Source organism: Stenella coeruleoalba, assembly GCF_951394435.1.
Source record: "Stenella coeruleoalba genome assembly, chromosome: 9".
In the NCBI taxonomy this organism is placed as follows: domain Eukaryota; kingdom Metazoa; phylum Chordata; class Mammalia; order Artiodactyla; family Delphinidae; genus Stenella; species Stenella coeruleoalba.
In genome coordinates, this window is record NC_137155.1 from 13109151 (window position 1) to 13253329 (window position 144179).

The 144179-nt window shown below is 39.4% G+C and overlaps 3 protein-coding genes across 4 annotated transcripts; all 3 read right to left on the reverse strand.

Annotated features, from left to right (window-relative positions):
- Positions 1-535: 535 nt before the first annotated feature.
- RALA (RAS like proto-oncogene A) lies at positions 536-77678 on the reverse strand. Of its 2 annotated transcripts, XM_079932431.1 has the most exons (6): positions 77427-77678; positions 31525-31599; positions 20515-20667; positions 17859-18067; positions 14761-14935; positions 536-2823 (listed from the first exon to the last, which is right to left on the reverse strand). In XM_079932431.1, the coding sequence occupies exons 3-6, from the start codon at positions 20626-20628 to the stop codon at positions 2701-2703; spliced, it is 621 nt and encodes a 206-aa protein (XP_079788557.1). In that variant the 5' UTR covers positions 20629-20667; positions 31525-31599; positions 77427-77678; the 3' UTR covers positions 536-2700. The 2 variants fall into 2 exon arrangements, with proteins under 2 accessions (XP_079788557.1, XP_079788558.1); XM_079932432.1 differs by lacking the exon at positions 31525-31599.
- A 4711-nt stretch (positions 77679-82389) lies between these two features.
- LOC307191781 (translationally-controlled tumor protein-like) lies at positions 82390-83189 on the reverse strand. The gene has a single exon (XM_079931971.1). It carries the CDS (start codon positions 83075-83077, stop codon positions 82559-82561), a length of 519 nt encoding a protein of 172 aa, XP_079788097.1. The 5' UTR covers positions 83078-83189; the 3' UTR covers positions 82390-82558.
- A 36089-nt stretch (positions 83190-119278) lies between these two features.
- On the reverse strand, positions 119279-127302 carry YAE1 (YAE1 maturation factor of ABCE1). Its single transcript, XM_079931665.1, has 3 exons — positions 127143-127302; positions 125178-125299; positions 119279-123586 (listed from the first exon to the last, which is right to left on the reverse strand). Exons 1-3 carry the CDS (start codon positions 127269-127271, stop codon positions 123157-123159), a joined length of 681 nt encoding a protein of 226 aa, XP_079787791.1. The 5' UTR covers positions 127272-127302; the 3' UTR covers positions 119279-123156.
- Positions 127303-144179: the final 16877 nt, after the last annotated feature.

Here is a 144179-nt window from a genome sequence, read left to right on the forward strand (position 1 = left end):
AATTCAGACTCCTTAGCCCATGCCAACCCGTAGGACTTCATGAGCTATCTTCCCCTCCTGTGTGGGCAGCCAGGTGAATCTACTCTAACACTGGATTACTTTGAAAAGTTTAGAGGAAGTTTTGGTAAATAGTTTTACTCTTAGGGCAGTTAGATGAGGCTGCCGAATTTTTTTACATCCTTGTCACAGAATTTTGAAAATGACATTCCGATTCACTTTGAGACAATTTAATCTAAGCTTTGTTTGGAACCTAACATCTAACATCATGCCCATTATTGGTGTTAAAAATGGGTCCACACAGTGAGATTTAAAATGATGCCATTTATAACTTAAATGTGTTCGTTCTGGCACTGCTTATGAGTTAAGTAGGAAATTAAAATGAATTGGATTTTGAGGGGTTGTGTTCAGTATTGGGCCAGATCCTTTCTAACCCATAGGCTGGGTGATTAATAGGCCACAATTGCCCAGCAGACATCAAATGAAATGGTAAGGCGGTGGTTTCTCCTGCCACAATTTGGAAATTCAAGCATCCCTGGCGCTCATTCTGATTTAGAAAATGAATATAAAGCTGCCACCTACCCACTCCAGCGTGGAGTAGTATTCTAAAAGCAGTGTAGACATTTGTGACTTTCAAGACAGCAGAAGAGTGTTTTCCATGCAATTCTGCACATGGGGCTCCTCCATTTCTGAGCCTTGATTAAACCTAAGCAATGATGATCCTGACTGAGGAAATCTGGCACAGAATTCTTCTCACACAGAAGTCCCTAAACTAATGGCTCAAAAGATTGAGTTGTAGCCAAGGCTCTGGTAAGGATGCCCAGGTTGATAAATCTGAATTGTAAACATCAAGTAACACCACAAACATTTAAAAAAAGAAAGTTTATTGGTCTTTAAATGGCTCAAATTGCAAATAAACCGATCGGGTAGTGGCATCAGCCTAAGACATGTGATGCATCTTTGTCGTTTGGCTTCATAGCACCTCAGTACCCAGGAGAGGAAAGGTCTCAAAGCAAAGTCACAATGTTAGTGGTTAGGACCCCTGGTTAAATGAGACTGCAACAAGTACACACGGAGATCGCTGGGCCCACGGGGCCGCGCTTACATTGGTAACTTTAATTCTGCACATGGCACAGCCTATGAAAAATATGAAAGATGTACATCTCAAACCCTTTAAGGACAAATATTTAATATGACAAGCCGGACGTAATATCTAAAGAGTTCAGTTCCTAAATAGCCTGTTTTTGTTAACTTTACGTACACATCTGTCACCTGGAATGCCTGAACACATCTTTGACGTGCTGAAATTAGGACTGAGCAAAAAGAAACAAAAACTTTGTTGAATCAAACTGTCCTAGTCCCATTACAAAGAAAAGAAAAATCTGACAGTGGTAAATCTCCCATTGAAATCATGGCCCTCCAGCGGGCACGCCATACAGTGGGGACACAGCCTACTGTTTGGTGCCAGACATGTTTTCTGCACTATCCTTGGGTTTGGTTTTCGATGTTAACTTTAGGAAAACGTAGAGACAGTGTTATTCATTATGAACACAGCCTACAAATAATCCCAGTAACTCCCGTACAAACTGTAACCTCGGGAATACAAATTTAGAAGTTACCAGATGGCGAGCACGACTCTCCTGAAGTGTTCTAGTGCAAACCGCATTAGCACTGTCCACGCTTTTCCTGTGCTCTACACTCCAAGGAGATCAGAATCTTAACACATGCTCACCACTTGCAGAAAGGGATTTCCAGGGACCAGCATCTTAAAGAAAGAGGGTTCACTGAGACATAACTGGTACTGAATGCTCATAGTCTAAAATTATCTTACAAGTAGACGCTGGGCCTTCATTTTAAACTACCTTACACTTAGTTAAAAGCAATCAAGAAGCTCTGGAACCTTACTTGCAGGAACCAGAGTATGGCACACAGTTTAAATTTGGACAGACTCCTACCAGTAATTTCTCGAGAATCTTCTACACAAACGTTGTCCTCCATCCTGACATATATTCTCTCACCAGGACACATGGGCAATGGGCCCACGGCACAGTGAGGACACACCCAGAATGATGTAAGTGGGTTATCTTTAGGTTTCTAAATTAAGGCATATTAAAAAATTTCCATGTACAAGTTTACACCACTTTTCTAAGTTAATCACCGGGTAATTAATGCAGATTCACAGATGAATTACTCTCAATTGAACTATATGCAACAATCATGCCAGTAACTTTTTCTTCTATATTTTGCATAACAATGGTTAAAAAAAGTGGTACAGTTTAACTATCATGTTCACAATTGTCATCTGTCAAGGCAGTAGAAGACCAAGACATTTTAAAATGATATAAAATTTAAGCTTTATAATAAACCAGAGGAAGTAGCCTTTCCTCCCATTGCCCACCCCCATCTCACCTCTTGAATAGTTCAAGAAAGACTGCCAGCAAAACACAGGTGCCCACGCTACATTCAGGACTGTGATACATGTAGGCAATTACGAAATAAGTTGAACTTTGCTTCTTGGTGAAGCCACATTAATTTCTTTTTTAAGTGAATTTGACTCTCAGTGCAGTTCCAATTCATGCTTTTAGAGACACATAACGAATTCCAAAATGTTAAAGTAATTTCAGTCAATTGAGCCTTCAGTGGCAAAGCTTATAAATTATATTTCTTAGTATGGTCAAGATAAGAAAGGAGTTTGGGCTTTGATTATAAAATGCAGCATCTTTCTCTTATTCTCTTGGCTAAACTTTTCCTCTTCTTTTTCCCGTTCTTTTCTTTGCTGTCTTCCATCTTTCTGGCTCGAATTTCCCTCATTAAATCAAAAAATACCTAGAAAGAAGAAAATAGGATAAATAAACCAAGTAGATCATATGTGCCTGGAATTTCTCTGATTCACAACAGTAAACCTGGGGAATATTATAGGAATATTTAGGAGCTCTTGTTTGGGGAGTACAGAGAGAGGAAAGCACCCAACTAAAGCCTGCTTCTCCAAGTATACTGAGAAAATGGGAAAAATGAATTTGGTAAAATGTGTTTACATAATATAACCTAATCTTTCTGTCTGAATTTTCTAGATAAAAATGAAAAAAGCACTACAAGTGAGGCTAGCTCCAAAGATATGAAACTCAGTAGGTTACATTTGAGAAATTTATAATTAGTAAATGTATTTTATCAATTAAATTTTAAAGTAATTTGTGTTTAATAAAATTTACATTTAATAACCTGGTTTTCTTCAGCCCTGTTTTAAAAAAACAGCTGTGGAAAATGACTGCTTCCTTTATCGTTCTGATACCAGGCACTAGAAAACAATTTTGTTTCTTGCACTATATTTGAGGATGTTTGATGTCTAGAAACTGGCAAATAATGGGAGATATTAGCCTAATAATTTAAAAATTACTACTGTAACCTTAAGTTCAATGTCAATAACAAATGTCTGAGTACACACTGAAGGGCCTAGAAGGATGTGGACTCACTGTACACAAATAGTGATGAGTGGATGAATAACTTCTATGCATCACACTTTTGCATTCTGGATTAAAAAAATGATTACTTCTAGAATAAAACTTGATAAGACTAAAAACAAATTCAAGAAAACTGAAATCATATCAAGCATCTTTTCTGACCACAATGCTTAGAAATCAAGTACAAGAAAAAAACTATAATAACAGAAACACGTGGAGGCTAAACAATATGCTACTAAAACAACCAATGGATCACTGAAGAAATCAGAGGAAAGCAAAAAATACCTAAAGACAAATAAACGAAAGCATGACAATCCAAAATGGACACAGCAAAAGCAGTTCTAAGAGGGAAGTTTATCGCTATACAAAATATATCTTGTATACAAAATACAGAAAAATCTCAAAACAACCTAATCTTACACTTAAAGCAACTAGAGAAAGAAAAACAAACAAAACCCAGTTAGTAGAAGGAAAGAAATAAAGATCAGAGCAGAAATAAATGAAATAGAAACAAAACCCAGAAAAGATCAATGAAACTAAAAGCTGGTTCTTTGAAAAGATAAACAAAATTGATAAACCTTTAGCCAGACTCATCAAGAAGAAGAGTTCAAATCAATAAAATTAAAGATGAAAAAGGAGTAGTTACAACTGATACCACAGAAATACAAAGGATTGTAAGAGACTACTACAAGCAACATATGCCGGTAAAATGGACAACCTAGAAAAAATGGACAAATGCCTAGAAAGGTACAATCTCCCAAGACTGAACCAGGAAGAAGCAGAAAATATGAACACAAGTACTGAAATTGAAACTGTGATGAAAAAACTCCCAACAAAAAAGTACAGGACCAGATGGCTTCACAGGCAAATTCTATCAAACATTTAGAGAAGAGTTAACTCCTATCCTTCTGAAAGCGTTCCAAAAAATTACAGAGGAAGGAATACTCCCAAACTCATTCTATGAGGCCACCATCACCCTGATATCAAAACCAGACAAAGATATCACCAAAATCACCAAAAAAATTACAGACCAATATCGCTGATGAACACAGATGAAAAAATCCTCAACAAAATACTCTGCAAACTAAATCCAACAATACCTTAAAAAGGATCATATACTATAATCAAGTGGGATTTATCCCAGGGATGCAACGATTCACAGTATCTGCAAATCAATCAGTGTGATACACCATATTAACAAACTAAAGAATAAAAACCATATAATCATCTCAATAGATGAATCTGATCAAAAGCTTTGTCTGCAACACCAATTTGTGATAAAAACTCTCCAGAAAATGGGCCTAGAGGGAACATACCTCAACATAATAAAGGTGGTATATGACAAACCCACAGCTAACATACTCAATGGTGAAAAGCTGAAAGCATTTCCTCTAAGACCAGGAATGAGACAAGGATACCCACTCTTGCCATTTTTATTCAACATAGTTTTGGAAGTCCTAGTCACAGCAGTCAGAGAAGAAAAAGAAAGGGAATCCAAATTGGAAAAGAAGTATCACTGTTTGTTTGCAGATGACATAATACTACACATAGAAAATCCTAAAGGTGCTACCAGAAAATTACTAGAGCTCATCAGTGTTCAGTAAAGTTGCAGGATACAAAATTAATACAGAAATCTGCTGCATTTGTATACACTAACAATGAAAGATCAGAAAGAGAAATTAAAGAAACCCATTTACCATCACATCAAAATACCTAGGAATAAACCTAACTAAGGAGGCAAAAGACTACAACTGTAAGAGGCTGATGAACATAATCAAAGAGGACACAAACAGATGGAAAGATATCATTTTTCTTGGATTGGAAGCATCAATATAAACTCAAAATGGATTAAAGACCTAAATGCAAGACCGGATACTATACAACTCCTAGAGGAAAACCTAGGCAGAACACCCTGACATAAATCACAGCTTTATCTTTTCCATCCATCTCCTAGAGTAATGGAAATAAAAACAAAAATAAAATGGGGCCTGATTAAACTTAAAAGCTTTTGCACAGTGAAAGAAACCATAAACAAAATGAAAAGACAACCCACAGAATGGGAGAAAATAATTGCAAACCATGTGACCAACAGGATTAATCTCTAAAATTTAAAAACAGCTCATGTGACTCAATATCAAAAAAAACAAACAGCCCAACGAAAAAACGGGCAGAAGACCTAAATAGACATTTCTCCAAAGAAGACATATAGATGGCTAAAAAGCACATGAAAAGATGCTCAACATTGCTAATTATTAGAGAAATGGAAATCAAAACTACAATGAGGTATCACCTCACATCAGTCAGAATGGCCATCATCAAAAAATCTACAAACAACAAATGCTAGAGAGGGGTGTGGAGATAGGGAACTCTCCTACACTGTTGGTGGGAATGTAAATTGGTGCAGCCACTATGGAGAACAGTATGGTTGTTTCTTAAGAAACTACAAATAGAGGTACCATATGATCCAGCAATCCCACTCCTGGGCATATACCCTGAGAAAACCATGGTTCGAAAGGATACACGCACCCCAATGTTCATTGCAGCACTGTTTACAATACCCAAGACATGGAAGCAACCTAAATGTCCATCAACAGATGAATGGATAAAGATTTGGTACATATATACAATGGAATATTACTCAGCCATTAAGAAGAATGAAATAGTGTAATTTGCAGCAACATGCATGGACCTGGAGATTATTATACTAAGTCAGACAGACAAAGACAAATATCACATGATTTCGCTTAATGTGGAATCTAAAAAAAATGATACAAATGAACTTATTTGCAAAAGAAACAGACTCACAGACTTAGAGGATGAACTTATGGTTACCAGTGGGGAAGGGTGGGGGGAGGGATAGATAGGGAGTTTGGGATTGACATGTACACACTGCTACATTTAAAACAGGTAAACAACAAGGACCTCTGTATAGCACAGGGAACTCTGCTCAATACTCTACGATAAGCTAAATGGGAAAGGAATTGGAAAAAGAAGAGATGCATGCATATGTGTAACTAAATTCACTTTGCTGTACACCTGACACACAACACAGGTAATCAACTATACTCCAATATAAAATAAAAATTAAAAAACAAGGACTATCAGACGAATGGGTTGAGTTAAATGACGCAGGACCAACAGAAAAGGACACGGATAATTAAAGAAGGGGAAGACTGAGCATAAAAGCTCAGAAAGAATGCAATGTACTGAAACACGGAGGTGACAGTTCAAACCCCATGAATTCTTGCCCCACTTGCTGCAGCTTGACGGCCTGGAGACTGGGGATTTTGCAACACCTCTGCTTCAAGTCCACAGCTGACCAGCCAGGGCAGGAAGCCTCCAAACTAACTACGTGTCATTAGCAGAAAACTCCCAGTACTGCTTTCTGATGTGAATACATCACTGCAGAATGGATATTAGAAGATGTGATTTCTAATTTTAGATGAGTATCTGCAATAAACTGCAAACGAATCCCTACTGGAAACCACCAAGGTCATCTTAACTAGCAAACCCAATAGAAAACTCTTAAACTTTACATCAGCTAACTTAATGAATTAAGGTAAAGGAGGCCTTGTTTCAACTGCCAAGTGGAAGGAAATAAGTAATTTGGAGTAAGAATGAAGAATTGGTTTTGATAAACTTACACAAATGATAATCCCGAAAGTACAGAGCTTCTTCCCAACTTTTAAAAAAATTTCTGCTCGCCCTCATTTCCTCCCACCCTCTTTCCTCCTGTCCCCTTCTTTCCCTTCCCCCCATTTCCCCCCTGGTATGTACAGAATTTGACTCTTCTAATTCCAGAGTAGAGATCACAGGAAATCCCTGTTCTCACGTAAATGAAAGTGAAACGAAACTAGACACAGACTCAAAATGCTTAGCTCAGAATACTTACAGTTGAAAAAACATAAAAATTATTAGAAATGACAAACATCTCTCTTAAAGCGTCATAGACCGTTAGCTTTAAATGTAAACCTTTGCCTTCACCAGTTTCTTCATTTTAAATACTTAACAGCCCCTAGTTCACAACACAGACAATACTAAATTTTCAAAAGGATTAAACATCTATAAAGGCCAACACAAAAAGGAAGCAAAAATTATACGTTAAGTGTTTTTCTTTTTAATTTTTGGCTGCGTTGGGTCTTCGTTGCTTGCGCAGGCTTTCTCTAGTTGCAGCGAGCGGGGGCTACTCTTTGTTGCGGAGCGCAGGCTTCTCATTGTGGAGCACAGGCTTCTCATTGTGGAGCACGGGCTCTAGGTGTGCGAGCTTCAATAGTTGTGGCACGCGGGCTCAGTAGTTGTGGTGCACAGGCTTAGCTGCTCCGTGGCATGTGGGATCTTCCCGGGCCAGGGCTTGAACCTGTGTCCCCTGCATTGGCAGGTGGATTCTTAACTACTGTGCCACCAGGGAAGCCCTAGGTAAGTGCTTTTTAAGTTTAGGATGGGAGAGCTTTTCTAATGAAGCCACAGAATCCAGAAGTCTCAAAGGAAAAACAACAAATTTGACAACATAATCTTTAATGTTTTTTCCATGGCAAAAGGTAAAAATCAGCAAAGTTAAAAAACATGTTATGGGGACTTGCCTGGTGGCACAGTGGTTAAGAATCTGCCTGACAATGCAGGGGACACGGGTTTGAGCCCTGGTCCAGGAAGATCCCACATGCCGTGGGGCAGCTAAGCCTGCGCGCCACAACTACTAAGCCTGCGCTCTAGAGCCTGTGCACCACAACTACTGAGCCCTGCGTACCACAACGAACAGTGGCCCCCACATGCCGCAACTAGAGAAAGCCCAGGTGCAGCAACAAAGACCCAACGCAGCCTAAATAAATAAATAAGACATGGTATGGAGCAAATCAATCAGTGTGCTATACCACATCAACAAATTGAAGAATAAAAACCATATGACCATCTCAATAGATGCAGAAAAAACTTTTGATAAAACTCAGCACCCAAACTTACGATAAAAACTCTCCAGGAACTGGGCACAGAGGGAACATACCTCAACATAATAAAGGCTGTATATGACAAACCCACAGCTAACATCATACTCAACGGTGAAAAGCTGAAAGCATTTTCTCTAAGATCAGGAAAAAGACAAGGATGTCCCCTCTCACCACTTTTATTCAACATAGTTTTGGAAGACCTAGCCATGGCAATCAGACAAGAAAGAGAAAAGGGATCCAAAGAGGAAAAGAAGAATTAAAACAACTGTCATTGTTTGCAGATGACATGATACTATACATAGAAAATCCTGAAGATGTTACCAGAAAACTACAAGAGCTCATCAATGAATTCGGTAAAGTTGCAGGATACAAAATTAATACACAGAAATCTGTTGCATTTCTATACACTAACAACAAAAGATCAGACAGAGAAATTAAAGAAACAATCCCATTTACCATCACATCAAAAAGAATAAAATACCTAGGAATACAACTACCTAAGGAGGCAAAAGACCTGTACTCCAAAAACTAAGATGCTGATAAAAGAAACTGAAGACAACACAAACAGATGTAAAGACATAACGTGTTTTTGGCTCAGAAGAATCAATATTGTCAAAATGACTACACTACCCAGGGCAATCTACAGATTCAGTGCAATCTCTATCAAATTACCAATGGCATTTTTCACGGAACTAGAACAAAAAATTTTTTAATTTGTATGGAAACACAAAAGACCCTGATAGTCAAAGCAACCTTGAGGAAGAAAAATGGAACTGGAGGAATCAGACTTCCTGACTTCAGACTATACTACAAAACTTCAGTAATCAAAACAGAAATATAGATCAATGAAACAGGATAGAAAGCCCAGAGATAAATTGACCATAGGTGCATGGGTTTATCTACAACAAAGGAGGCAAGACTATACAATGGAGAAAAGACAGTCTCTTCAATAAGTGGTGCTGGGAAAACTGGGACAGCTACATGTAAAAGAATACAATTAGAACATTCTTTATCACCATACACAAAAATAAACTCAAAACTGATTGAAGATCTAAATGTAAGACTGGATACTATACAACTCCTAGAGGAAAACCTAGACAGAACACTCTTTGACATAAATTGCAGCAATATCTTTTTGGATCTGTCTCCTAGAGTAATGGAAATAAAAACAAAAATAAACAAATGAGACCTAATTAAACTCAAAAACTTTTGCACAGCAAAGGAAACCATAAGCAAAATGAAAAGACAACCCACAGAACGGGAGAAAAATAACTGCAAACCATGTGACCAACAGGGGATTAATCTCTAAAATTTACAAACAGCTCATGTGACTCAGTATCAAAACAAACCCAATGAAAAAATGGGCAGAAGATCTAAATACACATTTCTTCAAAGAAGACATACAGACGGCCAATGGGCACATGAAAAGATGCTCAACGCCGCTAATTATTAGAGAAATGCAAATCAAAACTACAATGAGGTATCACCTCACACCAGTCAGAATGGCCATCATCAAAAAGTCTACAAACAATAAATGCTGGAGAGGGTGTGGAGAAAAGGGAACCCTCCTACACTGTTGGTGGGAATGTAAATTGGTGCAGCTACTATGGAGAACAGTATGGAGGTTCCTTAAACTAAAAACAGAGTTACCATATGATCCTGTAATCCTACTCCTGGGTATATACCTGGAAAAAACCATAATTCAAAAAGATACGTGCACCCCAATGTTCATCACAGCACTATTTACAATAGCCAAGTCATGGAAGCAACCTAAATGTTCATTGACAGAGGAGTGGATAAAGAAGATGTGATATATATGTGTACACACACAGAGGAATGTTACTCAGCCATAAAGAAGAATGAAAGAATGCCATGTGCAGCAACATGGATGGACCTAGAGATTATCATACTAAATGAAGTATAAGCCAGAGAAACATAAATATCATACAATATCGCTAATATGTGGAATCTAAAAAAAAAAAGATACAAATGAACTTATTTCCAAAAAAGAAAGAGACTCACAGACACAGAAAACAAACTTATGGTTACCAAAGGGGAAGGGGTGAGAGCTAAATTAGGAGATTGGGATTAACATATACACACTACTATATATAAAATAGATAACCGGGAACAGTGCTTAGAGCCTTCTGAGATGCTCTATGCAGTTATAATCCTCAAATTTGGCTTGAATAAAAATTTCTATTTCTTTTGTAGGAAAAAAAAAAAAGACAACTAACAAGGACCTACTGGATAGCACAGGGAACTATACTCAATATTTTGTAACAACCTATAAGGGAGAAGAATCTGGAAAAGAATATACATATGTATAACTGAATTGTTGCCGCTGTACACCTGAAACTAACATGATATTGTAAATCAACTATACATTCAAAAAAAAAAAAGATAAAAACAGATATGGTATGCATTAGGAGACACTGTCCCAAACGGATATAGTGGACAAAGGGTTAATGTCCTTAATATAAAGCAGGCTTATGAATCAAAAAGATAAACCCCCCATTAGATCAATGTAATTTCAGCGTTCACAGAAGATCTACAAACGGCCAATGAATCAACGACAAGCTGCCCAGCCTCAGTAGTAATCAGGAAACACAAAAGAAATGATTTCCCCATCTTGTTGGCGACATTTAAAGGCTCCTTTAATTGACACTGGCAAGTAGTGGGGAAAGGGTTTCCTCACACTGTTGGTGGGAGTGTAGGGCAGCCTCTCTGGAGGGTGACTTGTCATTAAAATTAAATGCACCCTTGCTTTTGGTCTTGTGTGGGTGCACGTTCACACAGTTCACTGTGTTATGTTTGTAATAGCACTGCAGACAACTTAAATGTCACTGGTAGACTTTTTCCATAATTCAGCCATTTTCCTAACTATGGAACATTTTGTAGATTTTAAAAAGAATGTGGTACGTCTATATGCAACGACATGGAAAGAACTACAGGATCTATTTACTGTGAAATTTAAAAAGCAAACCACAGAAATACACTATACATACACAGATACACACACACAAATCCTATTTATACAGGTGGAAAACAAGCAAATACAACCTTTCCCTAAGGTTCTTTTTTTTTTTTCTCCCTTAGATTCTGTATGCCTGTCTTTAAAGGCAGGTAAAGTCTGGAAAGATACACACGTGTTAGCAGTGGTTACCTACAGGTAAAGGAGGTGAGTGGAATCTGGGTGGAGTGACAGACTCATCACTTTTCCTCCTTATACTTTTTCCTCTGTATCATGAATTTTTCTTTATACAATGAGCATATGTTCATGTATTACTTGTATAAAGAAAAAAATTAAAAACATTTTCAAAAACAAGACACTACATTTCTAACAAAATTCTTTCCCCAACATAAAATTGGCTCTCTTGACATAATAAATCATACTTTCATTTTGACATCTACTTTGCCTAATTTCTTTCCATTTCCCCCAAGATGTTCCTTAAAATTAAGAGCAACCTTGGAGTTGCGATTTAAAGAGCCAGAGCATTTAGCTAGAAGGGTACTACAAGGTCAGCAGATGACCTGGCACCCAGGGAGGACCCAAGCAGGTTTCCCAGATGGTCCTCTAGCCTCTGAGTGATTCCTCTGAGACAGGCCAGGCCTCAGCTCAACAATTCTGATGGTCATGAAGCTTTTTCACAGGGTAGTTTTAAAAATCTGCTTCTCTGAGACTTCTACCCAGTGGTCTATTTGGAATCCTGGTAAGGATAAGGCATGGGCGTTTAAAGTCTGGCGGGAGCTAGTATTTGTTTTCTGTGACAAGACACCTCTCAATTTAATAGAAGGAGACACTGTTAACACTTAATCCTACAAAATCTGATCAGACTCCTGGGAGTGGATGACACACAACATGGGAGATGCCACAGGTATTCCAACCATTGTTTTAAGTAAAATAGACAGGGAAGAACAGTGGCTCCAGAGCTGGCCACACCCAGAGCCAGCAGATGCCACTACGACATGGTGACCTTGAGCCAGGTATGTAATCTCTCCGCACCTCAATTTCCTCACCTAGAAAGGCGTCATGAGAGGAGTATCTATGCTTCATAGGGTTAAAGATGAAACAGTGAGTGCTGGCCACAGCGCCTGGCTCTTCAAGCACTAAAGAGTATTATTAGCTCTTATAACTGTATTACATCATTGCCTCAGCAAACAAACCCAAAAAACAAATATAATCCCAACGTAACCAACTTTAAGAAACTGAAGAGTTGCTGCAAGTTACTTTTCCTTAGCCACTGAGGTACGTTATCTGGTAGCCACTCTTCAGGACGCAGCAGTGAAACATGCACGTCTGTGACTTAGCTCTCTGGTGGCAACCACAGGTACTAGAATCTTACATATTCCCGATCTATACATACATGTGCACTTGTGTGTGTATGAGTATGTTTCAAACACAGATGGCAGCAAACTAGACGCTGTTCTGTACTTTGCTTTTTCATTTACTGATGTTGAAGATCATTCCATATCAGCACATTAAGCTCTACCTTCATTTCTTTTCAACAGCTGTACAGTATTCCATTATATGGACGTACCATCTGTTACTGGACACTTGGATATTTCCTGTCTTTTGCTTCTACAAATAATGCTTCAAGGACTACTGCTGAACATACACTTATGCATGGATGTATAATTTTATCTGTATAATAAAGTTTTAGAACTTGAATTGTTGGGGTCATAATTTTTGATAGATAATTGCCAGACTGCCCTTCCAAGAACATATGAGAGTTCCTTTTTTTCCCACACTCCTGTCAACAGTATTATTATCAACCTTCTTGCCCTTTTCCAATTGACAGGTAAAAAAAAATGTGTCATTATATTTTAAAATTTCACTTCCCTTTTTATAAGTAAGACTCATAAGCCTCTTTGCAAGTTTAAACACGATTTGCATTTCTTTTCTGTGACAGGGCTATGTGTTTTTCGACCATTTTCCCATTGGGTTGTTGGTCTTTTTCTTACTGTCTGGTGAGATCTCTGATAATGCACACTACCGTATTTTCCCAGGGCCTCTGATGCCAGCAGGTGACACCACAGGACTGCTTCAAGCCTCAGAGCTTGAACAGTGATTGCTCCCCACTTCCCTTAGATCACGATGGTTTGTTCTACCACCTGCTCAAGACATCAAACAGGAGGAAACAAAGTATACATATGCTATGACAATCCTCATTGGTGCCTTTCAAAACCCCAAACGTGCTGAACCTCAAACTGTATTTCATCAGTACTTTAAATTTGCCATAACTTTAGAGGAAACTGGTCTACTCAGTAGAAATCTTACAGCAATTTGTACAGATGTCTTGGACTTAAAGGAATCTGACCGTGTGACTAAAAAAAAAAAAATTAATCAGTTTAAGACAGTAATAACACTGTCTTAAAACCTACAGTAAACAGGCAGAAAGAATCTCTAAATTGTTAACATCATGATTTCTGGACCAGGGCTGCAAATGTACAGCCACAGCAGACGAGCTCACAAGCACCTGTGGCCACCTAGGGCCGTTACTCCAAGTGTGCCGCACCGCCCGTTTGCACATCCAGGAGCTAGCTAGATAGGCAAATTCTCAGGTCTCACCCCAGACCAAGCGAATCAAAACCTCTGGTGAAGACCCAGGAATCTGTGTTTATCAGGCTCTATAGGCAATCCTCCTGCACGTTAGTTTTTGAGAGGCACTCAGTAGAGCCTAGATACGCGGGGGCTGAAAAGGCCCCGCCTGGAGGGCTCTCAGAACCTGTGTTGCCCCAGCGCAACCGGCAGGCTTCCTAAATACTGATGATGGCGTCCCACGGCAGGATGAAAAGCACCTGGGAAGGCTTCCAGAAACGAGGTAAGGGTGTTCTGCACCTGGTCTCCAGGAAGGGCCAATCTGAACACAGTGTGAAGATGAGGGGAGAGGACACAGGAGCTCCCCTTCCACTTGGGGGAGAACAGAGGCTGAGGGTAGGGAAGGCAGCTGTGATGACAGAGATTTCAAAATCCTCTCCCCCAGGGTCTGGGAGAACTTAAGTGAGGCTGGGCAGGTGTCAGCTCAGAGGACTTACATTGTTCCTTCTAGATTCTCCAGCCAATCAGGATAAGGAAAAAAAAAAAAAAGGCAGGGATTCAGGTCAGGAATCTTTCAGTGCTTTAAAAAAAAAAAAGGTACATCTAGCTGCAGTGTCTCATGTTTTAACGCCTCTCGGGAACCTATAAGGACAAAGTGAAGTAAATTCCTAACACGCTGTACTTGAGCATTCAGGGCCATAGAAAATCAACACGTATTAAACCTCTATTTGAAAGTCTCACAGAATCTCTAGACTAAACAGAGCCGAGTTAAAGCACATCAACCTATTTTTAACATGACGTAGCAGTAGAGCCACCTTTTTACCTTGTCAACATTAGCTCGTGTTTTAGCAGATGTTTCCACATAGTTAACATTCCACTGATCGGCTCTGGTTTTTGCCTCTTCTACAGAAACCTGCCTTTTATCTTCCAAATCTGATTTGTTTCCAACGAGCAGAAATGGAACATTCTCATCTTCTTTTACTCTTAAAATCTGCTCCCTGGATAAGAGAAAATGAGCAAGAAATATTAATGTTATCTCTACATGTTAAAATAACAAAACATGCAATTAGCAGTTATTTATGTTTCTAGACAATAACAAACAGCTCACTTATTACCCAGTAGGAAACAAGCAGCACTTCTTCCTTTTTCTACTATCAATGATTTGAGCTCCACATTCACTTCATTCGGAAAAATACACAGAAGAAGAGTATAAATATGGCAGTAGACGTACGAAGTGAATATCAAATGCAACTTCCTCCGAAATGCTTTTTTGAAAATAATCTTTTTATATTAGAATGATTTCAGATTTACAGAGAAGTTGTGAAGATAGGACAGAGTTCCCATATACCCCACATCCAGTTTCCCCTACTGTTAACATTAATGTGGTACGTTTATCACGGTTGATAAAAGTATACCTTGTTTACTGCAATCTGCTTTACTGTGCTTTGTAGATACTTTTTTTTTTTTCTTAACAGACTGAAGGTTTGTAGTCACCCTGCATCAAGCAAGTCTATCAGCGCTATTTTTCCAACAGCATTTGCTCACTTTGTGTCTCTGTGTCACATTCTGGTAATTCTTGCAACATTTCAAACTTTTCTATTATTATTATATTTGTTATGGTGATCTGTGATCAGTGGTTTCTGATGTGATGATTGTAATCGTTATTGGCATTTTTGCTTAAAGTGATGCTCCCTTTAAATAGAGTTTGAGAGGCTACTACAGAATTTTATAATAGGAAAGCACCTTTACAAACTGGTCCAACTTCATTCTTATCAGAAGGAAAGTGAGAATGAAAAAACGTAACAGAGCTTTCTAATGTTTCTATCAAACACTTAATAAGCACTACAAGTTATAGGCCAGCAACTGTGCCAAACAGGGGTACTAGAGACACTGAAATGGATAAGAAGAGTTTTTACCGTATCAGGAAAAACACATATAAATCAATCTCACGTAAGAGTGCGGCGAGTGTGCTGCTGCAGCTGTGGTAAGCATACCGCACACACACATGAGGAAACGACGGATCCTGCCTGGGTGACGGGAGGCCCAGGAAGGCTAAAGGGAGGAGCTGACAATCGGAGAAATGCAAATCAAAACTGCAATGAGGTACCACCTCTCACTGCTCAGAATGGCCATCATTAAAAAGTCTATAACAAATGCTGGAGAAGGCGTGGAGAAAAAGGACCCCTCCTACACTGTTGGTGGGAGTGTAAGTTGGTACAGCCACTGTGGAGAACAGTGTGGAGGCTCCTTAGAAAACTAAAAAGAGAACTACCATACGACCCAGCAATCCCACTCCTGGGCATATATCTGGACAAAATTCTAATTCAAAAAGATACATGCACCCCTACGTTCACAGCAGCACTATTCACAATAGCCAAGACACAGAAGCAACCTAAGTGTCCATCGACAGATGAATGGATGAAGATGTGGTATATAGAGAGACATGTATAGATATATATACACACAATGGAAGACTACTCAGCCATAAAAAAGAATGAAATAATGCCATTTGCAGCAACATGGATGCAACCAGAGATTATCATACTAAGTGAAGTCAGAAACAGATAAATACCATATGGTATCACTTATATGTGGAATCTAAAATACAACACAAATGAACTTATCTATGAAACAGACCCACAGACATAGAGAACAGACTTGTGGTTGCCAAGGAGGAGGGGGTTGGGATTGGCAGATGTAAGCTTTTATATATAGAACAGATAAACAACAAGGTCCCACTGAATAGCACAGAGGTCTATACTCAATATCCTGTGATAAACCATAATGGAAAAGAATATGAAAAAATAATGTATATATATGTATAATTGAATCTACAGCAGAAATTAACACAAAGTTGTACATCAACTATACTTCAATAAAAAGAAATTAAAAAGAGAGGAGCTGACATTGTGCTATACTTTGCAGGTCAGACCGTGTGGAGTGCCTACTATAACCATTCAGACGATCTCAAAAATGCCTTTCCTATTGCTGGTCAGTTAGTAGGAACAGTTTTTATTTATGGGAGGGGCAACACACTGGAGGTACAACAGACGAGTAATGAATGATTCACTTATTTTCTGTAACAGCAACAGCCCAAGATTCTTTCTCTTGGCATAAAAATACCTCACTCCCTTGAGATACCACTTTGGCTTTGGTGGCTATGGTGACAAAATGTATTCCATTACTTAGTACAGAACCTGCTACATAATAAGCACTCAAAATATTTTTTTGAATGAATGAATAATCACCGACACTTACATAACTTTCAACATGTCTCCCAGGATTACAAAACTCCCTTTGCACTTTATCACATACAAAACTCCTTCCTTATAGAAGCCAACAAACTTAATGTTACAAATAAATTTATATTTTTAAAGTTTCTCAATGACATGCTTTTTTGCAAAGGAGGTGCTTTTAGAATCTTTTAAGTTCTTGAGAGTTTCACGTATACATAAAAAGGAATGCTTTGTGTAACCCTTGCTTCAGTTTCTTGCTCAACCACCAGGAATGACCTCTTTCCTCATCTGTGGAAATCCTTCTTATCCTTCAGGGTTATCTATCTCTTGAAGGCCTCCCAGCTCCTCTCCTCTCCTGGATCCTCGGTAACCATCACTGGCCACATCTCCTACTTTGTCGCTAACTTCCACTTGGTTTCATGACTTATTCAACTCAGCTGCGTGAACCTTGAACAAACTCAGGCTCCAGTGCAGCTGGCACTGGCAGAGCTGGCTGTGGGATTACGCAGGTTGCGCCGAGGATGTGAGTACAAGCATGCAGCGGACAGAGTCACACTGATGTCACAGAGGGAATAAACACGACTAGACGCAGAGGGAAAGGCGATCAGGTAAGAGCCTCTAGTGGTCTGCTTGTTTCTGGGGAGCAAGCTGTTCTGCGGTGTAACGGCATGACTCCCTGACATACCTGAAGTCGGCTGTGGCCGCGAAGGACTCCATTTCCGTAATGGAGAAGACACAGAGGAAGCCCTCGCCGCTCCGGAAGTAGTTGTCCCTGATGGCGGCGTAGTCCTCCTGCCCGGCTGTGTCCAAGATGTCGATCTGCACTTCCTCTCCATCCAGCACCACCTTCTTCCGGTAGCTGTCGGCCTTGGTAGGCTCGTAGTCCTCCACAAACTGCAAGAGGTGAAAGCGCATGCCCTTAAGGATTATCCTTACTTTTCAGAGCCTCTTATTTTGAAATATAGATCCACATGAAGTTGCCAAAATAGCACTGAGAGGTCACATGTAGCCGTCATTCAGTTTTCCCCAATGGTAAACACTACATTCATTTAAATTTCCATTTCAGGCAATTTGGTGGTGGGGACTGAACAGCTCTAGGCCGCTGACGGCTTGAAAACCGTGCCTTTTTTCTTACTTAGAACACTACACCTGCAGAAACTACTACACAGATATTTTATCAAATGTTTAAGAACCCTTTCTGACTCTAAATATAAATTTTCATGTCAGAATTGTGGAAATAACTTGAAAGTAAGTTAATATTTAGGTAAGCATTGAAAGCACAGTTAAATCTTTTCTTTCTCCAAAATGAACCATGTCAAGAAAGTGGCTTATACTACCCTGTAAAATGCCAAATCTTGAACTTTGAAATTTCTCCTCAAACTTCCAATTTCTTAAAATAGTACAGTTAAACAACTTTACAGTTGTACTTCTATCTTTTACCCCCTAAATCTCACCTCAATATTTTTGATCAGTGTATCATTGTTGGCATATGGGTATGTATACACACATACTTCAGTGGGTTTTTTATTAGTTCCTGTAAATATTTTCATTATCTGGTATTTTCTTATTTATATGCTCAATGTCTAAATCCCCCTATTAGAATTTAACCCCTGGGGGCAGGGACCTTGATTAGTCTACTCATCACTGTATCTCCAAAGCCTGGAATATGCCTGGTACATGGAAGACACTCAACAAATAATTATTAAAAAATCAAGCACAGTGTATTTGTAACTGTAAAAGCTATAGAACATTCTATGACAACTACATGCTAATATTTTACAAATATTAAATATTTATAAATATTTATGAATAATAGAAATATTCAGATAGCATATCTGATAATATTATGAATATTAAATATTCATAAATATTAAATGAAAGTGTAACCATTCCTCAAATGTCATACATGAACATTCTTACTTTTGACCTCCTATTGTCAAGAAGGGAACTGATTTGAGGATTAGTTTAAAGAAAAGCAGCTATTAAGGTGAACAGCATGAAAAACAGAACTGAACAGATAAATTAGCAATTTCAGTGAAAGTACCATTTCAATTTCCCCCTCTCTAAATTGTTTATCATAATTGTTTATCATCAGTACAACTGATGGATTTAAGAGTTGTGTGTGTGTGAAAGAAATGCTGATGAGCAGGCAATGAAAAGAGACCTTAGGTGGTAAAAGTCCACAGGATCTTTTTCTTAGAAGACTAGGTTTAATACTTAGTTACTCATCAGAGATCACTCTTCTTGGGCAGGTTGGGAAACCTCTCTGAGGTTCTGTTTCCTCATCTGTAAGATGGGGAAACCACTGCCTACCACACAGGATTTTTTTGAGGATTAAGAAAGAGTAACCATAAATCTTTGCTTCTATTTGGGAGGAAGAAGAATTGAGGATCAATGCCTAAATTTGATTACCAACTCTTAAATCATTTAGCCTTATCAACAGTCCTCTAGGGAAAGAATGTATTGCTGTATATAGGCTGAGACCTTACCTCTGGGACAATAAAGTCTGATATAAATACATGCACAGAAATCTGTAACCTGTCTAGTAATTTTATTTTAGGGACAAAGCCTTTTCCTGCTTAGTGTTGAGTGTGGTGCCATGCCAGTACACAATAACTGACTTTTTCACCGAAGTTATTAAAGGACAACTTATATATATTAACGTCAAGTTTCAATTAGGTACTATATCCACCAGTTCTATTAATTCAAGGTGGGACTCACCATTAAAAACACTAAAAATAAAAAAGCCAGTTAGATTGCTCAAAAATAGGTACTGTTTCCAGGGTTTTTTAAAAAAATTAATTTTTGGCTGCATTGGGTCTTTGCTGCTGCACGCGGACTTTCTCTAGTTGCGGCGAGCGAGGGCTCCTCTTCATTGTGATGCACGGGCTTCTCACTGCGGTGGCTTCTCTTGTTACAGAGCACGGGCTCTGGGTGTGCGGGCTTCAGTACTTGTGGCACGTGGGCTCAGCAGTTGTGGCTCGCGGGCTCTAGAGCGCAGGCTCAGTAGTTGTGGTGCGCGGGCCCAGTTGCTCTGTGGCATGTGGGATCTTCCTGGACCAGGGCTCGAACCTGCGTCCCCTGCACTGGCAGGCAGATTCTTAACCACTGCGCCACCAGGGAAGTCCCTGTTTTGTTTTTTAAAAGCATAAGAATTTTAAGGACCTTGGGTTCTTGACTTGTTAAATCAAGCTGTAACAAATGTTGACTCTGAACAGGAAAAAAATGATCAGTAGCTTTCAAGAATTCAAGGAATCCATCCAAAACAGCACCAAAACGAAGCTAGAGAAATATTCTCTGAAAGCCCCAACTTTGATATCCATGATAAAATTGGCACTTACCTCATCGTACATGAACTGCAGGGTCAGAGCAGACTTGCCCACACCACCACTGCCTACCATGATGACTTTGTGTAAGGCCAAAGAATTCTGACCCTTCGGCTTATTTGCAGCCATGTTGTGTCACCGAGTTTTCACCAAAGGATTAAGAAGAATCTGAAAAGAATGAAAGAACGAGTAATGCTCAATACATTCTTCTGCAGAATTCCAGTGTAGGAAAGAGAGATGATGTCCTTAGGCGTCAAGGTATTAGTTTTCATTCTGCGGTGATTTTAAACAGATGGCAAATGAAGTATGCTTATTTGGGGGAAGAACCACTTATCAGAGAACACCGTGGCAATAAGACAAGTATATGACTCAAGGGCATTTCTCTTATAGTAGTTTTCAGTAATGAGCTTGCTGACCGAAAGTGAAAATTTCCCAGTGCAACCACATGCTGACAATAATGGAGTATTAGTTGTATTAAAATATGGTCACACAGATTACAAAGCAGGGTGAACGATCACTTTGTTTTCATATTAACCTCTATTGGCAATAATTAAAGAGATGTTTCTTCTAATTTCAGTAAGAAACAACTGATGAAAGAAAGAAAGAAAGTGGGGGGGAGAGGAAGAGAAGAGAAGAGAAGACGGAGGGAAGAAGGAAAGGAAGGACGGAAGGAAGGAAGGAAGGAAAAACCCATCCCAACTACTTGCTGGTCTTAGAAATATAAATAGAACCGAATACCATATACCCCAACTCCCAAGTATAGTAGTACTGGAACATCTGTTCCATATTTTGGGGTGGATGGCTAATCTAACTTAAACACCTGAATCTAGTGTGCCCTCACTTTCGTTTACTACATTTATGTGCTCAGCGTGGAAAGACCAGGTTCCCCCAGAGGTTGTAGTGGTGATGCACACTAATGGCACCCGGTTACCTTTGGCCATGGTACCAGGCCTTAGAAAAAGAGGCGGGAGGTCACAGCAAACACTGCGTCTGTGTGGAGGCCCAGGGGGGGCTGCACCTTCCTTCTCAGCATCTCTGACCTGTCGCAGTCACAGCATACCTTTCTCAAGCTGCAACTTACAGAACACCCCCGCCCTGCCTACTTCTGTATCTCAGGCCATCTCTCCCAGCCTGGCCGCATCAGCCCACACTGGTCTCCTTCGACTTTTCATACGCTCTTCTCTGCCTCTTGGCCTTTCCCATGCAGTTTCCTCCATTTGGCATATTCTTAATTTGGCTAACTCCTCTCAGTGTTGGGGTTTCAGCCTTACCTGAAACACTCAACCTAAATTAGGCTCTCCCCTGCCCTGTGCTCACATAGTACATGATACTTTTCTTTCATAACCATTATCACAAGTCGGAATTGCCTGAGAGTGTTAGTTGTTTAATATGGGTCTTCTTCCTAATATACCAGAAGCAACTTGAGTACAGGCACCATATCTATTGGTTTACTTCATGCTTAATGTGACTAATATGTCTTGGCAAAAAACAGCCACTCAGTACGTGTGTGTGGAATGAACGAGTCTGACTTAACCTTGGGAGTGCTTTCGAGTGTACTGGTATAAAGCAGCTATTGCTACTAGAGGGTCCATCACAAGCTTATTAGGCAAGGACAGTCTGCCGTGGGCTTGTGCACCACACACTGGCTATGCAGGGCACCCAAGAGCTCAGGCCGCCCCAGAAGTCATGCCCATAAGCCTATTTGCCCAATACAGAAAAGTCGTAAGAAAAAAAAAATCCCATAATCTTGCTATCCATTTAACAACACGAATACATTATACTTTGTTTGAGACAGCTTCAGTCTGCATGGAGCATAACTGAGATCACACCATATATGTGACTTTTGATCCTGTTATTCTTGCATTATGTCAAACACTGTGGTAGAGGCAGCTTAAACTGTGCAGCATATGGTAAAGAATCCACACTTGGAGGCTAGATGTTCAGTGTAATTCAGTAAACAAGGACTGAGCCCCTCTTTTTCCTGGATACCAAGGAGATGATCATTGGATTCTGATGATTACCACTGCTGAGGAAAGTAATAGTGTACTTCAGATAAGTAACTAAAAGTCGAAAAGATACCTCATCTACGCGTTTATGGAGCATGCTGTTGCTGGCGTCCCTAAGTAAGGCAGGAAATGACTTCTTTCTCACCATTATGACCCTCACTTGTTGGCAGCTGTAATCACTTCACAGCTACCCAACTACTGTTATATGTATACATACAGACATATATATATATATATATTTTTTTTTTTTCTTTTCTTTTCTGCAGTATGCAGGCCTCTCACTGTTGTGGCCTCTCCCATTGCGAAGCAACAGGCTCTGGACACGCAGGCTCAGCGGCCACGGCTCACGGGCCCAGCCGCTCCGTGGCATGTGGGATCCTCCCGGACCGGGGCACGAACCCGTGTCCCCTGCCTCGGCAGGCGGACTCTCAACCACTGCGCCACCAGGGAAGCCCTACTGTTATATTTTTAAAACAGTTACTACCACAGGAGCTCAGGGTGTTAACAGGAGCTCAGGGTGTTAATACTCTAAGAGTTCAATGTATGCGTTTTTAAAGTAAAACATTTAGCAGTTACACCAACTGGGTTAAAACACTTTCCCTTCCAGAACAATTTACAATATAGTCTGTGACTTAGAAAAGGCAGAGATTCCCAGAGACATTTTTCCAAAGTGCAGACTTTCTTCAATAACTATTAGCTGCACATCCCATACTTTCAAGAGGCTATCCAGGAAAAGAAGCTCCCGCCAAGGAGACACGCACTCCTCTGCCCCATTGCAAAAACTTGGCTTTCCATAACTTAGGTCCCAATTCCTAGTCTAGATGTTGGAACTTAAGACAACATACATGTAAATAAGAAAATTCCATTAGTGCTAAGCGCAATGAAGAAACTAAGGGGCACCGGGATAAAGAGGGGGGAGGGGCTACTTCAACCAGATGGTCAAGGGCGACTCCTTTGAAGAGGCAGCATTTGAGCTGACACCTGAATTTTATAAAGGAACCAGCCAGCTCTGAGGGAAGAACGTTCTAGACACAGGGAAGAGCAAGTGCAGAGGCCTAAGATGGTAGACGGTTTGCCACGTTCTAGGGGCCAGAGGAAGGCCAGAGTGGATGGAGGCTACGAGTCTGATCAGGGAGTGTTAACAGGAGGTGAGACTGAGAAGCAGGAGAGGCCAAATCATAAAAAGCCTTGAAGGCTGTGGAAAGGTGTTCGAGTTTTATTATCATTGTACTGGGAAGCCTCTGGAGAGTGTGTAAGCAGGACTGTGACATAATTTCATTTATGTTTTTAAAAAGATTACCATGGCCAGTGTGTGTAGAATGAATGGTAGAGGTGCAAGAGCTGAAAGCAAAGGAGTCCATCCCATAGTCCATGACTAGGATTGGCAGATGGAGGCTGCCAGTGACCTTGGGAAGAGTCACCTCACCAACGAGGCAGGAACCATAGCCTGAATGGGGTGGGTTGAGGAGAAAACAGAATGTGTAGAAATGGACTTGACTCTGAAGACGAATGGAGAAATGGGGCCATAGATGGACACGGGTTTTTGTTTGGGTCGCTTTTTAATTATTCTTAAGGGATGTTTACATGATAATCATCTAAAAGAGGTAGAAATTAATGACGAAGAAGAGAAGGTGCCTCTAGGAGTAGACCAGGGAAGAAGAGACCCAGGGCACACAGGAGCAGGGACAGCTCTTTCTTTGTAATAGGAGGTGAGGTAAAGCAAAGCACAAGGTACAGGTGCAGGCTGCAGACAGATCTGGCTATTTCTTTATTTAACTGCATCTATAATTTCCTCCATGAAATATGATTCACACAGCAGTTTAGTGAGGAGTTGGAATTCAAAAGCACGCCTGTCTAGATAGATCAATGGAACAGGATATACAGAAATAGATCCAAATACATACTATAGTTTAGTGTGTAATAAACGTGGCATTTCAAATGGAGGGTCGGGGAGGGAAGCATAGAGGATAATTCAGTAAATGGTTCTAGGACAACTGGTGAGCTATCTGGGAAAAAATTAAGTTGGACCCATTCTCCTCACACCACTACAAATTGTAAATTTATAAAATAAATTTATATAAATCTTTGAAAGTGGATCAAAGATTTAAATGATAAAATGAAATCACAAAAGCACCAGAAAAAAAAAAACCCACAAAATTTTTGTTTTATAGTCTTAGAATGGGAAAGGCATAAAGTACTATCTAAAACTCAAGGCATAAAATAACTTTGATAAATTTTACTACTCAAAACAATTTCTACATGGCAAAATCTTCTATAAGCAAAATAAAAAGATAAAACTGAGGAAAATATTTGTGATTCATTTCCAAGAGAAGAGGTAATTTCCCTATATGAAAAGTTACTATAAATAAAATCAACAACTCTAAGAAAATGGGCAGGGCTTCCCTGGTGGCGCAGTGGTTGAGAGTCCACCTGCCGATGCAGGGGACACGGGTTCATGCCCCGGTCCGGGAAGATCCCACATGCCACGGAGCGGCTGGGCCTGTGAGCCATGGCTGCTGAGCCTGCGCGTCGGGAGCCTGTGCTCCGCAACGGGAGAGGCCACAACAGTGAGAGGCCCGCGTACCGCAAAAAAAAAAAAAAAAAAAAAGAAAAGAAAAGAAAAGAAAGAAAAATACAAATAGTCACAGAAAAGGAAATACAAAGGGCTCTAATACGCTCAACCTTGCTGATAAGAGCAATACAAATAATATTAGATTGGCTCTCAATTGTTTTACCCAGAGGACCAGTAAACTATAGCCCCCTTGGCCTGCTTTTTATATGGCCTGTGGCTAGGAACGGTTTTGTGTTTTTGAAGGGTTGTAAACAAAACAAAACAAAATAAAACCAAGAATAAGATGCAACAGAGAACGTTCATGGCCCACAAGTCTAAATAATGTTTTCTTTCCACCCTCTACAGAAAAAGCTTGTCCCTCCCTGGTAGACAAACAGGCACATTCCTTCACTGCAGTGGAAGTGTAAACTGGAAACATGGACTAATTAGCAACCATTTTTAAAAAAAAGATGTTCTTTACCCATTTATATGGAGGGAGCTAAAACATATTGTTTTTTAAAATTAATTAATTGGCTGCATTGGGTCTTCGTTGCTGCATGCGGGCTTTCTCTACTTGTGGTGAGCGGGGGCTACTCTTCGTTGAGGTGCAAGAGCTTCTCATTGTGGTGGCTTCTCTTGCTGCAGAGCACGGGCTCTAGGCACGCGGGCTTCAGTAGTTGTGGCACACGGGCTCAGTAGTTGTGGCTCACGGGCTCTAGAGCACAGGATCAGTAGTTGTGGTGCACGGGCTTAGTTGCTCCGTGGCATGTGGGATCTTCCCAGACCAGGGCTCGAACCCGTGTCCCCTGCATTGGCAGACGGATTCCTAACCACTGCGCCACCACATATTGTTAAAGTGAAAAAAGTAAACTATAGAGCAATATAACTTGTATGTTATGAACTGCATAAAAAGATGAGAAAAACGGGATTTCGAGGTTTATTTGTTTATATATCGGAAACGATATAAAAAATGGTAACACAGGGTTGCCTGTGAGGATGGAAACTAAGTCACTGGTGGACAGAAGAGGGATGATGGCTTTTTGCTAACTACCAGTTTGATTTTTGTATAATGTGAACATATAACTTGTTTTTAAAATTAAAATTAGTCATAAAATAAATAACATTACCCTGTTTATTTCCTGCACTCACTTGGTAAAAATACAATTAACTACTTTCCTGGCACCTTATACAACCTAGGAACTGGAGGACTGAACCTGAATTTTAATTGAAATACTTCTCTATGTATGTGTATGCATTTGTGTTTTCCTCCTTCAAGTAATGAGATAGGGATCCTTGAACTTCAAATTGTTTGGTTTGTAGGGTTCCTCAGTTATTTTCTATCTTCTGATGTTCAAACAAATATTTTTTAATTACACAATGGCCTCCTTCCCCCTCCCCCCCCCACCTTTTGGGTAACATTACATCCCTGTGACTTACTTATTTTATAGCTGGAAGTGTGTGTGACCCCCTTCACCCATTTTGCTGCCTCACCCCCAACCTGGCAACCACCAGTCTGTCCTCTGTATCTATAAGCTTGGTTTTCTTTCCTTTTTTTTTAGATTGTACACATAAGTGAAATCATATGGTATTTATCGTTCTCTGTCTGACTTATTTCTCTTAGGATAATGCCCTCAAGGTCCATCCATGTCACAAAGGGCAAGACTTCATTTTTTTTAATGGCTGAATAATATTCCATTGTACAATATGCCACATTTTCTTCAACCATTAACATGCTGACGGACACTTAGGTTGTCTCCATATCTTGGCCACTATAAATAATGCTACAATGACATGGGGGTACATATATCATTTTGAGTTAGTGTGGATCATATGGGAGTTCTATTTTTAAAAAGCGATGTCCTAGAACAATACTATAAAATCTATTTGGTCATGGGTGGGCTTCAAGTTTTCAACCTTACTGTTTTCCTCTGCTTCACTCAGAAGCTAGACACCTACACCATGCTCACCATGTTGATTAAGTTATGAATTACCTGATATTTCCTCCCTCTCTCCCTCCCATCCTCCATTAACAAATATACTGTGCCTTATTATGTAAGGCACAGTTCTAGGCACTGGGATATGGAGTTGAATTCCATAGGCCTAGGTCCCTGACCTCATATGTTTAGTTAACAGGTACCCATACTGTATTGTTTCCTGTTGCCGCTATAACAAACACTATAAATTTACAGGGGCTTAAAACAACACAAAATTTATCATCCTGTTGTCAGAAGTCCAAAATGAATCTTAAGAGGCTAAAGTCAAGATGTCAGCAGGGTGGGTTCCTTCTGGACACTCCAGAGGAGAATCTGTTCCCTACCTGTCCCACTTCTAGAGACTGGCTTTCCTTGGCCCCTGGCTGCAACACTATCATCTCTGCTTCCGTAGTCAGACCTCTCTCTGCCTCCCTCTTATAAGGAGACTTGTGATGAGGAAACTTGTGATTACATTTAAGGCCCACAAGGATAATCCAGAAAATCACCCCCCAATCCTTAACTTAATCACACCTGCACAGTCCCTTTTGCAATAGGAAGTAACATTCAAAGTTATGGGCATGAGGACATGGTTATCTTGTCGTCGGGGCGTTAATCGGCCAACCACACACGGAAGGAAGTGGGCCAAGGAGCTTCAGACCACAAATCTCCAACCCAAACTCTCGGCTCTCTATTTTAAACTTTATGAAAATTTCTAAGAAGTGATCAGTCTAGTTCTCCAGTACTTAATAAGGAATACTCTACCAAGTAAGATCTCAAACACTCCCTGTCCACTAAAAACAATAAACCCAATGATCTTTATATTTCCAGAGTTCATTATTACCTTTTTTAGACTTTCATAATAAAGACACTTACTATTAGGCTGTAGTTTAATAAAACTAATAGCTGGCAGAAGTTCCCACTGAGAGATTCCTTGTTAATAAAGAGATAAAATGGAGCATGCCTCTCCCCTCCAATTTGAATAGCGCATTAAAGGCTATGATCCCTGAAGTTCAGTTCCTATCAAAGCATTATAAACCACTACTAAGCACAAGCAGGGAGAGGCCACAGTAGTGACTCATCCTTCAAAATGAAAAACAGTTCATACGGACAACTCTCAAATGACACTCCCTATCTGCATGAAGAATACCTGCTCAATAAAGGAATTTAGTATAAAATGAACAATTTTAGAAGAGTCAGAATATACCTGACCAAGAAAGCAAGATACACAATTCTATTCTGAAAGGGATTTGAGACTATTTCAGTTTACTACTAGGCACAGATACAGACAATATCACTGGCATATTTTTCCAACCATTTAAAGAACAGGTATTATTAATACTATTTAATGTTTTGCAACATAGAGAAAGCCTCCAAATTCTTTTTTGAGAGCTAGCTTAACATTGATGCAAAGTTCCTAACAAAGAGAGACTACAGGAAAAACAGACTGACTGACCTATCATGTAAATATGGTGCAAAAATTCTAAATAAAAAATGTTAGAATCCAGCACACTAAAAGAATACACCAAAGTGACCAGGTGGGATTCAACCAGATATGCAAGAATGTCTTTATATTTTAGGAAGTCAATGTAATTCTTCATATTAATAGAAGAGAAAAGTCATAGATTACATGATCTGGAATGATAGTTGATAAAATTCAAAGTCCACTGCTTATACCAATAATGATTTCATACTTAGGCCAAAGGAATCAACTGAAAAATTACTATGAACAAGAGATTTCAAAGATAATGGTTATATAATCAACATATTATGTAAAAAATAAATTTCTTTTCAAATAACCAGTTAGAATATATAATGGAAGGAAAGACTCAATTTACAACAAGACTCACAAAGAATACATAATTAAGAATAAAATTAACACAAACTGTAAGATATTCATGAAGACAATTCAATAATGATATTTAGGTAACAGAAAGGGTGACTTTATGAAGATAAATGAAGGTAGATCCTGTTCTTGGGACAAGAAGGTTGTATACTGGTAAAGGCACAAAACTCTGATAATAAGAAAGACTATTAATTTCTAACATATAAAAATCTCCTCACAATAAAAAAAATTTTTGACCACTGAGTCAAAAGACAAAGGACTTGACTTTGGACTCATCTGATCTATCGCCTAGTTTTCTTTATCCTTAAATTTGTGAAGATAATTTCTGATGTTGAAAACTGGCTTTAACTTTTTCTTTAAAAGCAGGTTGATTTATATACAATAAAATCACCCTTTTAATGAGATTTGATAAAGGTATACAGTCATATAACACCACCACAATCAAGACACAGAATAGTTCCATCACCTCCAAAGGTTTCCCCTTATTCTTTGCAGTCAATCTCTTCCATCACCCCATCCCATGGCAGCCACTGATCTGATTTCAGTTCCTATTGTTTTGCCTTTTCCAGAATGTTATATAAATGGATCATACTGTACATAGCCTTTGTGCCTGTTTCTTTTCACCTAGCTAAGGCTTTTGAGATATATTCATACAGTTACATGTATCAGTGGCACGTGCTTTTTTTTTTACTGTTCAATAGTATTCCGTTGTCTGGAAATAGCATAATTTGTTTATCCATTCACATTTATTTGGGGTGTTTCCATTTTTATAATTTTATAAATAAAGAAGCTATAAAGAGTCGTGTACTGGTCTTTGTGTGTGTGTGTGTGTGTGTGTGTATATATATATATATATATATATATATATGTTTTCATTTCTCTTGGATAAATACCTAGGAGTGAGACTGCTAAACTGTACAATAAGTGTGTGTTGAAATGTCTTTCGAAGTGGCTATACTTTTCTGTATTTCCACAATGAATGAGATTACCAGTCGCTCCACATCCTGGTACAGTCACAGCCACAGTCTTTTCATGCTAAGCGGCCTATTGGATGTGTACTGGTATTACACTGTGGGTTTAATTTGCATTTTCCTAATGACTAATCATGTTGGGCATCTTTTAGCGTGGTTATTTACCATCTATGTGTCTTGGAGTTCAAATCTTTTACCCATTTTTAAAAATTGGGTTTTTAAAAGTGAGTTTTAAGAGTTCTTTAGGTATCCTGGAATCAAATCCTTTATCAGAGATATACCTTGAAAATATTTTCCCCCAGTCTGTGGCTTATCTGTCCATTTTCTTAACAAGTTTTGTGAAGAGTAGAAGCTTTTGATTTTGATGAAGTGCAATTTATCAATTTTTTTTAATGTTTCAATGCTTTTGGGGTCCTAATCTTTGACAAATTTTAAATGACGAAGAAGCTACTGTAATGTGAATATTTATAAACAAAACCTTACTATTTAGTTATTATTAAAAATAGAAAATGGAAGGAAGTCCAGGTGAAACATAACTTGTAACTGACATCCTGAACTCTCAGAAGGTCCTTCTTTATTTCAAGATATACAATCAGCTCAAAAGGATCAACAGTCAAAGCCAGAAAGTCCCCGAGGCAATGCTTTACTTCTAAAATGTAATAACTTAATATTTTCCAATTACCCAGACTTCACTGAATAAGGACAACACAAAATTATAACTAAGACTGAGCTAAAGAAAATAATGTTCTGTTTTAAGGGTACAATAGTTGAAAGCTGCTTAAAGATGGCTTAACAATTTGCCTGGTCTGCATAATAAAATTTATTTATATGACTTGCCAGACATGTTGTCAGACATCAAAGCACAGACTTTTAAAATCATGGGAAGGCTCAAATTACTTTACCTCTTTGGGTCTCGGCTTGTTTGTAAAACTAAGTTTAAGATGAATAATTTAGCACATGGAAGATGTCTAAATACACATAGTAAGTACGGGTAATGTAAACATTCAGGCATCTTTTTAGAAGACCCTACATTTATATGCAGCGTATATGCAGTCCCCAGTCAGTGCAAAATTACTGATATTACCAGCAGCACAAAAGTAAAGCCCTCACCAGTTAAAACTAGCAAAACATTTCTAGAACTCCGGAGGAAGTCATGACTAAACTGAGACTTGAAAGACAAAGCATTTTAACAGACCAGGTGAACCTGGGGGTGTTGGTGAGAGATGAAGGAAGAAGTAAAAAGTAAAAAGGGCCAGAAACAGGCGTTTACATGCCAGCAATTGAGATTTTTTTTATTCTTAGAGCAAAGAGAATTACCAGGATTTTTTAAGTGAGAGATTATGACTCAGAAGGCAGGAAGAGCAGCCACAGGCTACAGGGCAATGGTGACTAGGGAGAAGATGGGGATGGATTTGAGACATTAAGAAAAAAGCATCAACCAAATCTGGGGACAGATTAGATATGAGGGGTTGAAGGGACAATTCAAGCCAAAGTACCCAACTTCCTGGCTTGAGTGGATACAGGTTAGGAAAGGAAGAGGAACAAGCAGCATTTTTAGGAGGGGTGGTGGTGAAAAGAGTTGGTGCAAGGAAATGATGGAAATCTACACCGATTTTTTAATGGATCAAAATATTTTAAAGGAAGAATCTAAGTACAGCCTAAGTATAAGCAGTTTTCTTACCCCAGTCACAGAGGTTCTGCTACCACACTATGACTTGATTTCAGCAGTGTTGAGAAATAAGCAACAGGGCGGAACCTGAAAGGTGGAAGATAAAAAGACTGATAAACTACTATTTATAGCTATTTTAACATTTTTCTTTGAACCCCTAAATATGCTTTTAAAATAAGATTATGTAGAAAAATATTTAATAATTATTAATTATAAAGAATATACATTTTGCTCCTGTATTCCTATGCTAACTATGGCAAGACACATAACAATAATCTTTTGAATTTTGAACCATGTGAGTCTTTTACCTATTTGAAAATTCAATACGTGTTATTTACTGAACATACCAGCTACAAAATTGGATGAAGAAGTAATATCAAGCCTGAATTTAACAGAACTACTAAAAAAGTATGACTTATGTAATTTATACCTGCTTTAGAGTCTACTGCATCCAAGCTATAAATTAGGTGTATAAATACTGTTATTTTGAGTTTCTTTTATTGATATATTTATAAATCTGATATTGCCTGTGAAAACTCTCCTGATTTAAGAAGGAGAACCAGAAAAAAATAATTGAATTAACCATGCCTGGGGCTTCCTTGGTGGCGCAGTGGTTAAGAATCCACCTGCCAATGCAGGGGACACAGGTTCGAGCCCTGGTCTGGGAAGATCCCACATGCCGCGGAGCAACTAAGCCCATGCGCCACAACTACTGAGCCCACGTGCCTAGACCCCGTGCTCTGCAACAAGAGAAGCCACTGCAACGAAAAGCCCACGCACCGCAATGAAGACCCAACACAGCCAAAAATAAATAAATAAAATAAATAAAAATGAAAAAAAAAAAACCATGCCTGAATGATCCAACTTAAAAATGAACAGGGCATTTCATTAACTGCATAAGACATATCAAACTACATATTAGAAGAAATACTGACAAAAAGTTTAACAGTAAACAGTCATTAGCAAATGAAATATTTTAAAAGAATCTAAGTATGGCCTCTGGTTTACATGAAGACATCTGTTAAATCCCACTTTGGGATGCACGTTTCATTTAAGTTAGCTCTCTCTTTGTATAGTGGCTTCCCTGATCTTTTGGTCTGCTTTTGGATTTCCTTTCTGTTTGTTTCTTATGCCCATATTCTGAGTCAACATATATTTATTAAGAGTCAGATACTGTGCTAGGCATTGGGGGGGGGGACGGGGAGGGGAAGCGGGGTACACAGATGAGCAAGTCAAAATCCCTGACTTTGAGATCTTACAACAAAGTAACAGAGATGTGGGGGAGGACAGTATTAAGTTGTAACATGCAAGTCTGCCTCCTGCATCCCTTTCCACTTAAGTCACACTTGCTTTTTCTATGTTGTTTTGTTGACTTCATAGCTTCAATTTTTATTTTTTAATTTAATTTTAATTTAATCATCCTGTAGATGTAGAGCAGTCTATTTACCAACTCTTGTAATAGAAGACATCATAGCTGTTTGGAGTTCTTCTAAATTCTAAATGGATAACCATCTGTTTCTATATTTAAAATGCTTTTCATGAGGTAGATTTTAAGGAATTGTAATGAATGAACGGATTGTTTAAGGTTTATTAGACATATTGTCCAATGCTTTTCAAAAGTGCTATACAACTGTTCACGACATTCCTATTAGCAATGGGCATTCTTTTAAAAAATCTAATTATATATTGGGAAAAAGATCTCATTTTTTCTAACTACGTCTTTGATTACATGATGAGGGTGACCATTTTTTCCATGTATTTATTTATTTTGTGAATTGTTAATTCACATCCTTTACTAATCTGGCAATAGTATCTCATATTATACTTTTTATACTTTCATGTCACCATTGGCGAGGCTTTCTTTCCTCTTGCTTTCCCAGTCCACTATAGCAGGTTTCTTCTGTTGCTGGGTAGATCTACTTCCCATGACAGATCTGGAGAGGTAACAGACTATGTTCACTGGCATTTTAGTGGATGGGCTTTACTTCAGGGTTCATGGGCAAGGAACAGGTTGACAGGGTAGGATCTTTCTCCAAATATCAAAATAAGGAGCGTACTCGCTGGAACACTAACTCTTGCATTAGGACACCTAGTCCTCCTCAGGCTGAGAGTTTAAAAACAAGGTTGTTTTGAAAGTAGATTTCCAAAATTAGCATGGTAACCAACGTCGTGTAATCTTTGTATGGGCTGAGTGAGTGGGCAGCATATCCAATGAGCTCTTGATATGTCCTCCTTTAATTACTACCATGTCCTATCATCTCTTCTGCTCTCTGTTCCTACTGACTCAAGCTTAGAGTCTCTTCAGGACTCTAAGGGGAAAAATAGATGCCACGTGCAGTTTCCCTCATGGGTATGCTGGGCTGGGGCTTTCTCCACCCTGGTTCAGCCATCAACGCCATCTGTTTTCTGTCTTCTGGAACCTGGAAGTGTCTGCTTTGCTGATGGTCACCCCATCTGTTCCCATTCTCAGTTATGGATTTACAAATTTCCGCCTCTAAGTTTTTTTCCTCTCTGTCATTTCACAGGGAGTCGGGGCTACAGAGGAGTAGGACACATTAATTTAGTCTACTGGCTTTCCCTGTAGACGAGCTAAAATCCAGAGCTGACTTGATTTGGAATGCCAAAATATTTCAGACTTAGAAACTATGAAAATCTCTATTAAACAGGTCTAATTTTACAATTAGCCTCAGCTTTTTTGCACAGCAAAGGAAACCATTGACAAAATTAAAAGAGAACCTACTGAATAGCAGAAAATATTTGCAAATGATATGACCGATAAGGGATTAATATCCAATAGATATAAATAGCTCACACAACTCAATATAAACAGCTCATAGAACTCAACATCAAAAAAAGCAAACAACCCAATTGAAAAAATGAGAAGAACTGAATAGACATTTTCCCAAAGACAAAATGCAGATGGCCAGGCACAGGCACATGAAAAGATGCTTCACATTGCTAATCATCAAGGAAATGCAAATCAAAACCATAATGACATCACCTCACACCTGTGAGAATGGCCATCATCAAAAAGACAACAAATAGAGGGACAAGAGGAAGATGGCTGAAGAGTAAGACGCGGAGATCACCTTCCTCCCCACAGATACACCAGAAATACATCTACACGTGGAACAACTCCTACAGAACACCTACTGAAGGCTGGCAGAAAACCTCAGACCACCCAAAAGGCAAGAAACTCCCCACGTACCTGGGCAGGGCAAAAGAAAAAAGAAAAAACAGAGACAAAAGGATAGGGACGGGACCCGCACCAGTGGGAGGGAGCTGTGAAGGAGGAAAGGTTTCCACACACTAGGAAGCCCCTTCGTGGGCGGAGACTGCGGGTGGCGGAGGGGGCAGCTTCGGGGCTGCGGAGGAGAGCACAGCAACAGACAGGGGTGCAGAGGGCAAAGCGGAGAGATTCCTGCACAGAGGATCGGTGCCGACCGGCACTCACCAGCCCAAGAGGCTTGTCTGCTCACCCACCGGGGCGGGCGGGACTGGGAGCTGAGGCTCAGGCTTTGCTCCGAGCGCTGGGAGAGGACTGGGGTTGGCGGCGTGAACACTGCCTGCAGGGGGTTAGTGCGCCACGGCTAGCCGGGAGGGAGTCCGGGGAGAAGTCTGGACCTCCGAAGAGGCAAGAGACTTTTTCTTCTCTCTTTGTTTCCTGGTGCGCGAGGAGTGGGGATGAAGAGCGCTGCTTAAAGGAGCTGCAGAGACGGGCGTGAGCCGCGGCTAACAGCGTGGACACCAGAGACGAGCATGGGACGCTAAGGCTGCTGCTGCCGCCACCAAGAAGCCTGTGTGCGAGCACAGGTCACTATCCACACCTGCCCTCCCGGGAGCCTGTGCAGCCCGCCACTGCCAGGGTCCCGGGATCCAGGGACAACTTCCCCGGAAGAATGCACGGCGCGCCTCAGGCTGGTGCAACGTCACGCAGGCCTCTGCCGCCGCAGGCCCGCCCCGCACTCTGTGCCCCTCCCTCCCCGCAGCCTGAGTGAGCCAGAGCCCCGAATCAGCGGCTCCTTTAACCCCGTCCTGTCTGAGTGAGGAACTGACGCCGTCTGGCGACCTACACGCAGCGGCGGGGCCAAATCCAAAGCTGAGGCCCTGGGAGCTGTGAGAACAAAGAAGAGAAAGGGAAATCTCTCCCAGCTGCCTCAGAAGCAGCGGATTAAAGCTCCACAATCAACTTGATGTACCCTGCATCTGTGGAATACATGAATAGACAACCAATCATCCCAAATTGAGGAGGTGGACTTTGAGAGCAAGATTTATGATTTTTTCCCCTTTTCCTCTTTTTGTGAGTGTGTATGTGTATGCTTCTGTGTGAGATTTTGTCTGTATAGCTTTGCTTCCACCATTTGTCCTAGGGTGCTAAGTGTCCGTTTTTGTTTTTTTAAAAATTATTTTTTCTTAATAATTAATTTTATTTTATTTACTTTATCTTCTTTCTTTCTTTTTTTCGTTCCTTCCTTCCTTCCTTCATTCTTCTAATTCATTCTACTTTTTCTCCCTTTTATGCTGAGCCATGTGGATGAAAGGCTCTTGGTGCTGCAGCCAGGAGTCAGTGCTGTGCCTCTGAGGTGGGAGAGCCAACTTCAGAACACTGGTCCACAAGAGACCTCCCAGCTCCACATAATATCAAACGGCAAAAATCTCCCAGAGATCTCCATCTCAACAGCAGCACCCAGCTTCACTCAATGACCAGCAAGCTCCAGTGCTGGACATCCTATGCCAAACAACTAGAAAGACAGGAACACAACCCCACCCATTAGCAGAGAGGCTGCCCAAAATCATAATAAGTCCACAGACACCCCAAAACACACCACCAAACGTGGACCTGCCCACCAGAAAGACAAGATCCAGCCTCATCCACCAGAACACAGGCACTAGTCCCCTCCACCAGGAAGCCTACACAACCCACTGAACAAACCTTAGCCACTGGGGACAGACACCAAAAACAACGGGAACTACAAACCTGCAGCCTGCGAAGAGGAGACCCCAAACACAGTAAGATAAGCAAAATGAGAAGACAGAAAAACACACAGCAGATGAAGGAGCAAGATAAAAACCCACCAGAACTAACAAATGAAGAGGAAATATAGGCAGTCTACCTGAAAAAGAATTCAGAATGATAGTAAAGATGATCCAAAATCGTGGAAATGGAATAGACAAATTGCAAGAAACATTTAACAAGGACCTAGAAGAACTAAACATGAAACAAACAACGATGAACAACACAATAAATGAAATGAAAAATACTCTAGATGGGATCAATAGTAGAATAACTGAGGCAGAAGAACGGATAAGTGACCTGGAAGATAAAATAGTGGAAATAACTACTGCAGAGCAGAATAAAGAAAAAAGAATGAAAAGAACGGAGGACAGTCTCAGAGACCTCTGGGACAACATTAAATGCACCAACATTCAAATTATAGGGGTTCCAGAAGAAGAAGAGAAAAAGAAAGGGACTGAGAAAATATTTGAAGAGATTATAGTTGAAAACTTCCCTAATATGGGAGAGGAAATAGTTAATCAAGTCCAGGAAGAACAGAGAGTCCCATACAGGATAAATCCAAGGAGAAATACGCCAAGACACATATTAATCAAACTGTCAAAAATTAAATACAAAGAAAACATACTAAAAGCAGCAAGGGAAAAACAACAAATAACACACAAGGGAATCGCCATAAGGGTAACAGCTGATCTTTCAGCAGAAACTCTGCAAGCCAGAAGGGACTGGCAGGACATATTTAAAAGTGATGAAGGAGAAAAACCTGCAACCAAGATTACTCTACCCAGCAAGGATCTCATTCAGATTTGATGGAGAAATTAAAACCTTTACAGACAAGCAAAAGCTGAGAGAGTTCAGCACCACCAAACCAGCTCTACAACAAATGCTAAAGGAACTTCTCTAGGCAAGAAACACAAGAGAAGGAAAAGACTACAATAACGAACCCAAAACAATTAAGAAAATGGGAATAGGAACATACATATCGATAATTACCTTAAATGTGAATGGACTAAATGCTCCCACCAAAAGACACAGATTGGCTGAATGGATACAAAAACAAGACCCATATATATGCTGTCTACAAGAGACCCACTTCAGACCTAGAGACACATACAGACTGAAAGTAAGGGGATGGAAAAAGATATTCCATGCAAATGGAAACCAAAAGAAAGCTGGAGTAGCAATTCTCATATCAGACAAAATAGACTTTAAAATAAAGACTATTAGAAGAGACAAAGAAGGACACTACATAATGATCAAGGGATCGATCCAAGAAGATATAACAACTGTAAATATTTATGCACCCAACACAGGAGCACCTCAATACATAAGTCAAATACTAACAGCCATAAAAGGGGAAATCGACAGTAACACATTCATAGTAGGGGACTTTAACACCCCACTTTCACCAATGGACAGATCATCCAAAATGAAAATAAGGAAACACAAGCTTTAAATGATACATTAAACAAGATAACTTAATTGATATTTATAGGACATTCCATCCAAAAACAACAGAATACACATTTTTCTCAAGTGCTCATGGAATATTCTCCAGGATAGATCTTATCTTGGGTCACAAATCAAGCCTTGGTAAATTTAAGAAAATTGAAATTTTATCAAGTATCTTTTCCGACCTCAACACTATGAGACTAGATATCAAATACAGGAAAAGATCTGTAAAAAATACAAACACATGGAGGCTAAACAATACACTACTTAATAACGAAGTGATCACTGAAGAAATCAAAGAATAGCTAGAAACAAATGACAATGGAGCCACGATGGCCCAAAACCTATGGGATGCAGCAAAAGCAGTTCTAAGAGGGAAGTTTACAGCAATACAATCCTACCTTAAGAAACAGGAAACATCTCGAATAAACAACCTAAACTTGCACCTAAAGCAATTAGAGAAAGAAGAACAAAAAACCCCCAAAGTTAGCAGAAGGAAAGAAATCATAAACATGAGATCAGAAATAAATGAAAAAGAAATGAAGGAAACGATAGCAAAGATCAATAAAACTAAAAGCTGGTTCTTTGAGAAGATAAACAAAATTGATAAACCACTAGCCAGACTCATCAAGAAAAAGAGGGAGAAGACTCAAATCAATAGAATTAGAAATAAAAAAGGAGAAGTAACAACTGACACTGCAGAAATACAAAAGATCATGAGAGATTACTACAAGCAACCCTATGCCAATAAAATGGACAACCTAAAGAAATGGACAAATTCTTAGAAATGCACAACCTGCCAAGACTGAATCAGAAAGAAATAGAAAATATGAACAGACCAATCACAAGCACTGAAATTGAGATTAAAAATCTTCCAACAAACAAAAGCCCAGGACTAGATGGCTTCACAGGCGAATTCTATCAAACATTTAGAGAAGAGCTAACACCATCCTTCTCAAACTCTTCCAAAATATAGCAGAGGAAGGAACACTCCCAAACTCATTCTACAAGGCCACCATCACCCTGACACCAAAAGCAGACAAAGATGTCACAAAGAAAGAAAACTACAGGCCAATATCACTAATGAACATAGATGCAAAATTCCTCAACAAAATACTAGCAAACAGAATCCAACAGCACATTAAAAGGGTCATACACCACGATCAAGTGGGCTTTATCCCAGGGATGCAAGGATTCTTCAATATATGCAAATCAATCAATGTAATACACCATATTAACAAACTGAAGGAGAAAAACCATATGATCATCTCAATAGATACAGAGAAAGCCTTCGACAAAATTCAACACCCATTTATGATAAAAACCCTGCAGAAAGTAGGAGTAGAGGGAACTTTCCTCAACATAATAAAGGCCATATATGAGAAACCCACAGCCAACATCGTCCTCAATGGTGGAAAACTGAAAGCATTTCCACTAAGATCAGGAACAAGACAAAGTTGCCCACTCTCACCAGTCTTATTCAACATAGTTGTGGAAGTTTTAGCCACAGCAATCAGAGAAGAAAAGGAAATAAAAGGAATCCAAATCGCAAAAGAAGAAGTAAAGCTGTCACTGTTAGCAGATGACATGATACTACACATAGAGAATCCTAAAGATGCTACCAGAAAACTACTAGAGCTAATCAATGAATTTGGTAAAGTAGCAGGATACAAAATTAATGCACAGAATTCTCTGGCATTCCTATACACTAATGATGAAAAATCTGAAAGTGAAATCAAGAAAACACTCCCATTTACCACTGCAACAAAAAGAATAAAATATCTAGGAATAAACCTACCTAAGGAGACAAAAGACCTGTATGCAGAAAATTATAAGACACTGATGAAAGAAATTAAAGATGATACAAAGAGATGGAGAGATATACCATGTTCTTGGATTGGAAGAATCAACATTGTGAAAATGACTCTACTACCCAAAGTAATCTACAGATTCAATGCAATCCCTATCAAACTACCACTGGCATTTTTCACAGAACTAGAATAAAAAATTTCACAATTTGTATGGAAACACAAAAGACCCTGAACAGCCAAAGCAATCTTGAGAACGAAAAACGGAGCTGGAGGAATCAGGCTCCCTGACTTCAGACTATACTGCAAAGCTACAGTAATCAAGACAGTATGGTACTGGCAAAAAAACAGAAATATAGATCAATGGAACAGGATAGAAAGCCCAGAGATAAACCCACGCACATATGGTCACCTTATCTTTGATAAAGGAGGCAGGAATGTACAGTGGAGAAAGGACAGCCTCTTCAATAAGTGGTGCTGGGAAACCTGCACAGGTACATGTAAAAGTATGAGATTAGATCACTCCCTAACACCATACACAAAAATAAGCTCAAAATGGATTAAAGACCTAAATGTAAGGCCAGACACTATCAAACTCTTAGAGGAAAACACAGGCAGAACACTCTATGACATAAATCACAGCAAGATCCTTTTTGACCCACCCCCTAGAGAAATGGAAATAAAAACAAAAATAAACAAATGGGACCTAATGAAACTTCAAAGCTTCTGCACAGCAAACGAAACCATAAACAAGACCAAAAGACAACCCTCAGAATGGGAGAAAATATTTGCAAATGAAACAACTGACAAAGGATTAATCTCCAAAATTTATAAGCATCTCATACAGCTCAAAAAGAAAAAAAGAAACAACCCACTCAAAAAAATGGGCAGAAGATCTAAATAGACATTTCTCCAAAGAAGATATACAGACTGCCAACAAACACATGAAAGAATGCTCAACATCATTAATCATTAGAGAAATGCAAATCAAAACTACAATGAGATATCATATCACACTAGTCAGAATGGCCATCATCAAAAAATCTAGAAACAATAAATGCTGGAGAGGGTGTGGAAAAAAGGGAACACTCTTGCACTCCTGGTGGGAATGTGAATAGGTACAGCCACTACAGAGAACAGTATGGAGGTTCCTTAAAAAACTACAAATAGAACTACCATATGACCCAGCAATCCCACTACTGGGCATATACCCTGAGAAAACCATAATTCAAAAAGAGTCATGTACCAAAATGTTCATTGCAGCTCTATTTACAATAGCCCGGAGATGGAAACAACCTAAGTGTCCATCATTGGATGAATGGATAAAGAAGATGTGGCACAAATATACAATGGAATATTACTCAGCCATAAAAAGAAACGAAATTGAGCTATTTGTAATGAGGTGGATGGACCTAGAGTGAAGTAAGTCAGAAAGAGAAAGAGAAATACTGTATGCTAACACATATATATGGAATTTAAGAAAAAAAATGTGTCATGAAGAACCTAGGCGTAAGACAAGAATAAAGACACAGACCTACTAGAGAATGGACTTGAGGATATGGGGAGGGGGAAGGGTAAGCTGTGACAAAGCGAGACAGAGGCATAGACATATATACACTACGAAACGTAAGGTAGATAGCTAGTGGGAAGCAGTCGCATAGCACAGGGAGATCAGCTCAGTGCTTTGTGACAGCCTGTAGGGGTGGGATAGGGAGGGTGGGAGAGAGGGAGATGCAAGAGGGAAGAGATATGGGAACATATGTATATGTATAACTGATTCACTTTGTTATAAAGCAGAAACTAACACACCATTGTAAAGCAATTATACTCCAATAAAGATGTAAAAAAAAAAAGACAACATATAAATGTTAGTGAGGATGTCGAGAAAAGGAAACCCTTGTACCTTGTTGGTGAGTATGTAAACTGGTGCAGCTACTATGGAAAACAGTACAAAGATTTCTCAAAAAAACTAAAAATAGAACTACCATATGACCAAACAATTCCACTCCTGGGTATATATCCAAATGAAAACAAAACACTAATTTGAAAAGATACAAGCACCCCAATATTCATAGCAACATTATTTACAATCACCAAGATACAGAAGCGACCTACACACACATTGTAATATTACTCAACCATAAAAAAGAATGAAATCTTGCCATTGCAGCAACATGGATGGACGTGGGGAGGATTATGCTAAGTGAAGTCAGACAGAGAAAGATAAATACTGTAAAAAAAAAAAAAAAAAAAACAAAACAAAACCACAACGAACTAGTGAATATAACAAAAAGAAGCAGACTCACAGATACAGAGAACAAACTAGTGGTTACCAGTGGGGAGAGGGAAGGGGGAGGGGTAATATAGGGGTAGGGGAATAAGAGATAAAACTATTAGGTATAAAGTAAGCTATAAGGACATATTGTAGAACACAGGGAATATAGTCAGTATTTTAGAATAACTATAAATGGAGTATGACCTTTAAAAATTGTGAATCACTACATTGTATACTTGTAACTTATTTAATACTGTACAGCAACTATACTTCAATTTAAAAAAACAGCCTGAGTTTTAAAGAATACAATTTATTCAACACCAGTTATGAGAATAAATCCGTTTCCTGATGTCAACCGAAGGAAAACGCACAACCTTAAAGTTGCATGTTATGTTTTATTTGGGGACCTTCCTGAGGATGACAGCCCAGGAGACAGCCTCTTAGATAGCTCTGAGGAACTGTTCCAAAGAGGCAAGGGAGGATATACAGGAGTTTTTGCTGGGGGGAAAAAAACAACAACAACTGCTAATCACAAAAACCAGACATCTCAAGTTAATGATTTTGGTGCTTTTCTATGTATGGGAAGATGCAAGAGTCTGGGCTCATTGAAATTATTCCTTAGACATGCACCTTAGCTATCTAGGGCCAGTATCGTGTTTTTCTCCACCCTGAATTCCTCTCAGGGCACACCGTCGGGGTGGCCACAGCGTCTGACAGCTTGATGGCGGGCAACAGTCACTGTCTACCAGGATGGCAATCTTTGTTTACTGAAACGACAGGCAACTTTTTTCTGTCCCCACCGATATGGGTGACCAAAGAATCACAAAGAAGGAAGCAGCTAGGACTAGGCAATATCTGGCATAAAAAGGAGTTAAGAGTGAGGCACAAGTGGGAGAGAAGAGAAAGGAGAGCCAGTAGTGCTCGTTGCTATAGAGAAGGGTTGAAATGATTTATCTTTAATGTTTTCTTTACAGCATTGGGACTGGTTAGCTAAAACTCAGTTTATAAGGGAACATATTGATCAGTCATGGCCCTGCAAATTAAGCACTGAAACCATTTTAACAAACCAGGAATTTAAGGCTAAAGTTTAACTCCACAGCAACAAAGAAAAATTCCCTTTGTACCAATTAAGCTTTACTACAGCTCTTTCATAGATGACCTGCTGAGTTTCTACTTTGTGGAATTGTGGCTGAACAGCCAATTCTTTTTTTTTTTTTAACATCTTTATTGGGGTATAATTGCTTTACAATGGTGTGTTAGTTTCTGCTTTATAACAAAGTGAATCAGTTATACATATACATATGTTCCCATATCTCTTCCCTCTTGCATCTCCCTCCCTCCCACCCTCCCTATCCCACCCCTCCAGGCGGTCACAAAGCACTGAGCTGATCTCCCTGTGCTCTGCGGCTGCTTCCCGCTAGCTATCTACCTTACGTTTGGTAGCCAATTCTTTTTAAAGGAATAACAAGGCGCTCCTAAAAAACCAGAAAGAAAAATATAAACTAGTAACCTTTGAAATTGTGACTTGCTATGCATGGCACCCTGTACCACTCAAGTCAGGTTAACCTGTTAGGTACTGTAAGATGCTCACTGTTAAGTATGGCATAGCAAATATACAGAAAATATCATTTTAAATTAAAAACCTCCTCTGACAATGAATATATTATCTGAACTTACATTTAATGACAACTTGAATATTATCAATTAAATTCTCCATTGCAAACTTGTTTACCAAGGGTTCACTTCCAAGGGCTACGCTGAATGCTGCTGAATAGTCCTAATCTTACCGTTAGTGTTGATCACCACGCCATGCACGCATGCAGCATACATGCACGCATGCATGGGACTTGAGCTCCCTCCCCCCTCAACAATTTTTCATGATCCTAAAAGTAACATGTGCTCATCGTATATAATGTGGAGAGTAAGGAGAAAAGGGGAAAAGTCACCTGTGTCGTCCTATCATCCACTGTTAATATTTTTGAATTTTTATCTTCTTTTAGGACTAACTTATACAAAGCATTCAACCAGTCATATGGTTCAAGAAACTGGAGAAAAATTCTGAGGAGAGCAGAAAAGAAGAGATAAAAGGAGATTTAAAAAATCATAATACCTGGAGATGAGACAACAACACTGGAGGAAAATAAATAATATTTTCATTTATTGAGATACTTTTTCAACTACTGATTATCTCATGAAACTCTCAAGGCTTCTTTATAACTATTATCCACATTTTACAGGTGAAAAAATTGAGCCACACAGAGCTTTTTAAAAGGTGCCCCAAATCACACTGCTGACGTGGAGCCAGGATTTAAAAAAATCCAGATCCTAAGTGTTTACCACCTAAACTTTACTACCACTACGGAAGAAAATGGTTAAGAATGAGCTTTTTTACAAGGCTTTACAAGGCTTAGGGCACAGATGGCTTTAGACGCAATTTCTTTTAAACATAAAAAGATAATTTTCAAGGGTGGCACAGAAAGGCTACACAAATCATTTTATTTAAGTAATAACACCCTAAATGGGAAAAGAATTTGAAAAAAGAATAAGAAAAAACAATTTGAAAAAAGAATAGATACATGTATATGTATAACTGAATCACCTGAAACTAACACCCTAAATGGGAAAAGAATTTGAAAAAAGAATAAGAAAAAAGAATTTGAAAAAAGAATAGATACATGTATGTGTATAACTGAATCACCTGAAACTAACACAACATTGTTAATCAACAATACTCCAATATAAAATAAAAAGTTAAAAAAACAGTCAGTGGTACTGAAAGAGCAATAATCATACCAAAAGAAGCCATATTATAATTGCATTTATGAACACAGAAATTTCATAAAATACAAACACCTGAATCTTACTTCTTAATAAAAGAATAATTCATTAGAGTTAAATGTGTTTTATCCCAGGAATACAGTAATAACTTAATATTAAGAATGCTATAAAATAGGGCTTCCCTGGTGGTGCAGTGGTTGAGAGTCCGCCTGCCGATGCAGGGGACGCGGGTTCGTGCCCCGGTCTGGGAAGATCCCACATGCCGCGGAATGGCTGGGCCCATGAGCCATGGCCGCTGAGCCTGCGCGTCCGGAGCCTGTGCTCCACAACGGGAGAGGCCACAGCAGTGAGAGGCCCGCATACCGCAAAAAAAAAAAAAAGAATGCTATAAAATGATACAATCACATGATTAGGCCCAATGAGAAAAGCCATATAATCAACAAAAGAGAAAAGAAAAAGGCATCAGAAAAATTCAATACTCCCTCCTGATAAAAATCTAAGTTAGACACCAGAGGCTGCCTGCTGTTCGTGTATATACGTACTTCTAATGAAATGCTTCACACAGATTTGAGAGCCATTCTTGTACAGGAGCCACACTAAACTTCTCTGTGTTTTAAAAAAGTATATATGCCACTAAAGCAAGCACATTTCATGTGTAGGGAATGCAAATTAGAGAGACGGTGATAGCGGGAGGAAGAAAAATAGCTCTGAATTCTCTTTTCTGGGTTTTAATATTCTTGTCTATGGCTGCCAATGAATGAAGCGAAAAATTCTGCTCATAATTTTGGGCTTATCTAGCACCTACTTACCCAGAGATTTCAAAACACTGGTTAATAATAAAAGCACAACACACAAGTTAACATCAGCAAAGGGAGATAGCTACTGTTCAAAGAAACTGCTCCCATTTTCTCTCGGCTACATTAAAATTATGAATCATGTAGGTAAGCTGCATTGTGAGTCATGTGAGTCAGGGTAAGTTAATACTCAACTGTAGCCAGCTTACTACTGTTCATTCTCTTCTTCATGAAAAGGCAAAAGTGTATTTAAAAAGTACAAAATTCTAAGTTTAAGTTATGTGAAAGATAATGTGAAGTTACAAACTAGGAGAGGAAAAAAAGACTTTGGAATTCCGTAAAAATCATGAAAACATCTTGTAGCACCTAGATTTTTCTTCCCAAGATTGAGTACTGATAAATCTTAATTTGAGATTTGATCATATCTTAAAGTTAAAAATGACAGTAATCTGTAGAGTCATAAAACTAAAGTTTCAGTTCATGACCAGACAACGGACTATACAGAAAACATACAAGTCTGTATTAAAAACAAAACAAAACTTCTACGGTAAAAGAAAAATGACCTGAAGGGAAGATCCTCTGCACAGGTGGTTTTAAGCAGGAATTCCGATTCACTGGTCTACGACGGGGACTGTGTCTATGTATTTTGTAAAAAGCTGCCTAGATAATCCTAATTGCATCCTGGTTAGGAATCATCACTCTGTATGTATATCTATAAAGTTGAACCATAACAAACTGCCAACATGAGATTTCCTTTTTTACACACAAAAAAAGCAATTTCATATGATTCACCTAATAGAAAGTGGCCAAGGATTAAAAACAGCGAACACTTACTGAATGCTGTATGACTTTGTACCAGGCACTAAGTTCTTTATACCTGCTGTTGAAAGTCTGATAACACCAGGCAACAGGTGGGCAGAAATAAGCCTAGACTCTGTATGGGGAGCTGAGGGGGACAGAGAGGCAGCTGAGAAAGAGGAGGAGCTGAATCAGGGGTGATGCCATAGGGCAAATTATTGTTATGCTTGGGATAAAGACCACTGGGGGTCACAGATGGATTGATGGTGGCAGGAGAAGAGATTGGAGAACGTTAATTTAAAACAAGTTCCGCATTTAGCAATTTATGCGGTCAAGGAAGGGACCACCCTTCTGAGTAATTTCCAACAAGTCTTTAACTGCAGGAAAACGGATTAGAACGCAAGTCCTATTCCTCTGAGGGGGGGAGGTGTTGGGGGTGGGGGTGTAGAGAAAGGGAGTGCGCTCTCTCTTTAAGGAATTTTTTGAGTACAGTCATGGCTCGTCAGGAATGGTCAGGAATCGCAGGCTGGGCTGCAGCCCCATGCACGAGGAAACCTCCAATCTTCTCAAACTGTTATCACTAAACACCCAATCATACATCTAAAATTAAAACATTAAACATGCGCACCTAAATTCAAACCAGTGGTTAGAAGCACAGTTGTAATATCTCAATATCATTTAAGGTTACAGGCTTCAGCTAATATAGAGGACAACTTCATGATCGAAGAGAGAACATTTGGAAGGTCCAGGCCCCAGAGAAAGTGAGATTTTCCTGGAGACCTCATCCAATACAATATCCTTTGGTATACTAGTCTATTTCTTCCAATTTTACATGTGATATGATTTTAACAAGTTACTTTCATTTTTACCTAAAAGTTTTACCGCAAGATATTTTTTAAAGTCAGGTAAATATAATGCAACTGAAGAACCACAGAAGAAGTCTTAATAATAACCCAGCCCTCTTATTTTTCAGATGAGGAAACAAGGGCTTGAGAAGAGTTAAGTCATTTGCCAGAAATTCAACAGAAACTTGTGGTAGAGTTAAAACTGGAACTGACCCAGGATGGTATGATCCAGCAGATTCTACGTATCTGTGCCAGTGTAGTTAGACCAGATGTGAAATCACAGTGTACTAGCAAATGACTTTTGAAGCAAATACCCCTTACCCACTCTGTTTTGCTCTATCCCCAAATCCGGGGTTCAGTTCAAGGGATGGGCTGAGCATGTTTGCTCTCCTTAGTAACTGGTACCCACTTGTCGGTCTCCACACCCACCAACCCACCATACTGGAGGGCCGTTCAACTATTGGAGTCAGTTTAACTTCAATGTGATCAAGTAGTTTTATGTTACGCCAGGTGTTCAAAAATGTGGTCTTGGTTACGCAGTGACAGGTGCTGAATGAAGACAAAGAGACCTGTTACAACAGACTCTCTGTAACAACAAAGCATTCATAAATCACCTTCTTTCCTTTTTGGGTTCTTGCTGTCATCAAGAATCAGTAGTGGCCTCACAGAGGTTTTATATACAGTTATGGTTATAACTAACCAAATTAGTGAACCTTAACTCTAAAGGTTTGAAAGGAAAAAAAAAATTAAAGCTCTTACATGCTATTTTATAAGATTTCTTATTGAGAAACAGCCAGCATGAACAGATGAGGCCTGTATTTGTTTAACTCCAGCAGACTAAATTCTTAGGCCTAAATATAGTTGTCAGCCAAGAAATACAGGTAAGAAAATTCAAGTAGTTCTGAACTATGAATTGCTAGTTATATTTTGGTTGACAGGATGCAGCTATAATGTACAAAGCATGAGAACAAATTTAAGATATCAGAATAGAGGTTTTGATCTTGCCATGCCCCCCCAAAGCTATATACATACGAACTAAAATACCAAAGGGACTGACATGAATCCCCTTATTATTAACACTGCCTGCCTTTTATATAAGCACCACCTATCACAATAAAAAGTAACATCAGTTTGACATGGCTTACTTAAAATTCTTCAGACTCCATATTGCTCTTGGGTTAAAATTTAAATTCCTTAATACTGTCTACCTGTGTTATCTGCCCCTTTACTATGCTTGTCCCTTAAAACTTATATACCTCAATCCTGATGCATTTTTCAAATTCTACTAATGAAATATGTGTAGACAATTTGGGGAAGTTTGGATTAAATGATAACAGGTAAAGTGGATTTGTAGGTAGTTGAACAACATGGTACCAAGGAAGGTTAACAGACTCTATAGGAACTGGCATGACATATTAATGACTTGAATATAGAAATAAAAGGTATGGTTGAAATGAGTTTAGTCATCACAACATTTTCTGGATGCTACGTTCAGACCCACACATCTTTTTTCAAATAGGAATAATACACTGCAATTACAGCATGAAGAAAAGATTAAGGAATGGGAAAAGAAAAACTCTGGCTATCAAAAGTTTATCTAACTATTGTGTTAGTCTATATACTTTTTAGAATTTTATTTGTAACAGCTTTGAGGTGTAACATAATAAACCGCACGTATTCAAAAGTTTGCCCCATTATAATCCCCTCTCTTGCACTCCCTCGCCAATACATCAATCTGCTTTCTGTAACTATAAATAAGTTAGCATTTTCTAGAGTTTCTAGAATTATGTAATATGTACTCTATCTGGCTTCTTTCTCAGCATAATTTCGAGATGCATCCCTGTTGCTGCTGTATCAAGAGCTCATTTCTTGCACTGTTGCACAGTATTCCATTGTATGGATACACTACGCTCTGTTTATCCATTCACCTGCTGATGGACATGTGAATTTAGTTTTTGACATCTGTTGACAAAGGTGCAAAAGGCAATGCAGAAAAGAAAGAAGTGCCTATCAACAATGATACTGGGACAACTAGATATCCATATGCCAAAAAAACGAACTTAGATCCATATCTTCCACCATATATGAAAATTAAGTCAAAATGGACCATTCCTATAAATAAAACCTAAAACTACAAAACTTCAAGAAGAAAGCATAGAGTTAGGCATATGATCTTGAATTAGACAATTTTCTTAGATATAATACCAGAAGTAAAATCCAGAAGAACTGGTACTAAATTGAACTACATCAAGTACTAGTTTTGTTTTTTTTTTTCTGTCTGGGTAATTTGGATCAGTACCAGTTTAGTTCTGTTGTTTAAATTTGTTTTCTTGTATGTTTAAAAGCAAGGCATGCTGTGATGACTGTAACAGACTAATTTGGATTGCTGAAGCTGGTTCTGCTCTGGAGAGGAGTGGGTTTTTTCTTCCTTTTCTTGATTTTGGGGGGAGGGAGGAGTACCGGGTTTGTTTTTAGTCTTTTTTTTTTTTTTTTTTAAACCGATTGGACAGCCTTTAAGAGGAGGACAGATAGATTCCACATTCCACATCCTAGATCTAGTTTAGAAAACGTGTTCTCCACCTGGTGCTCTTAGGAAGAAGTATAGGAAACGTTGTATGTAACACTGTCCTTCTTTTTTTTTTTTTTTTTTTGCGGTACGCGGGCCTCTCACTGTTGTGGCCTCTCCCGTTGCGGAGCACAGGCTCCGGAAGCGCAGGTTCAGCGGCCATGGCTCACGGGCCCAGCCGCTCCACGGCATGTGGGATCTTCCCGAACCGGGGCATGGACCCGTGTCCCCTGTGTCGGCAGGCGGACTCTCAACCACTGCGCCACCAGGGAAGCCCACACTGTCCTTTTTGAAAGTTGCCTCTTCTCCCCACCCTCGAGTAGGTCCAATATTTGATGAAACTCATGAAAATTGGTGAAACTTGACTAGCCTCTTTTCTAGGATGCATTCTCTATGTGACTTTCAAAAAAATCTGTCTGCCATTTGATGATTTTTTTAAAGTTAATTTCTAACTTCTTCCACCAATAAATGAAGAAAAAGTATTGCGCCTTCTGAAATACATCAAACGGATTAAGTTAATAATTTTAAAAATTTTCCCTGTCAAAAAGAAAATGGAAGGTAAGCCACAGACTGGGAGAAAATTTTTAGAATTTAAGACTAAAATTACTGAGGAAAAGAGAAAGACGATTTTGGCTCACTGGCAGGATCTCAAAAATGAAATGAACTGTCTGCAAGCTCCCATCAAACAACTGAAACAGAGAAAGAAAGGGAGGTGGTGGAGACTGAGCTGATTAAATTTAAATTCCTTCTTAATCTATAAATACACATTTTAGCTATTTCTAGGATGACCGATTTAATCATATTTGATATCATATTAAATCAATGGTGAAAGAAGTTCTTGATCCATACAACTCAATAAAAACGTCTTCAGCTAAAACATTTTGGCTTACTAGGGTGACGTAAACGTGTAAGGAAAGAATGCTACCTAGACAGAACCTTTCTATTTTTTTTGGGGGGGGAGGCCACACCACTCTGCATGTTCCACTGACCAGGGATCAAACCTGCGTCCCCTGCATTGGAAGCACAGTCTTAACCACTGGACCGCCAGGGAAGTCCCTAAACAGAACCTCTTCTGTGTAGCATTCCCAGCCTTCCGACTGCTATCCAGGCCTGGGTAGGTAACTCCTCGTTGGTTCCAGAGCATTTTGGACAAAACTTCTTCCAGTGCTTCTCATCACATTAATTATTGGGAGCTTTTCAGTAGCGAAGAGCTTCCCCCCTCCCCCAATTCTATAATCCCACCATTTAGCACAGGATCTAGCAGATAACTAGTATATACATACACATTTGAAAAAGAAATTAAACTCTTCAAAATGACTTTGGAGAACAGGTAATCAGTATTCATAAAATTCTGAGGCATTCCTGGAGGAAGAATAGGAACCCCAGTTAAGAATTGTTGATTGGGCTTCCCTGGTGGTGCAGTGGTTGAGAGTCTGCCTGCCAACGCAGGGGACACGGGTTCGAGCCCCGGTCTGGGAGGATCCCACATGCCGCGGAGCGGCTGGGCCCGTGAGCCATGGCCGCTGAGCCTGCGCATCCGGAGCCTGAGGCCACAACAGTGAGAGGCCCGCATACCACAAAAAAAAAAAAAAAAAAGAATTGTTGATTGAGGGGATGGGCAGGGAAAGGAGAGACAGCAAAGGAGACAGGCAGACTGCTCCCATATCTGATAACGCTTTGTTGTATTACCTGGAATTACAATGTATTATGCATTATGGACAAATTGAACACTGGTCTCAGAGGCTAAGTTAACTTTTACGAGACTAATGTTGAAAAAGAAATCCTGAAAAAAATAAAATGGAGTTGTCAGAGATAATTCTGCTGAGCTGAGCTGATACTTCATGCAATTTTCTTAATAAATTAATACGACCATGTCAATGTTATATAACATTTGACTACAAAGAAATTTAATCTTCTGATAATAAGGTCATTTACTAAAATCACTATAGCAAGTTGCAAATCTCTACAAAACTTTTTGCTTCTTACCGTATGTATGTATTAAAAGGTTATATATGTATTAGACATGCTCTGTTCTTATACCCAGCCCAGTAGGTTTATTTATGTAAGCTATGTTTATAGTGACTGAACTATTCTCACAAATTAACCAAGGACATAAATATCCCAGTCCACTTCGAGAACCCGATAAAGTCCATGGACCCTCAGTACAGAAGCCCCACCATGGTTCTAGTTAAAAACTAATATAAATGCTATAAAGCTATACCTACAGTTATTGCTTTTGCTGGGGTTTTTTTTTGTGAATTATTAGTAAAAACCGATATTTGTTTTAAAAAATGGTTAACATAACCATGGTTGTCATAGAGAATTAATGACAAGGATATTTACTGTCACATCCATAATAATAAAAAATGAAGGATTAAATTATGAATAACCATATAATGGAATTACAAAGCAATCATTAAAAAGTGACACTGAGTACTGAATGACACTGAAAAATGTTCACAAAATATGCGAAGTAGCTTACACACAGTATTTAGGTATGAACTTTTTAAACAGATATGTATTAGTACAAAGAGGAAAAACATTAGATAGCAATATAATTGAATAAGAGTAATCTAAACAGGGGAACATGAAAAATTAATTTCCAGGGCTTTTCATTTATCTCTATTCGTAGTATTTTATTATGAAGATTACTCTTGTAATCAGAAATGAAAAGCTTAGTAAAAAATAAAAACTATTTAAAACAGTGTGGATGGGCTTTAATAGAATCAAACTGTTGAAAATTGCTGTGGGCAATCGGGAAGACATTGGTCACACCCAGCCAAGTTGGAAGTACACAGCATAATGCGCAGGATTCTGTAGACACTCAAGTGGGTCTGTGGTAGTCAGCCTCCAGGCTGAGTCCCAACAGCCCCCTCCCCCCATATTCACACCCCCGTGTTGTCTTCCTGTATTGTACCAGCCTTGATCTGTGTGATCAATGTAATCAGCAGAAATGAAGGCCTGTTCCTTCCTATAAAAGGTAATGAAAGATGGAGAACTGCACCCTGGACAGACGCTCTCATTACTGTCTAAATGGAAAACCATGCCGTGAGCACTCCTATGTGAGAAGCCCACGTGGCAAGGAACTGAAGCCACCTACCAACAACCATGTAAGCAGGATAAGGAAGCTGACCCTCTAGCCCTAGACAAGCCTCAGGTGCCCGCAGTCCTGGCTGACACCTTGATTTCAGCCTCATGACAGACTGAGTCAGAACCACCCAGCTAAGCTACTTCTGATTCCTGTCCCACAGAAACTGTGAGATAATAAATGTTTGTTGTTTTAAGGTTGCAGTGATTTGTAACGCAGCAATAGCTGACTATGTACAGCTTACAGCTTTGGAGACTAGAGCCCTTTTAAGAACCTACCTTAGGGAAAAAGCACCTAGGCTATAACTCATTTTGCTCAAATTCAAGATTCTGATTTCCTTCTTGGTCTGACCCAAATGAGAAAAGATATTTGAATACCTTTGCAAAATGTTCAGTTCCTTAGATGTGCCTTCTACGTCTTCCCCCCTCCCACTCATATTTCATCCCATCTTCTCTTTCAGTCATTGTAAAGCTAGGGTCAGCAAACTCCTGTAAAGAGCCAGATAGTAAATATTCTAGGCTTCTCTGGAGCAACTACTCAACCCTGCTGCTGCAGTTTGAAAGCAGCCATAGACAATATCTAAATAATTGGGCATGGCTGTGTTCCAATAAAACTTTATTTCAAAAACAGGCAGTAGACTGAATTTGGCTCCAGAACTGTGGCTTGCCAACCCCTGCTATAAATGAAACTGATCAAGACCCTAGAAAGCTCGTGCAGTATATCCCATTCCCTCTAGCTGACTCAACAGATACTGTTCCAGAAATCCCCCACCCTTCCATGCATCAATTTGTCCCTCTCTACTGGATGCAAACATGTTATTCTCCTATCTTAAAAAGCAAAACAAAAATTCTCAACCCTGCCTCCATTTCTCGAGCTCTCTGTTTCGAGCTCTGCTTCTTTCCTCTCCTAAGCCTGCTCTTATCAGGCTTTTGTTAAGGTCACCAATCATCTTCAAATCACTAAATTTAACCATCAATTCTCAATCTTCATTATACTTCACTTAGCAGCAGCAGTTGACCCCGATGATCACTCCCTCTTTCTTAAAATAATTTTTTTTTTGACTTCCAAGATACCTTGATCACTTTTGGGTTTTTTTTTTTTTTCTCTTTATCAGTAAATGGCAACGCATTCTTCGAGTTGCTCAGGTCAAAACCATTGGAATCATTCGACTCCTCTTTCACAGGCCACATCTGATCTGCTGGCAAGTTTGTAGGCTCTACCCTCAAAATATATCCACTCCTGAGAATACTCCCCATGTTACTCGGAATAAAATTCTTACAATGGTCGATAAGGTCCTAAATTATCTTGCTATTCCTTCTACTAGAAGATAAACACATGGCTCACTCCCTCATATCCATTAGGACTCCCCTCTGTAGAATATAAGATCCATGAGGACAGGGAATTTTTCTTTGTTTACTGTTACATCTCCATTAACTTAGTACCTGACCCATAGTAAGTCCTTAAGAAATATTTGTTGAATGAATGAGTTAACTGTGAAAAGAGACCAAAAACAAAAAGAAACCCCCCCCCAAAACAAACAAACAAAAACCCCCAAACCAAGAAACAAACCATTTTCAAAGTTGACGGGAAACTTATTAGCAAAACAAATTGTGTATATTAACTTTTTCCTCAATTTCCATTTTCATAGTGTTTGTAAAACATAATCAAAGCCCCTGATAACTTACAGCAGAAAGACTGGAATACGAGTCAATACACCTGGATTTTGCCACATACTAGCCTCTAGAGACTTTAGTTTTGTTTTTTTTAGACTTTAGTTTTTCTGACACTTACTAACCTCTGACGACCATGGTTTTCAGATCTGTAAAATGACGACTGAACCAGGAGTCTTGGACCCCTTTAAAATCTACAAACTTCCAAAATTTTACATATAATTTCAGAGGCTTATGAGATGACAGATGCTCCCCAAACCCACAGGGATCTGACCACAGCTTCCATAAAGGTGTGTTGATAGGGAAGTACAAGTTTGACTTCCTGGAAAAAATCACGCTTTATAGAAGTGTCATACCAGCTGATAAGCTGGTGACACAGAAGTGAAACAAACACTTATTTAAGGGCTTAAAATGTCCAAGGTGTTATGTTAGATATGGAAAAAGTTATCTTCTGGTCTCCAACAATGGAAAGTAAGTAGGAATTTTCATATTTTCAGATTTTTGTAGACCATGTAAATGAGTCCCTAAAAGTTATGTAACATGTATAAGGTCACACAGCTAATAAATGGCTGAGCAAGAATTCAAATATACGTCTATGAAACCCCAAACCTACACTATTTCCAATGTACCATATACCACAAGTTTTAGTTCAAGGACACAACATCTGAGACTGCCACAGAAACTGAAGGAATCTTGATTAGACAGACAACTAGCTGTACTCTACCTCTAGTACAGTTATAAAAAATCATCTTAATAGCTGAGTCATAGGTCATTATGAAGGATATTTCCAGAATTCACAGGTAAGTCCCATAAGGGCAGAGGCTATGTAGATTTCCTACTAGAAAGAATCTTTTCATAAGCTAATAGGAATACTCAGTTATATTTCTGAATATAAACTAATAGCTATTCCTGCATATTTTTTAAAGGAAAAGATGCTAAAATTTGTGGATGAATGCCTACTGTATTCTAATATTTTATGGTATTTATCAAAGTGATTCTATAAGGCAGGCATCAGATAGATTAAAAAAAACAAGACTCGGGCTTCCCTGGTGGCACAGTGGTTGGGAGTCCGCCTGCCGATGCGGGGGACATGGGTTCGTGCCTGGGTCCGGGAAGATCCCACATGCCACGGAGCGGCTGAGCCCGTGAGCCATGGCCGCTGAGCCTGTGCGTCCGGAGCCTGTGCTCCGCAACGGGAGAGGCCACAACAGTGAGAGGCCCGCGTACCGCAAAAAAAAAAAAAAAACAAGACTCAAGACTGAGCAAGGCATTATGCATCTTGAATATTAACCAGCTGAGTAGAGATGTGAATAGAGCCCATCTGCTTCCAACTGCTGCTGCTCATATCCACTTGGATATTCAAAGAGAACCCAAACTCAAAATGATTAAAATAACCTGTTCTTTCTCCTATGTTCCTCATTTCAGTGAATGGCATCATCATCCACTTGGGCTCAAGAATAACTGATTAACTTCATACCTATTAGGATGGCTGCTACTACAATCCCCCGTCCCCCAAAACGAAAAAACAAAAACAGAAAATAACAAGTGTTGGTGAGGATGTGGAGAGACTGGAACCCTGTGCACTCTTCTTGGGAATGTAAAATGGCACAGCTACTATGGAAAACAGTATGGTGGTTCCTAAAAGAATTAAAGATAGAATTAGCATATGATCCAGCAATGCTACTTGTGGGTATATATACCCCAAAGAATTGAAAGCAGGGTCTTACTCCCTGCCACCTCTGCCAAAAAAAAAGAAAAAAAAATAAGAAAAAAAGAAAGCAGGGTCTCAAAGAGGTATCTGTACACCCATGTTCATAGCAGCATTGTTCATAATAGCTAAAGCATGGAAGGAACCCAAGTGTTTATCAACGGATGAACGGATAAGCAAAATGTGGTATATACATACAATGGAATAATATTCAACATGAAAAGCAAGGAAATTCTGCAGTCTGTTCCAACATGGATGAACCTTGAGGACACTGGGCTAAGTGAAATAAGCTAGTCACAAAAAGACAAATACTGTACGATTCTACTTGTATGAGATACTTAGAATAGTCAAAATCATAAAGACAGAAGGTAGAATGGTTGTTACCAGGGGCTAGGGGGAGGGGAGAATGGAGAGTTATTGTTTAAGGAATACACACTTTCAGTTTTACAAGATGAAAAGAGTTATAAGGATGGATAGTTCGTGGTGATGGTTGCACAACAATGTGAATGTATTTAATACCACTAAACTGTACACTTAAAGATGGTCAAGATGGTAAATGTTATGTTAGTGTATTTTACCTCAAAAATAGTGGAAACAAACAAAACAATTACATAGAATTTAAAAATTAAAAAACAATGTACATATCTATACTAGTTATCTATTGCTCCATAAAAATTACTCTAAAACTTAGTGGCTTAAAATAACAAACCTTCCTTATCTTAGAGTTTGAGCAGCTTAGCTTAGCTAGGTGGTGCTAGCTCAGGGACTCTCATGAGGTTGCAGTCAGGATGCTGGCAGACTGCAGTTATCTGAAGGCTTAAACAGAGCTGGAGGCTCTGCTCCCAAGAGGGCTCACTCACGAGGCTGTTGGCGGGAGGCCTCGGAGCTCCTCACCAGCTGGGCCTCTTCACTGGGCTGCTTGAATGTCCTCATAATATGATAGCTGGCTTCCTCCAGATGGATGACCCCAAGACAGCAAGGCTGAAGCTGCAGTGTCTTTTATGATCTAGTCTTGGAAGTCACACACTGTCATTTGGTCAGCCTTATTCAATGTGAAAGAGAACCATATACAAAGGGTGTGTGTGAATACCAAGAGGCAAAAATCTCTGCTGGGCATTTTAGAGGATGACAACCACAAAGAACTCTACATAGAAAACTACACAACATTGCTAAGAAAATTTAAAGAAGACCTAAATACTGCTTTAGATCATGTTTATGCACTGGAACTCTCATTACTGCAAGAATGTCAATCCTCCCCAAATTTATCTATAGAGTCAATGCAATTCCAATAAAAATCCAAGCAGGGTTTTTTGTGGAAACTGATAAACTTATTTTAAAATTTGTATGGAAACAGGCACACCAAGAACATACAAAACAGCATCAAAGTATGCAGGAGCTTGTCAAACTAGATTGCCTGTTTTTTTTTTTTTTTTCGGAACAAATCTATTTTATTTACTTTTAATGATATATATATATTTTAAAATGTCGAAACAGTCTCAAATTTATAGAAAAGTTACAAGTTCAATACAAAAACATTTTTTCCCTGAGCCATTTGAGAGTAAGCTGCTGATAGTGATACTCAGTCTCACCTGAACACCTTTGCATCTATTTCCAACAAACAAGGACAATCTCCTACAAACCATAATATAGTCATCAACATCGGGAAATAAGCATTAACACATTTCTACCAAAGAATCCTCAGACCCTATCCAAGATTCTGCATTGGGTTAAAATCACGTGTTGCATTTAGTTGTCACATCTCTTTGGTCACCTTCAGTTTAGAACAATTCCTCAGACTTTCTTTGACTTTCATGAACTTGACAGTTTTGAAGATTACTGGCCAATTATTTCGTACGTCCCTTAATTGAGTTGCCTGATGATTAGATTCAGGTTACACATCTTCAGCAGGAAGAACAAAAAAGTGATGCTGTTTCTTCTGCCTTTGTTTCTTTTTAATAGACTTTATTTTTTTAGAGCAGTTTAGGTTCACAGCAAAATGCCAGTTTTTGTAAATAAAGTTTTACTGGGACATAGTCATTCCAAATTATTTATGTATTGTCTATAGCTGCTTTCTATTTACAATAGCTGAGGTGCGTAGTTGTAACAGACCATTTGGCCTGCAAAGCCTGTAACATTTAATGTTTGGCCCTTTAAGAAAATGTTTGTTGACTCCTACTCAACTGACTAGGAAGACTTATTGGAGAGCTACAGTAATTAAGACAGTGTGGTATTAGTGAATGGATACACAAGGAGTCGGCAAGCTTTTAACTGTTATAAATGTAAATGTGCCCACTTTAAAAAGATAATCTCACCTGAACACCAATTTGAAAACTAATTCCTAACCTGTTTAAAACTGCAGTTTCACTGGATTTTGAAAACATTTATTAAAAATACACACACAAGGGCTTCCCTGGTGGCGCAGTGGTTGAGAATTTGCCTGCTAATGCAGGGGACACGGGTTCGAGCTCTGGTCTGGGAGGATCCCACATGCCGCGGAACAGCTAGGCCCGTGAGCCACAACTACTGAGCCTGCGCGTCTGGAGCCTGTGCTCCGCAACAAGAGAGGCCGCGATAGTGAGAGGCCTGCGCACCGCGATGAACAGTGGCCCCCTGCTTGCCACAACTAGAGAAAGCCCTCGCACAGAAACGAAGACCCAACACAGCAAAAAAAGATTAATTAATTAATAAAACTCCTACCCCCAACATCTTCTAAAAAAAAACACACACACACAAAAAGGGAAGACATTTTGATGAGTTTCAAGAACTGACATCAGGGAAAAAGAAAATTAGCAAGACGTATTTCATAAAAAATCTGTTTTAATTAACTGTTGGATAAAATTGAAAACTGAGGACAATTATTAAGAAAACACAACCAACAACATAATTCTCCCATTTTGATCTATATACTTTATAAGGCATTTATTTCAACTATGACAGCCATTAAAACAAATATAAAACAAACTGAACCCTAAAACCAGGCCTTTGAATCCCCATATCACAGAGTGTTAACCTACGCTAGAAAGAAGACTCCATGTGTGCAGGGATTTTTGTATATATTATGGTCTGGCAGCATCTGGAAGAAGGCCTAGATAATTTATACTTTATTTAATTTTTCCAGCTTTATTGAAGTATAATTGACAAATAGAAATTGTATGTAGTTAAAATATTATATATATGATGATTTAATATACTAATTATTTGTTTTACTGAATGAACCAAGAAAAGCTGTAACGAAGCATATTCAACTACACTGCTCTCACTAAACAATATTTTGGTACAAAGTATATTTTTACTAGTAAAAATAAAAATTTTAATTTAAAATAGCTTATAAAATCTCTTTGTATCTTTGTATTTATTTACAGTGTACAGTGCATATCATATAATTGCACAGTAGTACATTATATGATTTAAAAGTAAATACACACACGGGAGTTTCTAGAATTCTGTACTGATGGGGTACATGATCAAACATAGATTACTTCTCTGCAGGAGAGGCGCTCAAAGCATAATTAGTTCATGAATAGGAAAGAAAAAATTTGAGAGTATACATTTAGAAACTTATAGAGGAACTTGACAGTAATTTTATGCTTGTTCAATTTAGTTTTTAAAATGGGCTTGTTTTCTCTTTTTAAATTTTCATTTTTCTAGTAATTTATTTTATTTTATCTTTTGGCGGTACGCAGGCCTCCCACTGTTGCGGCCTCTCCCGTTGCGGAGCACAGGCTCAGCGGCCATAGCTCACGGGCCCAGCCGCTCCGCGGCATGTAGGACCTTCCCGGACCAGGGCACGAACCCGTGTCCCCTGCATCGGCAGGCAGACTCTCAACCACTGCGCCACCAGGGAAGCTCGGACGTGTTAAGTTTTATCACAACTTGACTAGCACATTCTGGTTCACTTCCCCTGCCATCAGTTGTTAAGTATTTAAAGAATGTTGTTATTAGGCTAAGTGAAACATAGTTTAAATTTTCATATAAAAATGTATGTGAGGGCTTTACTTCCTTATTCTTAATGGGTAGCCGTAAGTTTCCTCATCTTCTACCTCATAGGGTTGTGTTTGGATGATTAAATGGAAATAATGAATCAAATTGCTTGGGTCAGGGCCTGGCCACGGAAGGAAATCTACAGATTCTAGTCGTTTCCTCCTCCCTCTTTAAGTGCATTTCATATTTCAAGCTGTAAAATTTGACCTCCAAATAAGTGAATGTTACTGTATTATTTTTAGAAGCTTGTGACCACGATGGTTAGGGAACTAACTAAAGACATGAAGGACGTGTCCGAACAGGCAGACACTGGGGAAGCTGGCAAGGGAGTTGTCTGACTGCCATCTTCAATTATTTGAAGAAAGGTATATGTAAAAATGACTATTCTTAATTCTGTCAACAGATGCACTGTTTAACAAGGGCTCAAAAACATATTTGTGCTTGCATAAGTGCTTCTCCAGAGAAAATAGGAATAAAGAGAAGTCACAGGATAATAGACTTCAGTTCAAAAGAAGGATGGAATTTTAATTTAAAACATCCAAAAATAACACAGATTGCCACACTATCACTACAAGTTTTTAAGCAACGGCTAGTGGCCAGGTAGTTTTGAGGGGATTTTTGTGAAAGGTGGAAGAATATATTAGCTGCCCTTTGAAGGCCCGTTCTAACTCTATATGAGATGATACATTTTATACAGATAGTCCAAAACCAGAAGTTCTTGTTTCTGCATTTAATTTTCACACTAAAAAATAAATCCTGAAGAATACTGGAAGAGTATGGAAGCAACCCAAGAGCCACGCAGTATCCAAAGTTCTTTGTTCAACTTAATTATACAATAGTACTTACATATCGGTTGTATCTGTCTACAAAGAGTTTAGATTAGAAACACTCCAGGTGATTAAAAGTATTTTCTTTTTTGTGCAGGAAAATCACAACTACATCAATAGCATCGTCACCATCACCAAACACACTTGATGTCATGAAAAGGAACTGGGAACTAGCCTTACTTTTTAAAAAAATCACTTCAAAGATGAATCATATAACATATGGACACTGACAGAGCTTGAGAATCCAAGTAAATGAAAGAAGAGAGGAAGGAAACTAGTTATAAAAATGGGTTTCAGCAATCTGCAGGGATGTAGGAACTCGAAGACAGTTGGCTATGACCCCCCACTCACAGAGCTAAAGAAAACTACATAAAAGAAAGCTCAAGAGGAGTACAGAAAAATCGGCCAAATTACCAAGTTGTTACCATTGTTAATGTAGGTCCTCCCCTCACTTGCATGGGAGGGAGGAAGAGGTACGTGGAACGTTTTAGCTTAAACCAAATATCACCTGAGTTTGTTTAGGTAAGAAAAGTGCTACTAGCCTTTAGGCTAATTTAGAGTTAAAATTAATCATAAAACAAATGTGATCTCCCCCTCAACACTCCAGATATTAATCTATTACTTTTGGTTTAATTTCATAAAAGTGGGCAAAAAATGACCCAGTGCCCCTAAAGAGGCATACATATGATTTGTCTGCCAAACTTCTTCTTCTAGTGGGAACCACCCTCTCCTACTGCATTACAACAGGACTATAAATCAGGGCCCGACTATAAAGCAGGACAAGAGACCCAGGCTGGCCAGAGTACTCTATTCCTTAAACTAGTGGGGAAGATTGGCTCTGATGAATCTGGAGATGAAAGTGGCCACCACACAAACAGTCTGCCACTTTAAAAAAAAGCAGCAGAGCTGGGGAAGGAGAGAAAGCCAGCACGTTTCTGTTTCACTTAAGGTAGCCTCGACTGGATTTCTGACTCCTATAATTGAAAGAACCCTAATACCTATAGGTTCTCTATTTGCTTGTTGTGGTTCAGAAAGGAAGAGCTTCTCACTGCTTAACTGCAGAATGAAGATGAAGGTGACTACACGGTCTTTAATTAATTAGTCTTTAATTAATCTAGTACTTCAGTACTAGACATGTGAAAGAATTACCAACAGAAGATTTAGCTTTTATTCCAACCCTCCAAAAAAGCCCCATAGGGCAAATTAGAGAAATTAAGCAAAGCTCATGGTTAACATCACTACCAAAAATATAGCACTCTGAGAGAAAATCTCTGCAAATCACACATCTCATTGACTTGTATCCAGAACACACAAAGAACTCTTATGACTCAATGAGAAGAAAAATAACCCAGTTTTTAAAAGATGGGCAAAAGATTTCAGTAGACATTTCACCAGAGAAAACAAGTCAAAGACTTATTAATAAGCACATGAAAAGGTGCTCAACACTATTATTCATTAGAGAAATACAAATTAAAACCACGAGATACTTATTTATATCCACCAGAATGGATATAAATTTTTTTTTAAAAGACTCTAACAACTGCTGGTAAAGATGCAGAGAAATGAAAATCCCCAAACACTGCCATTGGGAATGCAAAATAACGTACAGCCACTTAGGAAAACAGTTTGACAGTTTCTTAAAGACTACACATAAATCTACCATAAAACCTGGAGCTTTCACTCCATGATACTCATGAGAAATGAAAACATGCGTCCATGCAAAGACTTGCACATGAATGTTCATAACAGGATTATTCATAATAACCAAAAAGGGGAAGCAATCCAGATGTCCATCAATTGTAAAAGGAGAAGCAAAATGTGGTATACCCATAGAATGGAATATGGGGCTACTGTCCACCCATAGAAAGGAAAGAACTACTGACACATGCCACAACACGATAACCAAAAAATATTATGCTAAGTAAAAGAAACTCAAAAGGAATACATATTGTATATTTCTATTTATACACAATGTCCAGAAAAGGGAAATCTATAGAGACAGAATATAAACTAACGGCTGCCTGGGGATGGGAATGGGAATTAACTAAGAAGGGGAATAAGAGATTTTATACTGAAGTGATGAAAATGTTTTAAAACTGGATTATGGTAATGATTTACACAAGTCAGTAAAGTTACTAAAAATCACTGTAAACCTAAAATGGGTGAATTTTATGATATGTAAATTATGCCTCAAAAAAGCTAATTAGAAAAAGTGAAATAAAAGAGACTAGAGAAGACATAATAAGCAAGCAGAAATTATGAACCTTGATTGGATCCTGGATTGGGGGAAAAAACAGCTATTAAAGACAACAGGCGACAACTAATGAAATCTGAATTTGGACTAGATATTAAATGATATTATGAAACTATTGCTGATTTTCTTAGGTGTTACAATAGTATTATGGTTATACAGGAGAATGTCTTCATTCTCAGAAGATGTCAGCTCAGGTACACAGAGGTGAAGTTTCATGTCTCCAACCTTCTTTCAAATAACTCAGAGAAATAAAAGCATCTGTACTTAGAAAGTTAAAGCAGGGACTTCCCTGGTGGTCCATGGTTAAGAATCCACCTTCCAATGCAGGGGAGGTGGGTTTCATCCCTGGTCTGGGAACTAAGATCCCACATGCTGCGGGGAGCCCCGCGCGCTGCAACTAGAGAGCCTGCACGCCGCAACGAAGACCTGATGCAGCCAAAAATAAGTAATAAACAATAAAAAAAAAAAAAAGAAAGATAAAGCAAACATGGCAAAACAATAATTGGTAATTGGTTAATTTAGGGTGATTAGTAACTACCGGCATTCGATATAATACTCTTTTTAAGTTTTTTGTAGGTTTGAAACATTTCAAGGCAACAAGGACATACTGTATAGCAGAGGAAACTATAGTCAATGTCCTGGGATAAACCATAATGGAAAAAAATATATATAAAAGAATATATATATGTATAACTGAGTCACTTTGCTGTACAGCAGAAATTAAAACATTGTAAATCAACTATACTTCAATTTTTAAAAAATGTTTCAAAACACAAAGTTACGGGGAAAAGAGCACTCCTTTTATTGTCTCAAAAATGTTTTAATTGAGGTAAATATTGGTTTACAACATAAGTTTCATGTGTACAACTTTATATTCCTACTTCTGTACCTACAATATGCTCACCAAAAATTTACTTTTTATCTGTCACCATACAGTTGAGCCCCTTTATCCATTTTGCCCTCCCCTCTGCCCCTTCCCCTCTGATAACTACTACTCTGTTCTCTGTATCTATGTATTGTTTGGTTTCTTCATTTTTTCTTTCTATATTCCACATGAGTAAAATCAAAAGGTATTTATCTTTCTCTGACTTAATTTCACTTAGCATTAATACCCTCAAGGTCCATGTTGTCACAAATGGCAAGATTTCATCTTTTTTATGGCTGAGTAGTATTCTGTTGTGTGTGTGTGTGCGCGCGCGCGCGCGTGTGTGTATACCACATCTTCTTTACCCATTCATCTGCTGATGGGCACTAAGGCTGTTTCCAAATCTTGACTCTCATAAATAAGGCTGTGATGAACACAGGGGTGCGTATGTGTTTTCAAATCAGTGTTTTCACTTTCTTTGGATAAATACCCTGAAGTGCAATGGCTAGATCATAGGGTAGTTCTATTCTAGACTTTTTAAGAAGCCTCCATACCGTTTCTCCACAGCGGCTGCACCAACTTACATTCCCACCCACAGTGCAGGAGGGCCCCTTTCTCTACACCTCGACAACACTTGTTGTTTCTTTGCCTTTTTGATAACAGCCATTCTAACGGGTGTGTGAGGTGATATCTAATTGCAGTTTTGATTTGCATTTCCCTAAAAATTGGTGACGTTGAACATCTTTATATGGCGCACACTCATTTTAAAGTGTAACCAAATGTAAAAGGACTCACCAATGTAGTTCTCAGGACATTTCAGAAAGAGGCACACAATTGGGATTTAAAGACTGTCATGTCTTTGGTCTATGACTGTTAATACACAGCAAATAATGGAGGGAAGAAACGAAAACTCAAAGTATGAAATAATTGTGCACAGACTCAGCAAACTAGAGCTTTCTAGAAATGTTACTGCCAACTAATACTTTTTGAAGTAGTCATTTAAGACAAAGCAACATAGTTATTAGTTGGTGCAGAAATCTTTAGTTATATAGCAGTGCCTGAGAAAGCATTTTTGAATGAAGGTCAATAAATTTTCCCACCTGAAAGAGCACCCATTCCCACCTATATCTCTTGGCTGATATAAAGATCAAATGAAACCATATACACAAAAGTGCTAAATTTTGATTTAAAAAAATTTATTCATTTATGGGCTTCCCTGGTGGCGCAGTGGTTGAGAGTCCGCCTGCCGACACAGGGGACACGGGTTTGTGCCCCGGTCTGGGAAGATCCCACATGCCGCGGAGCGGCTGGGCCCGTGAGCCATGGCCTCTGAGCCTGTGCATCCGGAGCCTGTGCTCCACAAGAGGAGAGGCCACAACAGTGAGAGGCCCGCGTACCACCAAAAAAAAAAAAAAAAAAAAAATTATTCATTTATATTTTGTAACTTCCTAGTAAGAATAGGAATAAAACAAAGATTAAACCTAGCATCATATTTGGTTACTCTTGTCTATAATTGGATTTCCTCAATTTTGTAGTCAACACTGCACTAACAATTCTTCAAAGCATTGTCAGTGTTCATTATGAATAATTCTCTTTCACTACTCTAACTTGGGCACTTTGTCTTACTACTTAACTATGCCATAATTTGTTAACAGTGTACTTTTGCTGCTGGTGGTGGGTTTTTTTGTTTTTGTTTTTACATATACATGTATCTATTCTTTTTCAAATTCTTTTCCCATTTAGGTTGTTACATAATATTGAGCAGAGTTCCCTGTGCTATACAGTAGGTTCTCGTTGGTTATCCATTTTAAATATAGCAGTGTGCACATGTCAATCCCAAACTGCCCAACTATCCCTTTCCCCCAGCTAACTCTAACAGTGTACTTTTGTAGTTGTTGTTTTTGGCCGTGATCCTAGTTCCCCAACCAGGGATCGAACCCGTGCCCCCTGCAGTGGGAGTGTGGAGTCAACCACTGGACTACCAGGGAAATCCCTTTAATAGTGTACTTTTTAAAAAAATAAATTTATTTATTTTATTTTTGGCTGCGTTGGGTCTTCACTGCTGTGTGCAGGCCTTCTCTAGTTGCGTCGAACGGGGGCTACTCTTCATTGCAGTGCGCAGGCTTCTCATTGTGGTGGCTTCTCTTGTTGCAGAGCGTGGGCTCTAGGTACGCGGGCTTCAGTTGTGGCATGTGGGCTCAGTAGTTGTGGCTCCCAGGTTCTAGAGCGCAGGCTCAGTAGTTGTGCCACACGGGCTTAAGTTGCTCCACTGTATGTGGGATCTTCCCGGACCAGGGCTCGAACCCATGTCCCCTTCATTGGCAAGTGGATTCTTAACCACTGCGCCACCAGCGAAGCCCAACAAGTGTACTTTGAGCAATTTATAGTTTTAACAGCTTAAACTCATCAGACACACTAATGTAAAACAGGAATCTTGTTATGAATCAAAAGGAATGTTCACGTGGAAGTTCAAACAAAACGTCACATTTATAGTTTTTACAATAAAGAAAACATTCTTGGAATTGGACCTTGAAATAAAATATCTAAGAAGAAAAAAAGATATGCTAAGATGTACATAGGACAGCTTAGACAAAGTACTCTAGCAGATGGCAGAAGACAGAAATTGTACCCACTATGATAGCTATAATCAAAAAGAGGGACAATAACATACACTGGTGAGGGTGTGGAGAAACTGTAAACTGACCGTGGGGATGTAAAATGGCACAAGTACCTCAGAAAACAGTTTGGCAGTTAATCAAAATGTTAAACATGGAGTTATCATGTGACCTAGTAATTTCACTCCTAGATATATACCCAAGAGGAATGAAAACACATGTCCATGCAAAAACATGTACATCAACGTTTATGGCAGCATTATCCAATATAAGCCAAAAAGTAGAAACATCCAAATGTCCATCAACTGACGAAAGGATAAACAAAATGTGATATATCCACTGAATGGAACATTATTCAGCCATGAGAAGGAATGAAGAACTGACATATGCTAGAACATGGATGAACCTTGAAGCATTATGTTAAATGAAAGAAGCCAGAAACAGAAGACCACATATTGTATGATCTGTTTGTGGTATCCAGGAATGACCAGAATGGGCAAATCTCCACAGATGGGAAGTAGATTTATAGCTGTCTGGGGCTGGGGGGTGGAGGGAATCAGGAGTGATGGTTAATGAGCATGGGTTTCTTTTGGGGGTAATGAAAACGTTCTCAAACTAGATAGAGGTGATGGTTGCACAACTCTGCAACTATACTAAGAACCACTGAATTAATACACTTTAAAAGTAAATTTTATGGTATGTGAATTATATCTCAACAAATCTGTCATTTCAAAAAAAAATCCAGAGGGGCTTCCCTGGTGGTGCAGTGGTTGAGAGTCCGCCTGCCAATGCAGGGGACATGGGTTCGTGCCCCGGTCCGGGAAGATCCCACATGCCGCGGAGCGGCTGGGCCCATGAGCCATGGCCGCTGAGCCTGCGCGTCCGGAGCCTGTGCTCCGCAACGGGAGAGGCCACAACAGTGAGAGGCCCGCGTACGGCAAAAAAAAAAAAGAAAATCCAGCCTCCTCACCACCCCACAAATAAGCAAAGGACATAAAAAGACAACTCACAGAATAAAAAATATAAATGACTAATGAATCTACAAAAAGTTCAAATAGTTGCAACCAAAAAAACATAAACTTTAACAAAACAAAACACAAAAACAAGAATGGGTTAATGATCTGGGCCAAAGCAAGGACAAGGAGAGATAGGCAGAGCAAATGATCAAGTTTTATTTTATTCTGAGGGATCAAGAAAGCTACTAAAAGCCACAATCAGCAAATAAGAATCAATGAAGTAACAGACATAGAGAATTATCTTAGGTGTAGTGTACAGCCATATGAAATAGGGAGATCTTAGAGATTAAAAGGGTAGTGGGAAAGTTACCGATAATCCAAGCACTAAGAGACTATGGTTGGTGTCTAGAAACTTAAGACCTCGGGGGATAGGGATTTTCTGTCACAGACAAAATGTCTTCGGGATAAAGATGAAGGAAGACAAAACGTCCTCAGACTAAAAAGGGGTAGGAGAAGTAAGGCAAAAAAGAGGCAACAGAAAAGATCAGCCTCCTGCAAGCCCAGACATCAGGGTGGCAGCATGTAGCAGAGGGTGAGACCTGAGGATCTTCAAGGCAGGAGAGTCCCCAACTACCACCCGCCAAAGACTGAACTGTGGGCCAAGACCCAGTTAGAAAGAGGCAACACGGGGGCTTCCCTGGTGGCGCAGTGGTTAAGAGTCCGCCTGCCGATGCAGGGGACACGGGTTCGTGCCCCGGTCCGGGAGGATCTCACATGCCGCGGAGCGGCTGAGCCCGTGAGCCATGGCCGCTGAGCCTGCGCATCCGGAGCCTGTGCTCCGCAACGGGAGAGGCCGCGGCGGTGAGAGGCCCGCGTACCGCCAAAAAAAAAAAAAAAAAAAAAAAGGCAACATGGGTCCCAAGAAAAGTGGAGATGAACAACTGGCCACAGACCAAGAGTACTACCTGGTGAGTGAGAGTTCCTCAACCTAGAGACCTACCAGCATTCATGGGACAATGAAGAGGGACTATAGTTATAGACTGGGAGTTGTAGGACTTCTGGGGAGGAGCTCCTTGGCATAAGGGACAAGAAATTAATACATATCATACCACCCAGCACTCCTGGGAAAGGAAATATTTAGAATGAATGAGACAGAAAACGGGATGTGGACTAGGAATTTACAAAATGGACCTAGATAACCTTGATATTATAAGAATCTACAGAAAATATGCTACTTGAACTTTCTGGGTGAATTAGATGGCAGTGAAATGAAAATACTCTGCAGAACATGGGAGACTGAGCACAGGTGAGTGTGTGTAATTGCCGTGTGGAGGGAATGTGTGCAGGATGCTGGGCTACAGGTGATTTCACACCAACATATACCACCAGCCAGAGGACTAAATCTTTATAAATGAATTCTGGAGAAAGAACTGCCTCAAGGCCAGATGGACCGAGGCCCTACAAACTTGTCTAGAACTATCCCATAACTGTGTACCACGGGCCACCCCATCGATAAACTCATCTAATTACAAGCCTGACTTGCTATGTGACCTACAGACACAAGGACTCAAGCCATGATCGCATCAATACAAGGTGAGCCTAATTCATCTGCAAAGCACAGAAACCACTTAAAGACTATGAAAGCCTAGAAGGAAACAGATTTTCATAGACCTATGGCTGCTTTAGCCTAGAGAAGAAATGGAGGTCACCCCGAGGCACCCACGTCTGGCTGAGTAAAGATTATAGTGAAGTTTGGGAGAGGCAGGAACAAAATTCAGGAATGGTTGTATGAACTGGGAAACTACAGATCAATACCCTATCTTGATTATCATTATATCAATACTTTGCTGCTGCCCACTAGGAAATTCAACCTTCCTGCCGCTTACCATATCTATCTCTTACAGAAATAGTGAAGGACTTCAGTCTTTTTTTTTTTTTTTTTTTGCGGTACGCGGGCCTCTCACTGTTGTGGCCTCTCCCGTTGCGGAGCACAGGCCCGGACGCGCAGGCTCAGCGTCCATGGCTCATGGGCCCAGCCGCTCCGCGGCATGTGGGATCTTCCCGGACCGGGGCACGAATCCGTGTCCCCTGCATTGACAGGCGGACTCTCAACCACTGCGCCACCAGGGAAGCCCGGACTTCAGTCTTTGAAAGGTATTTCCCCAGTTAAATTAATATCTAGTACAATGTATATCCACAGAGAAGATAATACAATAAAACAATCAGCATTTCTATTAAAGATACTGTTATATTACTATTTAACATTGTTCTGGAGATAGTAATCCATGCAATTAGATAAGACAAACAGATGTAAAAACACTGGAAAAGAAGACGATAAAATCTCTATTTACAGGTGACATAACTGTATATCTGGGCCACAGAGAAGCAATGATAAAAGTACTGAAATAATAAAAGTACTTAAACAATAACAATAATTCAGCAAGGGGGACATCCCTGGTGGCGCAGTGGTTAAGAGTCCACCTACCAATGCAGGGGACATGGGTTCGAGCCCTGGTCCGGGAAGATCTCACATGCCGCAGGGCAACTAAGCCCATGCACCACAACTACTGAGCCTGCTCTCTAGAGCCCGCGAGCCACAACTACTGAGCTCATGCACCACAACTACTGAAGCCCGCATGCCTAGAGCTCTGCAACAAGAGAAGCCACCTCAGTGAGAAACCCGCACACTGCAATGAAGAGTAGCCCCTGCTCAACACCACCACTAGAGAAAGCCCATGCACAGCAAAGAAGACTCAATGCAGCCAAAAATAAATAAATAAATAAATATTTTTTAAAAAACATGCAGAAATTAGCAATGTTCATATACATGAATAATCAGTTGGTAAATATAACTAATAAGAAAATTCTATTTATAATAGTAACAACAAAAGATAAAACACAAAATACATAGGAATAAACAAGAAATGTTCAAAACTTATATGAAGTAAATATAAACCATTCTGCAGAGACAAAGTAGATTTAAGAAAATGAAAAGACATCGCTTGTTCTAGATTAAGATGTTCTAACACCATCAAGAGATCAGTTCTAGGTTATACAGTAAGTTTAATGTGACCTCAATAAAAATAATAGTGAGCTTTCTAATGGACTTGGACAAACTGATGCTAGAGTTCATACGGAAAAATGAAACACGCAAGACTAGTACGGAAAATACTGAAGAACAGGAGCAATAATGGGGAACTAGCACTACCAGATATTAAATCATATACAAAGTCTCTATGATTAGAACAGTGTAGTACTGGTACATGAATAGTCAGACCATCCAAAAGTATAAAACATACCCAACTACATATAGAAATCTAGTATATGATAAAGGGGGCCAAGATTTTTTTTTAATTGAATGGTATCAGGACAACTGGACAGCCACGTGGAAAACATAAAATTAGCCCCATTCACACCATATATAGAAATGTACTCCAAATGGATCAGAGGACTGAATGTGCTCTATATTATAAATGAAACTGTATTAGTACTAGAAGAAAGCATGGCTGAATTCCTCTATAACCTGTGGGAAGTGAAAGGCTCTCTATGACTAAAAATCCAGATGCAATAAACTTAAGATTAATATACTTGACTACACAGAAACAAACTTTCGCAAGTCAAAAAAACACACACCACAATCAATGCCAAAAGATAACTGGGCAAAGTATTTGCAATATATATCAAAGTTAAATGACTAATATTCTTAAATATAAAGAACTTTTAAACTCTGAGAGGAAAAGACCAAAATTTATTTAGAAAGTGAGCAAATAACATGAACACTTTAAAAAATGTAAAAAATGGCCCTGAAACATATGAAAAAAATGTTCAATTCACTTGTGATAAGAGAAATACAAATTAAAACTAGGCTGAGATACAATTTCTCACCTATTAGATTAGCAGAAATTCAGCAGCTTGGCAACATGCTCTGCTGCTGAAGCTGCAGCACTCATACACCACTGGTGGGAATTCAAAATAGTACAGCCCCACAGGAAGAGAAATTTGGCAAATCTAACAAATCTTATATATACGTTTATCCTGAAGGTATACTTCCAACAATACAAAGAAACAAAGATTTGCATTACAACACCACTTGTAATTGAAAAATACTGGGTATTACTTAAGTGTCCAAATACAGGAGAAATGGTTGAATAAACCGTGGAGTACTATGTAGTTAAAAATTAAAGTTACTCAATTTGTGTATTACTTTTTTCAAATAGTTACTAAATTGTCAGTACATAAATACTTATTAAGTTGTTTGGACCTAAACTAATAAATTAAACCATCAGATGTTTCTCCTAACCTAGGGATGCTGTGAAAAAATTACTGATATAATAAGGATGTAATGAACTGAGAAAGTTTGGGAACTTCTGATAAAGTCCTGTGAAGACTTTTAAGAGGGCATGTATACCTGGAGATACGCGGTTACTACAGACTGTGGTCAACAAAATTTACAATAGGCTAATGAAGTAACTGTCCATAGTAGTAAGTGCTATCACAGATTTTATGGCAGCTCGCAAGGGGAGCAACTAGCTCAGTTTTTTTTTTTAATTTATTTTATTTATTTATTTTTGGCTGCGTTGGGTCTTCGTTGCTGCACGCGGGCTTTCTCTAGCTGCAGCGAGCGGGGACTACTCTTCATTGGGGTGCACGGGCTTCTCATTGTAGAGGCTTCTCTTGTTGCGGAGCACGGGCTCTAGGCACATAGGCTCAGTAGTTGTGGCATGTGGGCTCAGTAGTTGTGGCTCACAGGCTCAGCAGTTGTGGCACACGGGCTCAGCAGTTGTGGCTCGGGGGCTCTAGACCGCAGGCTCAGTAGTTGTGGCACACAGGCTTAGCTGCTCCGCGGCATGTGGGATCTTCCTGGACCAGGGCTCGAACCCGTGTCCCCTGCACTGGCAGGCGGATTCTTAACCACTACGCCACCAGGGAAACCCTAGCCCAGTCTTGAAAGTTGTTTTTTGTTGTTGTTGTTTTGTTTTGTTTTTTTGAAAGGATGGAGTTGAGAGAAAAAATCAAATCAAGATACAATTTTTGAAGAGTTATAAGCTAAAGTGAGTTCTGAAGGGCAAGTAGGGGTATATTAGGCTGGGGGAAGGAGGAGTGGTTAAAAATCACAGGAAGAGGAAATGAGGGACTGAAAAAACGCTAGCATTCCAGAAGCCTGGATTGCTGGAACTGAAGACCCTGGAAAAAAAGAAATGAGGCTACAGAGTTAGGTAAGGAGCAGACCTTAAAAGTTTTTTTTATATATGAAATTAAGAATAAAAGGAATTTGGGGCTTCCCTGGTGGCGCAGTGGTTGAGAGTCCACCAGCCGATACAGGGGACACGGGTTCGTGCCCTGGTCCGGGAAGATCCCACATGCCGCAGAGCGGCTGGGCCCGTGAGCCATGGCCGCTGAGCCTGCGTGTCCGGAGCCTGTGCTCCGCAACGGGAGAGACCACAACAGTGAGAGGCCCGCGTACCGCAAAAAAAATAAATAAATAAAAATAAATAAAATAAAATAAAATAAAAGGAATTTGGATTGTATTAATTAGCAAGAAGGAGCTGTGAAAGGGTTTTAAGCAGGGGAGTATCGTGAATACTCTAACCAAGTGTGGAAAAAAGATTGGGTGGGGGGGACCCAACCAGAGGCTAAAAAGCTGCTACAATAATCCAGAATAGATCTAGACAGGGCAGCTGAACTAAAGCGTCTGCAATTACTCAGTAGTGGGGCAACCTCATTTTCAATGGATTACTATGCTAGCTTCTCAACCGCAAAAGAAAGCAACAGATTCCGTGGCTTCGAAGACTACGGTCATGATCTTTGTGGAAACTGGGGATCTTTGCCCCACCTTCACAATGTGTCTGGGAGTAGAAGTCGTTTCATAATCTTGCTGTGTTTTATTCTCCAAGATGACATTGACAAACCCTGATATTTAGTTTCAATAAGTGAATTCTGCGATGAAATTAGATCCCAGACTTCAAGGAGATTATGTGTGTCAAGCGTTACGTCTGTCTACTGAACCTAATACAGGCCTCTAGCTGTGAGGGCCTCTAAGAATACTAACATGTTTTCTGGAAGCTTGCTTCTTGGCTTGTACAGAATGCCCTCTTGATGTCGAGGAATAAGTTTTCACCTTCAGGTATAATTAAATCAAAGATGCAAATTCTCTTCTAAAATTTACTCAAACATCTTTTAAGAACTCACAGAGCTTTAACTGAATTTTTTCTATATTGTAACCAAATCGTTATGAGTGCAATAGGGTAGTAAGAAAGGTGTTTTAGAGCTAAAAAACAAACAAACAGAAAAACACAAAGAATAACTGTTACTAATAGGGGCTGGAGAATAAGCTATTTTTAACTTGAGCTCTACACTTCTTTTTTAAACCAAGAGATGAACACATCCTTAGAATTAGGCCCATTGAAAAGGGCATTTTTTTTTTTTAAAAAAAGTGCACAGCCTTGGGAAGAGTGAAGAGAATTCTACTGGCACCGAAGAGGAGTTAGACCCTTACAAGAATTCTGCCACCTTTAAGCCTCCATACTAAACCCAAAGAGAAAATAATATATGGTCTGAAATGGTAAAAACAGACCCATGTCTACACCTCTGCTTTTTTTCCACTCTCCCACAACCTCTCCCCCATGTCCTTCAGTCCAAGAAGAACTAAAAAAACAAGATTGCAGGAAAAGTCACTACAAACAGGTCTCCAACAGTCCTCTCAAATAGGGACTATTCAGGGACTTGAAAGGTAAAAAGTAATAATCAAACACCAAAGTTGAGTTCCTTATACTCTACTCTCCCAGGACACTTATATGAACAATGCCCATCCATTTTTTCATCGTGGCACACGCAGAAGGTTATAACATGTGGAAGGAAGGTCATAACCAGAAGACTGGCTGCTATCTGAGGCCACCTGGCCAGGGTCACTGGTTACCCCAGGCCCCATGTGATGGCCAAGAGTACTGACGAGATCAGTATCTTTGCTTTCTTAAAGCTCAGCTCAATCAGAATCGAATTCTTTTCTCAGTCTTTTAGGATTAATTGCAATAGCCAATGTTCTCAGAAATTGTTACTTTAAAATCCAGACCCTATTACGTACTAGTGGCCCAGCTTCCAGCAAATAACTTCCCTTAGCCTTAGTAAAGTATGGAAAAACTACCTATTTTGCAGCAGTAGTGTGGAGATTAAAAATTATAAGCTCTTATCACAGTGCTTGGCAGGAAATCAATGTAGGAGGACTGTTATTACCAAGAGAGTTGTTGAAATAAGGGAAATCTGACCTCTGTATAGTGGTTACGTCACTGAGATAAGAAATTACAGGCTTTACTCTCCCTAGTGTCTAAAATTAAAACATTTTATAAAACAGTGAAAACCATGAACTGTCTCCCTACTTCCTCAAAATCATCATCTTTTTTCCCCATTAATATTCACAGCCTCTTATTCCAGTATTTTAAAAGTGATTGTCTTCGCAACCCATGTACAAATGCATATTACACTGACACATACATACACAAGAAGTGATACTGGTACATTTATCTATGTTCTGTAGAAGCTGAGCTTGGAAAACCAGTGTAGGACCAGACATTCGGAGACGAAAGAAGATATCAGCACTTTTTTATTTGAACCTCACTACAGTGAAAATAACCCAACCATCTATAGACAAAAATTATCTCCCCACACAAATGGTAGACAAGTTTCTTTCCTGTAATTAGCCCCTTTTCCCTGAAAAAGAGTTGTATGAAGAATTAACTGCAAAGAAAGTGTTGTATGAAGAATTACTTCAAAATAATTGATACAGATGACTGCACACTCAGCAGACACACTGGAGAACAGCACCTGGATCTCTGGAAAAAAGTGTTAAAGTGGCTACTGGTAAATCGCGTCAAGGTCATAAGAGGATGTCAAAGGACTTCATGTACCCGTGGAAAAAAATGAGCCACTATAAGCAATTCTGCAATGTACCACGTTATCTCAACAGTGGTAACTCCCAATTTCCCCTATTTGATTAAGATAGGGTATGGTTATCAACTCCAAACACAAACTTCCCATCACCAGGAAATCTCTTCTTGATAACCCTGGGCAAAAAAGCTCAAGTAGTAAACATTTAACACTGGAATATAAGTTATTATAATGCCCAATCACAATACCCCAAATATAATTTTAATCTTTCAGGGGAGGATACTTTTGGAAGGATGGCAAAGGATTCTTCTTGATTTGTCCTTTGACCGTGCTAAAGAACAGAAAGACAAAGCAAAATCTGCATCCAAACTGAAACAAAAACACAAACAAAAAAACCTTAGCCCTCCCACCCCCCCCCCAAATAAATGACTACTGGAAGGCAACTGTGAGATCACCTACACATTCATTCATTCACTGAAGAGCTGTGTAAATAACTTCTATGTTCTGGCCACATCGCATGGAAACACAGGGATGAGTAAGACATGGCTCCTGCCCTGAAGAAATCTGTAATCTAAAAATAATGTTTTCAGAGTCACAGGAGTCATTTTATAATAATATTGCATTAATAGAGACAGAAACATAAGCGAATAAGACATATTTAAATACATTAGTAAACATAAGCTAAAAGGAATACCTTTGGTGAAAACTGAGTTCACTAACGACATTTAGTATATACTTTTCGAAGCATGATTAAACTTGTAATTTACTTCCAGGACAAGAATTAACTCATGACACATATTTTATAATGCTCTCCCGCCCCGTCCCCCTCCCCGCGGCCCCCAAACACAATTCGTAAATTAGGTGCTTTTCAGCTTGACAGGCAGGGCGTGGCCCTGTAGTTCTCATACAACCTCAATGACACTTGGATGAGCTCTCGCAAGTCTGAACATTCAGGTTTCCGAGAAAAGGCCAGTCAACTCCCTAATTCTCCCTAAACCTTGAAACAACACTGCCACCTCTCTGCGCCGTCACCCCCGCCCACTTACACACATATCCCTTGCCTAAAGCACACAAATCACATCTTCCACTTCTGGAAAACCTTCAGGAACGAACCACGGAAGAAACACCTCCCTCACTCAAAATATCCATATTCTCGTCCGCGTTTCAGAGGCTTGATTCCCGATTATTGGCTAAACCTGTGCAAGAGCCCAGGGCCGGCTATTCAGTTCAGTGCGGACCATCTAATGACTTCCACCTGAAACAGCTATTCCTTTAACTGGCACAAAACCCTACCCGAGACGCTTAAAAAGCAACTGCTCGCACACAGACAAGGAGTGAAAGAAAGGAAAGGAGGGGAGAGGGGCGGAGTGAGGCGCGGGGACTGCGGCGACCGGTCCCCCCAGGTTGCGGGCACCGCCCAGGCGGGGACCTCGGCACGGCGGGACAGAGATGCGGGGTGACCTTCCGACGAGGCCAGCTCGACGGGGTGCCGGGGTCGGGAGACCTCGCCGCAACTGTCCGCTCTCGGGAGTGCACTCGCTCGCACAGCGGCGAACCCGGCGCCCCGGATTCCAGCCCGGGCTCGTCCCGCAGCTGGTTCCCGGGGAGCACGCAGGAGGTGCAATTTCGGCGTCCGGGCCCGGCGCCTGGGCCTCGGCCCGCCGCCGCCCAGACACACCCCCGCCGCCGCCCCGGCGGCCCCAGCCCCTCCCCGGGCAGCCCGGGCGGGCATAGCTCACCTGCACCGCAAGCCGGTTCACCGCCCCGCGGGCTCCGGAAGCCGCGGCTGAGCTGGCTCCAGCTGGAGAGTGCTCGGCCCTTGTCGTCCAGGAGGCTCCGCGCCGGGAGCGGCAGAAGGAGGACTCCGACAAGAGGCGGTGGAGTCTGGGCGGCAGGAGGAGGCGGAGGAGGGCTCGGGGCGCCCCGCTCTCTGGAGATCCACCCTCCTGCTGGCCGCTCTGCAGCAGCAGCCGCAGATCACTTCCGGGGCGCTGGGAGCGGGGCGGAGTCTGAGGGGAAGCAACTTCCTGTCCGCGGGCTGAGAGGAGGATGTGGGGGCCGGGGCTGGAGAACAATGGCCGGAGGGAGCGGGCCTGCTGGTGTCCACCCTCCGCGCGCTGAGGGCGGGCTGCATTGCCTCTCGGGCGACCCCACCCCCGGTCTCTGCGCCCGGCGAGGTGAAGTCACCTCCCCGGGGCCCGGGAGGGGCCGCGGGCCTCGCAGAGTTTCCCGGATCTCGGCGCCGGCGCCACGACGTCCTTGTTTCTCTTCTGGGGACCAGGAGGGGGTTCTTGGGGAAGGAGGGGGAGAGCGGAAGCCGCCATCTTGCTTCCAGGGGGCGGCCTCTTCTCCCGGGGCGTCCTAGGCCACTCCGTCCTGTGGCCGGGATTTTCCCGAGTGGAACCGGCGACGTGGCTCGTCGCGGGCTGAATCCCTGGAGACGGGTCAGTCGCCTGCCCTGGCTGGAGGGTCTCGGTGGCCGCCCTGGGCCTCCTGTCTAACAGCTGATCCCGGGAGGACTCGCATCCGCGGATAGTCGGGGATCCTTTTCTGAGGATTCTCGAACCCACTACGACACAGTGGGTCTGATGTCTGGTGTGGCACTGAGATCATCCCGCGGCCCCATCCTGTGATTTGGGAGCCTAAATTGGAAGTAGTTCCACTAAATCGTTTGCTTTATTTAATCCTTCCATAGGTTCGAAATCGATCGTTAGACTAACATGCGTTAACAGCTCCCCTCTTAACTCTAGACATTTATTCCCTTATCCTCTTCCCTCCCCACCTCGCACCTGAGTAGCAACACTCATTGCTTGACACAGTCCATTCAAGGGATGCCCAGAGTAATGGAAGCAAATAATTACGGTTGGAAGTATGGCATATCAAGGTATACAGAGAAAGGAATGGATGAGTTTACTAAAACTGTCAGATTTTCAAGATAAACAGGGGTTTTACAGCACCAAAAAGGGATTTTACAGCACATCGAGATCCTGACAAAAAGGACATGAAACAAAGGAACAAATAAAGACTATTGAGAAGTCTGAGTAGTAATTACAGGACTTAAAAGTTCAAGGCTGGGCAGCTGAAAAAGATGAAGCTAAAGAAGCAGTCAGGAGTCAAACATGAACTGTCTTTCATGCCGTGGTGAGGCCATGAATAGAGGAATGACCCTGGACAGACTGACAATTTAAGCTGTTGGTGGAGGACAGGTTAGTTGAGGGGAGGGGCAGGGTAAGCAGAGAGCTTGCAGACAAGGAGCCATTACAGAAATCAAGAGAAAGGATAACCATAATGTGAGTGGCAGTGAGTATCCGAAGAAGATTGATTCCTAAAATGTTCAGGATGCCAAGTCAACTAGTTATGATGATAGATTCTTGGGAAGCAGGTGCTTGCTGGATAAAAGAATGGAAGTGACAATACTGATGTTCTGCTTTTGGGGGAGGATAAAGGTGTATTTTACCAAATGAAATAAGGAAGGATTGGGATGGGGTTGGGGCAGAAAATGAGTGCCATTTTGGACCTGACGTGTTTTATGTACCGATGGTGGTGTCTAATGGCAGTTGCTGTGTGGGTCTACAGCTCTGGGTAGGATGGGATATGAAGTTACAAACACCACAGGCTTGTATTACCACACCCGAGCCAACTGCAGTCTCACTTTATTGAGCACAGATTCAAAGCCACTTCTCCTTTCTCCCTAATTTTTCTTGGGAAAAATGCTGAAATATTACATTGAAAAAAATCCCCATGTGGTGATATATGCATAATGGTCTTCTAAGGACTATATTTCTTCTAAGGGCCGTAAAGTTTAGGCTTACAAGAAACTGAATATGACAAAAGTATAACTAGTATAGCATCATAAAATCATTGTTACCTTAATTAAAATTTTTAAAATTTAATCATTGACAAGACAGGTTAGTTAAACTAGCCACAGATGGAGGATTGAGGATATACCTGTTGAATGGAGAGCTAGGAGGAGGATAGCTTTAAGAGTGAGCAAGGGGAACGCAATGAAAGACAACCTCAAGCTCGTTAGCCAGCCTGTCTCAGCTGATTCTTGTTTGTTCACAGCCATGCTAACCTAGCTTAAAGCAGTCAGAAATAGAATGGATCATTTTCGAGCAGAAGCTTCAGAAAGCCACATATAGCAAAAGCCCTATAAATAATAGGTACAGTGGCAAACCAAAGACTAATTATTAGTTGTTATTCTATATTCCTGTATAGCAGGATTTTTTGAACACAAAAAATGAGGAACTCTCACCTTTAGTTCTTAGATTATTCAAATACATTTATTCTCAATTTTCCTAGAATAAAATTACATTTAGGTGTATTGACCAACCATGTAATGGATAATATACTGAACTAGAAATGAGAGCAATGATCTTGAGTCCCAAAGTTCTTTTCACCATATGACCCAAGCAAAGTCATTTAACCTCTCTATGCCCTAGTTTCTTTGACTATAAAATAGAGATTATAATAACTTTCTACCAGCCTGCCTCTCAGAGATAAATAACAAATTAATGCTTTAAAAGCTCTTTGAGGTACTTGGATGAAAGGGCATAATTTTAAGTATATATTATTAATAATTAGCACTAGTATCCAGTAGAACTCATGAGCATTTCAAAATTTCCTGCCTGGGCACCTCAAAGAACATGAAAGGTTCTGGTTTAAAATATACTTAGATTTGGGAATTCACTGACAGTCCAGTGGTTAAAACGCACTTTCACTGCTATGGACCCAGGTTAGATCGCTTGTTGGGGCACTAAGATCCCACAAGCTGTGTGTTGTTGCCAAAAAAATTTTTTTAATGATAATAATAGATACACACACACACACACACACACACACACACACACACACACTTAGGTTTCTTATTGACCTTATTGTTAATTATTATTTATAAACCAACCTTATGTACTAACATGGTATGAGTAAAAAGTAAGAGGAGAAGAGTTTTAGTAACTACAATTCTTATGTTTTCTGCTACTTATAGCTAATATATACATTGGGGAGACGTATGAGATAGGTATGCTTTTGTCAGAATCATGTTTTAGAATTAATGATTAGTCTACTACAGTCATTTAACTGGAATTTTGCATTAAAGCATTACTCACGTCCCCATAGAATAATAAGACTTAGCATGCAGTTACATGTTTGTCTGTAGCATGAAGGTGAGCATTCCTATAACTCTTCTGTCATTCTCATCATTGTTTAATCAGAAATACAAAATAAAATACATAGTCCCCTGAGGTTTTGTCCAGTGTCTATCCCTAAAGTAGATGAAATTTTGCCTCTTAGATTGGTTTCTTCAGTATTTCTCTTTTGAAAGGTGTATGCATATATAAACACATTTAAATATATTCATGGCTATATAATGTACACATTTATTTTTATATATGTGCTTATCATATACCAATTTATAAACATATCAGTGTACAAAAGCTACACATATAGTAGTAACTGGTAACAACAAAAGCCTCCTAGATGTATTGGGGGCCAGATGAGAAAGTAGTTGGTTATTAGCAATTTATCTCTAAACTACTTGAAATACATGTTTTATTACTAGTAGAGTTATAAGCATTGTCCGTAATACCCATGGTACATTAACATTTGTATTATTTGATTTTATTTTCACAACAACTTTATAAGACATGCATTGTTCAAAAAAATAGGTTCAGAGGGCTTAAAGGCTTGCCTAAGGGCTGAAAAGTCTTGCTACAAATTGTCAAGTAGCAGAGTCAAACTCACATCTCTTATCCTGAGGCTCTCAAATTACTGTTCCTTCTAGTTCTTTATATGATGGTTACCAGCTTGATATGACAGTTATGCCAGAACATATTTATAATATGAGCATTTCTGGCTTATGATTGATTGCCTGTAGAATCTGTAAAATTCAGCCAAACTTAAGTTTTTAAAACTTAAACTGCTGTTCTTATGTTTATGGCTGTGTCTATCGCCTTGAAGACAGGCACTTACTTTTATTCATGTTCATGGTGTCAGGCATTAGTACTCAAAATATTTTAGGGATGAAAATAAAAAGTATATTGTGATGATTAGTTGAATACTTTAAGGGGGAAAAAAATCACCTTGGAAACTTTTAGGTGTGTGAATATGTGTGTGTGTGTGGCCATTTTCTGCACATCCAGGTAAAGATAATTTGTTTTGTTTTGTTTTATAATTGAAATCAGTGAGACCATTGCCTCCATTTCCTGCTTCATTTTATTGCCATCAGGCCTAAAGCGGTAGGTTTACATAGGTGCTGTAAGTGACAGTCACTTGTATGATACCATTCCTAATGTTTCTGTTTGGACTTAAATATTCTAGATGGCCCTTTTGTTGTGGCCACTGTAGTGAGAACGTGTAAAGAATGGAGTTCTGACATTTAGGCTTTACAATCCTGCCCTTCATGTCCACTCTTGTGAACCACATATTTCCATACTTTTTCTGTTGGGATTAAAGGATAAGACTACTAGATCAATGGTTCCCAAGTATTGCTGCTCACCAGAATTTGTACAGACAGTCCCTGACTTTACGATGGTATGAAAGCAATACTCGTTCAGTGGAAACCATGCTTCGAGTTTTGAATTTTGAACTTTTCCTGGGCTAGCCATATGGGCACGATTCTCCCTCTCTCTCTTTCTCTCTCTCTCTTTTTTTTTTTTTTGAGTTTAAATGCATTTTATTTTTAGACAACCTACATGACACGTTTTTTTTTTTTTCCTCAAAAACAATCCCTCCGCTCCAAACAAATCAACATCAAAACGAAGAACTCCAGATGACATCAGTCCCATTCATCTAAGTCCTGGTGTTGTGTGGATGAAAAGCAGCAGCCAGCCAGTTATGGCGAGCAGGTGATAGATCCAAACAGCCAAATTTGTTAACATTTTTCCATTTCTAGGCCATCCTTAAAGAAAATTATATATGGGGTCACACCATCCTCACGGTAATCCAGCAGAGCAACCATGCCATCTGGATTCATGTTTTCACCAATAAAGAACTGATAGTTTTTGAAATTAGCAAGGATATTCTTGATTCGTTCTGCAGCCCCTGTCATAAAAGGTTTTCCTCTTTCTGGTCTCTGTTCTTCAAGCTTCCCTTTGATTGACTTCATGTAATCTTTGATGTACTTCTTGTAGGCTTCTTTTGTGAAGCTGGTTTCCTGCAAGTGATGGTTCATGACAATATCCACACCAGTGATTACTGTGCTTTCGGTACCTTCGCCCTCGGGGCCTTCAGCGGAGACATTTCCACCAATGAGCGAGTCATCAATGTTACCCCCTGTCCTACTGACCATCTTCCCCTCCACCTCCAGACACAGCCCGTCCGCGACCTCCCGGATCTTGTAGATGTCAGAGAACATCTCATCATGGCTGATGAGATCCCGGTAGATGATCATGATGGCGACTGGAGGGAGACAACGGTGGCACTAGCTTAGGAGCATGGAGCTCAGAGCGAGCGTGGTGCAGCCGGAGCGGCGCTCGGGGGAGGGGGGAGCGGGCGGAAAAGGCCGACTCTGCCGCTCCCCAACCTCATATAGAGGGCACCTCTCTTTCTCTCTTGATGAAATGCCAGCTCCCAGTCCAATACGCTTCCAACCACGCTGCACCCAGACAACCATTCACTTGTGCATTTGTAGAACAGTATTCACTAAATTACATGAGATAGTCAGTACTTTATTACAAAGCAGTTTTTTGTGTTAGATGATTTTGTCCATCTGTAGGCTAGTGTAAGTGTTCTGAGCACATTTAAAGTAGGCTTGGCTCGGCTGTGATGTTCAGTAGATTAGGTGTATTAAATGCATTTTTGACTTACAATATTTTCAATTTATTATGGATTTATTGAGACATAACCCCATCATAAGTTGAGGAAGATGTGTAAAGCTTTAAAGGAAATTCAGATTCTTGAGTCCCACTCTAAACAAAGTCAATTAGAAAGTCTTGGGTGAAGCCTTATATGTATATAAATTGAAAAATATAACAAATATAAAGAGTTATATTTGTAGCTATAACACCCTCCTTCAAATTCTGATCATCAGTTAGGTTTGGGAGGTTCTGGTTTCAGTAACTTATCCAATGCCACACAGAACCCTAAATAGAGCCAGAAATGAACTCAAATCTTATAAGTCCAAGTTAAATGCTTTTCACTGGACTTTTGCTGTTCTTTTACTGATTACATATGATGGGGTAGGATGGAAAAGTGGAGAAAAAACAGCAATTTCAATTAAAACTTTTTACCATGTTCTGTTACATGGTTTTAAGATTAAAAGAGCTAATATCTTAGTGAACTTAGAATAATATCTGGCACATGGCAAGTACATGTAAGTGATAAATGTTAAATGAATAGGTTAAATGTTAAGTGAATGCTGTTGTCTAATTACAGCGTTCACTTTGCCCAGGGTTAAAGTGAAATTGAATTAGATATAAACATTTTCTATGTAGAAAAAAAACTGTATGTAAATAACAGTGGCATCCTCAGTATTTTTTTTTTTTTTTTGTCTTGGAAACCCTGAATTTGTATAGCTGAAAATATTTCTATGTTGTTTCTTTTCATCTTTTTGACATTAAGAGAAGTGTTAATAATATACTTATTAAATGAAGTTTTGGATTTGCAGCTGTGTAGTATTCTTATATTATTTTATTTAAGATATAGTTAAGGTGCATGGGATGATGTATTTTACATTGTCCTTCTATCACTGAACTAGCTCCAAAATTGATTTTTACTGCTATGAAATCAAGTATTCATTTTTCAGAAGCCATTGTCTGCCTGGATTGATCATCCAAATGAAATATTTCCCTTGAATGAGGTAATAGATATGCTTGGTTCTATCTAATTTCCTTACCTCTCTACAGGTTTCTTCAGAGTCTTTCAACCTTGAATAAGTTTTTATACTTATTAACTATAAATAAAATTGTACATTTTCATCACCAGTAAATGAAGAAGCCACTTTGATATTTTAAAGGGCTGTTTGATACATTTTGATAAAGTCTGTGAAAATATGCCTTTGGTCAGAATCTATCATTGTGAAAATTGATATCCATTTCAGTTTTGTTCATTTTATAAGTTGTATTATTTTTCAGAGGAATCACCACATACCCAGCATCGATTTCTAGTGGCTCCTGATTTTTGCGTGTGTGTGTACACATACACAGAATACCTTCATACCTTCATGTAGAATACAAATTTAGTCTTTAATATACTTCATTAAAATGAATTACTCTATCATAAATGAATTGATTTGTCCTGGAAAAGTGTAGAGGTAGGGATAGACTAGAACAGAAGGTATTTATAAAGTCAGGAGGACTCTGGTAGGTAGCAAGGATTAGACCAGAAAGTACCAGATCTGAGAAACCAGAAGGAAGAATTAGATGCCATCAGTAGGGAAGCAGCTGACTATTTGAGTCCAGAGTCAGTCAAGGAAAGGGAATTAAATTAGCATTTATTAAATATTTACTATATTTCAAATGTTGTCTCAAGCACCTTACAAAAGAAGGAATGTCTGGCTAGGTCCCATAAATCTAGATGTTTTGAGTCTTGGGGAGTTAGAGAGAATAGTATTAATAAGTAATTGTTAATTATATTATTGTCTAAATTTTATTATTTATTTATTTTAGATTATAAATCACATCTTTTTTTTTTTTTTTTTTTTGCGGTATGCGGGCCTCTCACTGTTGTGGCCTCTCCCGTTGCAGAGCACAGGCTCCAGACGTGCAGGCTCAGTGGCCATGGCTCACGGGCCTAGCTGCTCCGCGGCACGTGGGATCCTCCCAGACCGGGGCATGAACCCGTGTCCCCTGCATCGGCAGGCGGACTCTCACCCACTGCGCCACCAGGGAAGCCCTAAATCACATCTTTTTATTAAATAATATTAGTACTTAAACTTAGGCTTTTAATTAATTGATTTTAATAGCAATACTTAGATAGTCCCTGATTATTCTCACTACCTTTGAAAAATCTTATTGTCTACATTTTAAAATACTTATACTGTGTTGTAATAATTAAAACTTATGTGAGAACTATATATTAGTTATTATAATCAAACCTATAACTTTTGAACTATGACCATCCCTTCCTTCATTCTTTTCACAACAGAAAGCCATCGTTCCGTCTGGATTCTGGATCTCAGCTCCTCCTGTCTACTTGAGGACCTTGCTCCATCAATTACTCTCTTTTTGTTGTGTCTTCAACCTCACTCTACTGGTTCCTTGCCATTAGCATTCTCATTTGTTTAAAGTGTCTCCCTCATACATATCCTCTCTCCCTCTGGCTTCTACCCAAATTCTCCTTCCTTTCACTAGAGAAAAATTTTCAAAGAATTTTCTGTGCTTGCTATCTCCATTTCCTCACCTCCAAGTTATTCCTCAGTCGTAGGTAGTCAGGCTTTCATTCCCAACACTGCTGTGAAATGATGCAATAAAGTCACCAATATCATCCCTATTATAAGATATCCCTTAGTTCTTAATGTTTCAACAGCATTTGAAGTTGTTGACTGTTCGTTCCTTTTTGAAACAATCTCTTCTCTCAGCTTCTGGAAAACCACACTTAATGTTTGTTTCCTTTCTGGCCACTCATAATGTCCTTTGGACACTGCTGTCTTTGCTTAAATACTGCCATTTCAAGGAACTCTAAGGCTCTATCACTCTAGTCTAGTCTACACATTCCTCTTGGATTATCTCATCTATGCCATGGTTTTATTTCTATAGGTTGATGACTTCTAGACATGAACTCACTCCTAAGCTTGAAACCTATGTATTCAATTCCCTAGTTGATACCTCTTGGATGTTTTTTAGGAAACTAACTCAAACACAGCATGTCCGAACTGAGCTGATGCAATCACCCACCCAAAGGCGGAAGCCAGAAATCTACATGTTTACTTTGAATTTTCTCTTTTCCTCAACATCCATTCCATCATCAGGCTCTGTTAAAACTTCCTCCTTAGCACATCTCAAATCATCCATTCCACTCCATTTCTTCTTCTTTTTTTTTATTTTGAAGTTGCCTTTTTAAAAAACTTTTTTATTGAAGTATAGTTGATTTACAATGTTGTATTAGTTTCTGCTGTACAGCAAAGTGAATCAGTTATGCATATACATATATCCACTCTTTTTAAGATTCCTTTCCCATATAGGTCATTACAGAGTATTGAGTAGAGTTCCCTGTGCTATACAGTAGGTCCTTATTAGTTATCTATTTTATATATAGTAGTGTGTATGTGTCAATCCCAATCTCCCAATTTATCCCTTCCCCCCTGGTAACCATAACTTATTTAAAAACAGAAATAGAGTCACAGATGTAAAATAGTCTTTGAAGCCATTACATTTTGGGGTTTTGTTAGCAGCAGAACACCAGTATTCTTTATTGTTAGTTATAAAATGATTCCTATCTTCTCAATATCAGTTGAACAGGTGGCAGTATTGACACAACTGTGAAAATTTGCAAAAAAGAATTCTGTCTGGAGAAATGAACAGTTTTCTCACTTCTGTATAAAGGTAATGTGCCATGGGGAACTAGGGCCAGCTCACACTGGCTTATGAGGTACCCATTCCCAGTGTGTACATCTCTTCCCAACCAGCCAAGGTGGAAGTAATTACACCATGGAAATTGGCAAGCATTATAAATCAGGGCTATCCACACCCCCTCCGCCCCCACCCCAGAGAACTGGCTTACCAGCCCACCTCTGGGAATCCACTCCATTTCTACTGCCACTTCCCTAATCCAAGGCATTATTACCTGCTTACTATAATTGCAGTACAGATCAAACAGGTTCAGTCTCCACCCCACCCCACCCAAATCCATTCTTCCCATTGCAACCATCATGATCTTCTGAAGGCGAATATGTCATATAATTCCTCTGCCTAAACTCCTTCAACACTTCCATTAATCTCAGGATAGTCTGAATTCCTTTATGTGTCTTATGCAGCTTTATGCAATCTAATGTCTGCTTATCTCTGTAGTCTCATCTCTGATCACTTACTGTTTTCCCCTCACCCCCCCCCCACACACACACTCATGCACACAGCTCTAGCTCCAAGAATATAAGTAGCTGCCTGCTTTGCAAAAAAAAGTATGAATGTTAAATAAGCAAAAGTTAAGACATATTATACCAGGTTTTTAAGATTATAATATAAATAGTATAAAATTCCCAATATAAATTTTAGTTTTATAATATATAGATTTAGTATATAGATTACTATATATAGATTATATAAGTATACTATAGTATAGTAAATCCAGTATATAGATTTAGTTTTTAGTACATAGATTTTAGTTTTTAAACACCTGTCATATGTATATACTTAAAACATAGATTAAACATTAAATATGATTAATTTAACTCACATTCTAATTCTCTCACTCATTTGTGGTGACATTTGGTAGACAAAAGTTGGTTATGTGTATTTGCAAGGTATTGATCATTTTTGCTAATGTCACAATCTTTGGAAAATTACTGAGAGAAATTTGAATTCTAGCTTTTCCTGATAACAGATTCTTTAGTAAGTTGCATTTGTATTCCCATTTATACCACGTTCTTTCTGTGTTTGGATCATTGGAATACTTATGGATGGTAATTATCAATTCATAATTTTAACAGTCTCTCCATTTCCTTTGTCATTGTGGTTTATAATATGTTTTAGATACAGTGGTCGAGGATAAATTTCCAGTATTTCCTAAATGTGCTTTAATATAGTTTTTTTCCTTCACATTTGAACTCACAGGCAGTCAACTTCAAGTCCAATGAACATCTGAACTGGGCTAAAGGTTCACAACTTTAGGCAAATCTGATGTTTTTTTTTGTCTTTGTCTAAATTATACTGTTGTTAATAGCAGCACTCATTTTTTCATTAATTTTTATAAAATATTAAGTTCAAATGAAGTAAACTATTCAAATAATTTTATAAACACTGTTGTACAAAGATGGCATTGCTCTGAAGTTAAGCTGCTAGTGGGCAGTTAATGCTGTTATGTGATAACAGCTTCACATTTTTATCAGTGGATATACTGCGATCCCAGTTCAGCCTAGAAAAAGTGGATGATGGGGTGGGAGGGGATTAATGTGTAACATCCAATATCACCTCTCTCTGTGTTCTTATCCCTGTGTTTCTTCTGCCTGGGGAAAATCTCTCCATGCCTCCCCCTCAACCTCCAACTTCCCCTTTGTTCATCTCTCACATCACATCAGACTTTCACATAGCAACTGCCCATCACTACTTCTTACTCTTTTGTCACGTCATAACTTTGATGTCCCTTTATCCAGCAAGCCTTTGCACACCTTCCCTGACTACTGTAGGTGACTCTTTTTCCAAATCTGGTCTCTGTTTCTGTAGGTTGGTTTCACGCTCTTCCAGTACAGAATGACTGACTGTTCATATGGCCACTGATGTCTTCCAATCCTCACATCACACCAGAGAGGGCCAAATATGTTCTTTTTTCTAGTTTCCTTAGTAAGTCTTAGGCAAGACCTCTGAATGGTCTAGTGGGAATGGTGTGTCCACCCTTGAACCAGCCAGCCATCTGTAAGTAAGGGTCAGAACAAACATGGTGCCTGCTACCCACCTCTTAAGAGCTGGGGGCTCTGATGGTTAATTTTATGTGTTAACCTGGCTACACTATAGTATTTAATTATTTAATTAAACTCTATTCTAGGTGTCGCTGTGAAGGCATTTTGTAGATGTAGTTAACATCTGCAATCAGTTGATTTTAAGTAAAAGAGATTACTCTTGATAATGTGGGTGGGCTTCATCCAATCAGTTGAAGGCCTTAAGAGCAAACCAGGTTTCCTGGCAAAGAGGAAATTCTGTCTCAAGTCTGCAGTGTCACCTCCTGCTGAGTTTACAGCCTGCCCGATGGATCTGTGGATCTGGGGCTTGCCAGCCCCACAATCATGTGAGCCAATTCATTAAAATAAATCTCTCTATATAAGATTGGTTCTGTTTCTCTGGAGAACCCTGACTGATACAGGGACCTTCTAGGATATGATAGAATCACTGGACCGGGAGCCAGGCAGCTATCCCAACAGTGCATCAGTAACAGGAAGAAAAGATACACAGAGAAATGGGGAAAAAAAAAAAAGGGGGAGGAAGGGGAATGAAAAGTACACAGGATAAAGAGTATTAGAATATGGCTAAGCACTGACTCATGTATAGCTATTCTTAAGTTACCTAACCCTGTCCTAATGATAATAAGGAGACATAAGTACATGAAATTATCATCCCTTTCTAACTCAGATTGATTTATTCCTTCAGTTTGAACTACCTTTGTCAATAGACGGTAAGTTTTCTATAATTCATGTCTTACCATGTTTTACTTTTTCTTATTTAACATTCTTAGACCTTATTGTCTAAGTAACTGTATTCGTTTCCTATTGCTGCCGTAACAACTCACTAGAAATTTAGTGGCTTAAACCAAAAGTAAATACATTATTTTACAGTTCTGGAGGTCATAAGTCTAACATGGTTTGGCAGCACTGTGTTCCTTCTGGAGGCTCTAGGGGAGAATCCTATTCTTCGCCTTTTCCAGCTCACATTCCTGGGCTCATGGCCCTCTTGTCTTCAGTCAGCAATCGCAGCACTTCAGCCTCTGCTTCATATCTCCTCTCTGACTCTGCCCCTCCTGCCTCCTCCCTCTTATAAGAACCAGTATCACTTCCTGATCTTAAGAGCCCTGAATTAATCATATCTGTCAGTTTTTTTCTTTTTTCTTTTTTGGCTATGTGAAGTAACATATTCACAGGTTCCAAGGATTTAGGACATGAGCATCTTTGGGTCGAGGCATTATTCAGCCTATCACAATAAATAATTACCAAACTGATACACATAAATAAAAATCAAATAATATTGAAAGTCTCCATCGTCTCTGCTATAGGTGTGGGCAGTGTGTGTACCTATGTGTATTTGTATATATCACCCAGAAGTGTGACTGCTGCCGTCGGGGCAAAGCGACAGTACAATGAAAGTAGGCTCCAAAACAAAACAAAACAAAAATATTCAAAGTCTCTCTCTCCCAGGCTAGAATTTTTAGCTTTTATATCTGTTTCTTCTAGTATTTATCTTTATCTTTCTCAATAATGGGCCTTCACTGTCATTTCTTACTTTTTCAATTGTAGGCGTTAACTGTTGACTTACAATTTAATAGATAAAGATTTGGCTCTACTGTAAACACCTCTTCAACTTTCTCAATCCTCGCAATGGGGTAACATCATTATTTTTGATAAACCAATAATGAATGTTGATATCATTATGATGTCATAAATATTATTTACTATAGATCCAAATAGAGAAGTATGATTGCATTTTCTTTTCTAAACACTTATTTGTCTCTGGGTATTTGCCTGGTTGTTTCACTTATATAATTTGCTATCCATATATTCTTAATGCTTTCAAAATGTTTCATCATATTATCTATCAGGTTTCCTTTTTCCTGGAGCCCTTCCTCCTGGGCCTTCTGTCCTCTTGATCTCTGGCCTGGCTATTCTCTAGGTCTGTGGCAGAGCTCTCATCCTGTGATTTCTATTCATTGCCTTCTTGGATAATTTGCATTGAAAAACCAGTGGAGAGGGAGCAGAAAAGGTGACAACTTTTCTGAAAGTTCTATTTCTGATATGTTGGACTATTTTCTATATGTTCTACTGCGATGAGAAGAATTTTTAAATCAGACTTAATCACTAGGATCATACATCAGGCTTGACTTGGGTATAAAATGAATCCTGACTCAGTATTTCTGACAACCAAGTAATACTCAGAATGAGTACTGGTTGTTTTTGTCCCAGCTTTATTGAAATATGATTGTTACATAACACTGTGTAAGTTTAAGGTAGACACCTAGTGATTTGATATATGTATGACAGTATTACAAAATGATTACTACAGTAAGATTAGTTAACACATTCATCACCTCGCATAGTTTAGTTTTTGTGTGTGTGGTGAGAACTTCTAAGGTCTACTCTGTTAGCAACTTTCAAATATACAACACAGTATTGTTAACTGAGGTCACCATGTTGCACATTACATCCTCAGAACTTATTCATCTTATAACTGAAAGGTTGTACCCTTTGATTGCTTCACCCATCAGCCTCCTTCCCCCACCAGCAACCACCAGTCTGCCCTCTGTTTCTGAGTTTGTTTGTTTTAGATTTCCCATATGTGAGATCATACAGTACTTGTCTCTGTCTGACGTATTTCGCTCAGCATAATGCCCTCAAGGTTCATCCACGCTGTGACAAATGGTAGGATTTACTTCTTTTTCAATGGCTGAATAATTTTCCTGTGTGTGTGTGTGTGTGTGTGTGTGTGTGTGTGTGTGTGTGTGTATCACATTTTCTTCACCCATTCGTCCTTAGATGGACATTTAGGTTGTTGCCATGTTTGGCTATTTTAGATAATGCTGCAATGAATATGTGGGCACAGATCTCTCTTCAAGATAATGATTTCATTTCCTTTAGATATATACCCAGAAGTGAAATTGCTGGATCATATGGTGACTCTATTTTTTCTTCAGTTCCAAGCCCCAAGTCTTTTATATAATGAATGAAAGAATTGTTGAAAAACATTTGTTTACATTCGAAATCCGATTGCTTTCTGAAGAGTAGATAGATCCCTTATCAGTAATACTGAGAATTAATTATGGCACAATTATTAAAATCCTGTAATGTAGAATGAAATTCCAGAAAATGTAAAATTTTAATTAGACCTCACTCATGTCTAATATGTATGCTGAATAACATAAGCCTCTTTCCTGGCTTTCTGCTGAGAAGGAATCACAGCACACAAGTCAGTCCTGTGAAGTTTTGTTGGGTACTTAATACAGTCAAGATCCAAGTGTCCTGAGAGTTCTTATTTTTGCCACATTCTCCTCTCTCAGTCTTCTTTCTCTTTTTCTCCATTCTAAAAGTCACCCATCGAACTTCCTCTACCTCCCATTCCATCTACCTTTCACTTCTTGTCTCTCCATCTCTACCTCTTCTCTCAGCTGTCATTTTTGCTCAACACAGGTGCCTTCTATGTATTCCCAGGGACTTTGCCATAGGTATCATCCTGATTTTTAACTTATCTAGAGTGCTGTGCTGAATATTTTATAGGCATTCAAGTTATTATTGGATATTGAAAGATTTTAGAACTATAGGCAAATGGTATTTCACTTATATCCTTGCATCTAAGTCAACTTTAAAAAACTGCATATCTTTATACCCTTATAACAATAGGCATCTTCACTGACTTCAGGATTATTCCGTAGTTTCATTAATTAATTTTCTGACAGAAAGAGAAATCAGGGAGGATGAATAGATACTGTGATCTTTGGATTTGGCCTGAAGGTTATTAAGGATTTCAATGGAGATGGAATCCGTGCAGAGGAAAGGCCAAAAACAAAACAAAACAGATGTCTTAGTTTTCTAATGCTGTTGTGACAAGTTATCACAAACGTAATCTCTTAAAACAACACAAACTTATTTCGTTTTTCTTTTTTGGCCACGTTGCACCCCATGTAGGATCTTAGTTCCCCGACCAGGGATCGACCCGTACCCGCTGCAGTGGAAGCCCAGAGTCTTGACCACTGGACCCCTGGGGAAGTCCCAAAACAACACAGACTTATTATCTTACAGTTCTGCAGATCAGAAGTCCTACCCAGCTTTCAGTGAACTAAGGTCAAATTGTCAGCCAGGTGCATTCTAGAAGCTGCCTGCTTTCCATGACTAGTGGCCTCCTTCCTTTACCTTCAAAGCCAGCAGCATAATGCTGTCTGCCATCTCTATGCTTCTCACAATTCTCTCTTCCACTTCCAAGGACTCTGGTGATTACATTGAGCCCATGTGGATAATTAAGGGTAGCTTCCCTATCTTAAAATCAGCTGACTAGCTGATTAATTCCTTCTGCAACCTTAATTTCTCTTTGCTACGTAACCTAACACATTCAGAGGTTCCAGAGATTAGGATGTAGACATCTTTGGGGAGATGGGTATTATTATTTTTTATGTATGTATATATTTATTTTAATTGAAGTATAGTTGACTTACAGAGAGGGGTATTATTCTATCTGCCACAATGAACAAACAAAGGAGAGGACCCAGGCAGTCCTAAAACAGGAACAAATTATGGCATTAAGTAAACACCATAATTCGGAGGAGTAGATGGTAACAAAGAAGCGCTGAAGACAGGATAGTTCATGATGTTGGGAATACTTAACATTTTCATAGGCTGGAGAGAACTTGGATATGTCATGTAACTGTTGATAGAAAATAAAACACCACAGTCAATTTGAACTGGCCAAAAAAAATTTTAAATTTCAGAAAAGAATAAAAAGTATACCACTTATCTCTTGAAAGACTCAAACTTAAAATAATGACAGTAGGCAACTTAATGCAAAACGCTCTGAAACAAGAAAGCCTATTTCTCTCAAGTTCAATAAAAATTACAAAAGGCTTATACTCCACAATTGCACAATTTGATGAACTTTGGATTGTAAATTGCTAAACAATTTTATATGACTTCTCATGACTGCTATATAATTCTTTCCTGGAGTTTGATTTTTTTAGTGGTATGTTGGTATTATGTCTGGGATCTTCTAATTTGCTTCTAAACCTAGAGAGAAAATCCTGGGCATATCTTCATGTGTGCACAAACACAGCAACTGGGGTGTTCTCTGTTTCCCACCATTCTACCTCCATGCTCAGAAAAAGCCACAAGGGTGGAGTAGATTTATGCAGCATGGAATAACAGTTTCACTTTTTCCTGCCGTTCTCACTGTGAGCCACAAACTAATCATTGTCAAAGAGAGTGAGATTAAAAGTCTCTGTTCCTTTTCAATTTGCCTGAGGTTTTCTAATGTTAAAAAAAAAGCTTCACTACAGGTGGAATTTAATACACTAGCATTCTCTCAGTTGCTAAAATTTTATTAAATGAAAAACAAAGTCTAAAACCTAAATTTCTGTGGGGTTTTTTTTTTTTTCGTGGTACGCGGGCATCTCACTGTTGTGGCCTCTCCTGCTGCGGAGCACAGGCTTCTGACGCGCAGGCTCAGCGGCCATGGCTCACAGGCCCAGCCACTCCACGGCATGTGGGATCTTCCCGGACCGGGGCACGAACCCATGTCGCCTGCATCACCAGGCAGACTCTCAACCACTGTGCCACCAGGGAAGCCCATAAATTTCTGTGTATTTTTGAAATGGCTATTTAAAAAATACAATCTATAGCTCTCTTCTCTCTCTTCTGCTTCTGAGTCATTGTGCTTACATTTTCTCTTTTCTGAGCACAAAAAAGCAAATCTAGACATCCCAAAGAAATAAATATGGAAGCATTAGATTAATATAATAATGGAATTTTAAAGTTGTAGGAGACTTTGGAAGTAGTCTAGACCAGAGAATTTCTCAAAAATTCTTTTACTATGATCCCTGAAGGAAGGGCAAAAGATCCTGAAGCCCACCTATTTCCATTTTCTAATGAAAACAGATAGTGATGGTGAATGGATCCATAGAAGTTGAAGTAGAACCAGAATTCTAGTCGTCCTCAAACCAGCAATATATAAAAAGGATAATCTACAGAATATGAATCACTCACCTGTAAGAACTGAAGAAAGGACTTGTTTCTGGGGACCCACAGGAGCTAATGGTGTAGTCCAAAGGCCTGAGTACCAGCAGAGCTAATGATGCAATTTCAGTCTGAAAGCCCGCAGAGTAAATACTCAAGAAGAGCCAACCTATCAGTTTGACTCTGAAGGCAGGAAAAAAGCTGATGTCCCAGTTCAAAGGCAGTCAGGCAGGAGGAGTTCCCTCTTACTCGCAGGAGGGTCAGCCTTTTTATTCTATTCAGGTCTTCATCTGATTGGATGAGGGCCGCCTACATCAGGGAGGGCAATCTGCTTTACTCTGTCTATTGATTGAAAGGTTAATCTCATTCAAAAACACTCACAGACACACTCAGAATGCTGTTTGACCAAGTATCTGGGGACCTTGTGGTCCAGTCAAGGTGACACATAAAATTAACGATCACAGCCCATAAGGTAGGGTGACATCTCACAATAGGTTGCAGACTATGTCTATAAAGTTACTTTCACCTGGTCTGATTTCCCACCAAAGCAATCTCTCAACAAAATTGCTGCTGCAGGGCCATGTTACATTGACCTGAAGAGTGTCTCACTGTAAATTTCAATTTGTCCTACTTCTAACCTGTGGAACTACTCAGAATATATCTATACTTTATTCCACATACTAGCCTTTCAAATAAATTAAGACCCCTGTTATATTCTCCCTAGTGTTTTTTTCCCAAGTTAAATATTCCCAGTCTATTCCTCTAATCCTCACAGAATATGATTTCTTTGATGCACTGCAGTTTTGTCAGTTTTCATAAAATATGATGCCTTAAACTGAACATATTCTAAATGCGTTCTAACTCCTTTATACTGAAAAATAACAACTTTCAGTCTCCATTTATGTTCTTCCCATAAAACAAAAGGAACTTTTGTTGAGAGAACTGCTGAAGCCATTATTTGTGACTATAATACCAATAATGAAACTAGCCTTAATATAAGTTGTCCAAGTACTTTACATAAATGATCCTCATATATATATATGAGTCTATTGATTGAAATATATACAATCTCACATTTCCTGCAATGTATCATTTTCCTTGAGACTCGAAGTAAGCGGAGGTCACACTGAATACCTAACCATCCTGATTTTCTTTTTTTTTTTGAGTTATGCGGGCCTCTCACCGTTGTGGAGCACAGGCTCCAGACGCGCAGAGGCCATGGCTCACGGGCCTAGCTGCTCCGCGGCATGAGGGATCTTCCCGGACCAGGGCATGAACCCGTGTCCCCTGCATCGGCAGGCGGACTCTCAACCACTGTGCCACCAGGGAAGCCCCCTGATTTTCTTAGGTATATATCCATCCCTCTTGTGACTCAGGTGAAGGTGACTCATCCCCAGCCCAGGAGTAAATCCTGATTTGCTCTAAGCCAATTAGGGTGTTTCCAAATGGGAGCAATCCCCCTTTCAATATTGGTTTAATGGCAGGCATGTGATACATTTCTGGCCAATTAGATATGTAGAAAAGTCTGCTGAAGTTGCTTCTTGGAAAGATTTCCTCATTCATAAACAGGAGATCCCAAGAAATGGCCTCTTACTGCCTCTGGATGTTATAACTGGATGTATTGCCTGGAACTGCTATAGCCATTTTGCTATCAGCTGAAAATGTCAGAGTGAAGACATCGAAAGAACCTGAGACCTTGATACTACCCAACCCCTTCTCCAAGTTTTCTGCCCTTCCTCTGTAACTTCCTATTATACAAGATAAAGAAGTCCCTTATTGTTTAAGTCAAACTGAACCAGGGTTTTCTGGTACTTGCAGCCAAAGTCATCTTAGTTGACAAATTCTGCCCCTGAACATTTCAAAGACTGAGTTAACCTTCAACTCACAATTGGTGGGAAATCCAATATCCTCCCAATATTTCTTTGAATTTCCTTGGGTTGACATTCTCCAAATCCAACTTCTTGATTCTACTGAACTCTTGTTCTCTCATCTCATACCCTTTGGCGAAGTGTTTCCTTACGCAGCCATGGAGCATGACTTCTTTTCCTCAATATAAAAAAAATCCACTCGCATAAAACACACAGAGTTGTGTGTATGTGTGTGTGTGTGTGTGTGTGCGCACGTGTCAGACTTTATTGAAGGCTTAGGGTAAGGGAATAGAGTTTACATCACTCCAGTAAAACATCTTAAAGTGGATTATTAGACATTCTTGTTTTTAAACATCCTCAGCAATTCTATCTATTGGAATTTTTCACTGGTCACCTTCCATAGTCACTAGTCTCTGGTTTCATTCTTCAGGCTAATCTCTTCAGGAAGAAGCACTTCATCACAATCCTCAGACCTTGTTTTCAAATCAGTTTAGTCTTCCACCTACTTAGGGGCTCCAGTTTACTTTTGCATATCAAAACTCAGTACATGCACTGCTAAGTTAAGAGCCATCTATCTACTCTGGGTCTTACTTTTGAGGCGCATGGAAAAATTGGCAGATACTTAAAAATTTCAGTCTCTCTGTTCTTCCTCTCCTACCAGACTTTGCAAAAGGAAGGAAACAACATAGTGAGTAATTTCCCCACTGATATGGATTCTGCCACCCCACCTTAGACGAAAGAAGCAGCTATAGTCACCCTGAGTTTTAAATAACATTTTCTTTCCTGTGATACACAAGAATGCTCATATAAGAGTAATTGTGCTAGAATATTTGCAAAGTGAACCCCCTTAGAAACTCTGGATTTTTTTGTGTGTTGCCAAAGAGCTCTGCAACTTAGAAATTCCTCATTTCACTGGTTTTTACTTGTGGTAAAACTTTGAATAAAATCAAATTCTACTTTTAAAACATCTCAGAAATTTATTGTCTAATGAGCTATGGCAAGTCTCTTAGGTATCAAAGAAGCCAAACTGTGTCACTGTTTTTGCTTCAGTGGTCCATTGGCTGTATTGGGCTGGAGGGTGATGTCTTTCTGGTATCAGCAGACAGATGAATTTTCAGGGAGAGACTATAAAGACTTAGTCACTGCTAAATTTAATTGTGCATCTTTAACCAGATATTCTTTTAGTTTTCTTATGTCTTTTCTGACTGGCTGTCTCTTTGAGTCCCTCTAGTCTGCTCCCCAAAAGGATGGAGGTGGAAAACATGATCCCAGGACAATTACTACTCCATAAAAATTCCTATTAATTACTCCTCTGTGGTTCAGTTTTCAAAGGAAATCTGTTCTCTTCATCCATTCATTTTTTCCTTCATTCCTTCATTTAATATTTATTGAGTGTCTTCTATGTGTAGCTAGTTACTGGGTACTCTTCATCATTACTCTCCTTGAAGCTAGAATATTCATGAAAATACTTCAAACTCTTCTCATTTCATATCAATGTCAAATATAATGCTCCACCTAAGTGCCTGCTTAATTTAAATGAGATTCAATGCCACAAAGACCAGCTAAGTCAAGAAGTTGGACTGTTCTTTATAGATTATTGTTACACTTACTGTCAGTTATCCTTGAGAATTCAAAAGAAATACTACTATAAGCAGAAGATTTGTTTACCAGTGTTCTTGGCCCTATAAACCTTTTATAGTGTTTTTGTAAAAATGTTAAAGGTGATTTCAGAACTCCAACCTAAGTAATATTAGACAATGAGAATTATTCTGTTGCTGATCTCAGCCTGCTTACTGCACTACCAACTTAGTCAGCTGTAATGTCAGAAATTAAACATGCTCCTGGCTTAGAAGTTAGTAATATGATGCTGTTTCCAAAAAATTGACTTAGACAACTTTTCAGAACTATGCCTTCCCAAAAAGCTATTTCATTTCGCCCTTGATTATGTTTGGTTTGAATAGTGTTTGCTTATACAAAATAATACTAACTAAAGTCTCTTGTTCAGAATGGATTCAAACCATGAAAAACTCTACTTATAATATTAGTATATATGGTTATTTTCAAGATGATGATGCAACTAATTTATTGAATTGGTTTCCTGAGGCTACTGTAACAAAATACCATAAACTGAGTGGCTTAAACAATGTAAATTTGTTGTCTCATACTTTTGGAGGCTACAAGTCCAAGTTCAAGGTGCTGGCAGGGTTGGTTTTTCTGAGGGTCTGTGAGAAAGAATCTGTTCTAGGCCTCTCCCCTAGCTTCTGGTGGTTTGCTGGCAATCTCTGGCCTTCTTTGGCTTATAGATATATCACTCCAATACCTGCCTTCATCTTCACATGGTGTTCTCCCTGGTGTATGACTGTCCCCACATTTCCCTTTTTAATGAGGACACCAGTAATACTGGATTAGGGTCCTACCCTTCTCTGGTGTGACCTCATCTTTAAACGATTTATTTTTATTTTTTATTGAGGTATAGTTGATTTACAATGTTATGTTAGTTTCTGGTGTACAGCAAAATGATTTGGTTATCAATCTATCTATCTGTTATCTATTTATCTATCTATAGAGATAGATATAGTTAGATATTCTTTTTCAAATTCTTTTCCATTATGGCTTATTACTGGATACTGAATATAGTTTCCTGTGCTATACAGTAGGACCTTGTTGTTTATTTTATATATAGTAGTTTGTATCTGCTAATCCCAAACTCCTAATTTATCTCTCCCCCTTTCCCCTTTGGTAACCATGAGTCTGTTTTCTATGTCTGTGAGTCTGTTTCTGTTTTGTGAATAAGTTCATTTGTGTCATATTTTAGATTCCACAAATAAGTGACATCATATGGTATTTGTCTTTCTCTTTCTGACTTACTTCACTTAGCATGATATTCTCTAGTCCATCCAAGTTGCTTCAAATGCATTATTTCATTCTTTTTTATGGCTGAGTAGTATTCCATTGTATATATGTACCACATCTTCTTTATCCATTCATCTGTTGATGGACATTTAGGTTGTTTCCATGTGGTATGACCTCATCTTAACTACATCTGCACCAATCTTATTTCCAAACAATGTCACATTCTGAAGTACAGGGGGTTAGGACTTCAACACATGCACCTGGGATGTATACAATTCAACTTGTAACACTTGTAATTAAAATTATGTTTTGTAATAAATATTCTTCCATTCCTTCAACAAATGTTTATAGTCTATGTGCCAAACACTATGCTAGGTACTGTGAATATGATAATAAGTAAGACACAGTTGTTATCCTCAAGAAAATTCAGTTCATGGATTCATGCCTCTTCATCTATAGCTTTTTCACTTTCAAGGAAATGAAATAAAAGGTACTATTAATAATTAAACACCATATGGCAGATAGTTAAAAACAATAATAATGACCAATATTTATTAAACTCTACAAAACATCATCATGCAAATTATCTCATTTAATCCTTAAAACAACACTACAAGGTAGGAACTATTATTATCACTTCTATGTACCGATGAGGAAACTCAAGCTCTGAGAAGCCTATCAAATGGCAGAGTGAAGATTTAAACCTAAATGGTCTGGCACCTGAGCTGGATTCCTCATCTATATAATTTTTACATTATACATCTTTTTTCTTTTTTTTTTTTTAATTGTTGGCCATGCCACGGGGCATGTGGGATCTTAGCTCCCCCATCAGGGATTGAACCTGTGCCCCCTGCAGTGGAAGCGTGGAGTCTTAACCATTGGACCACCAGGGAAGTCCCTATACATCTTCTAATGGTGGAAAGAATTGAAAGAATGTCCTTCCTTTGTTTGAACAGTGACGTAAAGTAATATCTGTGGTCAATCCCAGGGTAGAGTTATAATTCCTTTCTCTTTGCTGCTTTCTTTTTTACTGGCCAACATTCACAAGCCCACTTGTTTCTTCTGTCAGCATTTCTTCCTCTGTATCTCACATCTCCTTTCCTTTTCCTTTCCTTAGAGGGTTTTCCCTTCGATCCAGAAACTGAATTTCCACCAGAGAATATGCTAATTCCAGGTTCTTTACTGGGAAATTGAGTGGAAAGGGAGTTGGTCTACTATTCTAGGACAAAGAACAGAAAACATTTCACCTTTTAGAGATTAACCTTTTGGAAAGTGGAGGGGTGGGGTTAAGTTTTTTCCAGAAGAGAAAACAATCCTATTTTCCAACCATATCTATTAACCCACCCATCCCCCTATCACAACCCCAGCATCCATGCTGCTGATGACACTGGTTTCCCATTGACATGTGATGGTAGATAAGGGTTTGCTGGCTGATCAGAGGTACATTTTTTCAAAGGGTATCTAGACTAAATTTAAAAAATATATATTTCTAAAGACTTTAATAGGATCCTTTCTACTGTGAAGAAGCCACAGTTCAAAAGTGATTCCATTTTAGTGACAAGCCTTGCGTTTCCCATCTGTTAAATAATGGCAACTGGCACAGTTACCATGAGTTATCCCAGAAATATCTTTTAAGAGTCTACATACAAATTGTCATTGGAAGCACAAACTGAAAGGAGGTAAATGCCAGTGATGTAGATTCAGATTTGTTAATAAAATCTTTCTTGTGAAATTTTTATAGACATGGCCTGTTTGTTTAACACAATGTTAATATTCCTGCACGAGCTGTGCCTTGGGCACTATCATTCATTTATTCAACAAACATGTATCGAGTATCTATTTTATTTCAAGTGCTGACCTAAGTAAGGGCCAAGGATACAAAGTGAAATGAGAGATAGGGCATGTCTCCAGGAGCAGACTGTCTGAAGGGGGAGACAGTAAGTAAGTGGGCCATTTCAATGCAGTGTGGTAAATTATAGGGTCCAAGTGTGCACAGGGAGCATGTAAGTCACAACCTAAGCCAAGTTGTGAGGTCAGGAAAGCGGTCCAGGAGATGGAAACTTTGAAGCTACTGCATGACTAATAACTATTGTTAGGAATGGCTTACGGATTGCTGCAGCTGGTAAGGTTTTGTTTTGTCAGCTCCTAAATATTCCGAGTAAAAAGTGCCTCTCTTTTGCAAACTCTAAAAGAAATATCATTTTGGTGATGGAGAATTTAGCCATGTGTGACTGCCTTTGTCTCTTCTAGCTCAACTATTAAGGCCAGACGTCGAGAAAAATATGTAGTCAATGGAGAAAATTAACAACTGGGCAGGAACATAGCTGCTTGAGTTAGAGAAAGAAATATGCTGTATACAGACTTGACTGGAAAAAAACAGGTGATTCCTTGTTATCTCAGGGGGGTTTGATGCAAGGCAGTTTCCAAATGAGTTCCTTGAGTACTGAATTTCTGCTCTTTCCATCTTTAAAACCTATCATTCCAGGCTTGAATTCTCCCGTGTATCTGTTTATTGCTACCACAGAACAGCTTTCAGTAGGTCTGAGGGTGTCTTCAAAAATTGTACTTGGGAGTAGGAGGTGAGGGCACCATTTCCCTCTTCATCTGTAATATAGTAGTAGTTACTTATTCAGATATTACTCATTCTTAAATATTTATAATTGGTATATAAATTATATATTAATAAAGCTGTTTTAAAAAGACATTTATAGTGTGCTCCAATGTCTTTTCCCCACCAAGACCAGCATAGTTTGGTACATAAATGTTTCTTGCATTGAGTTGACCGTGTGGCCTGGCTGTGCCCCTCTGTGGTGTTCTCCATCTCCTCTGGAACATGGCCCGGGATGATAATCCTTTCTCCTTTCATGGTTGTGCTACTGGATGTGAACTTAAATCCCCTTTATTCAGAAATTTCCTGTGCAACCCTCCAGAAACATTGTATATAAATATCCTCATCAACAAAAAGAAAATAATCGAATGGAATGCTTGGAAATGTTCCAAGGTACTTCCTCAACCTTAGAAAAAAAATCCCCAGTCTATAATGTTTCTACTCACTCATCCCCAGGAATAGAATTGGAAGGGTAAGTCAGGACAAGTAGCTGTCCTATTAACAGGGAGATTCTGGAGAAAAAGTAACTTGACAGCTTCTTTTCAACATAGAAGTGAGATAGGAGCACCAGAAGAGGAGAAGGGAGACAGTCCTTTTTCTTTCTTTCTTAAAAAATATTTATTTATTAATTATTTATTTTGGCTGCGCCGGGTCTTAGTTGCAGCACACAGGATCTTAGCTGCGGCATGTGTGCAGGATCTAGTTCCCTAACCACAGATCGAACCCGGGCCCCCTGCATTGAGAGCGTGGAGTCTTACCCACTGGACCAAGGCAGTCCACTTTCTAAAAAGTTTATCTCTAAAAGATAAAAAACATTCAAAACATATTTTGGGGCTTCCCTGGTGGCGCAGAGGTTGAGAGTCTGCCTGCCGATGCAGGGGACACGGGTTCGTGCCCCGGTCCGGGAGGATCACACATGCCGTGGAGCGGCTGCACCTGTGAGCCATGGCCGCTGAGCCTGCGCGTCCAGAGCCTGTGCTCCGCAACGGGAGAGGCCATAGTAGTGAGAGGCCCGCGTACCGCAAAAAAAAAAACCAAACAAACATGTTTTGATGGGGAACAACAGGGATGGTATAAATAAATACAATACAGATGTCTAGATATGGAGCAGATTTTTCTTGGTTAAAGAGGAAATACGGTTCCACTTCCATTAATGGTGAGTAGCTTGTATCAGACCAACCATCCCATAAGTAACACTTATAAAGTCTGGGCAAAATATAAGAAAACAACTATAGGAAGGCATTGAAAAGTGACCAAAGCAGGCAGAAATTGGAGGGTAATCAACACTTGGAAGAAAGGAAGGACGTTGGGGAGTTTTCCATTTTTTTATAACTCTTTACAAGAGGGCAGGCTCCAGGCAGCATCATATAGGAAGCTAAGGCTCAGAAATTTGTAACCTTACAAATAAGTATTCAGAGTGAATACTTAGAGCAACCATAGCTGAAAATGTGAAGGAGAATATTACAGAAAAGAGAGAGCCAAAAAGAGACCCCCAATTTAGGAGTATAAACTGTGCCTGAAAATCTGGCTCAATCTTGTGCTGTGTATGTGCAGGGCAGAATCCAAGCAACCTATATACAGCTAAAAGAACTGAACAGATTTTTCAGCTGCTGCCCAACATGGAGAGACAGAGTTTGGAGGTTGAGTTCTACCAAATTAATTGTCAACTAAAACAAAAATCAATATTCTTGAGAAGAACAAAACAGAGTTTAGAGTCTCTGCAATGTATTTAATTCACCATGTCCAGGATACAGTCCAAAATTACTATACGAAAGAAGAACCAGGAAAATGTGACCAGTGCTCAATCAAGAGATCAACCCCAGGATACCTCATATGTTGTAATTAGCCGACAGGGATTTTAAGGCAATTATTATGATTATACTTAAGGATGTAAAAGAAAATTTAATTTTAATGGGTGAATATATAGGACATATCAGCAGAGAATCAGAAATTAAAAAGAAATAACCAAGTGAAAATTCTAGACCTAGATATTAAAATATCTGATATAAAATATTTGACCATATGGGCTTAACTACAGATGGAGATGGCAGAAGAAAGAATTAGTACCCTTAAAGATAGGTCAGTTGAAGTTGTCCAATCTGTAACAACAGTAGAAAGCCTGGGGAAAAAATGAGCAGATCCGCAATGCCTTTTTGCACAATATTAAGAGGTCTAACATTATAATTGAAGTCCTATAAAGGGAGAGAGAGAGAGAGAGAGAGAGAGAGAGAATAAGTGACCAAAAATTTGAAGAATCAATGGCCAAAGTGTTTCCAAATTTGGTGAAATATCTAAGATACTCGGCAAACACCAAGAAGGGTAAGTACAAAGAGAACCACATGTAGGCACATCATACTCAAACCACTGAAATTCAAAATTAAAGACAACATATTTAAAGCAGCCAGAGAAAAACAGTACATTGTGAATGGGGCAGCAATGATACATAATTGACAGCTGACTTCTTATCAGAAGCCAGAAGGCAACTGAATGGCATATTTAAAGGGCTGAAAGAAAGAAAACACTAGAACTTTATACCTATTTTATACCTAGGAAAAGTATCTAAAATTTTACATCGAGCAAAAATACCCTTCAAGAATGAAAGTGAAATAAAGGCATTTTAATATAAATGAAAACTAAGAGAACTCATTGCCAGCAGACCAGCACTACAAAAAATGCTAAAGAAATATTTAGTACTATGTAGCAAACAGTAGCCTTCATGTTTTATGCAGTAGTTTGTGCTTGCCAAAAAGCTGAACTTGGAAAGAAGTTTCAGTTGAAGTAGTTTATTTGGTAATGTTCTGTGCTGAATTGTGTGTCCCCTGCCAAATTTGTATGTTGAAGTCCTAATCCCCAGTACCTCAGAATGTAATCTGCATGGAGATAAGGGCTTTAAAGTGTTGGTTAAGTTACAATGAGGTCTTTATGGTGGGCTCTAATCCAGTATGATAAATGTCTTTATAAGAAGAGAAAATTTGGACATGTGGAGAGATAGCAGGAATGTGTGTGCATAGAGAGATGACCATGTGAGGACACAGCAAGAAGGTGGCTGTCTACAAGCCAAGGAGAGAGGCCTCAGAAGGAACTAAATCTGCTGACACCTTGATCTCAGATTTCTAATATCCAGAAAGTGAAAAATAAATTTCTGTTGTTTAAACTATCCAGATTGTTGTATTTTATTATGGCAGCCCTAGAAAACAAATACATTTAGGTGATACCAGGGAATATGGTAAAGAAGTTGGGATGGAAGAAGAGAGGGAAGGAAAGGCAGCCAATAAAAGGTGTATTATTAAGCTCTGTGGGCACTCCCTTGTAAAGGCCTGAGGGAATGGTGCTAAAGATCATAGTAATTAAGGGGACAGGCTTTGGAGTCCAGCAGATATGGATTCAATCTTCCTAGCTCTTTATTTATCTATAAAATAGGGATAATATCTCACTTAATGAGAATAATATAACACAGTCCAACGTAAAACCCTTAGCCAGTATTTGACATATTTTAAGTGTTCAATTAGTATCATTATTTTATCATCTGATTCCATGACAGCACTATGAGATTAGTGTACATGATGATAATTTCTTCTAAAGTATTTCCAGTAAGGAAAATAATTAAAATTTAAGTTATGTTGGAAATCTTAACAGTATTATTGTGATTTATAGTGTTTGGTACAGCGTGTTAGTAAATACTTAATATATTAAATACTTAAATATATAGTATATATTCAATAATAATTCCTTTATATACGCATGATTTTCACGTTGATGGAGCTCAACCTGTACTGAAATTATATTCCTTTGTGTTTCCTGCTTCTACAATCACATTCTGTAAAGTATAATACATACATATTTTATTAGTGAGGCATGTCAGGTGTTTTCTTCCTCTAAGACCCAAGATTTGGAAGGGGACTTTTGGTGAGTCATCACCTTGGTGTCTTGTGGTGATGTGTGAGCTTATTGTCTGCCTACTGCCTCTGAGCGTGGCTTCCTGAAATAAGGCTGCAGTTCCCTAAATGCTGACTGGTTGCAGTGGTTTTGTCATTGCTGTAGACACTGCCATGGCATTCCTGGAATTACCCTTGATAGGTCTCCTGGGGCCTCCTGGCAAACAGGAGAGTATTTTGTAACAGAGATGTCAGGTACTTAAGTAAATTACCTTTAATTATGAAAAACACAAAGCCTCATAACAGAATTAGTGATCAAAATAGAGTATTTAAAAAAATAGTATTTTTTTTATTAGCAGTGGTTAAGAAATAAAAATTTAAAGGCAGAGTTCTATCTTCACATTAAAAAATATTTCAGATCATGTAACTGAGACTGAAAGAGCCAATTTACTTCAAAATTTTATTCTTTAAGAGACTGTTGAGAACACATTTTTAATAGTTTTATTTTTATTAAAAGCATGATAAGCATTTTATTGATTTCAGTAAAAAAAAAATCAGTTTATGTGTGTATTACAACCGGTACTAGGAACTGGGAAATTAAAAAAAAAGAAAAGGATTTGATTTAAAATGTTCACTCATTCATTGAACAGATATTTATTAAGCAGTAAACATTACCAAACACTAGTCTAGGTACTAGGTCATAGGTATGAATAAAATACACTAAAACAAAAGAAAGATAGAAAAAATTACTACCTTTACATTTGAAAGAAATACTTAAACAACACATCCAGAAAAATTATGAAAGAATAATGACCAAAAACTGTTCCTTACATCAGCAAATGTCAAAGAAACAATCATTTAAACCCCAGATGATGAGTCAGCGATAGCTAAATTGTTTCCAATCTGGAAAATGATTTACCAAAAACAAAACAAAAATAAAAATAGAAACAATCACACACTACAAATAACTAAGAAAACAGCTAAGGCAATAATTGAACAGAATAGTCAAAGAATGGCGGCCACTTAAAACCATGCACTGGGGCTTCCCTGGGGGCACAGTGGTTAAGAATCTGCCTGCCAATGCAGGGGACACGGGTTTGAGCCCTGGTCTGGGAAGATCCCACATTCTGTGGAGCAACTAAGCCCGTGCGCCACAACTACTGAGCCTGCGCTCTAAAGCCCATGAGCCACAACTACTGAGCCCACGTGCTGCAACTACTGAGCCCGTGTGCCACAGCTACTAAAGCCCGCACGCCTAGAGCTCCTGCTCTGCAACAAGAGAAGCCACTGCAATGAGAAGCCCACGCTGCGCAACAAAGAGTAGCCCCTGCTCGCCACAACTAGAGAAAGCCCATAGACAGCAACAAAGACCCAACGCGGCCAAAAATAAATAAATAAAATAAATACATTTATTAAGAAAATAAAAATAAAACCATGTACCAGTAAGCAATCCCAGATGTATCTATATATCTATCAGTTCCAAACAGATAAGATTCCAGGGATAGAATAAAATGAAAGTTAAGGTAAGAGAAAAATATGACAGTCATCCGAATGTTCCCACAAGGCCTATGTCTTTGTGGGCTCCCTTGGATACTTGTTAGGCCCCTACTGTGTGTTCAGGAATTCTCCTTCTTCTGTTTAATCAGAGTAACCAGGTTCTGGCAAACTGAGTCATATAAACTAAATTCAAGAGACCTAAATAAACCAGACTGATTGTGTCACTTTATTTGTTAATACATTTACGGAGGACAAAATCCTCATAGACATTCAAGACACCCTTCCCCAGAAAAAAAGGCACTTGGATGAATTTAGGGAAGTCTCATTTAGAATGTGGGAGAACTAAAAGAATTATCCTGTGGAATGCTGTTCATTCAACACATGTCTATTGAGCATTTACTATGTGTCCAGCACTGTACTAAATGCTGTGGAGCCAGATTTTAATAAAATCTTTCAATCCTTCAAAGAGCTCACAAGTTAATGGGGCAACACTGAGGAATAACTGTAACACAATCTGTGGTATGTAAGAGGTACTAGGGAAACACAGAGGAAAAAGTTATTACCTTAGCCTTGGGAGAATGAGTAATGGTTTCCGGGAGATGATACTTTAGTTGAATTTAAAGGAGGAGACAGTGGAAAAACTTCATCCCAGCCACAGCAACAAACACTTACAAGGACATGGAGTATTTAGGAAACAGCATATGTTACTATCATTGATGTATGAGGTCATCTGAAGGATGATGACATTGGAAATGAAGGCTGGGACTGTTGTTTCAGTCGTGAGTAGACATGGAAGAGAACAATGAGATCAAACTTGTGTTTTAGAAAGATCCTTCTGGCAATGTTGTGGAGGACAGCGGAGTTATGGGAAGTAAGGAGGGAAGTTCAGAGGGTATTCCAATAGCCCAGGCAAAAATTTTAAGGCAGTGGAAGTTCAAATCCATGGATTTTACAGCTTTCTCTGAGCATGATTGAGGTTTCAGCTAAAGGAAACTTTTCCCCCCACTAGGACAGTGTTGGATACACACCAACAAATATATCTGCACTGATTCTTTTTGGAAAATCCATCCAAACAATAAGCAAATGATTAACTCCATATGTTTATCTTTTATTAGACATTAGATTTCTGTCTTTCCATGGAGCTCAGGAAATAACCTAAATCACTGACAAGATTTTAAGAGAGAGTAGGCCGTAATAATACTACTACCTATTATGTATTTAAGTCTAACAGTCACCTTACTGGATAGGTCGGAAACAGACCTTTTGTTACACCAGCATTCCTCAGGAGTCTGGGAGTCACAGAGATTACTCCAGGGCTGGGGGTGGAGTAGGGGGTGTGGGATGGGTTGGGGAGGAGTGGAGCATTTGAGCCAAGGTGGTTAACAGCTATGGAGGAGAAAATAGGATTTCTCATACAGCTAAGGACTGGGTTTGAGCTATATACCCTGACGGATATGGGGATTTTTTTTACTAAGACCCAATACGATTTGGGATCCCCAATTACATAAAAAAGATAATTTATCTGTAAGTACTTTTATATACATCAATAAGTTAGAATACTGCTGATTCTAATTAAGCAACCCAGGTACTGCAAAACTGATGTCACAGCTGGAGGACACATTTCAGATTTGGAACACCAGCACTCCTTTGTTTGTTTGTTTAAGAATGTTCAATCAACAATCAATAAGCAGGGCTTCCCTGGTGACACAGTGGTTAAGAATCCGCCTGCCAATGCAGGGGACACAAGTTTGAGCCCTGCTCCGGGATGATCCCACATGCCACAGAGCAACTAAGCCCGTGCGCCACAACTACTGAGCCTGCGCTCTAGAGCCTGTGAGCCACAACTACTGAGCCCATGAGCCACAACTACTGAGCCCGCGTGCCACAACTACTGAGCCCGCATGCCACAACTACTGAAGACCATGCGCCTAGAGCCTGTGCTCCACAACAAGAGAAGCCACTGCAATGAGAAGCCCGTGTATCACAAAAAAGAGCAGCCGCCGCTCGCCACAACTAGAGAAAGCCCACGTGTGGCAACAAAGACCAAACACAGCCAAAAATAAATAAACAAATTTATATTAAAAAAACAAAATCAATAAGCAGCTTCAGTTTTAGATTTCAGATTCTAAACTACATGTGCTCTTGAGGTTACTGAGCTAGCTATACAGAAAGCTACATAGGAACTCATCTACTGCTATCTCTTTTCAGTGTTCATCAATTTAAAAGGTAAATTTGTTTCTATTGCTTCTAAAATTACAAGTGACTTATTTTTGTAATAAAAGCCCTTTATTTTAAACTAAAACTAAAATTGTGTACTGTTTAAATTTTTAAAGTAAATTCTAGAAACAGAGTGTGATTTCTTTAAATATCAGAAGCTGGCAAGGGAACAGATAGGAAGCCTTGTTTAATCTGTTAATAAGATCAAGTAAATGGATGTAATAAGTGAACAACTTCTAACCAAATAGCCACATACTTGATATAAGTGGGGAAGCTTTCTCCTTTCAGAGGAGACTATTATTATCAGAAAAGAAACACTGTGGAAATTCCTGCCACTGCTGTATAGTAGGTGGGGTAGCTATAATTTTTCCTTCTTCCAAGCTTTGCCAAGCTTACGGACTCCTTACATGTACAAAGGACTAAGAGACACCAGCTTTTCAAAACCAAGAAGTCCACAGTAATGTGTTAATTAAATCTAGGCTGGAGTAAAAGAAAGTTTGGAGAAATTTTAACATCTCTAAGGAACAAGTATAGCGGTTTGGAGCTTTTTAAAGTCTTGGAAACCAGCAGAGACTGAGATAAATTGGAGCCAATTAGCCAAGAAAACGAAATAACGAAACTAACAGTGATTAAAAAAAAAATAGTGAGGAAGATACATACAGAAGTTAGTGTTTTTAAATTTTTATTCTAAGTTTTTATCCTTAAAGCAGTGTTTTTTAGACACAACAGCCTTTTCCAGAACTAATATGTTGTAATACTTCCTTTATTACCTTGAAGTGAAATTTATAGATAACTTACCTACTCACATAATTAAAAAAATTATAAGGGGCTTCCCTGGTGGCGCAGTGGTTGAGAGTCCGCCTGCCGATGCAGGGGACACGGGTTCGTGCCCCGGTCCGGGAAGATCCCACATGCCGTGGAGCGGCTGGGCCTGTGAGCCATGGCCGCTGAGCCTGCGCATCCAGAGCCTGTGCTCCGCAACGGGAGAGGCCACAACAGTGAGAGGCCCGTGTACCACAAAAAAAAAAAGAAAAAAAAATTATGATAGGGCCCTAATTATAATATAAAGGAGAAATAAAAGGAAGAATATTAACAGCAGAAGAATCTGTATTTTGATATGTAAATGCTTGGGCACAACTCCACTAAGGCATAACAGAGGAGTCTGACTCAGGCAAGGGGCAGCCTGGCAGGTGAGTTACATTGGTGACTTGATACCAGGAACAGTGTTATCAATTGGCAGAGTTCCAAACACAACATAGTACAACATTCCCTCTATAAGACAGTAGTCGTATCCCCAGATCAGTGTATGTTAAACTGTACACCTCCCTGGCCCCAAATACAGATATTTCACGTTTTTAAAGAAACCAGGGCACAAGGAAGGTAAAGAAAAGGGTTGTAGAAAAAAGACTGAACTAAAAGGACAGCAGACTTCAAGTCCTGAATTCCCCCTCTGTAGTGGATACTGGCCCTTTGGGTGCCCAGCATTTGAGTCTCCTTCCTTGATTTGGGGGTCCCCCCGCAAGGTGAGGCTTGCTGGGAGACATGACTCTGCCTCCTAGTGTAAGGTACCAGATATTCCCTCTCCCTGTCCCTGGCAGAACAATTAATTGGACACTCTTGCCTGGGACTTAGAAGGGACTAGACAAAACCTTGGAGTAGTTATAGATTATCGGCAGCTGCAGCCGTGTTGCCGAGAGTCCAAGTGGGCAGTAGTAGCTGAGGGAGCTGCTGCCCCCTGCCTTAACTTTCCGAGCTTGGTTCTCCCTTGGCTCCCCAAGATCCTGCAAGAAATTATTCTTTTGGCTTCTGCTGTCCAGAGTCAATTTGTTGATCACAGCCAAGAGCCCCGACAGGTGCCATTTTCACTGGGCCTCAGTTTCCTCACATGCACAGTGATTAGAATCCCTGGCTTATTAAGGCTCTTTCCAGGCTTGATGGCTACTAGTCAGTGAATCTCTGAAGGCCGCAGATGCGGGTAAATCCTTTATATGTAGCTTGAGCTTCAGAATTTCCAAAGGGCTTTCAAGTCTGTCATCTCATTTCGCTTGGAGGGACAGGGTGTACTCTAACACGTGGTGAGCAAAGTGTTTACCCCAGTGCCTGGAGATTACAAAGCACTTAGTAAATTATAGTTATCATTACTGACACAGATGGAATTTAATTGAAAAAATAAAGCTGCTTTTAGTATATCTGGTATGATCCCATTTCAGTAGGGATGTGTTTGCACACCAGTGAATCCTCTCTGAATATAGTAGGTACTCAATAAAGATCTGTTGAAACAATGAATTTCTATAAAATAAAATTGGGCTATTTGCTAGGATGTGCATAGAAAGATTCTGGAAGAATCTGGAGGGGTGGTTTATTAGTTTGCTAGAGCTGCCATAACAAGATACCACAGACTGGATGTTAAAGAATAGAAATTTATTTTCTCATAGTTCTGGAGATGAGATATCTGATGTCAGCAGGTGTGGTTCCTTCTGAGGCCTCACTCCTTGGCTTGCAGATGGGCTGCCTTCTTGCTGTGTATTCACATGATCTTTCCTCTGTGCATGCACTCATATGTCTGATGTCTCTTTGTGTGTCCAAATTTCTTCTTCTTGTAAGGGTACTTGGTCAGATTGGATTAGGGCCCATCTTAACAGCCTCATTTTAACTTCATCATCTCTTAAAAGGCCCTGTCTCCAAATACAGTCACATTCTGAGGTACTTGGGGCTAAGGTTTCAACATGAATTTCTGGGGGACATAATTCAGTCCATAACTGGTGGCAATATGGAAGATTTACTTTTCTTAAATAATATTTTCTACAATGTTTCTGTAATGTTTAAATATTTTACGAAGAGCCTAATTATTTTATAATTTGGAAAAATAATAATTTTAGAACAAAAAAATACTTTGTGTTTATAGTTAAAATATAGTTAGATTTTAGGCTTAGATCATTACAAACAGTCTTCATTTACATGAATGTCTCCTGGGGCATTTGAAAGTTGAGGGATGAAGGACTTTCTTAAAATTAATTAATTTTAATGTTTGGCTGCATTGTGTCTTCATTGCTGCACGCGGGCTTTCTCTAGCTGTGGCGAGCGGGGGCTACTCTTCGTTGCAGTGAGCGGGCCTCTCATTGCGGGTGGCTTTTCTTGTTGCGGAGCAAGGGCTCTAGGCGCATGGGCTTCAGTAGTTGTGGCACGCGGACTCAGTAGTTGTGGCACATGGGCTTGGCTGCTCTGTGGCATGTGGGATCTTCCTGGCCCAGGGAACCTGTGTCCCCTGCAATGGCAGATGGATTCTTAACCACTGCGCCACCAGGGAAGTCCCTGAAGGACAATTCTTTATTGCAGGGCTGACCTGGGCAGTGCAGGATGTATAGCATCTCCTCTCCATAACTATTGCCAGGAGCGCCCTTCCTTCATCACTCTGGCAACCAAAAAAGTGCTCCACCCATCCCCCAATTTCCAAAAACTTCATTGATCATCACCACTATAAAGTATAATTTTATACTAATATTTGAAAATGTTTAGAAGGCTTTTTTCTTTCTCTCTGTCTTTTTCTTTTAAAATAACATAGGGAGAAATAATGCTAATGACCTCTAGCTATGTCAGTGGGAAGCTTGGCTGTGTCTGAGTCATGGCGGAGTATCATGATAACTAAAGTTGCCCAAAGGCAGTTGAACCTCTTGCTGCAGTTTATGTAAATTGCAGGCATGATGCTCAGGAGAAAATATAATAATAGCTAATGTGTCATGAGCACTGAATATGTGCCAGGCACTGTCCTAACTGCTTTACTTGTACAAATTCATTTATTCTTTACAATAATCCTATGACAGGCACTAATATTTGATAGATGAAGAAACAGGCACAGTAAGGGGCAGTGACTTGCAAATGATGGAGCTGTGCTTCAAAGCAGACAATCTGGCTTCAGGGCTGCCATGCTTAGCCACCATAGGGTACTAGCTCTCCTTTATCGAGTGCCTACCAGGTGCTCAAAACCTAGTAAGCACTGTACTTTCATACATTATGGCATGTGATACTTACAGAAACAATCAACCTCCATTTTACAGACTTGGAAACTAAGAGGCTCAAATCTCTTTTGGAAAGTAGACAGCTTATATGCATACAGTTTATTAACATGTACAAAATAATGGCAAACTTATCCAAAGTTATTGCCACAATCAAATCAATATTGAGAAACAAAGAAATTATATGAATATATATTCTCTTTCAAATCTATTTAATTTAGCAGTCACTTCTCATTGAATTTTCTGAGGCTCTGAGGGTCTTATTATTGGATATTGTATATTGTGTAGAAGTGATTTATATGTATGGCATTGGTTTCCCCTAGGAGTGAGTGCAAAATAACTCAATTGGGCTAATAGTAGTCCCAATTTTATGAACTGATTGATAGAAGCAATACTGTAACAAATTCAATAGACTTTATTTTTATTTGTTTTATTTTATTTTGTTAAGAGAAGGCAGTCCCAGAGATTTTTAAGGAAGCCAGTTTACTCATGCTACCAAGAATGTACCCACATTTTGGGGCACCACTCCAATTACAGTTGGTGTGATTGCTAGTATCAGCTGAAGTAAAACCTTACAAAGGCTGTCAGAAAATGCACTAAAGGCAAATAGGAATGGCTTTTTTGATATACTTGGAAAAAATTATATACTTAATAAACTTTTCCTGATTTGTTGTTGTTTTCCCCCTTACCAGATAGTAGTCTGGGGATCTTTTTCTGATCTACTGTTTTGAATTAAGTGTATTTGCCTTTTTTCCAGATTTTGATTTTCAGGATAAAGTACACATTGCTGTTTTTCTTAAAAGCTAATACTTCTCCAAATATTTTACTTTTCTTATTCTAAAACAGCACAATGACATAAAAGAAAGTTCTGAAAAAGAAAAAAAAACCCCTCTAATCCTACTACATTAATACATTACCATATCTGAGAATAATCTTCTAGTTTTTATCTGCAAAAACATTTTTTACATAATTTGTACACATATGTATGTAACATTTTACAGTGACTTTCACTTTAAAAATACCATAATTATTTTGTTTCTATAGATCTCACAATGATAATCCGTAATGGGTATGCAACTTTCTCTGAGTGGATGTATCAAAATTTGCTTAGCAATTCTTTTATTGCTAGTCATTTAGGTTGTTTCTCATTATTCTCTACTCTACAGAGGCAATAAGTTTCTTTGTGCTGAAGGTTCTCATCACCTGTTTAATTATTTTCTTAGATCAAATTCCTAGACGTGGAGTATTGTTGATTTGATTCATACTCTGCTGTATCACACCAGAAGCTATACTGATCTTCAGCATGCTTGTCTGCCTCTCTGCTCATTCTTTGCATTAACTAAACAACATCTGTCAATGGCCACTTACTCTGTTTGACTTTCTCAAGTTGTCCCTTGGTTACTTCCTTGGCAATAGCAGTATCCTGTGATGAGGTCAGAAGTCTCATGTTTACCAAAGAGGTGGGGCTTGTGAGCAGCTGAGTGAACATGGATCACATCCCTGACCCCAGTGCTGCTGCTACCTTCATGAAAGCAGCCCTTTATTCTAGCACACGAACAGAAATAAAAATGGTCTCTGAGCTGACAAACGGGGTCCCAATGAATACTATGCCAGATTCTAGACATCATACAAACCTCATACAGGCCTATAAAAGTACAGACTAAAATATGTTATTTGGCATCCTGAATAGCAAAACAACGTGATTTCAAATGAAAATAGTTTAACTGGCTCCCACCTGGGATTTAAATGTCTAAATGCAATAAATGAGTTTCGGTTCGTAATCAACTCCGTGGCAGTAATTTCTAGCACAGCTGATAGATTAAAAATTTATGGTTAGTTTTTTAACAAGTAATGACTTCATCATTGAAGGTTTTCAAAGTACTATTTGATGTTTCACTGTAGTTTATCATCACAAATTAGAATCTTGGGCTATGTTAGGATCTGATATTTGAAGAAATGTGTTTTGCAATGTCTCCAAATAAGAAAAAGAAAGATTTTATTTTCAGGTTATTTACATTATATCCTCATTCCAGTTCAGCTTTACTTTATTGGCAAGGACTGTCAGTACTATTATTGTCAAATCCCTCATATTAGTATTACAGGGACTTGACAAATTACTTATCCTTTATGTTAAAAATTCTTTATAAAACCTTATACTAATTTTATAAATAACAAAGCAATATTACATTATGGTGATTCTGCAATTCATAAGGAAATAGGCTTAAATATTAGCTGGAATGAGCTGTAGAGGAAAACTTACCTAGTTGTATATTTGTTGACTAAAAAAGAGGGTTGTGACATATTTGATAGGTTAACAAAGTAAGTTGTTGAGTATGTGTGTGTGAGAGAGATTGATGTTTGAAACAGTTTAGGCACAGTACTGTCTGACAAAGTAGAAATGCTTTGTGCATGTAAAGTTATAATTTTGTATCATTTCTGATTGCAGGCTGTATGCTTTGGGTTCTGGGTGTTTATTTTTAGGCCTCAGGAATTTGGAGAGTAAATGGTGCTTTTTTCTGTGAACAGGTTTCCTTATGATTGGTTATTTTGATTTAGAAAAATTCTCAGCCTAGAATTTTAAAAAAGGGAGTGCACCCTACGTTTTTGAGGGTTTTTTTTTTTTTTTGACATACCCCAGAAACCTCTCCCCGTCCTCCCAATCTTATAAATGACTCAGTCTGTTTGGCATAGATAGCTTTAAGGATAATCATTGGCTTCCTGTTCTTGTGAGCACAATACATATCAGGATGCACCAGCACCACCCAGTGGCCTTGAACTAATTCAACAGTTCCTTGGAAATAAATCAGATCCAGAAGTTCAGGGCCTCTCTCTCAATTGTGAATTGTATACACATGCATGAAAGCATCAGGATTCAACTTCCCACAGAATTGAATCTGTTGTAAGTAGTTCTGATTATACTTTGTTAACCTTCTTTATGAAAGATCAGGCTATTTATAGGGCAAGAAAATGGAGTTTGGAATGTTAAGGACCCTTGGCTTTTTTTGGCAAATCTGTAGCAATACATATACTTGTCAGTAGTGAACTAACATCCTGTTTTTGAAGGTTAAGTAGGAATTTATAAAAGCTAAAGAAACGTTATTGCAATGAGTGACACAAATTATTCTAAGAGGCATGTAGAGAGTCTAAGGAGTCCACGCAGAATTTAGTTTCTGTATATGCTAAACACACCTTTCTATACTACTTCCTGGATGATAAAGATTCTCTCCTCCCAGTAGGGAATAGAATTTCCCTTTTTCTAGATGTATAGCAAACAAATTTTTTGTTCCTTGTAGTTGCTGATTATTATACACATTATAGAAATAATACTTGCTGACTGGAGAAGATTGGAAAAATGCAGAAAAGTAGAAATTAACAGCAAGGGGAAAATATAGTTCATAGTCCCTTCACTAAACACAATCACTGCTACCGTATTATTTCGTACACATCTACCCTTAGCACCAACTCTGGAGGTAGATTTGCCTTGCTTTAAATCTCAACTGGGCCATTTAGTAGCCGTGATTTGGACAAGTTACTTAGTCTCCTTGGTGCCCTGGTTTCCTCATCTCTAGGATGGGGATAATGAATAGTTTGGCTGCATAGGTCTGTTATGAGGCTTAAGCAACTAATACCAGTGAAGCTTTCAGAATAGTGCCTGTATATCGTAAACACCGTGTTAGCTGTTACTTTCCCATTCCTCTATTTCCTCCAACTCCTTCTTACTGTTATTAGATTTTTTTCTTTTGTAGTTTCTGTCTTTAATAGCTAAAACTGTACAAATAAAATTTTATACCATTAAAAATTATATTGTAGGATTATTCATTCATAAGTGTGATTTTTAAAGACTGGGAAATACTATTGTCTTAGTGTTACTATTTAGCCTAGTACAATGAAGACAGAATATGTATATGTGGATTTTTATTAACATGCAAAATTAAAAGGAAAAAAATTTAAAAGGCAAACATAAAGGTTTGTTTTCTCTTCTAAAAATAAATAACATGATGTATTTTTTTAAATTTATTTATTTTTGGCTGTGTTGGGTCTTCATTGCTGCGCGTGGGCTTTCTCTAGTTGCAGTGAGCGGGGGCCACTCTTCATTGCAGTGCATGGGCTTCTCATTGTGGTGGCTTCTCTTGTTGCAGAGCACGTGCTCTAGGTGCCTGGGCTTCAGTAGTTGCAGCACGTGGGCTCAAGAGCACAGGCTCAGTAGTTGTGTCACATGGGCTTAGCTGCTCCACGGCACGTGGGATCTTCCCGGACCAGGGCTTGAACCCATGTCCCCTGCACTGGCAGGCGGATTCTTAACCACTGTGCCACCAGGGAAGCTCCTAACATGATGTATTTTGGAATTCTAAATTTCTGATTTCATTTTCATTTTGGCTAGTAAATACAGTTATTTTTTCCCTCATTGAACACCACATATGCATCTATATACAGGGTGTGGTAAGTGCTGGGGATATAATGATGAATAAGGTACTTTCCTGAATAAATTTGAAGTTTGAGGTACTCAAAGTGATGAAGAGGGAACACTGGGAAGGGCAACTACCTCTGCCTGAGAAAGTTGAAATTTGAGCTCGTGTTGACAGATAAATAGGAATTTGCTGGGAAGGAAGGATATGGAATAAAAGTATTCGAGACAGAAGAGTCAGAGTGAACAACTTTAGGAGTTGTGGATTGTCCACAAAGCATTGGAGTAGTGTCCATAAAGAAGTGGTGTGTGTGTGTGTGTGTGTGTGTGTGTGTGTGTGTGTGTGTGTGTGTGTTGGAGGCAGGATGGGAAATCATACTGACAGTGCTGCTCGGGCCTGGAAATGAAACTCAAGTTTATCGTTTATCCAGTAGAAGTAAGTAGTAATGAGTAGAACAAGAAAAAGTGCTGCTGCAGAAGGCAGGCAGATGGATTGTAAAAGTAGATGGTTCCTCGTGTCCAGTGATGGAGGACAGGTGAGAGGACTGAAAACCAGACAAGTGAGAGGACAAGTGTATGACTGAAAATCATACAACCAGGGCAGTCGTGTGATTTAGCGGCCACCAGTGACCTTAGTGAAAAGCAGTTTGATGTTCAGGAGTGAATGGGGAGAAAGCAATTTGAGACAGTGACTGCAGACTCTTCTTCCAGTAAGTTTGTTGGGAAAAGGCAGTAAATGAGAGCAAAAGCAAGAAAAGCAACTATGGGGCGTGAAGTATCTTCATGATGGGAGACTGGAGTATTTCTGTAGAGCAAGAAGTCTGATTGGTAGTTTAAGATGGCATATGATATTTACTTCACCTACTGTTCTGAAATTAAGAATCTCTAAAATACAAATCAAAACTCACACTGGTCAGAATGGCCATCATTAAAATGTCTACAAATAACAAATGCTGGACAGGGTGTGGAGAAAAGGGAACCCTCCTACAGGGGGAATGTAAATTAGTGCAGCCACTATGGAAAACAGATGAAGGTTCCTCAAAAAACTAAAAATAGAGTTGCCATATGATCCAACAATCCCACTCCTGGGCATGTATCTGGACAAAACTATAATTCAAAAAGATACATGCACCCCTATGTTCACAGCAGCACTATTTACAATAGCCAAGACATGGAAACAACCTAAATGTCCAATGACAGATGAATGGATAAAGAACATGTGGTGTGTGTGTATATATATATATATATATATATGTATATATATAATGGAATACTACTCAGCCATAATAAAAAAGAATGAAATAATGCCATTTGCAGCAACATGGATGGACCTAGAGATTAGCGTACTAAGTCAGAAAGAGAAAGACAAACACCATCTGATATCACTTACATGTGGAATCTAAAATATGATGATACAAATGAACTTATCTATGAAACAGAAACAGTCTCAAAGACATAAGAGAACAGACTTGTGGTTGCCAAGGGGGAGGGATTGGGAATTTGGGATTAGCACATGCAAACTATTATATGTAGAATGGATAAACAACAAGGCCCTACCGTATAGCCCAGGGAACTCTATTCAATATCCTGTGATAAACTGTAAAGGAAAAGAATATTAAAAAATTTAAAAAAAGAATGTCTTTCTATATTTATTTGTCTATGTCTTAGACTGGAACACAAAACTTTAGTCTGAAGATAGATGAAAAGCACATCTTGGACTTGGTTCAAGGCTTTTATTTTGGTGTACCACAAAAGCAGTTAATAAGCAGTGCTAAGGATATAAATGAGGTAAGGATGCAGGTAGGTGAATTCAGCTGCCCACTTCTGCTTGTTTGTGTATCACAAAAATTTTGGTGGCCTCAATACCTCTAGCAACTGAAATGCCAGAAAAGCATAGTATTGTGGGCTTAGAAAACAACGACGAATAAAAAAACCCCACATATGTCAGTATCTAGAAGTAACTTACTCAAGGTGAAAATTCTGTTTTTAAGGAAGCCACATCATCTAAGCCTAATGTCTAGGTCCTGGGTCTTGAAACTCTGCTGTGTCTGCTCCGGGGCAGTCTTGCTTTACATTTATCTTCATCTAGGGTCTTTTCATGGCAACACTTGGCAGGCCTAGAACACACGAGGCAAGGTAAAAGACACAAGGCAAGGTTTCTTTCCTTCACTCTTGTGGTTCTAATACAGAGGTTCATGAAACACAGGTATAATGAGCATTCCATTAATTTTCCTCTGCAGTCCAGGAACTTCTGTGTTTTTTTAAAAGGCAATGTAAGCTTAAGAGATGTTTTCAACCCAACAGCTTCATTCAACTCAGCTAATTCTCTTGAGTTCCTTTTCTACGAACATCTACACAAAAACAACCTATTTTCAATGGTGGCAAAGGGTGTTATCTTCAGGAAATTCTGTCAGGGTGAGCCCAGATAAAATCTCCAGATTTGCTGCACTCATGAAATTTTTACTCAGGGTGACTTCCTTGAGATGTATTATTAAAGATGTGTATATTTCATATCTAATATGCAGGGCAGAGCAACATGAAGACTTCAGAGACTGCTTATAATATTCCATGTGGATTTGAGATTTTTGCTGCATTCATAAATATGGAAAAAAGTATCTACGTAACAAGACAAATCAGTAAATCTCTGAAATAGTGTTTACATCTAGAGAGATACAATCACTTTTTCTTTGTTTTTGTTTTTGCAGTACACGGGCCTCTCGCCGCTGTGGCCTCTCCCGTTGCGGAGCACAGGCTCCGGACGCGCAGGCTCAGCGGCCATGGCTCACGGGCCCAGCCGCTCCGCGGCATGTGGGATCTTCCTGGACCGGGACACGAACCCGTGTCCCCTGCATCGGCAGGTGGACTCTCAACCACTGCGCCACCAGGGAAGCCCCAATCACTTTTTTTAAAAACCATCTGTCAAATGTCACTTGATATCTTCAGCATGTTTTAGTAAATCCTGACATACTTTATGGTCTTCTAATTTCAAATTTGTTGCTTCAATTTCATAATGTCCTGTGAACCCTGTGGAGGTTGTAAGATCACAGCAGTACATTTTCTTAATCTCTTGAAACACCTCTTTTATCAGATAAGATTTTCTCAGGGTATCAGTCTTTTACAGTAGATGGTAGATATAAATTATGGCTATCAATGAGAGGCAATTATTTGGGTGCCTCTGAAGTCAGGCATGTTACATAAATTTGTGTTTCAGGCAAAAAAGTGATGAAAAATCCTTTCCTGATTTTATATGTTTAGGTCCTGGAGCATAAGTTTGAATCTCATTTTGTCTATGCTAGACTAAGAATATTGCTACAAGATAATACAGAAGTCAGTGGCTTCAATGTTTTATTCCTAAATATATGAAGCAAAACTGCAGTTTAGGAATAATCTGGCACACTGTCAGGTAACACTACTAACTCAAAACTTGGATAAGCTAAGTAAGTACTTTAGCATGAAATGTATTTTCTGTATTTTTCATGGAACTGTGTCCTTACTTTTAATAAACACAAAACTGAAACAAACTTTAACAAATATGGTATGATATCACTTATATGTGGAATCTAAAAAATGATACAAATGAACATATTTACAAAACAGAAATAGACTCACAGACATAGAAAACAAACTTACAGTTACCAAAAGGGAAAGGAGGTGGGGATAAATTAGAAGTTTAGGATTAACATATACACATTACTATATATAAAATAAACAAAAAGGACCTACTATATAGCACAGGGAACTATATTCAATATTTTGTAATAACCTATAATGGAAAAAATCTGAAAAAAAATGTGTAACTGAATCACTTTGCTGTATACCCGAAACATTATAAATCAATTATACCTCAATAAAAAAACTAAAACAAACTTTAGTATTTTGTTTTAACTATCAGTATAAACATTTTTTTCAGCTTTACACTTATTAGCCTCTTAATTTCAATATATATATGTCTACATATCTATATATATCTATGTGTGTCTATTTACAACTTTAGCCATTAGGTAATTTTTTGTAACTTTGGTCTGATTACAAGGTGAGGTCCTAATCACAAGACAATGTGATAAGAGCAGAAGGTAGGGCTAAGACCTTACAAAATAACATTTGATGCTTGAACCGCAAGAGTGTGAACTCTTAGGGTCCACTTATACTTGGATATTTTTTCAGTAGTAAATACTACAGTACCGTACGATCTGAGATTGGTTGAATCTGAGACTCGCAACTGCAGGTATGGAGGGCCAGCTATAAGTAATATGCGGATTTTTAACTGCATGGTGGGTGGGTACCCCTAACACCTGTGTTGTTCAAGGGTTAACTGTAGTCTGATTCTTGTTCATTTCTGCTAATAATGAGTTCAAAAATGCTTGATTTTGATCAGAAATTTGAAAATGATGACAACTAGAATTTCCGAGCATATCTTAAACCACATAAAAATTACCAGTGACAAAGAAAGTAGGCTTATATTAAATAGTGTTAATTTTGAAGACATTTCAAACTTCCATGAAGGATAACCTTACAAGTGAAGTGTTCAATGTAGAAACCAGTACAAATTTTGGTTAGCTTGTTCAGAAACAAAATATTCTAAGAATGTTCTGAATATTATTTTCAATATTAAAGTGAAGATAATTTTTATAGTTGTTTGAGGTGCTGTAATATGTCTACTGATACTCCCAGCTGTTTTACCAAACTGGCTGTCTGTTCTAAAATCCAAGTGAGGCTTGGGTTTTCGGAATGTGCATGCTCCTGTGTTCTACAATATTTTAAAGATGAACAATCTACCCCACTAAGATTCTTGCTACAGTTTTTGTTAAATTCAGCATTATTTTCATAGAATCTTTCATCTTTAGCTTCATCAATCTTTTCCTCAGCTGGAGCTATATGACAAAGGTCCATATCCTGAATGGAGTCCAATAAATCTACAACATGGGGCTGTGGAGTGATTGATTTCAGATGTCTGAGCACATACTCTTCACACTGGCCAACTGCATCCAGAAGATTATTTATTTTACTGATCAAAGCCGAACTACTATCATGAAGGTGACACCAGGAGAGCAAAGCACTGAACAAAAATATAAGCAAGAGTTAAATAGAAAAAAATTAAACAAAGGCTTTTAGAATTTTTGATGCTAAGGCTTACATGTTTCTTTTCCAGATAACACCATGCAAAAATTATTAATAACAGTAATGCAAGTCAAAATCAGGAAAGTAATGATGGTAAAACAGGATTAAAAATATAAGGACAGTATCTTTCAATAGGAATTAAACAATTGGACTTAATCATATAAACTGTTTATAATTCATAACCCCTCCTTCACAGCTCTACATCCACTCTTCCTGATTTTAGATTTTTCCCCTTATGACTGTGTAGCTTCTGTTGAAGAAGGATACAACTAACAGAAAGATCTGAAAAATTAGTTTCTCCTTTAAGGACATCAACCACCTTTTAAACTAGGGACTCTCAATCTTGGATGCACGTCAGAATCACCTGGGAAACTTTTAAACTTATCAAGACTCAGGTCACACCTGAGACCAATTAAATCAGAATCTCTGGGGGTATTATTTTTTTAAAGCTTCCCAGCTGTAACAAGCTGCTACCAAGGTTGAAAACCACTGTTCTAACCATATAGCTACTTGCCATCAAAACCGAAGGTTAGGGGGGAAAAAAAAGTTTTGAGACAACTTCACCTTTCCAATTTTGTGACAGAGTAGACACTTTGCTGAGCTGACTAATAATTTTATTGAAGAAGGTTAGATTTCTTTTAGCCCTAATAATTATTTTTCTTTAATTTTTTAGTATAGACAACTGTATTTTTTGACATTTCAGATCATTCACGTCATGAAATAATGGTTGTTATGAAAATTAATGTTTTAAAAAATGTGTAAGATTTAGCAGTAAGCTTTCTAAGCTTATAAAAGATTAACTTGATGTGACAATAAACATGTGATCATTTTCCTACTTTAGTATAGTATAAATGCTGATTCCCAACAGCTGAATTTTAGAAAACCTCAATGTAATGAATTTTTCCTTTGTTTTGACAACTTTTGTTTTATACCTTTTAAAAATCAATGATTCCTTGAAGCATTTTGTTTTTCTCTATAGAGGGCAGTTGAAAAGGTATAAAGCATCAAAGAGGACAAGCCTGCCATGCTCCTAGCTCCATGTGCCATTTGATCACTTGGTTCTGATACATGCCATTATTGCTATGGAATCTTGACAGGTATTCAAAATTTAGGACTAAAGTAAATGGAATCATTTTTCTGTTACCAGCTATAATTTTCATCATGTACTTCTAGTCTAGACGTCTGTTTTATTGTGTTCTGCTACATGTGGAAGACTAAAAGCTTTATTCAAAACCTGAAGTTCTTTTTAATTACTTTGAGATACAGATTGGTGGTAGTTCAGGTAGCAAAAAATAGACACTTCCTATCATTTCTTTGCAGTAAAAGACAACACCTGGCTCACATATTAAAGTGGATGAACTTTCGACTTTTTGAAGGCGATTTTATTCCATGCTCTGAAGCACTCTTGTGGATTTAACAATAGGAAAAGCACTTCACTTTAAACGCTTTATTTTTACATACTACTTTAATAAAAATCCTCCAGTAGTACTGAGGTTAAAATAATTCAGCATTTAAGTTTTAAAAATTACCTCAATGTTCCTCTGAGTTGTCCATAGTTCATAATGACTTCTGCACCTTCCTTATAACCTTGATTGAAACCTTGTTGAAGAGTAACTGCTTTGCCAGCTTCTATTCCATCTCTATAGCCTTCCTAAAAATAAGAAAGTAATGAAGAATTACAGTTGTAACTAACATCAAGTAAACCACTGTAGGTTTTTCTAGAAAGTCATAGAACCAGTTTGGAAGACTGATGAAACAGGCCTCTACTGGGTTATTTAACAACACGGTTCTAGAACATATGGCATAACCACACAACCAAAGTAGACTACGCTTCTCATAAAAGTTTATTATTGGTTTATCCCATTTTTGAAGTCTAGACTTATTGGGCACATTTTAAAAAATTTTTATTTATTTTTGGCTGCGTTGGGTCTTCGTTGCTGCGCGCGGGCTTTCTCTAGTTGCGGTACGCAGGCTTCTCACCGCGGTGGCTTCTCTTGTTACGGAACACGGGCTCTAGGCACGCGGGCTTCAGTAGTTGTGGCTCGCGGGCTTGGTTGCTCCGCAGCGTGTGGGATCTTCCCGGGACCAGGGACGGAACCCCTGTCCCCTGAGTTGACAGGCGGATTCTCAACCACGGCGTTGGGCACATTTTAAAATACTGACTCTATACAGTTTTACAAAACGCTGTGTTAGCAGTTGCTCCACAGAGAGGAAACATGGGGAATTACGTGTTTGATCCCCTTAGCAACTGGACTGGCGTAGGTGGGTGACGCAGGGCAGTAAGGTCTTGGAACGGAAGTAGGGAAAGAGGAAACTGGTTTAGCAAAAGGACCATGAGAGGTCTGGTTTGAGAAATTTTGCTTGATACCTAAATTCAAGTAAAATGCAAATCCTCTGTGGGCAGGATTTTTTTGTCCGGCCCCAGCACTCAAAAGATGCTCGGTACTGACTGGCCTCGCCTCAGCCTTCTGTAAAGCATTTCTGACACTGACAACATGGTTGTTATGCTAAACAAGTACTATTTTACTGAAGCATTAAACAAGCGCAGTTTTAGTGAATGGTTGCCACGGATACTAGCCGGAATGGACCTCACCCTTCGGTCCTCCCCCTGAACTAGGCGCTGAAGGCTCCACCTGGAAACTGGGGGTGTGGTATAAAGCCGAGTCTCAATAGTGAGACAACTGAGAGATGGATAATTGACACCCGACAAACTAAAAAAACAAAACCCAACATGAATACTCCCTTACCTAGCCATCAGGATTCCACGTTAGCTTTGTCTTACTGCCCTTCGACAACATTTTTTTTTTTTTTTTTTTGCGGTACGCGGGCCTCTCACTGCTGTGGCCTCTCCCGTTGCGGAGCACAGCCTCCGGACGCGCAGGCTCAGCGGCCATGGCTCACGGGCCCCGCCGCTCCGCGGCATGTGGGATCTTCCCGGACCGGGGCACGAACCCGTGTCCCCTGCATCGGCAGGCGGACCCCCAACCACTGCGCCACCAGGGAAGCCCTCGACAACATTCTTAAGTGCACTTTTTCCAGCTGTCCTGATTACCACCACTCCTAACTTTAGGCTCCCGAGCTCTTCAATCAACCCATGTCAAGTGCGTACATGTCCTCTGACAGCCGTAATTAGACACATACAGTCAGTGTATACGTTTCTCCCCCATCCCCTTCCCTCTGGTCCTCATCAAACTCAAATCTCTTCAAAGCCTAAGACAAAGTTTATTTTGTTCGCCGCCCCCCCAGTGTCCAACGCGCCCCGCGGGCGCTCTAGGAACGCGTCCTGTGGTGTCGCGCGCTTTCAAGTAACCCATTGGGAAACCCTAGCAGGACGCGGGCAGGACTGCATAATGAGGGGGTAGGGAGGGCAGCGCCGGGTCGGGCCCGGACCACTCGGCCCTCTCCTCTCGGGTCCCCGCCTCTTCACAACGTCGTGCGCCTCTCCTCACAACCCGGTACAGCAAGGGACGCCCACCCCCTCCACGCAGCTTTACTTTGACTCGTCTCTGCATGTGGTTCCGCCATTCCCGCTGCACCAGGACCGACTCGTCAGCTTCCTCGTCAAAAACGTCCCTCTCCTCTCCAGGACCCTGGACCAAGGAAGCGGCTCGTAACCACGACATCACTGAGGAAACCTCCGAAGCGCCGGCGCCGGAAATGCCGGCAATTCCTTCCGGTCCGCGGGGCGGGGCGAAGACTGAGGAGGGTGGGTTGCCTCGCGGGATGCGTGCGCGTGCGCGTTGAAGTGCGCGTGGGTGTGCGCGGTGTTTCGCTGTTGGGGGGACGTCCCGGGAGGGTTTTGAATCCCGGTAGGGTCTTGCCTCCCGCCCGAACCTTTTTGCTACCTGGTGTTGTGGCAGCTGTCTCACTTGACTCGAAGTGTGGGCGTGCACTTATTGTGGGCGAGGCAGATTCCTCCCAAGTGGGGCTTGTCCGACCTTGACCTCTGCAGAAGGCGGTGCCTACCCTCAGAGAAACCCTGTCCCTTCCCACCAAGGTCTCTACAGGGGTCGGGTTTTGGAGACGGGCGCATTGGCAAAACCTTTCAAGGTAGTTCTTTTGAGGGATTCTGTCTTAAAATCCCCCTCAGGGCTTCTCTGGTGGTGCAGTGGTTAAGAATCCGCCTGCCATTGCAGGGGACACCGGCTCGAGACCTGGTCTGGGAAGATCCCACATGCCTCAGCGCAGTTAAGCCCACGTGTCACAACTACTGAGCCTGCGCTCTAGACCCCAAGAGCCACAACTACTGAGCCTGCGCGCCGCAACTTCTGAAGCTTGTGCACCCAAAGCTAGTGCTCCTCAACAAGAGAAGCCACCGTGATGAGAAGCCTACGCACAGCAACGAAGAGCCGCAACTAGAGAAAGCCCGCGTGCAGCAACAAAGACCCAACTCAGCCAAAAATAAATAAATTTATTTAAAAAATAAATAAATAAAATCCCCCTCAGTACATTTAAAGGTTTGGACAGCCCAACTTTTTTTTTTTCTTTCGGTACGCGGGCCTCTCACTGTTGTGGCCTCTCCCGTTGCGGAGCACAGGCTCCGGACGCGCTGGCTCAGCGGCCATGACTCACAGGCCCAGCCGCTCCGCAGCATGTGGGATCTTCCCGGACCGGGGCACGAACCCGTGTCCCCTGCATCGGCAGGCGGACCCTCAACCACTGCGCCACCAGGGAAGCCCCAGCCCAACTTTTTAAATTGTAGGAATGTGGAATGAAGTACAATAAGATCAAAAGTTAGATACTGTGGTCATTTTGAGATCAATAAATAAAGAGTGCATTTATAAAACGAATTGTATTTCTCATTGATTCACAGTATCTTGTGCTGACTCCAGTTCCTTCTCAAATAACAGAAAAGGCTATTCGTGAGGACGGGGACTTGTTTATCTGTATGTGCTCAGCACCAGCACTGTTATGACCCATAGTAGACGTTGAAACATGTTAGTGAATGAATGGACACCAGCAGTATTCCTGTTTTGCCCTTTGCGTGCTCATGTGGTAATGATGACTTATTTAGCTAACATATTTTCTTGAATAACTACCTTGTGCCAGGCACCATTACAGGTTTTTGGGATACATCAGTGAACAACACAGACAAAAGTCCCAGTTCTTGGGCTTGACATTCATGTAGAGTTGACAGAGGATAAACAATAAGCACTATATAAGTAAATTATACAGTTTTTTACAAGATCATAATAATGCTATGAAAAAAATTTTAAAGCAAGCAAAGTAAAGAGAGCTATATGAGTATGTGTGTGAGTGAGAGCGGTCGGGTGGTACAGGTTATAATTTTAAGTATCCAGAGAGAACTTTTTTGTATATATATTTTTAATATATGAAAAAAATATATGATATATTTGGTAGGTTCATGGAATATGTATAAAAACATTGTATACTTTGCCACAAAAAATACCTTAATAAACTAAAAAGAATAAAGATTTTTACAGGTCATATTCTCTGATCATAATACAACAAAATTGGTAATGAATAATAAAAATGACCCCAATAATTTTAACTGTAATTTAAATATAATATTGGACATTATAAGCACCTTCCTAAATAACATTTGGATCAAAAAGGAAATAAAAATTAAAACAACATATTCAACAAACAATTGAAATCAGATACTTCCTACCAAAATAACTTGGGAACAAATGAAAGCTACCCTATGAGGCAATTCTGTAGGCTTTGGTGTCTTTATTATTAAAGAAGAAAGAAAAAAGAGACAAAATTATTATACATCTTAATTAGAAGCAAAATGGTAGTAAGGGAAGCAATAAAGAAAACAATCGAAATTAATAAAATAGAAAAAACCCTCAAACCTCATAAGTAAATCCAAAAGCTGGTTCTTTGGAAATACCAATAAAACAGACAATCCTTTTTTGACCCTGATTAAAGAAAAAGAGAACAAAATTATACAAGATAGAAATGAGAAAGAAGGTAATAATAGAGAAAAAATTCAAATATTATAAATCACTAACTAAAACTCAAGAGTAACACATTTGAAAACTTAGCTGATATGAGTAACTTCCTAATAAAATTGATCCAACAAGTAGAAAACCTGAAGAAACTAATTACCATAGAAAAATTGGAGATTAAATATCTACTATAAAAAATAGCATGGAGACTTGACAATTTCACAGTTAAATGCTTGAAATCCTTTTTAATCTTTAAAGAATGATGGATAATTAAATGTTATTTTTTACTCTTCTAGGGCACAGAAAAAGATAGAAAGTCACTAAATCATTTCATGAAACAGCTTTACTGTTACCTGCTAAAGCTAATATGAAAAAACCTCAAAGTTCAAGTTAGCTTATGAATACGTATTCAAAAGAGAATTCAGTACCTTATCAAAGGAATAACTCAAGAGGTTTTATTTCATGAAAGCAAACTGTGCAATATTAGGAAATCCGAGAAAATCCATATGTTGTACTAATAAAAGTGGAAAAGTCATTTGAAAAATTAAAAAAATCAATCTTAGCAAAACAAAATAGAAAGAAATTACAAATTGATAAGGACTTTATAAAAAAGTCCAACAGCAAGTACTATTCTAAACACTGAGATATTAAGCTATTTCCTTTAAAGTAGGGAAAAGAGAAGACATCTGGTGATCACCATGATTATTCAAGATTCTTTTGGAGACTAGTGAATGCAAGAGGGAAGTAATCTGTATAAATGTTGGATAATAAGAGATGAAGTTATTTATTTATTTGCTGTTGATGTGATTGTATGCCTAGAAATATCCAAAGGATTTTGGTTAAAAACAACTGAATAAGGGAATTTGATAAGGTCTCTGGATATAAGAAACATAAACAGACCAATAGTCTCTTTATTTTCTAACAGTAACCATCTAGAAATGTAGATGAGATAAATATTCCACTTGCAATACCAACGAATACTATTAGATATAGTCTTTATATATTCAGTATTCGGTATTTATTTAGTATAGTATTTATAAATGTTGGGAATACATTTTAAAAACTCAATTTTATTGAGGTATAATTTACATGTGGTAATATGCATACATTTTGAGTGTGCAGTTTGATGAGTTTTGACAAACATATATACCTGTATAACCATCACCCAATCAAGATATAGAAATTTCCATCACCCTAGAAAATTCCCTCATACTTCTTTGCAGTCAATCATCAATGCCTCACAGAGGCAACCCCAATCTAATTTCTATCACTCAAGATTAGTTTTGCCAGTTTTAGAACTTCATAAAAATGGGATCACATATGTCCTTTTATGTATTTGGCTTCTTTGACTCAAAATAACGTTTTTGAGATTCATTCATGTGATTGCATGTACCATGCAAAGAACAAAGGTTTGTTCTTTGTTTTTGCTAAGTGCTCTTTTCATTGTATGGATATAGCATGGTTTGTCCATTCACTTGTTGTTGGACATTTGGACTGGCTGTCGTGAATAAAGCTGCTATGAACATCCTTGTACGGGCCATTTTGTGTACACATGTTTTCTCTAGGGTAAATATCTAGAGGTGGAATTGTTGAGCCAGGTGGTAAGTATAAATTTAACTTTATAAGAGACTGCCAACCTGTTTTCCAAAGTGATTGTACCACTTTACACCTCCACCAGCATCGTATACGAGTGTCAGTTGCCCTACATCTTGTTGTTCCTCACTTGGAAAGAACTGTCAGTCTTATTTTTTTTTAATCTTTAAAAAAATTAACCTAAAAAAACTGTAAAATTAAAAAAATTATAGTTGATTTACAATGTTGTGTTAGTTTTAGGTGTACAGCAAAGTGATTCCATTTTATATATATATATATATATATATATATACACATATATATGTATGTATATATATTGTTTTTTAGATTTTTTTCCATTATAGTTTATTATAAGTACGTCCATAAAGCTCATAACTTAAAGCCCCATCCTGACAACAGATGGGCACCAAGGCAATTGCTACAGCTTATTCTTTTATCCTTACTTTCATTTAATAGATATTTGTTGAGTGCCCAGTGAGACGGGGCCACAATACCCAGCAGTGTAAACAACAGAGTTGCTTTCACCAAGCATTCATCCTTAAGTTACCTGAATGGCGTTTGCATTCTGTGAAAGGCCTCTCCACGTTGCCTACGTCATCCTTGGCACATAACTTTTTTCACAGAAAGCAGCTCGATGCCCCAAGAGCAACTATCCGCATAATCGGCAGGTTAATCAGCAGGTGAGCTCAGGTGTTTGCTGACTTGTGGAATCTTGTCGTGGGGACAATGTGCCAGTATTGCTCTGGACTCATCACTGAAGAATGGCACTCTACTTGCGTCCATGACCAGACTTGCGGCTTATACCTCAGCAATTTATTTAAATTATAACCCCCTCCAGTGCCCTTCAGTGGCCTCATCTGGGTTGTGCTGGCCCCCAGTGGGCAGGATGGGCATGAGGTGGGTGGCCAAGGATGCTGTGTCTGCACGGCTGCTGGAGGCACTGAGTGAGTCTGGGGCCAGCCTCCTGCTGTCTGCTGGGGCTGAGGCAGGAGGTACCACGGTTCAGCAGTGACCTAATTCTCTCCACAGGCAGCCTGAATGAGTAGGCGGAGCCTGTGTCAGTCCCTGGCCCAGCAGGCCTGGGCAGCTGCTATCTGATCCCAAGAAGGGGAGGAACATGGGCCCTGCCCTAGGCATGACACAGCCTCCCAGCTGGGGCAGGGCCCGCAGCACCTCGGGGCAGCTCAGGTTTGGCTAAGTTGTGGTGAGGAAGCTTCCTTTCCCCTCCCAGTCTGGGGTTTAACCCGACCCCAGGGTTGTTCTCTGACACACACTCACACACACACACACACACACACACACACACACACACACACATGCACCTCTCTCCTCCTCCCACAGTTTAGCATGAATCTTTGCTTCTTATTTTCTTGATTTGTCTTTGTTGATGTTTTTATTTGGGGGCTGGCTGAACCAAAGGGTCAGAAATCTGCCTTTGCCCACACGACTTGGCATTCTGGTTTTGGTGGTATGCGTAGCTTTGAGTTTTTCTATGCTGGTTTTATTTATATTAAACCCCTGGTTGGTGTACAAACTTGCTCAGTGCTTTACTGAACCAAGACCCTAGCAGATGACTCATCAGGGCCTTCAAGAAGCCCTGCCCATTTCCTGAGATTCAGAATCCAGAGGTGGCTGGCCCTGGTTTAACTGCTTCCATGACATTTCCTTTTGAATATCTCCAAACCTTAAAGTGTAAAGATTTTGTCCACACAGACAGACACACGTATACTCCTGCTGCAGGTTGTCACACTCACTGAGACACTTTCAGCTCAGCTGTTTGTGGACAAGGCATTGTGCATCCATGGCCATCCATCCATCCATCCATCCACTCTTTCGTTCGTCCATCTGTCCATCCATGACAAGACAGCAGCAAGTTCTGACATGGTTCAGGCTCCAGGGTTCACAGCAGTGAGGGCTGGGCTTCCAGTGGCCTCAGGATGCAGGCCTTAGCCCTCACCCAAGGGCCTCCGCAGATAATAACATCCCTTTCTGAGGCAACAGGAGCCAGGGCCAAGTGGGTTATGAAAGTTTGAGTCTTTAACCCCAACTGGACGGGGGAACCTAAACCTTAGCCTGTGACTATCCTGAGATGGGCAAAAAGAAAAAAAAAAAGACAAATCAAGCCTACAGATAACACTGAAACAGGAAAGAGTAAGAGTTCATGTCTGTGCTGGAGGTTCATATAGAGGGACAGGAAAGAGGGAAAGAGAAAGGGGAACATGGCGCACACACTCAGGAGTGCTGTCGAGGGCCTGGGGTACAGTGCTGACTCCTAGGGCAGTGAGGAGTATGGCTGTGGCCCATCCTAGGGGGCTGTAGCTTTCTCTCAGCCTCATACATACAAACAAAGCCCCTAGAAAAAAGGGGGCTTTTCTGGATACAGGAAGACAAGGGGTTAACCCAAACAATAAAGAAAAAAAACCCAAAAAGGCTCCTGCTAGATACTCTATTAAGTAGAGTTCCCTGTGCTATACAGTAGGTCCTTGCTGTTTACCTATTTTACATATAATAGTGTGTATATGTTAATCCCAAACTCCTAATTTATCCTTCTCCCCATTTTCCCCTTTGGTAACCATTAGTTTGTTTTCTATGTGGGTCTATTTCTGTTTTGTATATAAGTTCTTTTGTATCTTTTTTTTTTATTCCACATATAAGTGATATCATATGATACTTGTCTTTGTCTGGCTTACTTCACTTAGTATGATAATCTCTATATCCATCCATGTTGCTGCAAATGGCATTCTTTCATTCTTTTTCATGGCTGAGTAGTATTCCATTGTGTATATGTGTGTGTGTGTGTGTGTGTGTATACATACATATACCATGTCAGTCTTTTGAATATTAGCTATTCTGATACTTGTGTGGTGATACCTTACTGTGGTTTTAATGTTCATTTTCCAGATGATTTATGACATTGAAAATCTTTTCATGTGCTTATTTGTCATTTGCATATTTTAAAAAATGAAGTTTTTGCCCATTGAAAAAAATTGGGTTGGGACTTTCATGGTGGTCGAGTGGTTAAGACTCTGCAATTTTACTTCAGGGGGTACAGGTTTAACCCTTGGTTGGGGAATTAAGATCTCACATGCCATGTGGTGCAGCCAAAATAAATAAACAAATAAATAAAATAAAATAAAATAAAATTGGGTTGTCTTATTTTTGTATTTTAAATTTTCTTTATATTTTCTGGGTATAGGTCTTTTGTCAGATACATGAATTACAAATAAGTTCTTTGCATTAGTTGTATTCATCAGACAGTTGTGGAGATAGGGTTAGGAGTTCATGAAGTTTTTGGGTAGAGAGGGAGCATAATGCCTGCAGAAGATAAAAGGAGGAGAGAGCATGATAGGCACAGAAAGCCTATGTAAAGGGTGCTGATCTGATCCCTTTGATAGGGTAGGAAGGGAGGAGGGAGTGGGGTAGGGCAGAGGGGCCTTCAGATTGGTGTGTAGATCTGGCAAAGTCTTGGCCAACATAAAAGGGGGCTCTGAAACAAAGGGCAAAGAGGCGTCCTGCCTTAGGCACACATGGCCATGCTCAGGGGATGCCCTGAAAGAGTGTGGCCTTGGCTAGAAATCTGAGGGGCACCCTGTAGGTGCTTACAGACAGAGGCTGACAGCTATACTTCTTTGTCAAGACCCTGATGATCTTTCAAGGTCCTTTTGAGTTTGTGATTCTAGTTTTTCCAAAAGAGCTTTCCTTTTTTTTTTTTTTTAAATGAGCTGTAAATAATAACGACATCTCCTGCATACATTTTGGTGTCACAGTGTGAACTTACTCAAAGTATTTAGTAAACTTATCTCGCAGTTCAATATCTCATATAAATACTCTATGATGAGGTCAACCTTTAGGATTCACTCTGTTCTTTTCCTGTTCTTCTGCTTATCGATCATCCCTGTCTTTTCTTTCAAAGCCTCAACAATTCTTTTTTATGTCCTTCTATTTCCCATCTTCTGCTAAGTTTCATCCTGTATCTCAGTCTTCCACACTTTATTTGTGCCTTTTGCAAACTGCTATTTTGTAGTTGGTATAATAAACTCTTAAGAGGGCACAGACCTTTTCTCGATTCCTCTTCGGTTTCTAGCATACTGGCTTTAATCATGAAGTCTGTAGCAACCAGCCAACAGAACTCCGGATTTCTATATGTCAAGGGAAGGGACTTTTCCTTGTCCCTCCTAAACTTTCATATGTTCTCTGAACATCTCTGGTATCCAGTGACTAAGCCTTTGGGCTCTGTCTTTTAATTGCTTATATCAGATGTTCTCTAAGACTGTAAAATATGTATTGGAATAATAAAATTGTTGTTATTGGTGAAAATGATAGGAGAGCATTAAAAATATGGCTTCTAAAGAGAAGGCCTTAGAATAAAGGCAGTAGATAATAGGTAGATCTTGGGCAGTTTTGCCTCCTTTATTTTAAAGTATTGTGTCTATAGAAGGTCCTAGTTATAATATAGCCGTCAAAGCTAAGAGGAAAAGTATTAGTCCAACATAGAATGTTTCTAATGAAAGGATGAGGTAGCCATTTCAGACAGGAAGCCTGATTGATCTTTCTAATGGCCTACTGATGGACGGCTGTGTCTAATAGCATTTAAGCATGTTCAAGTCTGTCTAATCTTAAAAACAAATCCTTCCTCAACCCAAGCTCTCCTCTAGCTATTGCTCTCTGCCTCTCTTTCTCTTTGCAGCTGAACTTCTCGGACGAGTCAGTGTCTCCACTTCTCCACCTCTCACTTTTCAACCCACTGCAATCCAGCTTCCAACTCCACTATTCCACTCGAAATGGGAGGGAGGGGTGGGGGGAAAGTCCCACAAAATTTTCGCCGATGACTCTCACATCTCTCTCTCCAGCCCAGGTCTTCTCTGCACATCAGACTCATGTATCCAAGTGTCTACAGGATGTCACCGCTTAGATTTACCATATGGATTTTTAATGCATCGCATCTGAATTTGCCTTTTTACTTTCAATGCTCTTCCTCCTCTTATGTCCTCTAGCTCCTCGATGCTCAAACCGTGGAGCAGGCACTTGTAGCATCAGCATCACGTGGGAGCTTGTTAGAAATGCAGAGTTCCTGGTCCCATCCCAGACCTATTGAATCGGAATCCGCAGCCTCAGGTAACTCACAGGCACAGTCAAGTTTGAGAAGCATTGCAACTCACTGAATGGTCACCACATCAGCTCATTCTCCACGTTCTAAGTATTTCTCACACTTTCCAGTATTTTCTCCATTCTCACTGCCCCTTCCCTGGTTCAGGCTACCATCCTGCTTTACCTGGATGTTATAACAGCTTCCTAACTGGTCCCCCTGCCTCACGTCCGGTCTCCCTTCCAGTCCATTTCCCCTACTCAGCTGGAACATGATTCCTAAAGCAAAATCTGATAGGGCCTTCCCTTGCTTAATTTTCTTCAATACTTTCTGATGGTTCTCAAGATAAATTCCTCATTAGCTTTCTGATCAGCTTTCTGGCCTCACTTCTTGCTACCTTCTACTCGCTATGTCCATTTTCAGGCCTTTGCCGCATAATTTTTCTTCTGCCTAGTAGTGTAGCCTCTCCCTCCACCAAAGGCTACTTATATGTCAGGTCTTAACTTAGATGTCACTTTCATTTGGAAGCTTTCTCTGATCTCCCAAGTCTGAATGAGTTGTTCCTTTTATGTGTGTCTTTACCACCTTATATTATAAATACCTAATTGTCTTCACTCCCTGCTAGACTACAAGATCTTTGAGGCAGGAACTGTGTGTCCTAGTTAACTACTTTATCTTTATTGCCTAGTATAATCCTCAATAAATATTTATTAAATAAGTGAATGAATTTCATTAAAACATCTTTGAACACTGTATTCTAAGCAATTCCATGTTCCAGTTATAATTATGTAGTAATAAACTGTCTATAAATCCAGATTAAATTAAGTAAGAATTTACTAACATTAGGATGTTACAGGGGAAGGTAAGGTACTCTAGGCAAGACAGAGAAAGTTATAATAAAAAATCATGGATTTTAAAAAACTTTTCCTTTCAATTTTGTAACTATGTTTTCAGAAGTTATTTATTCCAAGGTATAAATATTTAATTGTTCTTAGCATGTACAGTGAATCTTATGCTCCTTGGTCTTTCCCACTGTCCATCCCGCCCCCCCTTTTTTAAATAAATTTATTTATTCATTTATTTATTTTTGGCTGCATTGGGTCTCTGTTGCTGCGTGCAGGCTTTCTCTAGTTGCGGCGAGTGGGGGCTACTCTTTGTTGAGGTGCGCGGGCTTCTTGTTGCGGTGGCTTCTCTTGTTGCGGAGCACGGGCTCAAGGCATGCAGGCTCAGTAGTTGTGGTGCATGGGCTTAGTTGCTCCACGGCGTGTGGGATCTTCCCGGACTAGGGCTCGAACCCATTTCCCCTGCATTGGCAGGTGGATTCTTAACCACTGCGCCACCAGCGAAGTCCTCCATCCCCTTTGATGTTAGTGGAAAGACTGCATTTGGAATGAGAGTTGGAGACTGCTCCCCATTGGAAATGTGGTAGACATTGCTAGTGCTCACCATTCCCTGGTCCTTCTCCTGTTTCCGGTTACCCACAGTACTAGGTTTTCTAACCTGTTGGTGCATAGGTGGGTCCAAACATGGCTTATTCTGGTCAGTGGCTAGTAAGTGGCACTGATACCCTTCACTCCCCAGTTTAGTCCCTTAAAACTCCTGCTTGAGCTCCAGCTCTCTCTTCCCATTTCCCAGTAATCATAGTGGTCATGAATTGGGATGGTAGGGCCTCAAGACGTAGCCAGCCTGGATTTCTGAGTTACCACTCGGACGAAGTTTCCCTGGGGGGCCAAAGCCTAAGGTCGAAGTGAACTTTTAATTTCTTAAACTCGTAGAGTAAATGTGTTATCTAGCAGAGCCCGACAAATATAAGCACTGTATGTGCTCGGTCTGACCTTTCTGGGTGTTTGCTTACACTCGCATGGTTTCAGATTAGCACCCAGGTAATTCAGGTCTCCCTCTCGTCATCAGTATCTTCACGCCAGACCTTATCTCTGCTTTAGACTTGCAGATTTAGCTATAAATTGGACATTGCACAAAGAGCTAACATAGGAACCTCAGACTTAATACGTGTAAAACTGAACTCATTGTCTTTCTGCCCCAAACCTGGTCTTCTTCCTGTATTTTCAATATCAGACAATAGAATGACTGCGCCCTCCGTGTTTAGACAGGTAGTATAGCGGAGAAGTTGATTGAGTAAGGGTTGTCTACCCATACTCAAACAAAATAGGTTGTATACATCTCTACAATGGAATATCATTCAGCCATGAAAAGAATGAAGACCGATACCTGCTACAACATGGGTGAACCTCGAAAACATTATGCTAGGTGAAAGAAGCCAGTCACAAAAGGCTACATATTGTGCGATTCCATTATATGAAGTGTCCACAATAGGCAGATCCACAGAGCAGAAAATACATTACTTGTCGAGGGTGAGGAGGGGGTGAAGTGGAGAGTGACTGACTGCTAAATGGGTACAAGGTTCTTTTTATGGAATATTGAAAAGATTCTGGAATTAGATAATGTTGATAGTCACACAACATTGTGAATATCCTAAAACCCGCTGAATTATATACTTTAAAAGGTGAGTTTTACGGCATGAGAATTATATCTCAGTTTTTAAAACTTACCAGTAGAGAAGAATGAAATTTTAAAAAATCAATAGCTTATACTTCTGGACAGAACAGAAGACTGAAGACTAGTTTTGAAGGCAGTCTGTTATTTTACTGCACAGATTTCATTTAAAGAATACAAGGCAGGGGCTTCCCTGGTGGCGCAGTGGTTGAGAGTCCGCCTGCCGATGCAGGGGACACGGGTTCGTGCCCCGGTCCGGGAAGATCCCACATGCCGTGGAGCGGCTAGGCCTGTGAGCCATGGCCGCTGAGCCTGCACGTCCGGAGCCTGTGCTCCACAACGGGAGAGGCCCCAACAGTGAGAGGCCCGCGTACCACAAAAAAAACAAAAACCAAAAACAAATGCTGCAATCTGAACCACAGTGAGATACCACTTTATACTCACTAGGTGTCTTTAAACAAAAAGTAACTGAGAGACTTTGATTTTTGGACTGGCTCATTGGAGTTTAGAAGTTGACACTCTATCCCAATAACAATTAAAACACTGAACAAATGGAAAAATCAACAATTCTTCTTAGATCCATTAGGAGGTGAAGTCACAGGTCAAGCTGCTGTCTCCCAAACTGGAGAGACAGAAAGTTGATACAGAGAATCACAACTTACTAGAGCACAAAATCAAAAGCAGAAACCTCTGTGGACACCAGTGCCAGGGTAGGAAGACCTGAACTGCAATTGACAAATTCCTGGAGGCCCAGGGGGACCCAGTAATAAGAAGACTCCCACTTAGAAGCAACCAAGATGTCCTTCAGTAGGTGAATTGGTAAATAAACTGTGGTGCATCCAAACAATGGAATAATATACAGCAACGAAAAGAAATGAATTACCAAGCCATGAAAGGACATGGAGGGAACTTACATGCATATTATTAAGTGAAAGAAGCCAGTCTGAAAAGCTACATTACTGTATGATTTCAGTCAATGACATTCTAGGAAGGCAAAATGAGGAGACAGTAAAAAGATCAGTGGTTTAGCGGGAGGAGAGGTAAGAATAAGTGAAACAGGATTTTTAGGGCAGTGAAACTACCCTGTATGATATTTTGTCATGGTGATTACACAACACGGATAAATTTGTCCAAACTGCAGAATGTACAACACCAAGAGTGAACCCTAAAGTAAACTATGGACTCTGATAATGATGTGTCCATGAGGCTCATCAGTTGTAAGAAATGTACTGCTATAGATCAGGGAGGCCAGGGGAGGGGCAGGAGTTATATGGGAAATATCTACCTTCTGTTCAATTTTGGTGGGAACCTAAAGCTGCTCTAAAAAGTAAAGTATTATTTAAAAAATGCTGAGCAACTTCTTATAAAAAGGTTGAATTAGGCTTCCCTGGTGGCGTAGTGGTTGAGAGTCCGTCTGCCGATGCAGGGGACACGGGTTCGTGCCCCGGTCCGGGAGGATCCCACATGCCGTGGAGCGGCTGGGCCCGTGAGCCATGGCCGCTGAGCCTGCGCGTCCAGATCCTGTGCTGCGCAACGGGAGAGGCCACAACAGTGAGAGGCCCACGTACCGCAAAAAAAAAAAAAAAAAGGTTGAATTTTGTAATAGAGTGGGAAGGGCGGCTGCAGGGAGAAAAAAAGAGGTAAAAACTTTTGCTCCTGATATGACCCTATGCCTCAACTTTTGCTGGCCCTTATAAAAACATGTGGTGCAGAAGATTAGAACAGACATTTCATCAAAGAAGATATACAGGTGAAAAGAAATTCAACATCATTAGTCATTAGGGAAATGCAAATCAAAACCACAATAAGACACCATTACACACCTATTGGAATGACCAGTATTAAAAACACTGACCATAACAATTGCTCCTGAGGATATGAAGGAACTGGAACTCTCAAATACCGCCCTCATGATATTACATGCTAAAAAAGGTTACAGCCACCTAGTAAAACAGTCTGACAGTTTCTTACAAAACTACCATGAAACCCAGCTATTCCATTCTTACATATTTGCCCAAGAGGAATTAAAGCCCATGTCCATACAAAGACTTGTACATGAATGGTCATAGCAGGTTCTTTTGTTTTGTTGTTGTTGCTTTTTTGTAATAGTCAAATTGTAGTTTATCTATCCCATGGATACCACTACTCAGCGATAAAAAAGAATGGCTATTGATACATCCAACGACATAGATAAATTTCAAGATAATTATGTGGAGTGAAAGAAGCCATACAAAAAAGAATATATACTCAGTAAATCAATTTGTATAAAACTCTAGGAAATGAAAATTAACCTCTAGTGACAGCAAGCAGATCAATGGTTGCCTAGGGATGGGCAGGTGGAGGGGTGAGGAGAGGCAGAATGAAAGGGTTATATGGATATGTTCATTATCTCGATTGTGGTGATGGCTTCACAGGCATATATGTCAAAGTTTATCAAATTGTACACTTCAAAAAAGTGCACATCTAGTAACAAATAGAAAAAATAAAATAAAAAATATTTATGATAGGATCAAATAATTAAATATTTAGGACTAAGTCCAATACTGTGTTGAATAAGAGTGGTCATCGCGGGCACCCATGTTTTGTTCCTGATGTGAGAGGAAAACCTTTCAACCTTTCATCATGGAGTATGATGTTAGTTGTGAGTTTGTTGTATACGGTCTCTATTATGTTGAGGTATGTCGCTTCTATACACACTTTGTTGGGGATTTTTATTATGAAAGAATGTTGTATTTTGTCAAATGCTTTTTTTGCGTCTATTTAGATGCTCATACAATTTTTATCTTTTATTTTATTAATGTGGTGTATCATATTTGTTGATTTCATATGTTGATCTATTCTTGCATCCCAGAGATAAATCCCTCTTGGTCATGGCGTATGATCCTTTTTTTAAAATATAAATTAAAAAAAAATTATTTATTTACTATTTATTTTTGGCTGCATTGGGTCTTCATTGATACACGTGGGCTTTCTCTAGTTGCGGCGAGCAGGGGCTGTTCTTTGTTGCGTGCATGGGCTTCTCATTGTGGTGGGTCCTCTTGTTGTGGAGCACGGGCTCTGGGTGTGTGGGCTTCAGTAGTTGTGGCACATGGGCTCAGTAGTTGTGGCACACGGGCTCAGTAGTTGTAGCTTGAGGGCTTTAGAGCGCAGGCTCAGTAGTTGTGGTGCACGGGCTTAGTTGCTCCACGGCACGTGGGATCTTCCCAGACCAGGGCTCGAACCCATGTCCCCTGCATTGGCAAGGGGATTCTTAACCACTGTGCCACAAGGGGAGTCTGGCGTATGATCCTTTTAGTGTGCTGTTGCATCTGGTTTGCTAATATCTTGTTGAGGATATTTTGTATCTATATTCATCAGGGATATTCGTCTATGATTTTCTTTTCTTGTAGTGTCCTTATCTAGCTTTGGTATCAGGGTAATTAATGCTGGCTTTGTAAAATGAGTTTGGAGTTTTTCCTCCTTTTCAATCTTTTGGGGAAAGTTTGAGACGGATTGGCATTAGTTCTTTTTAAAATGTTTGGTTGAATTTGCCAGTGAACGCATGTGGTTCTGGGCTTTTCCGTGTTGGGAGGTTTTTTAATTTTTTTTTTAGATTTAATTTAATTAAAAAAATTTATTTATTTATTTACATCTGTTGGGAAGTTTTTGATTGCTGATTCAATCTCCTTACTCATCACTGGTCTGTTTAGATTTTCTACTTCTTTATGATTCAGTCTTGATAAGTCATGTGTTTCTGGGAATTTATCCATTTCTTCTAGGTTATCCAATTTGTTGGCATATAATTGCTCATGATAGTCTCTTATGAGTCTATGTATTTCTATAGTATCAGTTATAATTTCTCCTCTTTCATCTGATTTTATTTATTTGAGTATTCTCTTTTTTTCTTAGTTAGTTTAGGCAAAGATTTGTCAATTTTTTAATCTTTGCAAAAAAAACCAACACTTAGATTTTTTCTGTTGTTTTTCTGCCTCTATTTCACTTATTTCTACTTTGATTTTTATTGTTTCCTTTTTCTGGTTACCTTGGGCTTAGTTCTTCTTTTTCTAGTTCCTTGAGGTGTAAAGCTAGGTTGTTTTTGAATTGCCTTTTTTCTTAAGATGTGCATTTATTGCTATAAACTTCCCTCTAAGAATTACTTTTGCAGCATCCCATAGGTTTTGGTATGTTGTATTTCTATCTTCATCAGTTTTGAGATATTTTAAAGTTTCCCTTTTGATTTATTCTTTTACCTTTTGGTTGTTAAGGAGTATGTTGTTTAGTTTCCACGTGTTTATAAATGTACTTGTTTTTCATGACCTTGACAGCCCTGTTGAGTACTGGCAAGCTCTCCTGTAGAATGTCCCCAATATGAGCTTGCCTGCTATTTTTCCTGTAATTAGACTGGAGTTATGTTTTTTTTAGAAAGAATACCAGAGAGGTGAAGTACCCTTTTCATCGCATCGTTTCAGGGGGTAAATGACATCCACATGACATACTGGTAATGTTAACCATCATCAGTTGTTTAACGTAGTGTTTTGCAGGTTTCACCATGGTAAATATATGATTTAATACGATTAAAATATAGATCTATGAGACTACAGATGCTGTATGTTTTGTTTACTGCTATATCCTCAATGTCTAGAACAGTACATGATTCATAGGCACTCAATAAATGTTTGTTGAATGAATAAAGGAACAAATGGAAGGATGAATTAGAGATCCTTAGCTTCCCACTCTACTCAACTCTTTTAAAAAATTTGTTCTGACCATACTTGTGATCACTGACAGCAATTATATGAGAGCAAATAGTCCATATGAACGAATACATATTGACAGTAGCACACATTAGTTGACCGGTGACTTACTTATTAAGGTTATATTTAATTTTGGTTTGAAAAGCCAGGGCAAGATGAGCATTGTGTTTCTGTACAAATGTTTTAGCCTCTTTGACTATCTCATGTCTGGTATGGGGGTGGTTTTTCTTTCCTTGTAAGTTAATATTAGGATTTAGTGAAATCACATAGTAAGTGCCTCAGTGTCTGGCATTTTGCTCAATAAATGTTGGTTTTTACTTCACTTTCCACAATCTTCTGAAGCATGTGGATGAATTAATTCTTCTATTCTGGGACAGTCTTTTTCTACAAAAGAGCATTTTTTTATCTGGAAGATCAGTGCAGACAATTCCATTTCATTAAAGAGCTGGTGATTTAATAATTTACTTAGAAACAGGCTGTGGCTTCCATTACAAAACTCATCTGGCATAAGTGCATAGGACCACTATTATTTTCCTACAGGCAGGAAAGCTGACGGAATAGAAATACTTTACAAATGTGCACAGAATGGTTTACCCTCATGCAATGTCTGCACCTGAAGAAATATCATATAATGCCCTGCAGTGGATGCGGCTCAACATAAAATTTGTCACTTCCCAAGCGCTTGAAATA

What these genes read in the sequence shown, in the direction of transcription:
- RALA (XM_079932432.1), bottom strand. Translation starts at nt 20,628, where the DNA reads ATGGCTGCAAATAAGCCGAAGGGTCAGAATTCTTTGGCCTTACACAAA. An exon ending in TGCAGTTCATGTACGATGAG is followed by an intron (nt 18,068 to 20,514) that starts GTAAGTGCCAAT and finishes CACCTCTTGCAG; the next exon opens with TTTGTGGAGGACTACGAGCC. An exon ending in CACGAGCTAATGTTGACAAG is followed by an intron (nt 2,824 to 14,760) that starts GTAAAAAGGTGG and finishes TCTTCTTTCTAG; the next exon opens with GTATTTTTTGATTTAATGAG.
- LOC307191781 (XM_079931971.1), bottom strand. Translation starts at nt 83,077, where the DNA reads ATGATCATCTACCGGGATCTCATCAGCCATGATGAGATGTTCTCTGAC.
- YAE1 (XM_079931665.1), bottom strand. Translation starts at nt 127,271, where the DNA reads ATGTCGTGGTTACGAGCCGCTTCCTTGGTCCAGGGTCCTGGAGAGGAG. An exon ending in ACATGCAGAGACGAGTCAAA is followed by an intron (nt 125,300 to 127,142) that starts GTAAAGCTGCGT and finishes TCTTATTTTTAG; the next exon opens with GAAGGCTATAGAGATGGAAT. An exon ending in CAACTCAGAGGAACATTGAG is followed by an intron (nt 123,587 to 125,177) that starts GTAATTTTTAAA and finishes ATTTTTGTTCAG; the next exon opens with TGCTTTGCTCTCCTGGTGTC.